Source organism: Watersipora subatra, chromosome 6 (assembly GCF_963576615.1).
Source record: "Watersipora subatra chromosome 6, tzWatSuba1.1, whole genome shotgun sequence".
Lineage (NCBI taxonomy): Eukaryota > Metazoa > Bryozoa > Gymnolaemata > Cheilostomatida > Watersiporidae > Watersipora > Watersipora subatra.
The window spans coordinates 50,025,315-50,169,493 of NC_088713.1; the positions used below are offsets into that span (position 1 = coordinate 50,025,315).

A 144,179-nucleotide genomic window follows, 5' to 3' on the forward strand; every position below is an offset into this window, starting at 1 on the left:
TTAGAAAAGTCGTTGACAAAAATATTTTGCCAATTGTGGTAATAACGACGCTTATGAATTACGAAAAGATGAGGTTTACCTCTATGGCTTTGAATAAAGCGATTTTCTAAAGCGATAACAACCGTTTCGGTAGCCGTTGGGAAAAACAGTTCGAATTAACGGTGTTGAGTTCGAGTTATCTATAGCAATTTATCATTACGTGGGAAAGGACCAAAGAAACCGTTCGAATTAACCATGTGTTCGAGCTATCCGTGGGCGAGTTATCCAAGTTTGACTGTACATGGTTTAGTCATAGTTGGCTATGTGAAGCAGTACATTTATACTAATTACAGCCAAGAATATGAGTCCCAATGTTTTGCTATGGACAAAGATTATATTACAAATTTGCTTGAAATAATAAATTGACAACACTTTATCCATACTAATATGATGGTAGCCCATGTACTGTGAGAGATCATCATATATATTAGCATGTGAGCACAATTATTACAAGATGCTTCAAGGTGGTTGAGTGGTGCAGGGAGGGCGGTTAGCCTGTCTTGACAAACTTGTTTTTGTGGAGTTGTTCCCCCGTCGGGCGAGTGAGCAACAACAGCTTGTCACAAGACGTACTGCACCTGATGCATCAGCTGCACTTATAGGGAGTTGTTCTCTTTCGTCTATGCGGCTTGGCTGCGATGTTTTGTCAGTCGCTCCATTGGCAATCATAATGGATTTAGCCCAAAAATGTACGTAGAAAAAAATAAGATAATAGCGTTTAACCAGAGACCAGTCTCTGCGGTAAACTTTAGTAGAACTTGAGAACTTAGGCAACAACAGCAACTAACTATGTCGTTATTTGTGCGCTCAGTCAGTTATGTTTTTGTATCAGTCAGTTTTATATGTTTTCATGGATTTTATTTTCAATTTATTTCATTCTTAAGTTTTACTAAAGTTTACAACAGAGTTGTAAACAACCAACAGTCTTTGGTTGAACGTTGTAATCTTATTTTTTTCTACATAAATTTTTGCGCGAAATCAGTTATGATTACATGATTACCAATGGAGCGACCGATATAACATCGCAACTAAGCCGCATAGACGGAAGAGAACAACTCCCTATAAGTGCAGCTGATGCATCAGGTGCAGTACGTCTTGTGACAAGCTGTTGTGTTGCTCGCCCGCTCGACGGGGGACAACTTCGCAAAAACCGCAGTTTGTCAAGACAGGCTAGGGGGCAGTGTGCTTGGCGAGAAATCTGAATATCCAAGTTCGAGCCCTATGTAGTGCTATCCTTTCTCCTAATGCCCTTCTCCTAATGCTTGGATTTAGAGGAGCAGACAGGGCTTGCATTATAGTAAAGGTCCTTAACTAATTTGTTCAGAGTAAAATGAGGGAAGGGCAGAGAGTCCACCCGTACACATGATATAGCCACTACTAAATATCATGGACATAGCACAATGAAACATAATGTTAAAGACACTGCCACCAAAACTGTTAGCTTTTCCGCTAAACAGTATTTCAAAGTTTCATAAGACTTACGTTTGCCCGACTGCTACAGAGGGCCATGAGAAATCTAACTACAACTTTTACTGTTGCTGTTAACATCACGTAGCTAAATAAGTTGAATGTGCCCTTAAATAAATAAACATTTTCTGAAAGAACTGACCAAAAAAAGATCTGATTGATAAATGTGAATAATAAAATCACTCTAGCAAACAGCATTTTTATAACAGGCCTATAAATTATAACTAAGCCACATAAATCCAAACTGCTTGGTTTGAGGAAGATGTAGGAACTAGCAATGTGACATAACGTTAATATATACTTCTGATAGCACTCCTTGTTTAATCACCAGAGTTTACAGTAATTCAAGTGGAGAGAAGTATTTTAGCTGACAGCTCTATGGTTCCTAGCATATGCCGTGTAGATTAGAGCCTACGACATTTACTAGCTTTTAGAAAGGCTAAGAAGGTGAGTGGATGATGACATGAAGATAGAGATTAGTGACACGGAGAGATTAGGTAATGAATATGATGAACAATAAAATGAGTATTATAAAAAGGGATAATAGAGAAACAAATAAGAACCTAATGAGAGAGTTAGAAGGAAAAGAGAGGAAGCTGATGATTTCTCCACCTTAAAACTGACTCAAATCAGATCTAATCAAGACATCTAAGAAACACAGTAAATTTACTAGTATTAACTAGCAGTGACTGTTATTATGAGAAGAAAGATGGTTGCCGGCACAGATTAGTACTGTAAAAGACTGATTGGTATTAGCAAAAATTTAAAAGAAAAGGGCAAGTGTATTCCTGAATATGTTAAGTGCACCGCAATTGGCTCTTACCAAAGGTGCATTATTTCTAATTATTGGCCATGCCAGCCATGTCAGTGGTCAGGTAATCAAAGGGTCAGTGAGTCAGATGATCACCAGGTCATGGATCAGTAGTTTTTGAATATATGAATTGCTTTAAAATATTTTTTTCATTACAGGGTCAGATGAATCAAAAGTTTTGAAAAGTTGGATTTTTTCTACAAAATATGCAAAAAGCTGCCCTCTGAAAAATAACCTTTCTTCGTGTCAATGCAGTCATGCAGCATGGGCTACTTGAATATGTTTTACTTGATTAAGGAAATACATGTATGACCACAATGTATGAAGTTTATATTCTAAAAATGTTTGTAATTTCATATTATATTAACCTTAACATATATTAGGAGAATAATCTTCAGTTAAGAACCTACAACAAGGTGCAGCACCTTTTAATAGGAAAATTAGAAGACAAACTATGAACAAAACAGCAAGAGGAGAAATGCAAAAGCCAAAAGTAGATATATGTTTGGTAGAATTGGCTGGTGGAAGCATCCAGCTAAAATATTTCAAGTACCTGACATGAGGGTATAAGTAAATATATGTTGTGGCTGGGGTCACGACCTTGGGTTAGAGTAGTCAGCACCTTCTTATGAATAGGATGTTGGTATAAGGAACTAAACATAACCATGGCAACCAGTAACCTACAAAAAGAATCCACAGAGCTAGGAACAGTAGTACCTCAATAGATTTGTTATATATAAATTACCAGTGGTCTAAAACTGAGGAATGAACTAGTTACTATCTGATTAGATTTCTTGTTAAATGTCTATATTTTATGGGCACAACATATTCTGACAACTTTAGTATATTTATCATCCATATTGTAGAGATTGAATGAAGAGAAAGTAAACCACAAGAGGAAAAGTTGTCTTACCTTTTTAAATAGAATGCACAACTCCTACTATAAAAACATGGCTTAAGGAGATTATCTGCTTTATATCCTGGGAGGGGAGGAAAATTACTCATGGTTATTCAAAGGCAAGAGAAGGAAAGGCTGATGTTGGAGGAAGGCGAGAGAGAGGAACAACCAAGAGAAGGAGTAAAAATCACACTTCTCCATCTGGAAAGGAGAGAGGTACTAGGATGAACATAGTAGGTCCGGTGAGGAGGTAGAAAAATGAAGTTGAAACTCACAAGAGAGGAAGCAGAGGAGTTCAAAGAAGTTGGGATGACTGTAGACTGTGAGCCAATGAAGAGTCATAACATGGAGCTGCTGGCATTCAAGTCAAACAGAGCACTGTTAAGGCCTCCTGTTAAAAGCAGATAACAAATGCATCTTAATGGCATTGTTCGAAACAGCAAAGACCTTGCTAAAGCATTCCAACAACCAATGGCTGCATGTGAAACATGAGAAATGGAAGTTATTTTACCAATAGCAGATAACTCCAGTTTTTATCAATATGGTATTTTAAGGGGAACAAAAATGTCCTTCTGGTACAAACCACTCAGAAATTCAGTTAAATATCAAATTAGCCTTAGAGTCTCTTAGAGGGTGTGGGTAACCTCTGTATGTTGAGATTGAAGGTGTGTTAGTGGTACTGAGTCTGTATACTTATTTACCTGATGAGAACTGATTACCATCAGAACAAATATGTAGCCAGAGACAGAATTGCAAGTAACTGACTTCTAACATACATCAGCCATGTTAGTATATCCGGGTACTAAGATGACCTAATTAATTACAAAGGTATGTTACATGTAGATGCTGAATTAAAAAGGTAGATTAGGTGCTGCAACTATGAAAAATTTAAAAATAATCTTTTTAAAAATTTATGAAAAACTAGCCGAATCGTGGGCGTGGCATAGGTATTAAAAACAGCTTATGAATAGCGGCAGGTAATGCTGTTGCCTACCCCTGCAATTAGCCTGGCACATTGTCAATGACTAATTTGAGTAAGCTACTATCCGTATTGCTAAACAAACTAATTAGAGCAGTGAGATCAAGTTTTAGTGAAGTTGCATAACACAGAGTGCTAGGCTTATTTTAACCAATATAACAACGCATATCACCTAATGAACTCATTACATCTTGCTTAGCTTAATTGGTTAAGCTATCACAGGGTGAATGGGAGGTTTCGAGATCAAATCCAGCACCAAGCAGATCTGCCATTCTCAGATTTCAATAGCTATAGCTAGACACGACAGAGTTTTAAACTTATATATATGGAGTATGTAGACTAACTGACTAATAGAAAAGAATCACAACTGTGCATAGATACTCACTGATGCCTGCATGTAACATGCATTGCAAATGAAGAATTGTTTCGTCTGAATATCTATTTAGTTGGTGATAATGCCTGACTCCCCATTTTCAAATGAAAGCGTAAGTTTGATTAGTTGATGATAATTACTGGAGGTAATCCAAAATGGTGTGTAACTAATCCAGTTCAATTTTCAACTTTCAAACACCATCGACCATCGCTTATAATTATTGTTCTATATCCACATATCTATGCCAGTTTTGAACAATATATAGCCACAAAGAACCAAAATATAGACACTGCAGATCACAGTGTATAGTCGTGTTATCTAAGGAAAGTATTCAACAAGGAGACTCCTTTCAGTTACAATACTCTAAAGTAACTTGATATGATGATAATGACAGCACTACCTGACTACAAACAGGTATTCCTACAATTATTTCTAGTATCATGTGTAAATATTGTGATAGAGTTCACTAAAAGGTCAGTGGGTATGAATGGTAAACAATACAATAACTCATTTTAATGAAAGTAATTTCTTGTGAAACAGAAGAGAGAACCAGTAACAAACATATATCTTCATAGCAGGGATCGCTAAACATATTATGGAAATTATTACTTTTCCATATCCATTTCCATAAACATAAATATATCTATAATTTTAAGGAAATGGATATGGAAATTTTATTTTAGAAATATGGAAATGTTATGGAAATGAAAATAATATGGAAATGTTATGGAAATAATATGGAAATGAATTATGGAAATGGAAATAATAAGGAAATGAATTATGGAAATGTTATGGAAATGGAAATAATATGGAAATGAATTATGGAAATATTATGGAAATGAATTATAAAAATGTTATGGATATGGAAATAATATGGAAATGAGTTATGGAAATGTTAAGGAAATGGAAATAATCTGGAACTGAATTATGGAAATGGAAATAATATGGAAATGAATTATGGAAATGTTATGGAAATGAATTATGGAAATGGAAATTGTGACATACACATAATCCCTGCTTCATATCCATACCTTTATAATAATACTTTTTATAATGAACTTAAAATTTATCTTGTATATAATTAGTAATTGAATCTACAGTTTTTAGTAGCAGTAAATCATCTGTTACTAACTTGACCAGTGCTAAGCGTCATAGCTTGAAACTTTTATCAAGTACTATCAGTAACAGTGTACCTGATGGGCTGAGTGGTGAAGGAGGGAGCATGTGCGTTGCCTAGTGTGAATGTCTAGGAATCATGGCAGACGAAGCAGGTATTTGCAGATAGTAACCTGAATGCATCTCTCTCAGCTGTGGTGACATGACAAACTCAGCAGATGGCATTAGCCAGCAGGTCCAGCAGATGGATAACAAATCGTCAGCTAAAATATAGTGTAAACAAAACTTGAGATAATATGAAATGTTATAATTCAATTTAAGTTCAGTATGTGTCAATTTGTGTTCTGAATGTTTTAATAAGCTCCATATATCCTTCAGATTGTACTTAAAAAGGTTTCCATAAGCATTTCCAGCAACATTTTTTTTACAACTATGATACTTTTATAACTATGATGTTCATCCTCCACAGTTAACTCCCAGAGTTGTAGCTACAGAGTTATAGAGTTATAGCACACACAAATAACATCACACAGCAAGAGCTTCATAAAACATCTAAGAATTAGGTAACTAAGAGACAATCCACTGACAATAATTAAAATAAAAGATAAAATAACAGAATAATGAAATAAAATGGCAGGGTAAGTATATTAAGCCTGGTTCCGGTTGCAGTAAGCCTGGCATCAATTGCGAGACTCCAGCGGTAATATTGCGCAGCAAAACGCTTGGGACAGACTCGGCGGCTTATGTTCACATGAAGATGCATCGCTGATAACGGCATAAAAATGGTGGCTCTCCATGCGGTTTTAATAGTCTGACCTTCACCTCTACAGTGCATTTTGAGAAGGTTTGGCTCCTGCGTTGCCGCTGGCAACTACCGTCGGTCCTTGGCGCGTAGGTTCCATTTCACCGCTAATAGCATGTGGTGCGGTCGCCGGTGCTTTGTAACGTATATGGGAACCAGGCTTTACAAGGCAGAGCAAGTTCATGGCATGACAAGTGCGAAGTGCAGGATATGCCCAAACAAGAACATAGCATAACCAAACAAGGACATGACAGGGTTAGTATATGGCATAAAAGAGCAAATACATGACCAAACAAGTTATGAAACTTCACTTAGTGCATAGATTTTATTTCTATACTTACTGATAGGCTGTTGGGGAAGTCTAAAAGAGTGTATTTACCATTGTAATTCAGAAGGAGCTGTGTTTCTTGTAGTTGGGCTGACCACTGCCCGAGGTATATAACAGACAAACCACTCATGCTGTCTATCAGCACAAACAAGCTCATTTCAAAATAGTGGAAAGGTTTGACAAAATATGAATTATTAGGATTGGAATCATTCTGAGCTGTAAATCCTGACATCAAGTATAAAACTAAATGTTTTTATTTGAGGGACTTTTGCTTCACCTCATCAGGATATTTACCACTTGAATAGTTCTAGTAAACATATTAGTTACAAAGGTTATTTTAAAATTATTTATCACAGTTCAAGATTTCAAACATTACCGATGTTCATATTGAACCACGGTTATGTATGTCTGTGAAACACATACTTTGTGTGTAAAATTCATTGGCAAAAGGCGGTCTAGACAAACATGTTGGTCTACTAGCCGTGGAAATCGTTGTGTCTATGATGGCAACGGGTTCCCTTGATCATTTGAAAAGAAATGATGAAGGGGTGGACAAGCAGTTTGTCAGTTTACACTTTACGAAAGGTAACAGGAAAAACTAAACCCCGACAACTGCTATCACAGTGATGCTCATTGAGAGATTCCACTGGGTCAAAGTATGAGAGAGATTTATGTATTTTAGTTATTTCAAATCAATTTTGGAATAAACATTTTATTCATGAAGTACTGAGCACCCAATAGATCAGAACTGAGAAGTATTGGAGCAACAGCTACTGCGAATCACAACACAGTGATTAAAAATGTCCAAAAAAGTCAAACATGAATTTAGCACAGGGATACGGATAGACAACAACTAGGAGTTATCTTCTCCATATTGCCTTTGGTGGTTAGTAAACAACATGTTAATTACTATACAGATTAGGTGATGACCAGTACATGGATACAGTGTAAAACTGTTTAACCCTCACTGAACACACTTGATATACATATGCTTAATATCCTGCGAAGATCAAATACTGATCTAAGACCAAGTTTCTTAACTCTTTTGCTATGGTAAGACGATGTATCAGTTTTCACGGTTATATTAGTACAGACCGTGAGCCGACGTACTGGCTTATCAATAGGGTTTCGCTTTTCTTCTCATTGCGAAGCCCACACATTAGCTAGGCCAATCAAACTTTGTCTCTCATGAAACAGCTTGGTTGGCAATCACATGCAGCCAATAAAAATCTTTTGGCTCAACAATTCCTTTTCTAAGTATTTTTCAAAACAGGAAACCAGATCGTGGTCGTCATGGCATCAAAAAACACACTCTATAATGCTAAAACAATTGATAGACAATATTAGACAAGTGATCAATTAAACAAGCTAAAATCACTGCCTCTAAAGAGGAATAGAGATAAAAAACCTGAGGTCTCATGCACTGTACTAAAGTTGAACCTTAAGAGGCATAGGCCTACATAGAGACGAACATTTAAAGTTTTGTGTTTTTATATGTAATCATACATGGTATGAAATGGCATGATATAAAATGGAGTAGTATGAGATGGCATGGTATGAGTTGGCATGATATGAGATGGTATGATATTAAATGGTATGGTTTGAAATGGAGTGGTACGATATAGAGTGGTATGATATATAGTGGTATGAAATAGAGTGGTATGAAATAAGGTGGTATGATATGGCAAGGTATTAGATGTAATGGTATGATATGTAATGGTATGAGATGGCATGATATGATACGTAGTGGTATGATGTGTAGTGGTATGATATGATGTGGTAAGAGATAGAGTGGTATGAGATGGCATAGTGTGAGATGGCACAGTAAGAGATGGCACAGTAAGAGATGGCATGATAAGAGGTAGCATGGTAAGTGAAGACATGGTAAGAGATAGCATGCTAAGAAATATAGTAGTATAAGAGGGAATGGTATGAGATGGCATGGTTTGAAATGGAGAAGTATGAGATGGAGTGGTATGAGATGGCATGGTATGAGATAGCATGGTAAACTGACATGGTATGAGATAGCATGGTATGAGATGACATGGAATAATATGAAGTGGTATGAAATGATATAATGAAAGATGGCATGGTATGACATGGAGTGGTGTAAGAGGGCATGGTATGAGATGGCATGGTAAAAGATGGCGCAGTAAAAATAGCATGACATAAAATGGAATTGTGTTTGAAAGCATGGTACGCAATGAAATGGTAAGAGATGGCATGGTATGAGAATGCTTGGTATGAGATGACATGATAAGAGATGGCTTGGTATGAGATGACATGGTAAGAGAAGGCTTGGTATGAGATGACATGATAAGAGAAGGCTTGGTATGAGATGACATGATAAGAGAAGGCTTGGTATGAGATGACATGATAAGAGAAGGCTTGGTATGAGATGACATGATAAGAGAAGGCTTGGTATGAGATGACATGATAAGAGAAGGCTTGGTATGAGATGACATGATAAGAGAAGGCTTGGTATGCGATGATATGATAAGAAAAGGCTTGGTATGAAATGTAGTGGTATGAGATAGTATGAAATGAAATGGCATATCGAGCAACAGGAATGAGCACAGGCCTAAGTGTAGGTCATCATATGCCATCTTGTGAGACTTTTATGTGAAAAGTTAGGAAGAATTTAACCTTGACAATTACTGCAAAATATATCCACTGAAGTCAAGAAGGCACAGACTAGCATAAACATAGAGCACCACAATATAATATAGTAAAAGATATACAATCATTCTAGTTTTGAACTAATGGGTGAAATGTTGGATGAAATAAAAATGTGTGACATTTGGTAAACATATGCTCACCTGGTGGCTGGTTTCAGCTTGCTGTACAAAATCTAGCTTATTTCCGCAATGATCTCCAACAACCATATAAGAGCTTCAATCACCTCGTCTATTGATTGGCGACTGCTCAGGCAAATCTCAATAGTGATTGGCCAGGCATCTGCAAGCAAGGATATAATTGGCTAGTTACTTTGTTAATGCTCAGTTCTCATACTTATACAAAGTATTTACAGATATTGTGATACAAACATATTACTCATATATAAGCTCTTATTCTTAGGAGGTTGTAAAATTAACTACTGTGTTTAATATGAACTATTGTCAACAAAAACCTAAATCGGATGTACAATGGCTGCCCAACACAGTATGAGTACTGCTAAAAAGACATCTATCATGACTTATCATATTGATTACAGGGTTCCCTCGTTCATCACAGGTAATGAGGACCTGTACACTCATGATAGGTGAATGTCTGTAAAGTAATCTCACCCTTATATTTAGTTTTGAAGGCTTTATTAATGATTTAACGGTCTTAATACTTATCAACCTGGTTTTATAAGATAAAAAGCAAAATTATAATGTTATTAGTACTGTATACGTGTAGATTCATTCAGCCCATATTCCCTTACTACAGATGTTATTGTCTGATTTTTCAGTCTAATAAAATCAATTTTTTTATTATTTATAAACGATTTTCTTATTTACTTATGTTCATTAGATGCCTTTGAAGGTCAAAGAGAATTAAAAGACATGAAAAAATATATGCACAAGCAAAATGTAGGTTTATGTTTTACAAAATGCAATAGGATATACTAAACCATGACTACTGCTATCATAGTGATGCTCATTGAGAGATTCCACTAGGCCAGAGTATGAGAGAAATTCATGTATTTCAGTTATTTAATTAATCATTTTAATTTTGAAATAAATATTTTTATTCACAAAATGCTGAGTCCGCAGAAGCATGAAGTAGTGAGGGAACAACTACTATCACAACACAGTGATTAAAACTGTCCTCAGAAATGTCCAATGGCATAAATTTAGCATGTGACTATGGATAAACATCAACTAGGAGTTATCCTCTCCATATCAACTTTTGGGTTTAGTAAACAACATGATGTCTACTATACAGATTAGGTGATGATCAGTACATGGATACAGTGAAAACTGTTTAACCCTCACCTAACACACTTGATATACGTGTTAGCCTACAAGTCATAAATAGTGACCAAGATCTCAGGCTAGGTTTATTAACTTAACGCCTCAAGTTAATATTTACTAGCACCCGTAAATGTAATCTAATAAATTAATTTATATTTGACGAAAGGCAAGTAAATAAAACTTCCTTCATAAAATGCCTTCATTTAATCACAAATTCAAACTTCAGTTTAAATTACTAACATATTTCATATTTGATATTTTTATTTCCTGTTTCATCCAAACCTGTGACTCTAGAGAAGTCCAGTGTGTCATGAGAGATCATCAGGTTGAAATATAAATCATCATACTTCAAGCTTCATTGATATTATCGCCACTTACTTTTTCTGTCATAAAACACAGATAATATGTATGTGCACAATTAATCTGAAACACTGAAAAGGAGGTTGATTAGTGCAGGTGTTAGTGTCGATATAACAAACTGAATGTCATGAGATCGAGTCCCGTGAGAAGCAATCATTTACTCTGACCTCTGACCCTGACTTCAGACATACAGACAGACAAAGACGGATTTTTATATAGTAAAAATTAGAGCATTTTTGCACCTTCATAAATGCAAAACCTTTCACAAATTATTTTTAATTGTGAGACATTCACAACTGGAAACCAGATGGTATTCAACTACTTCCGATGTATAGAGAAACCCAAAAGCACCCACCCAATACATAGGATATTTGAAGGAACTCTCACTAAACATTGTCCATTATTAGCAAATGATCTCTAATGACAGACCAAGTTTTTATTTACACACTATTTAGTAAAATAAGACTGATGTGATAATTTCATTGCTATGGCAACTTGTTTAGTTAGAGCGGAAGTTATACCTGAAAATATCTATTATTATTCAATGACACACAGCTAAATGTTATAAAAATCAAATAAAAGAATTTACAGAATTTCAAATTGCAGAAGCTATATCATCAGATCCTTCAAAACACATATTAGGGATAGCCTTAGAGTCTAATTATGTAAGGGCAAGCCAAAATGACAGTTTAATTTTAGCTTGGACTAGAACTATGCTGCATCTATTTATTAAATTTATAAAATAGCGTGTGCTACAAGCCCTCCATTATCATGAAGCTGCAGTACGATGAACAAACCTGATTATTAAGTATTTTCTTTCAGATCTGTAATGGTGAACATTTCAATTGTATCAACACAAAGAAATGAACTAAACAATGCATGCCTTGAGAGTAAATACAATGCGTCATATGGTTGGCTAATGGCAACAAGTGCAGACAACTTCCAAACAGGCACAAAAACAATAGCTAATTAATAATGCGATTAATTAAAATAATAGAGACAGTCTGATATGTGCCTACCAGCAAGGTCAGCAATCCTTAGCCGTGACTCTTTGAGTGATGTCAGGTTGGTTGGGTGGGTGGTTGGTCCGCCCTATGATTATGAGGAACTCTGAAATGCTCTGAATGACTCGAGTCTGTAGCTTTTGTATGATTAACTTTACCTTTGCTTATGGTGCTATGAATAAAGTAACAATTAAATGTGAAAATGACTCAAAATACTGCACTATAGAATCTTCTAGAACAATTGTGATTATGTTAAGTCATAAATCTAATAACTCTATTATTGTAATTATGAAGCGAGTAACACTGATGATCAGTGGTACTTCACTCCAAAACTGAACAAAAAGAAGCACTTCAAAACTGTTGTGCAGCCAGAGGATCAAATCATCAACAGTCAGTTTAGTACTTCAACACAATCATCTTTTATCCATAGAAATTTTTATAAAAACCATGTTTCTCCGAGTGGTATTTACCGTCATTGGAAAAATGACGTACACCACTTTACCACTCTAGTATAATAAGACTGATGTTCCGCGATGATAAAAACTTCTCGTGTGAAAAAGCATCATAAAAACAGACCCACCCATTTTATTGAAATTGAAAAAGCTATGCCAATATCAATTGACCATATATGGTAAAAATGTGGTAATGTCTGTCTGATTAAAAACTCAAAAACCTACCTTCGCATGCTTTCAAGATGAACTTTCACAAAATCTTATTTTATTCTATATCAGAAAGTATTGGTAATTCTCTATCAACTGAGATTGTTTCTTACTTTTGTAGTCATCTGACTACCAGGTGTTTCAAAATTAATATAGACAAAACTAGATTGTGATTAAAGTTCTCAGAAGAAAAATACATGCAAAATGACATCACTATTTGCGTTTGTGAATATAAAACTAGCAAAATGCTGTTACTTAAAGATGCAATCTACTAGAATATTGTGTAAGTTCTTATCAATTTTAAAGATTTAAAAATATTTATAACATATAACATTTATATTCATATTTAAAAATTCTGATAACTTCAGATGTAATCTACTAAAGTTTTGTGTAAGTTCATATTAAAGGACAATTGTTCTCAATGAACATGTTTATGGATTTGGGTTGACAATGAACAAAATTCCAACAAGGATAATAAAGGACAACTGGCGAATCAATCTAATAAAAATATTTGCAGCTTTCTCCTCACACACTCGCTATACAGCGGGTGGTTGGCTACCCTAATCTACTAATACTAAAGTATGACAAAGAACTTAGGCTATGGTTTGTAAATATAATGAGGCACACATATGCACCGTTTAGAAGCTTCTACTATTGCTTTTTTAAAGTAACACTTTGTTTTGTCGTCATTACAGAAACTATCGTAAACTTATGAGTCATTAGGTGGGTGATTACCATATATGCATACCAACTACACCAAGGAAATCTAAAATTACCGTAGCATATCTCGGCATAGTCTTCCCTTATGATAGTTCAGTTACAAATCTTGATATATCACTTTGGTGAGGTGCATTGTGAAAGTCAATGAAACATGGTGTTATATAATCAACCTATTGATATCAACTCAGATGGTTACCTCCCCTGGGTCAAAACTAAATAAATGCAAATTGCAAACATATATATATAGAAATCCATTATGTAGGGTTGGCTGTAATCCCTATTAGAGTTGGCTGTAAGCAATTAAGCTTGCTCAATCAATGGCATTAATTACAGCATCACAGTATCTATACAGCAAAAAAGAAATATTTAACATATATTAACTGATTGATAGACAGTTAATATTATTGATATCAGGCCTACGGCTGAACTTCTTGCAATCAACTGTCACACTTGCACATAATTTTGCACTCTTGAACAGTTTTCTTTAAGCCATGCATATTCTAATAAATTGAACAAAGTTTTATAGGCTATTTAAAGCAGAACACCCTAGAACAATTCACTGCTTGAAATACAATCTACTCTTAGTGAATGAGTGCAGCCGTATGCCTATAACTTAAAGTATTGATGTAATTTGTCTACACACCTGCTTGATACAGCATTCTCTAATTAGTCAAAATTAGTTAAAATTTAGCAATTAATATTGTTCGTTTGAGTAGACAATCAATATTATCATTGCAATTTTTACTTGTGAGTAACAGATGTAAAAGCGAGCAAACTGGCTTCCGAGATTATTTAAATAAGCCGGAAATAGTCAGTGACAAGACGCAACTTTGCTCGGTCAGTCGTAATCCACGATATAACCTGTAAACCTCGCAGTTTCTCATACGTTTTTGCATGATGCCCCGTAAATGCTTATAAAGCTGAAACATGAGCGCTTGACAAAGACACCGGCTACTAATTACGCCTGATATAACTAATATAATATATTTACCAGGTCTATGGAAAACGAGCGCTCAGCGCGTCTTTACGTTATTAATCTCATTCAAACGCTTATATCTCTGAACAGGGCTGGTCTAACAAGACACAAATTACATCAAATTGTAGCTGATGTTTTAGCCTTATTGTGGTCCATATTTCCTGTGAATGACTTCAATGGTGCGATTATATCTTTAATGATGTAAAATTATGCTGAGATGCTACGCTATACTATGACATAGTGCCAGTTAAATCATAATAAAAATTAACTTTTGATGATTTCACTGGGCGTCCCCATAAACCCATAAAAGAAAGTGACGTGTTAGATTGTGGGATACGATTGACCGAGCACAGTTTTGTCTTGTCACGGCACATTTCCGTCTTATTTAAATCCGTCCTTGCACCGGTGACCTGCTTTCACATTTGTTACTTACAAGTAAATATTGCTATGATAAATTGGCTATCTACTTGAACAAACTTTATTAACTGTTAAATTTTAATTAAATAGAGAGTGTTGTACTAAACAGGTTTGTAAACTAATTACATTAATACTTCAGGTTATAGGCCAACGGCTGCACTCATTCAGTAAGAGTAGGCTAGATTACATTTCAAGCAGTTAATTATTTTAGGGTATCCTGATTTAAATGACTCATTAATTTTTAATATATTCATAAAGTATGCAAGGCTTAAAAAACACTGTTTAAGAGTCGAATTGTGCAAGCGTGATTGTTGATTACAAAAGGTTCAGTAGGCCTGACATCAGATGCTGAATAATATTCGTTCAATGTTCATTACTTGATGTAAAGATATCTTACTGCTGTAATTTATACTATGCATTAGGCAGCTCTAATTGTCCACAGTGAACTGATATACATAATGTATTTCTACGTCTGTTTTTAATTCGCTTTTATTTAGTTTTGACCCAGGGTAGGTAACCAAGTGAGTTAATATCACCAGGTTGATTATATTGCAAATTGTTTATTGTCATTTACAATGCACCTCATAATAGGGATATATCCTGATTTGTAACTGAACTATCATAATAGAAGGCCATGCCAAGATAAGCTAGGGTCTTTTTGGATTTGCTTGGCATAGTTGATATGCTTTTATGGTAATCACCCACTTGATAATTGTATAAGATAGTTTATGTGATGATAGAGATAAAACACGATGGTATGTTATATAACATTGGTAAAAGCTTATCAACGGTGCATTTTTGTACCTCATTATATTATTTACAAACCAGGACCTGAGGCCGACCACCTGTTGTATAGCAAGTGTGTTTGGTGAATGCTGTTAATATTGTCTTTCTTTAACTCACTAACTATCCTTCAACTAATAGAGTGGTTTAATTACCTCTTTGATTGCTAATCATTGTATGGGGTGTGTAGAGAATAACTCCAAGTGTATGAGTTTGCATGAAGATCTATAATATATTTGTTTTATACACAAGGTGGTACTCCTTGGGAACCCAAAAACATTTTTAATTTAATATAAAACTGAGTCGTAATTCTTGACCTAAACTTTATACTCAGTCTTGATAAGTTATTAAGGTACATGAACTACATTTTTTTTTAAATACTAGGAGTAAGTTTGATGCTGCTCAGAATTTCTTTCATTGTCAACACAAATCCATAAACATGTTCATTGAGAACAATTGTCTTTAAATAGAAACTTACACAATATTTTAGTAAGTTTCATAAGGGTTCATCTTTAATGTGTTACCGGAATGGAACACTCTTTGCATGAAAATGTGTTACCATCATGGAACATCACGTATTTGTTATTGTCACGGACTATCATTTTTATTATACTAAAGATGGCCGAGTGGTAGAATATCGCACTTCTAAACTGAGTGTTGCAGATTTGAGTAGCATGCTGCGAAACGATTGTGAAGTGCTACAATTGTCGTCATTCAGCAGTTCAACATCAGTGTGAAATAGTATTTTGTAATTTGTAGATTTCAATAGCCCACTTTAACCTCAAATAATCACAATTATTCTAGCAGATTCTATATTGCTGTATTCCAAGTCATTTCCACATTTGATGGTTACCCTACAGGATGAAAATATCCGATGGATATAAAAATTCGCGATTTCGCGAGCAGACAACTCCGCGAATTATTAAATTCCGTGAATAATTAGTTCTATTTTTAAACACAAGAGAGAACAACTACTGCCTCAAATTAAAAACTAGTCGCTAGGCAGAAGTACTATACGTAGCCGCGTTCTAAAACTGTTTTAAAATTATCGCCGGGGCTTCGAAATAACCCCATTGCTAATGCATCACATTTATTTACAAAACTTTTCAAGGTTTTCACAAGTTATGCACAATGGCGTCATCGCAAAATAGCCGTTAGGCAGAAGTACTAAACTTAGCCGGGTTCCAAAATTTTTTTTAAAGCATCGCCGGGGCTTCGAGTTAACCCCATTGCTAATGCATCACACTTCTTTACAGAATTAGTCAATGTTGTCACATGTTATGCAGAATGGCTTCGCAAAAATCTATATTACAGTTTTTTACATTAAAATCGACTGCATCAACTTCTAAAACTGAAGTTGATGACTCTAGTGATTCTGATCTGGATATCATGGTATGTATTTGATTTTTAGAATCGTTTTTTTCCATAATTACCTAACTGCGTTAGTTCATTATCTTGTTTAAAACCGATCGCTTTTATTCGATACTTCAGCTATTGTTTTTGTATTTCTTGTACATTTGTTAATATTTTTCTCTTTTGTGTTTAGTGCAGATTAAGAATGAAACAGCATCTATTCCTGTCACGAAAACCAGAGACAAATATTCCAACTACACCGATAGTGAACGCCTTACCATTTGCCAACATGCGTGTACCTATGGCACAGCATCTACTTTGCGAAAAGTTCCCAATATTAAAAACGAATCGACTGTACGAACGTGGCTGAAAATCTACAAGGAGAAAGTTGACACATTAAAAAATAAATTCAAGGAAGAATATGATCCCAAAATCCATGTGGTGTCATGTTTATATGACAAGTTTGATAAGCGTGGACGCCCTAAGAAATTAGGAAACAAAATGGACAATCTTGTTATTAAAAAACTTGAACAAATTCGCACAGCTGGTGGCGTGATTAATCGGCGGATTGCTCAGTGCGTGGCAAAAGCAGTTATTAGCAAAGGAAACCCAGGTCTTCTTAAGGAAAATGGAGGTAGCATTGAGCTGACTGAGGGCTGGGCGAAGTCGCTGTTCAAGAGAATGGGACACACACAAAGGAAGGCCACCACTGGAAAACTTCAGCTTCCTACGAACTACATAGAGGAAATGTCGCTAACTTTTACACGTGAGATTTCCCAGCATGTGATGGCAAAAAACATTCCTTTGTGTTTGATCCTTAATTGGGACCAAACACCACTCAAGTATGTGCCAGTCTCAGATAAAACCATGGCCCCCAAGGGCTCGGCAAAGGTAGCCATTAACGGCCTTAGCGACAAAAGAGGGGTTACTGTTGTATTAGCAGTGTCTATGGACGGTACGATGCTTCCCTATCAAGTTATTTACCCAGTTAAAACTGCTAAAAGTTTGCCACAGCACAAAATGCCTGAAGGTTTTGATTTACAAGCAAACCCTAGCCACTGGGCCAATGAGGAGACAATGATCAAATATGTGGAGAATGTCATTCGGCCATACTTAGATGAAACGAGGACTCGACTTGGCAAACCAGATACGCCAGCTCTTCTTTTTTATGACGCCTTTCGAGCACACAATACTGATAATTTCAAAAGCAAACTCAGCTCCATGAATGTGATCTGCGTGCAGGTAAGCCTAGACTTTAAATTGATACTTTCCTAAATTTGTATATCAGTTTTATAACATAGCCAAATCCTGTTCTTCGTTTCATTGTTTGCAGGGCATAGTTATATATATATATAGTACTTTATTGGAAATAATTTCATTTCACAAATAGAAATGTTGTTCAAATTAGGCCATACAACATAGTTCAGACCAATCAATATTTAACTGCAAGTTGTTTTATAGATACCGAAGAACATGACTGACATCTTGCAGCCGTTAGACCTCTCAGTCAATAAACCGTTCAAAGACTTCATCAAATCACAATTCTCCCAATGGTAAGCATATAAATTTAAAATGAGCCTGACTGCGAAGCCATAAAAAATTGTGTAAACGAAGACATTGTAAAGCCTCTGCAAACGCTCTTTGCAATGTTGAAGCATTGGATGCAAAAAGAATTTGTTTGGAAAACCTGTTTTGCATCAATTGTAACTGTTTATAAAATGGCAGAATGTTTGATCTGAGCATAATTATTTGATTCACAGGTACACAGAACAAATCATGGAGGTCGGCCATCAGTATGAGAAGGTTGCGTCACTGATGAAAAACATAACCAAGCTCAGAGAGATACATGCCAAATGGTTGTGTGAATCATACAGGCACTTTTTATTACCATCGCAGAGGGTGACCATACGGAATGGCTTCACCAAGGCAGGGATATTGGAACCATGATTGCATTATATATATTTAGAGATGTGTAGAATGTAGAGATATTTTACATGTATAAATTCATATTTTACTACCCTAACTAGAGTGTTGGAATAGGTTAATGTTACTTAGTTTTTTTCCAGATTGATGTTTTACTCTGGGGTCACGACAGGTCTGTTTCGTGCTGGTGCTCTCTTAAGGTAAAATGTGTTAAAACCCAGAATTTAACACAAGTTACCTGAAGAGTGCACCAGCACGAAGGAGACCTGTCGTGACCCCAGAGTAAAATCAATATGGAAAAAAGATAAGTAACATTGACCTATTCCAACACTCAAGTTAGTTATAACACTCAGCGCTTTTCAGAGCGTAGAGTGCTGTTAGCGGTAGTGCTGACCTCTCACTATAATTACATATTTTATAGAACATTAGATATATTATATATATTTGAAATAAATCCATAGATATTTCTCAAGGATTTTTAGAGATATTTCTCAAGGATTTTTAAAGATATTTTTATGTATAAATATATCATAATTAATTACAAACTTGAGTGTACAAATAATGTATTTCAAATACAAATAAAATTTTACAAACAATGAATGGAGTAAATAAAAAGTTTTGCCCATATGCTGGTTGTCTCGCAATAAAATTAAACTGATACATTTGCCAAGTAAATACTGGCGGAGAATGGTGCTCTCTGACTAGTTATTTTGGTAATAGCAGCGGTATATCACTGTCTTGGGTAGATGTTAGAGGCAATTATCTCACTACTACGTGGCTGGTAAGTCAGTTATCATCAGAAATCTCCTCATGGCTTACTATTGCAACGTTCTGCTGGTTGGCCAAAAGTTTGTGATCGTAAAGGCGTTTTTGTTCCTTTTTTAAACAGACATATTCTCTTCGTTAGCAGCTGCGGTCACTTCAATTTCAAGACATCCCTGAATGATTGGCAATCTTTTAGGAATAACATCCACCACCCTTGCAGTCATTGTACCTCCGGATATGATGAAAAGCTGCTTACTATACTTATTTCACGGAGTAGATGACCAACCGTTGCGCAGTCTGCGTTTATTAGCTTTACTCCCAATGGTTTGTGTAGATTATTGGGCTTTTCTCACACTAAAACGAATAACAAAGCGGTAGGGGTGAAAAAATAAATATTGCGTTTTACTAAAGTAAAATTCAATTAATAATTTAGTAAATGATTTAAAAAAACAAACTCAGTACTTACCACAAGTTGTTGGCTTATCAAAGGCTTCCAAAGCGATGAATATTCGTGAAAACCTCTGGACGCAGCCAAAATTGTTTATCTCAATTTAGCGCGATCGCCTCGCAGTTGTAAGCTAAATATAAACCGGAACACGCGGTGTGCGCATGCGTAATGATAACTCTATTGCTAGCCGCAATAGAGTTAACTTTTCCTAGAGAGTGGCAGTTGTCAGCCGCGAATAAATTCATCCGCGAATATGCATGAAAAGACAATTTTCGCGAAATATAACTCCGTGAATGAATTCATCCTGTAGGGTACTTTATTCATAGCACTTTAAGCAAAAGATACAGTTAATCATACAAAAGCTACCGACTTTCAGAGTTCCTCATAGTCATAGGGCGGGCCAACCACCTCGCCAACCTGACATCACTCAAAGAGTCACTGCTAAGGGTTGCTGAGCTTGCTGATAGGTGCATATAAGACTTGTTCTGTTATTTTAATCAATTCCATAATTAACTAACAAGTCTATCTATGCCAGTTTGAGAGTTGCCTGCACTTAGTCGCCTGCAGAGTCGTTAGCCTAAACTATCTGCCAAGTTGTGGTTGCTCTCGAGGCATGCATATTGCCATCCTGTTAGATTATGTTGCGTTATGTGATAATGTGGAAATATATACCTTATTATATTCTATGCATTGAGTGCTTTTGGGTTTCTCAATACATCGGAAGTATCTGTATGTCATATGGGTTACAATTGGGAATTACTCACAATTAAAAGGAGTTTGTGAAAGATTTTACAATTACGAAGGTGCAAAAATGCTGCAACTTTTACAATAGTAATATCTGTGTCTGTCTGTATGTATGAAGTCAAGGTTAGAGGTCAGGGTAAATTATGGCTTTTCACGGGACTCGATCACATGACATTCAGTTTGTTATATCAACACTAACACCTGCGCTAATCGAGAACTTCTTTAGCAGTTCAGATTAATTGTGCGGATTTTGTATTCTCTGCATTTTATGACATAAAAATTATGTGGAAATGATTTTTAAAAAATGACGATTTATTGATACCGGACACTGGACTTTTAGAGTTAGAAGTTTGCATAAAATACAAAATAAAAATTATTAAATATGAAATATATTAGTAATTTGAACTAAAAGTTGATGTTTTGATTAAAAAGTGCATTTTCATAAAGGAAGTTTTATTCACTTACTTTTAGTCAGATATTTGTATATTATTATTACATTTACAGCTACTAGTAAATATTGATTTATGATTTTAGGTTAAGAAACCTAGCTGGAGATCCTGGTCAATGTTTATGACTTGCAGGCTACTACTTTGCAGGCTATTAGGCATATGTGTATCAAGTGTGTTTCATGCAGGTTAAAGGTTAAACAGTTTTACACTGTATTCATGTGATCATGTCTATCAACTGTTTAAGCATCATAGAGTGTGTTTCTTGATGCCATGACAACAACGATCTGGTTTCCTGTTTTGAGAAACACTTAGAAATGGAATTGTTGAGCCAAAAGATTTCTATTGGCCGCATGTGATTGCCAACAAAACTGTTTCTTGAGAGACAAAATTTGATTGGCCTAGCTAATGTGTGGGCTTCGCAATGAGAAGAAAAGCGAAACCCTATTGATAAGCCAGTACGTCGGCTCACGGTCTGTACTAATATAACCGTGAAAACTGATACATCGGCTTACCATAGCAAAAGAGTTAAGAAACTTGGTCTTAGATCAGTATTTGATCTTCGCAGGATATTAAGCATATGTATATCAAGTGTGTTTAGTGAGGGTTAAACAGTTTTACATTGTATCCATGTACTGGTCATCACCTAATCTGCAAAATAATTATCATGTTGTTTACTAACCACCAAAGGCAATATGGAGAGTATAACTCCTAGTTGTTGTCTATCCATAGCCCTGCGCTAAATTCGTGTTTGACCTTTCGAGGACATTTTTAATAACTGTGTTGTGATTCATAGTAGTTGTTCCCTCACTAGTTCATGGTTATGTTTTTGTGGACATTACTTCATGAGTAAAAATATTCACTTTCAAATTAAATTGGACTAAATAACTAAAAATGCATGAATCTCTCATACTCTGACCCAGTGAAATCTCCCAATGAGCATCACTGTAATAACAGTCATCATGGTTCAGTTTTGCTTGCCATAATTTGTAAAGTGTAAAGCTTAAACCTGCAAACTAGTTGTGCATCCACTTCATCATGTTTTTAAGTGCCCTTGACCTTCAAAAGCATCTAATGAACGTATGTAAAAAGAAACTACATACAAAAAAGAGTATTTTTAGTAGATTCAAAAAATAACACTGTTTGTGGCAAAAGGAGTGAATTAATTTACACTTATACAATAGCAATGGCATTATAAGTTGACTTTTTTATTATTTGAAACCTGGTTAATAATTATTTATACTATTAAAAATGTCTTTAAAAGTACATATAGGGATGAGATTACTTGGCAGATTTTCCCCTATTGTGAGGGTACAGGTTCCCATTAACTGTGATGTACGAGGGAACCCTGTGATCAATACGGAAATCATGATATCTTTTTAGCTGTACTCATACTGTGTTGGGCAGCCATTGCACATTTGCTTTAGGTTTTTGATAAAAATAGTTTGTATTAAACACAGCAGTTAAGTTTTATAACAGTTGGCGCCTTCTTGACTTCAGTGAAATAATTTTGCAGCAATAGTCCAGTCTAAATTCTGACTAGAATAAAGCAAAATTGCACTGTCTCCCACCTCAATGAACGGTTCATGTCTATTTGTCCAGATGGTAGACTATAGTTTACAGTGATCTAGACCAAGTAGTTGATATGCTGGTTGGCTTGCAGCGTTTTAAAAGCCAGATATTATTGCTTATAGAGGTTGAAATGTTTCCAAAGGTTTGCCGCATTTTATAATTTTTTATTTAGGAAAATGGTATTCACTGGCCGATTTGATAAGTTTTAAGGCCCTCATTGTTAAGATATGGTTAACTAAAATTAACTTTGCACATAAATATCTCACAAGATGGCGTATGATGGCCCACACTTAGGACTGTGCTCGTTCTTGTTGCTCGATATGCCATTTCATACCAGCTCATACCATACCATGTCATACCATACCATCCCATACCATCCCATACAATATCATACCATATCATACCATGTCAGTGCATACCATGCCACCTCTTGCCATACCATCTCTTGCCATTTCATACTAACTCATACAATACCATTTAGTACCACACCATTTTATACCACACCATCTTATACCAAACCATATTATACCATACCAGTTTATGTCATGCCATCTCATACCATACCATCTCATACTGTGTATGATTACATATAAAAACGGCAAACTTTAAATGTTTGTCTCCATGTATGTCTATCTAGCTTCAAATTTAGTATAGTGCATGAGAGCTCAGGTTCTCTATCTTTATTCATCTCCAGAGGCAGCAATTTTAGCTTGTTTAATTAATCACTTGTCTAGTATTGTTTATCAACTGTTTTAGCACTGATCTACAGGAGAAGGTGATTTAGTGGATTTTCCTGAAGGAGGTTGGAAGGAAGAATGTGAAGAAAATAGAAACACTCAACATAATTGAAACAGGTTTATAGTTTTATCTTCTGCTTGTTTCCTCACTTATATCATATATTGAAAATGACATGAAGTGTCTCTAGGCTGCTCTTATTGTCAATGTTTTGTGTGTCTTCATTTTCAGAGACGCTATATGTAATATGATTTTATGCACGAAACTTGCCTACAAACAAAAAAGGTATTTTTATTAGATTGAAAAAAAAACTGTCTTTGGCAAAGAATGAATTTAAACTTTTACAGTATCAATAGCATTATAATTTGACTTTTTTATTAGTTAAAACGAGGTTGATAAATATTGATATTATTAAAAATGTCTTAAAAAGTACATATAGGGATGAGATTACTTGGAAGATTTTCACCTATCGTGAGGGTGCAGTTTCCCATTAACTTTGATGAACGACGGAACCCTGTGATCAATACGAAAATCGTGATGTCTTTTTAGCTGTACTCATACTGTGTTAAGCAGCCATTGCACATTCGCTGTAGGTTTTTGATGAAAATAACTCGTATCAAACACAGCAGTTAATTTGACGTCCTCCTAAGAATAAGAGCTTATATATGAGCAGTATGTCTGTATCATAACATCTGTAAAGGCTTTGTATAAGTTTGAGAATTGAGCACTAACAAAGTAGCTAGCCAATTATATCTTTGCTTGCAGAAGCTGGGCCAATCAACATTGAGATTTGCCTGAGCAGTCTCTCATCAATAGACAAGGTGATTGAAGCTCTTGTACTTGTTGTTGGAGATCATTGTAGAGGGATGCTGAGTTTTATACATCCTTCTCAAACCAGCCACATGGTGAGCAGATGTTTACCAATTGTTGCACATTTTAATTTCTTTTAGTATCACTCATCACCGCAATAATCTAATGATTGGAGATCCTTTACTATATTACATTGCAGCATTCTATATTTATAGCAGTCTCTGCTTTCTTGACTTTATTGAAATAACTTGACAGTAATTGTCTAGGTTGAATTCTTACTAACCTAGGGCACTCATATCTTGCTAGTATTTAGTTTCGTGAGTAGCATACAGAGTAAAATTTCGCTGCAACTTAATTTCGCAGCTCTGATGAGTGCGAAAATATAGTGATGCGAAAATAAATGCAGTGGAACAAACATATTAGATTCCTCAGGTTCGGTTCACCGGAAAGAAATTTTTTTTCAATTTGGGACTGGTTTGTAATTGTGAACCACAGGTAGAATTGTGTGGCCAAGATCGATAATGCAATTTGATCGCTTGCTGCCATTTGTTTCTTGGACTATCAATGAACAAAGCTATTTAATTCCGCGTTTTCGCTCGTTCGTTATGATGGTTTAGTTTCGCTCATGAAATTTTTGCGAGAGGATGACTCCGCAAAAACGCGAAAGTTTGATGAGGCGATTACATAAGTGTCCTAGGGTAGAATAAAGCAAGATTGCTCTTTGTCTCCCACCTCAATGAATGGTTCATGTCTATTTGTACAGATGTTAGACTATAGTTCACAGTGAAACTGACCCAGTAGTCAATATGGTGGATGGCTTGCAGTTTTCTAAAAACCAGATATTATTGCTTGTGAAAGTTGAAATGTTTCCAAAGGTTGGCCGAATGTTAGAATTTTTTATTTACTAAAATGGTCTTCACTTGCAGATTTGATAAGTTTTAAGGCCCTCATAGTTAAAATATGGTTTACTAAAACAAACTTTGCACATAAAAGTCTCACAAGATGGCGTATGGTGGCCCACACTTGGGACTGTGTTCATTGTCGTTGCTCGATATGCCATTTCATACTAGTGTTGGGCCGGTATATAATTTAGTGCCGGATAGGATATCCTTGCACCTTTTTATCGGTTTTCCAGGTGTCGGTATCCTCGGTATTTACCATCTTCGGTATCTTTTGCCAACTAAGAAAGTTTGGTATTGTCGGTATTGTAGTACGGTATATGGTTTTCAGTGTGTGTTTAATTTCCGCTTACCTACTGCCCATTTTTATATAACGCCGGTGGGGGGATAAATCAAATATAAAACATATCAAATATCAAACGGGGGTTTTATCAAATATAAAACGTATGTTACCTTTTACATTTTATCAATGTAAGACGTAATATAATACTAGATACCTATAGGTAAGCGTGGTAATGTTCATTGAAGAAAGAGTTATAATATAATTCGCGTGTGTTGTGATTTCAAATGTCTGAGAAAAAAGTTGTGATTGCCAGCGACTGACTGAGTGACTCTCTTTGATTAGCGTGTTCTTCAAATATGCGTTTTTGCTATTAACCATAACCTCAATTGACGCGCGATTTTTCTTTTTCATTTTCTCATTTCTTTCCCATTCAATTACATAGGGATTGTGGGCGAGATGTCAAATGAGCTCTTCATAAGCAGCTCATTGTGCAGAAGATTCTCCCGTGCACACGTCGCTGGTAATGCTGTATTTCTGGATAACCAATTACCGATAGGCTTTCTCGAATATTTACCGATCATATCAAACCGACCACGGATAACTATCTGTCACCGAAAATGATTGGTTTTCTGGATACCGATAATCACTCGGTGTCGGTAAAAGCGGATTACTCCTTACCGGTCCAACACTATCTCATACCATGCCATCTCATACCATGCCATCTCATACCATGTCATCTCATACCATGCCATCTCATACCATCTCTTGTAATTTTATCCTAGCTCATACCATACCATTTTATACTACACCATCATATACCATAACATCTTATGTCATGCCATGTCATACATTTTCATTTCATGCCATCTCATACAATCTCATATCACGGCGTCTCATACCATGCCATCTCATACCATGCCATATCATACAATGCCATCTCATACCATGCCGTCTTATACCATGCCAGCTCATACCATATCATCCCTTACCATTTCATACCATCTCATACCATACCATCTTATACCATACCATCTGACACCAAGCCGCTTCATACCATGCCATCTCATGCCATGTCATACCATGCCATGTCATACCATGCCGTCTCATACCATGCCAGCTCGTACCGTGCCAGCTCGTACTGTGCCAGCTCATACCGTGCCAGCTCATATCGTGCCAGCTCTTACCATGCCAGCTCGTACCGTGCCAGCTCGTCCAGTGCCAGCTCGTACCGTGCCAGCTCATACCGTGCCAGCTCATACCGTGTCAGCTCATACCGTGCCTGCTCCTACTGTGCCAGCTCCTACCATGCCAGCTCATACAGTGCCAGCTCATACCGTGCCAGCTCATACCGTGCCAGCTCATACCGGGCCAGCTCTTACCATGCCAGGTCTTACCATTTCATACCATATCATACCATACCATATCTTACCATACCATCATTTTCCATACCATCTCTTACTATTTCCTACCATCTCATACCATATACCATTTTATACCACACCATCTTATACCATACCATCTTATGTCGTGCCATCTTATACCATACCATATTATACCATACCATCTCATACCTTTCCATCTCATACCATGTATGATTACATACAAAAAACACAAATTTTAAATGTTTGTCTCTACATATGTCTCTCTAGCTTCAAATTTAGTAGTACAGGAGAGTTCAGGTTCTCTATCTTTATTCATATTCAGAGGCCGGGATTTTAGCTTGTTTAATTATTCACTTGTCTAATATTGTCTATCAACTGTTTTAGCTCTGATCTACAGGAGAAGGTGATTCAATCTATTTCCTCAAGCTGGTTGGAAGGAAGAATGGGAAGGAAATAGAGAAACAGGCAACTTAATTGAAACAGGTTTAAAGTTTTATCTTCTGCTTGTTGCCTCACTTTTATCCTATACTGAACGTGACATGGGGTGTCTCTAGGCTGCTCTTTTTGTCAAAGTATTGTGTGTCTTCATTTTCAGAGACGCAAAATGTAATTTGACAGCTGATTGATTTCTCATTGTCAGCTAAACTTGACTAGAATTAGTTATGAACAGTTTCAATTGACACCGGGGACCTTCACATGTTGGTCACAAGTAAGAATATATATGTCTATAGTTAAACAGCTGTTTGTGGAAAGTGTTTTATCATCGTTATTCATCAAAAATTAATTAAATTGATTTGCTGTTAGTCTTTACAAAATTAACTTTTTTATGCAATCATAAACGCAATCATTTCTGTGGCAGATAGACCAACATGTTTGTCCAGACAATCTTTAGCCAGTGTATTTGTCACACACACGATGCCTATCACTGACATACATAAACATATCTCAATATGAATATTGATAATGTTTTAAATCCTGAACTGTGATAACTAACTTTCAAATAACCTTCACAGCTGATATATTCAACAGAATTATTCAATGAGTAAATATCCTGATGAGGTCAAGAGGTCCTTTTAAATGAAGATTATTTTTATACTTGATGTCAGTCCACAATGTGTGTGGACCTACCCTAGGACACTTATGTATTCGCGGCATCTAACTTTCGCATTTTCGCGGCAACATACTCTCGCGAAAATTTCATGAGCGAAACTAAACTATCATAACGAACGAGCAAAAACGTGAAATTAAATGGCTTTGTTCATTGATATTCACAATAAAATCGTCATATTAGAAATGCAAGCAAGTTTTGTGTGTGGTTGGCTCATTGGGTAATTTTTGCTAAACTCATTATAGCTAATACACCGACTGAGCAGCATGGCAAAACAAATTAAGATAATAAGTTTTTTTGGAAAAGCCTAGACAAATTAGGAAGATGATGATATTAGTTTAGTCATTGAATTTGTAACTGATGAGGATGACAGTCAAATAGGGAAGGTCATAAAATTGAATAATAATTATTGTGGTGATGAATTTTATTACCAACCAAAAGCAATAACAACCTGGAGCCATGGCCACCGCCCGTGCTATAAATACTTGAATTCTAATATCGGTACCACATAGGTCACTGCGGCAGGGACCTTGATGTCATTGATAGTCCAGGAAACAAATGGCAGCAAGCGATCAAATTGCATTATTGATATCGCCTACACATTTCTACCTGTGGTTCACAAATAAAAACTACCATACTTTTCGGACTGTTAGCCGCTACTTTTTTCTGATGATTTGAGCTATGCGGCTTATATAAGGGTGCGGCTAATCTGTGGCTTTTTCTTTAACCGCTAGGGCGCATTAACAGGAATCTCCAATTAGTGGCTTTAGCGGTGAAAGAAAATACCAAACAATGTCTCACGGTACTGTCCCGTTAGGCACTAAATTAAAAGCGTCGGATAATACGAAACGGTGCCGTTCTCCACTGTTCCGTTTTACACAGGAAAGTTGCTGCCACGTTAAAAAGCATAGTCCTTAGTTCTGTGGCCTATTCAAAGGTGCGGCTTATGTATTGTTTTATTATCGTTTATTGGAAAATAAAGCAGATGCAGCTTATATAGAAGTACGTTTTATAGTCTGAAAAGTACTGTAGTCCCAAATTGAAAAAGTATTTCGTACCAGGGAACTGGACCTGAGGAATCTAATGATGTTTGTTCCACTGCATTTATTTTCACATCACTATATTTTCGCACTCATCAGAGCTGCGAAATTAAGTTGCAGCGAAATTTTCCTCTGTATGCTACTCACGAAACTAAATCCTAGCGAAATATAAGTGTCCTAGGGTACCTACACCTTGTTCACCCTTCATCATGCCATTTAAATGCCCTTGACCCTCAAAATGATCTAACATACAATCAATAAAAAAACGAAATTGCTGGGTTCACAGTTCAGAATGATCAGAATCATAATACTTTACATTTTGTGGAATCTTTTTTGAGCTTGAAATGAGTTTGTTTGTGCAGGTGGAAAGCCTGAGTTTCTTTGTTGTTATATACCTCAGTCAGTTGTCAGTCCAACCACATAAAACACAGCTCTTTCTGAAGTACGCTGGTAAACACACTCTGTTTGACTTCTCCAATCAGTGGCTCATCAGTGAGTATTGCACGGAATTCTAATCGCTGTGTGGATTCTCTTAACTTGTTTGGTCATGTTATGCACGTGTCCTGTCAGTCCCTTGCTCTGTTCTGGCATGCACTTGCTTTGCCATTTTATATCATCAGTGTGATGGTCATTTCCTGTTCACCTAGTTCTCAGATATTTTATGAATCTCATGTGTTTGATGTTATTGTAATTCTTTGTGTGTGCTAAACTCTGCAGCTATAACTCTGGGAGTTAACTGTGGAGGATGAATATCATAGTTATAAAAAGGCTGTTGCTGAAAATGCATATGGAAACCTTATTAAGTACAATCTGAAGGATAGCTGAAGCTTATTAAAACATTCAGAACACAAATTGACACATACTGAGCTTAAATTAAATTTTAGCATTTCATATTATCTCAAGTTTTCTTTACACTATGTTTCAGCTGATTTTCATCTACCCGCGCGACCTACTTGCTAGGTGCCATCAGCTGGTTAGATGCCACCTGCTTAGCTTGTCATTTCACCGCAGCTGAGAGATGCATTCTGGTTAATATCAGCAAATACCTGCTTCTCTTGCCATGATTCCTAGACATTCACACCAGGCAATGCATATGCATGCTCCCTCCTTAACCACTCAGTCCATCAGGTAAGCTGCTACTGATATTACAATACACGTTCTTATAACATGATAATCTTTTTCATAACATTTACGTTACTGGAACAGATTATTATGTTGTACCAGTTGTACTGCATTTATAATGCATACTGCCCAGTAGTACCGTGTTACTGTGGCATGCTTACTGTGGTTTTTGCACTGCTAATGCAACTACATAGGCATCCAAGCAAAGATTTACTGTGACTGCAATCCATTTAACATATGGACAGCAGGCAGTACTTATTAATCTGATATTGCGACTTTTATAAAGGTCAGTCATAATTGTTTTATAAATTTGTGTAATTTTTATAACTGCAACACATAATCTACCTTTTTTAATTCAGTATCTACATGTAATGTACCTTTGTAATTAATTAGGTCATTTTAGTATCCAAATATACTAACATGGCGGATGTATTTTAGGAGTCAGTGCATTCAATTCTGTCTCTGACTACCCTAGGACACTTAAGTATTCGCGGCATCTAACTTTCGCGTTTTCGCGGAGTCATCATCACGCGAAAAATTCATGCGCGAAACTAAACTATCATAACGAACTAGCGAAAATTCGAAATTAAATAGCTATGTTCTACACAGGCCTGTATTCACTGGTTGCAAGTTGGGGGGCTAATGTTAGACGACTAGTTATGAACATCTGGGGTGTGGAGAAGGAGGGGGGGTGGGTGCTGTAAGCTCCCAACAGGTTTCTCTTATGTAGGGCCTCAGCCGGGCCTCTCACGTGAAGTTTTAAAAAATTTTATTGGCAAGTATCAACATTTTTCTATTTTTTGAGATTTGCTTTGTTTTAGCTGATGTGACTGACAAAACGTTTTAAAATTAAAACAGGCAAAACTTGTATGCAGTTAAAAAGCTCAGAAAGAAGACATCTTTTTCTTTTAAGCGTTTTAACAAAGATCATTTTTGCCGATTTTATTTCAAGTTCATTAAGTAGGATATGGGCAAGCAGATGTTTGCTAAAACTTGATATTTTGCAAACCTTTATAAAAGTCGTTAACAAGAATATTTTGCCGCTGATGAAGATAATAATGACGCCTAAGAACTACTAAAAGTTGATGTTTGTATCTATGGCTTCGAATAAAGTGATATTCTACAGCGATAGAAACCTTTCTATAGCCGTTGGACTATGAAATTCCTAAAAAGTTGGGGCGTCTTAGCCGGCCAGCTGTCCAAGGGAATACGGCCCTGTAGTTCATTGATATCCACAACAAAATCGTGATATTAGAAATGCAGATAATTTTGTGTGTGATTGAGCTCATTGGGAAATTTCTAGTAAATTCGTTAATACACCGAATGAGCAGCATGGCAAAGCAAATTAAGATAACAAGTTTTTTTGAAAAAGCCAAGACAAACGAAGAAGATGATGATATCAGTTTAGTCACCGAATTTGTAACTGATGAGGATGAAAGTCTGGTAGGTGAAGTCATACAATTAATTAATACTTATTGTAGTGATGAATTTTACTGCCAACCAAAAACGATAACAACCCTCACCAGGTCCAACCATGTTATACAATTCTGGTTGTGATGTTGGTTGTTATTTATTTTCTTTTTTATGAGACATGACCTGTATTTGATTTTGTTTAAATTTGAACACAAAACTGTGAACTCAAAACGTGCCATGGCCATCGCTTGCTATAAATACTTGAGATCTAATATTGGTACCATATCGGTCATGACGGAAAGGACCGAGACGTCATTGATAGTCCAAGAAACAAATGGCAGCAAGCGATCACGTTGAATTATCGATTTCTGCCATACATTTATACCTGCAGGTTACAAATACAAACTAGTCGCAAATATAAAAACTTTTTTTACTAGAGGACCGGACATGAGGAATCTAATTTGTTTGTTCCACTGTATTTATTTTCACATCACTATATTTTCGCACTCATCAGAGCTGCGAAACTAAGTTGCAGCGAAATTTTACTCTGTGTGCTACTCACGAAACTAAATACTAGCGAAATATAAGTGTCCTAGGGTACATATTTGTTCTGATGGTAATAAATTCTCATCAGGTAAATAAGTATACAGACTCAGTATCACTAACACATCTTCAATCTCAAAATAAATATCCATCCCTCAACCTGTACAAATGCTCTTGGGCTATTTTTTATTTGTTTTCACCAAAAGCCTGTAACACTACTCTTGTTGGCCCCAGAACAAGTATACTTGAGCTATGGCTCTCGCATCAAGGATCTCTCCACCCTGCCTAGATCACTTAAGCTATAGGCACCTCACATTAATCACTGACTCACAGTCTACAGTCATCCCAACTTCTTTGAACTCTTCTGTTTCTTCTCTTGCAGCTTCTAAATGTAAGTTTCAACTTCCTTTTCTACCTCCTCATCAGACCTGCTATGTCCATCCTAGTACCTCCTTTCTTCCTCTCCAGTGTGACTAATGCTCCTCCTTGTTGTATCTCTGTCTTGCCTTTTTCCTATGTCAGCCTATCTCTCTCTCCTGTTTATGAGCAACCATAGATAATATTCCTCTCTTCTCAGGTAACAGACTGATTTAGGATGGGTTATCCTCTAAGGATATTTTATATAATGGGAGTTGTGACACTCTACTTAAAAAGGTAAGACAACTTTTCTCACTAATAGACAACCTAGGGCTGGATAACGAGTGCATTCGTTTTTTCGATAGTTGTTCTCTCTCAGTTCATCGATTCAGAAGGAGAAAACAACTGCGTATGAACTGAATTTCACATCACGATTCGATTCAGTGTTTGCGCATGCCCACGCAGCAGTTTCCTAAGCAAATTTTCGTGAGAGCATCGATCGGTCAGCAAATGAGTAGGGTTTTTTTTCATCCAAATTGCAGCAATAGCCTTGACTCTTGCCAAATAAACTCATGTGATGTTTTTTAGTTAAGATACTTATATTTGTAATATCTTATTATGGTATTAATCTTCATTGATTGTATTTGTCCTGAGTTTATTGTAATTTTTTATTTATACTATTCAATTGTTTTTAAATTACGTAATCAATTTGATGTTGATTCATTAAATTTTAAAGAGGATAAATTTTTTCAAATTGTACTGGTTAATTAATATTAATATAATTAAAATTTTCACCATTACTTAAACGTTTTTTTGCAAATATTAATTATTAGTTTACTATTTATTAATAAATATACAAATCTCGGTTCGAACGGTTCCTAATGCCAATATGAGTAAACCGAAGTAACAATTGAAGATTCGGTTTCATTCAGTCTTCAGGAGAAAACAACTCTGAAATTGAATGCATAGTGCAGGTAGACATCGAACAGCTCTAAGACAACCCTAGTATTAGACATCATCTTCTCTACTACCCGTTGCTGCTAGCATTGTCTTATCAAACGCTTCTAATCTCAACCGAGTATTTTTATTTTACACAATGTTATCTCATTTCCTGTCCACAGGCTTTATGTTAGTCCACAGATATGTTTCATATGTCTGTGAACTACAATATATGACCCGCATACCATGTTTTACATACCTGGTCTAGCATTTGCTAAAACTGAAAGATGAATTGTTATTCATTCAGTGATTCACCTTTGTCCCACAAGCAGTAAAACCTTAACATAGTTGTAGATAAATGAGCTGATCCGAGGAGATCACATTGGAGTTGTGCACTCATTGCTACCACTTACTGCCTTCAAATAAAACAACTTGCAACACCTGGTTGGTCCTTTTTTGTTGTAATAGCTTAATAACTGTTAGTTTACATTCAACACTAAAGGAGAGTGGAGAGAGCTAGAGTTGGATGTAAATATTACTGCATCATGCATTGTTACTGCATAATGCATGTCACAAACATGCATTATGCAGTAACAATGCATAATGCATGTTTGTAATTACATGTATGCAATTGTGCATATTTGTGTATTTTTACTACTAATAAGTAGGCAGTATACATGCAGTACAACTATTCATTAATACGTAGTAAGCAGTATTAGTGCAGTATTGGTAAGGATACAGTGCAGTATTGGTAGGGATACAATGCAGTATTGGTAGGTATACAGTGCAGTATTGGTAGGCATACAGTGCAGTATTGGTAGGCCTACAGTGCAGTATTGGTAGGCATACAGTGTAGTATTGGTAGGCATACAGTACAGAACTGGTAGGCCTACAATGCAGTACTTGTAGGCGTACAGGGCAGTATCGGTAGGCATACGGTGCGGTATTGGTAGGCATACAGTATAGTATTGGTAGGCATACATTGCAGTATTGGTAGGCATACAATGCAGTATTGGTAGGTTTACAGTGCAGTATTAGCAGGCATACAGTGTAGTATTGATAGATATACAGTGCGGTATTGGTAGCATACAGTGGAGTATTGGTAGGCATACAGTGCAGTATTGGTAGGCATACAATGCAGTATTGGTAGGTTTACAGTGCAGTATTGGCAGGCATACAGTGTAGTATTGATAGATATACATTGCAGTATTGGTAGGCATACAGTGCAGTATTGGTAGGCATACAGTGTAGTATTGATAGATATACAGTGCGGTATTGGTAGCATACAGTGGAGTATTGGTAGGCATACAGTGCAGTATTGGTAGGCATACATTGCAGTATTGGTAGGCATACAATGCAGTATTGGTAGACATACAATGCAGTATTGGTAGGTTTACAGTGCAGTATTGGCAGGCATACAGTGTAGTATTGATAGATATACAGTGCAGTATTGGTAGCATACATTGGAGTATTGGCAGGCCTACAGTGCAGTATTGGTAGGCTTACAGTGCAGTATTGGTAGGTTTACAGTGCAGTATTGGCAGGCATACAGTGTAGTATTGATATATATACAGTGCAGTATTGGTAGGATACAGTGGAGTATTGGTAGGCATACAGTGCAGTATTGGTAGGTATACAGTGCAGTATTTGTAGGTATACAGTGCAGCATTGGTAGGTATACAATGCAGTATTGGTAGGCCTAAAGTACATGTTTGGTAGGTATACAGTGCAGTATTGGTAGGTTTACAGTGCAGTATTGGTAGGTATACAGTGCAGCATTGGTAGGTATACAGTGCAGTAATGGTAGACATACAGTGCAGTATCGGCAGGTCTACAGTGCAGTATTGGTAGGTTTGCGATGCAGTATTGGTAGGCCTACAGTGCCGTATTGGTAGGCCTACAATGCAGTATTGTTAGGCTACAGTGCTGTATTGGTAGGCATACAGTGCAGTATTGGTAGGCCTACAGTGCTGTATTGGTAGTCCTACATTTGCTGTATAACCTACTGCACATTGTTCAGTAGTGTAGTGCAGTACTGGAGCGTTTCTAGGGCACATGTCATAGTGCTGCATGCATTAGGCTATTTCGCATGACATGTTTAAATGACATGACTGTTTAAACACACTATATATAAATATATAATATGCATCATAGCATGGGAGTCCATATGCTTTTGATGATATTGGAGTTAGCATGTGAGTCCATACATGTATGTTTGTAATGATATGGGAGTTAGCATGTGAGTCGGTATGTTTGTAATGATATGGGAGTTAGCATGTGAGTTCATATGCTTGTAATGATGTAGGAGATAGTATGTGAGTCCATATGCTTATAATGTTATGAGAGTTAACATGTGAGTCAAAATGCTTGTAATGATAAGGGAGTTAGCATGTGAGTCCATATGCTTGTAATGATATGGAAGTTACCAGGTGAGTCCATATGCTTGTAATGATATGGAAGTTAGCATGCAAGTCAGTATGCTTGCAATCATATGGAAGTTAGCATGTGAGTCAATATGCTTGTAATGATATGGAAGTTAGCATGTGAGTCCATATGCTGGTAATGATATGGAAGTTAGTATGGGAGTCAGTATGCTCGCAATGATATGGAAGTTAGCATGTGAGTCTATATGCTTGTAATGATAAGAGAGTCAGCATGTGGGTCTATATGCTTGTAATGATATGAGAGTTAGCATATGAGTTCATATGATTGTAATGATATACAATGTAGGAGTTAGAATGTGAGTCCATATGCTTGTAATGAAATGGGAGTTAGTATGTCAGTCCATATGCTTGTAATGATATGGGAGTTAGTATATGACTCCATATGCTTGTAATGATATGGGAGTTAGCATGTGAGTCCATTTGCTTGTAATGATATCGGAGTTAGTATGTGAGTTCGTATGCTTGTAATGATATGGGAGTTACCATGTGAGTCCATATGCTTGTAATGATATGGGAGTTAGTATGTGAGTCAATTTGCTTGTAATGGTATTGGAGTTAGCATGTGAGTCAATATGCTTGTAATTATATGGGAATTAGCATGTGAGTCCATATGATTGTAATGAAATTGGAGTTAGCATGTGAGTCCATATGCTTGTAATGATATAGAAGTTAGCATGTGAGTCAATATATTTGTAATAGTATGGGAGCTAGTATGCGAGTCCATATGCTTGTAATGATATGGGAGTTAGCATGTGAGTTAATATGCTTGTAATGATATGAGAGTTAGCAAATGACTCCATATGCTTCTGATGATATGGAAGTTACTATGTGAGTCCATATGCTTATAATGTTATGAGAGTTAGCATGTGAGTCAATATGCTTGTAATGATATGGAAGTTAGCATGTGTGTCCATATGCTTGTAATGATATGGAAGTTACTATGTGAGTCAATATGCTTGTAACAATATCAAAGTTATTATGTGAGTCAATTTGCTTGTAATGGTATTGGAGTTAGCATGTGAGTCAATATGCTTGTAATGATATAGGAATTAGCATGTAAGTCCATATGATTGTAATAAAATTGGAGTTACCATGTGAGTCCATATGCTTGTAATGATATGGGAGTTAGTATGTGAGTCAATTTGCTTGTAATGGTATTGGAGTTAGCATGTGAGTCAATATGCTTGCAATGATATAGGAATTAGCATGTAAGTCCATATGATTGTAATGAAATTGGAGTTAGCATGTGAGTCCATATGCTTATAATGTTATGAGAGTTAGTATGTGAGTTCGTATGCTTGTAATGATATGGGAGTTACCATGTGAGTCCATATGCTTGTAATGATATGAGAGTTAGCATATGAGTTCATATGATTGTAATGATATACAATGTAGGAGTTAGCATGTGGGTCCATATGCTTGTAATGATATGGAAGTTAGTATGTGAGTCAATATGCTTCCAATCATATTGAAGTTCGCATGTGAGTCTATATGCTTGTAATGATATGGAAGTTAGCATGTGAGTCAATATGCTTGTAATGAAAGGGAAGTTAGCATGTGAGTCCATATGCCTGTAATGGTATGGGAGTTAGTATGTGAGTCCATATGCTTGTTATGATATGGGAGTTAGTATGTGAGTCCATATGCTTATAATGTTATGAGAATTAGCATGTGAGTCAATATGCTTGTAATGATATGGGAGTTACCATGTCAGTCCATATGCTTGTAATGATATGGGAGTCAGCACATTAGTCCATGTGCTTGTAATGATATATAAGTTAGCACCTGAGTTCATATGCTTGTAATGATATCGGAGTTAGCACATGAGTCCATATGCTTGTAATGATAGGGAAGTGAGCATGTGAGTCCATATCAATATTAATATAAAGTTGTTTACAAACTGTTGGCTTTGGAGTTGTCACATCTCCTTAACTGAAGGACTAGAATATTATTTATGTAAGCATTTGTTATTTGGTGAGCACAGGTGGTGAATTGTAAGGTTTGGTCACTGTAGGGTCATTGTGCACAATTACAAACATGTTTTCTGTTATGTTTAGGTTCTTAGTTTGTTGGTGGTTTTTCTGAGGATAGGAACGAATTAATTTGTATATAGTAGTTTTGTGTAGGAAAAATTGATTTGACACAAGACAGAATTGGCATATTCGCTTTATCCTGGAACACATTAGGCTTGTATGTTGAGGTGTGACAGTATATGCCTATGGTTGTTGGTTGTTTCACCAGTTCCATTATAATCACCATAACATGTATCCTTCTCACTGTTATTATATTGTTGATAGACATGATTGAGGACACCTGCTCCCACGTGTCAGAAGATTACCAAGGGATCATGTTGTCTGTGATTGAACATCACTCTAGTAATATTCTCTACTTGACTTCTAGCTCTGAGGTGTGAGGGTTGAGAGAATTCACCGTGGTAAGTACAACTTCTCTTTGGTATTCAGTTATAATCAAAGCAAGAAATAGTGTAGATGCTATTGTTTATATGGTTCAAATTCAATACAGTTGACGCTCCTATAGTCTATACCTCTTATAACTTTAATTCCAGATAACGTAAATAATTAATGTGAAGTTTTTGCTTCGTGTTACGTACAAATTTCCAAATAACTAAAAGCGTCAAGTCAAGCGGGTTCACAAAATTGATTTGAATGTTAATCAAACTCGCTGCACTTATGAAAGACAAATTGACCAGTTAATAGCATTATATCTATTATTACATATACAACTTACATTACATTTTAGTTTGTCATGATAGACCGTCAGGTCACTGTCATGTAGTTCGTCGTAATAAATCGTCACATGTGTCGCCAACACAGAGAATAGGATAGCTGTGCAATTAGTCATAAATACAAAGGCGATCGGTGCAGGTATTACAGCGTCGGTTCATCAATCTGTATGGCACGAGTTGGTTTTTCGTCGAAAGTTCTTTTTTATCCTAACCTTGACCCCTGAAACCAGAAAGACGACAAACAGGTAACACTGTGCTTTTATAATAAAAATATTTTGAATATTTTGTTGTTTTGCCTAATTGTAAACATAAAATATTGGTTATTGCTTTTACTTTGCCGAATACAATAGTACTGCAGTCACAATACAGCCCATAATTAATAATGTTAATTCTAGTTTTTTTCCTTTTTGTATGGCCAAAGGGGCAAGTTTGGCAAGATCTTAGAATGGATGGATTAGACAACTTATTTGTATTTTACTGTTCTTATAATGTAAAATCCCAATAACGTAAACGTTCCTGGAACAGAATATTCACGCTGTAGGAGTGTCTATTGTAGTTTTATCTGCATGAGTTACATAATTAGCAGATAGCAGATGGGTTATTATCACTGCGTTTCCATGAGCCAATCCGCAAGTTATCTGCGTCATGGAAAAAGCATAAATCCGCAAGCTATCCGCATAAATTTGCGAGCTAAGCGAGTTTTACGATTCTCAAAACTGTATCGAATCCATCGTGCTTGCGAATCATGGAAACGGAACTTGTGATTAATGCGCATTTGATTATCGTTGGCTATTACATTAAAAAAAATTTTCACGCTTCAGTCGTTTTTATTCCGATTTCAGCAGTCTCAATGCGCCAATGTTCCGAACGATCGCTGCTAAGATCGTTACAAGACTGCTTAGCTATTTATAGAGTCATTAATTAGGCTAATACTTGACCTATGGGGTCAAGTACCGGTGTTAAATCGCATGCTAGGTGTTCATTGAAACTCGATTGCTCGATTGCTAAGTAACTCAACTTGCGGGTTGTTCAAATTATGTGAAACATGCAGATTATGCGCAGTACTGCGAAGCAGCCCCCTCCGAAGTCGAGGGGATTGTACGTTTCCATGCTGCGCAGTGGTTTTCAGCAAATACCGCAAATTAGCCAGAGAAGAGAAATTGTATAAATCGAATCGCCTGATGGAGAAATAGAATCGATCACGGATACCGAACGTAATAAACAGTCTTTTTTATTATTCTGTCGTCATTATACTTTTATTTGCAATACACATTCACAAGGTTTTACAAACCTTAACACACTCTTTACATAGTAATATATTTTTAATAAGTATTTTTAAGTAATATATTATTTAAACGTTAATTTAGGACTTGCCACCTATTTTTCGAAGTTTTGGCATCGATAACAAAGTCCAGGAAAGTAATCACCTCATCATCCTCGTGAATACAGACTATAATTAAATTTATGTGAAAGAAGATCGGAAGAATAGTGAAAAAACAAGATTAGCAGGACAACCTTTGTACTAGTTTATGGCCATCGAAAAATCTGTCTCCATTGCATGAGAGCTATGCGCAGCCACTGCGCAGTCGCTGTTTCCTTGCTGCGAATTTGCACTGGCTTCGCACTAATCAGTGCGCAGTGATTTCAGTGCGAAGACGCCGTTTCCATGATTCGGAGACAGCACAACTCCGAAGCACTTCGCATCATGGAAACATAGTGATAGTGTATATATTACACACAAACTTCCTATGTAGTATTCTCTAGCAGAGGAGACAACTTCAAAGCTACCATAGCTTCTCCAACTTGGACAGTACCCTAGGACACTTATATTTCGCTAGTATTTAGTTTCGTGAGTAGCATACAGAGTAGCATACAGAGTAAAATTTCACTGCAACTTAATTTCGCAGCTCTGATGAGTGCGAAAATATAGTGATGTGAAAATAAATGCAGTGGAACAAATATAGTTAGATTCCTCAGGTTCAGTTAACCGATGAAAAAAAATTTCAATTTGCAACTAGTTTGTAATTGTGAACCGCAGGTAGAATGGTGTGGTCAAGGTCGATAATGCAATTTGATCACTTGCTGCCATTTGTTTTTTGGACTATCAACATACCCGTATTTCCTTGGCCGGCTGAGCCGCCCCAACTTTTTGGGAAATTTTCACGGCTAAGTACAGTCAACCTCGGATAACTCGCCCTCGGATAGAATGTAACATTTCGTCTCAAACACAAGGTTAACTCGAACGGATTTGTTTGGTCAGTTCCAACGCAATGATAAATTGCTTGAGATAACTCGACCTCAACATCATTAATTATTATTAATTATTCCAAAAGTTATTTGTCCAACGGCCATGGAGACGGTTTTTATTGCTGTAGAATTTCACTTTATTCCAATCCATAGAGACAAACATCAACTTTTAGTAGTTCTTAGACATCATTATTATCATCATCAGCGGCAAAATATTCTTGTTAACTACTTTTTTAAAGGTTTGCAAAACATCAAGTTTTACCAAACATCCACTTGGCCATGTTCCATCGAAAGCGTAAAAACCTCCGAATGAACTTAAAATAAAATCCGCAAAATTGATCTTTGTTAAAACGCTAAAAAGAAAAAGAGGTCTTTTTTCTGAGCGTTTCAACTGCGGCCAAGTTTTGCCTATTTTAATTTTAAAAACGTCTCGTCAGTCACATCGCCTCAAACAAATCTCAAAAAATACAAAAATGTTGATACTTTCCAACACAAATTTTTAAAACTTCACATGAGAGGCCCGTCTGAGGCCCTCCATGTGAGAAACCTGTTGGAGGTTTTACACCGCCCCTTCCACACCCCTGGGTGTTCATATCTAGTCGCCTAACATTAGCCGCCCTAACGAGCAACCAGTTAATACAGGCCTGACTATCAATGAACAAAGCTATTTAATTTCGCGTTTTCGCTCATTCGTTATAATAGTTTAGTTTCAAACGGGACTTTTTCGCAAGAGGATGACTCTGCGAAAACGCGAAAGTTCGATGAGGCGAATACATAAGTGTCCTAGGGTATCTCCTTAAGACAACCCAGATCTATAGTATCAGTCACTAGAATGTAATTGATGATGGTATTGTCACCCTTTTGCTCCAGTCTGTGAAGCATGGAGAAGATGTGAAGCAAGATATTGTCAAATTACTGGTATTGCTGGAGTCTCTGAAGCATGGAGTTTACCATTATCAATCAGTCAGTTTTTACACAAATTGCAATGTGGTGATCATAATTTAATAAAACAGTTCCATAGCAGTGGCTGGTCTAGAGTTTACTGCTATATGGAACACCCTGTTTGTAGCCCTTCAACTATAGCTTTGTTCCTTTCAAATTAGCATTTTTCCGAATATCAAGTAGTAAAAACAGCATAGCAATTTGTGTTAAAATCTATTTGTGTACTTCAGACTATCACATTGAAAATAAACAAAGTCTTGGCATACAACAGAATAACATTTTTATTTTTACTCCTACCTATTTAACACTAAGACAGGACAAGAGACAATACAGACTGTAAAAAAGCTGTAAAAAATAGTGTAACCCTTACTGTTATACTGCTTTGAAATAAATAAAAGATATAGAATAATTTGTTGAAGCTAAGGATATACTCTAAAATATTACCTGCCTTTTGTGTTAAAGCAAATCAATCTGGTTTTTAATGTTTGCTATTCATGAGTGTAAACAAGTTTCATATCATCTGCCCCTTTTTTCTCTCACTACACTCCTGTAGTCTATCAGCTACTGCCCGTTTCTTTAACATGGCATCTTATTATCTTCACAAGTGCATAACCATTAGGTGTGATATCCTGAGTGGCAGCACATTTATCAATTTCATTCATGTGTTTATTTGTTAATCTTGATCACTAATTCATTTCATTATTGTTGGATATGGAGACCACCTGTTGAGAAATATCAGTAGGCTTCAGTGAGATCAGCAGACCGACTCAAACCGGTTCGAACTGACTCAGCGAGTCATTAGAAATGAAGATTTTTGCACAGCTTCTCTGAACTGCTAGAAACAATGCATGCATTTATTTGCCTGCCACATAGAGAATGCATTAAATGAAGGTGCCGCGTGATTATGAAGCTAGTACTGTGATTGCTGGTGGTAGTGTAAAATGAACACCTAAATCTATTACACAAATTCTAAAAATGTATGATATATTTTTCTTCTGACGGAATAGTATAACAAGAGTCCGAAAATAATGTATTGTTTTGTGTCCGTGTGCGACTTTCATAGCGGATCAGAATATCTGAAGTGTTATTGTTTGCAAATATAATATTATATAGATGCATACTATAAAACTATAGTTGTATTTTTAGTTTTATATGCAATTTTTATAGTGGTTAACTCGTGTCAGTGCATCAGAATGGGCATGAATGCTGGACATGAGAGCTTTTACAGATTTAATGTTCTCAAGCAGATGTAGGAAGCATTTGGATTGTATTTATCTTCAAAAGTCACAAATCTTGATGGAAATACCTGGAGACTAACTTCCTTTTTTACATACTCAGAGTCCTCAGGCCATGTTTCACATGCCTGGTCTAGCATATGCTGAAACTGAAAGAGAAATTGCTATCCATTCAGTGACTCAACTTTGTCCTACAAGCAGTAAAACCATTCTGTAGTCGTAGATAAGTGATCTGGTCTGAGCAGATCACATCGTAGTTGTGGTTTCATTGGTACTGCTTTATGCCTTCAAATAAAGCAGCTTTTAACACTTGGGTGGTCCTTTTTGTGTGCTAATAGCTTTATAGCAATCAGTTCACACTCATCACCAGCGAAGAGTAGAAATGGCTGGAGTTGGACGGCCCTAAACCTTCACATTGAAGAAATAATACAGGTAGTACATCGAGTATTTTTTTTCTTTGCCATATATATTGTACACTATGTAACCGTAGTAACGATGATTCGCAGTTGTCCTTGACTCTTGCTACTGCTCAAAAACTATGCTAAATGACCTTCAATCGTGATCTGAAAATCTTTTTCTTGCTTAAACAAAATGTGTCTGCTTGAAACCATTAGATGAATTTATAAGGCTTGTGTACTGTACAGTTGTTAATTCTCTCTTTAATAGAGACACAACACTTTTCAAGATTTCGGACAGCCTAACTTCTCTATATTTAGACTTGTACACAAGATTTAATATAGTTTTTTCCATTTTTACATTTTTGTTAACTTGTCTTAACAACAGGCTTGTGTCCATTATAAAAATTGCACTGCACATTGATAAGTACTTGCTGATGTTTATATGTGAAATGCATTACAGTTGGAGTAAATTGTTGCTTGGCTATCTATATAGTTGCATTAGCAGTGCAGAGCAGTGGTAAGTGACTCACTTCTTTTTTGACATGCTCAGAAATTGATGCCAGGCCAGATTGAATCATCCAACAGGGCACGTCCTGCTCACAGGCCATATTTCACAAGTCTGGTCTAGCATATGCTGAAACTGAAAGAAGAATTGTTATCCATTCAGTAACTCACCTTTGTCCTACAAGCCATAAAACCATTCAGTATTTGTAGATAAATGAGCTACTCCCGGTAGATCACATTGGAGTTGTGTACTCATTGTTACTTCCTGTAGCCTTCAAGTACAGTGGCTTGTTACAGTTGGGTGGCCTTTTTGTCTGGTATCCCAGAGTGGTCTGGGCTTCTTGTGTGGCAATAGCTTTATAACTGTCATTTAACATTCATCGCTAGAGAGGAGCGGAGACAGCTTGAGTTGGATTCAGTGAGCTGGGATCTACTTTTGTTATGGTAAGAATCTATGTACAACCTTTCATATGAACAATCCTGATGTATTTGCTTCATTTTTTCACTGACATCTGTACAAGGCTCAGCATAGTAGTTTTCGCTCTGAACACCTATGTACTCTATCATGTTCTTTTTAAACTCATTGAACACTCTATGATTTTTTAAAATAAGAAGCTATATGACCGCAATAACTTCAAAGTTATTGTTCAAAAATTATATTTAACAACAACGATATTAATATAAACACTTTTTTGAGCTCATGATAAAGATGGAAGACAGTTCAAAACTTCCTAGTACAGGATTTCGCTATAGTGCAGTTAGAATGAAAAATAGAGCTCGCATGTAAAACATTTACTTGTAGCTTAGGCATATTCAAACTTCTGGAGTGTTGGAAAATGGAGAATAATATGCTGTTTTATGAGTCGTGAAGCTGCAATAATAATAAATTTGATAGTAATATAAACAGTTCAACTAGTCAATTGTTCAAACTATATTGAACATTGTGGATGTTTGAACTACTGAAGTAGGGATATAATATTACTGTGTTCTTAGACACCAGCATGTAAATCTTGGTTCCCATATTGGCAGTGAGACCCTGCAGTAATCTCATGCAGCAATACACTTGTGCTGCTAGGCTCACACATATAACTAGCATTAGTCCTGGATTTGCTATATAGGTTGACTTGCAACAAAATTCACATTACAGTTAGTTGGTACCAAAATATTCACCATGTCTTACTCTGTTGTGTTGTAGGTGCCAAATATGTAGGAATGTGATTACAAGCTCTTAAAAATCTATTGTTCTTACGCATCTGTTTTATCGTCATCGTAATGCTGTCCCTTTTATCACTGATATCTTATAACTTACCGTAAAAAATTGTTAAACTTTTTAACCTTACCTCGAAGGAGTACATATCATTGTCTGATATTCATGACGAGCCTGTTGGTTACCTGTGATAATCGAAAAGTGCTGCAAAAATTATTTGCGAAGTATTGTGTCATGTGATCAGATAACGACTTGACGATTGAATAATGCCGAAACTAAACTATAAAGTAGCGAGCATCTTTATTTGATACGGGGTCTTCGGTAAAACCCGAAGTGTTTGTCATAAAGAAGTACTACGATAAGTTTTATATTGAGCTTTGTATTGGCCTTACGATTCACGTAAGAACATACGTGACAAGACGATAAACAAATTACGCGGTTACGTCAGAGAAATAATTAGATTACAATCTATGACGGCTGTTCGTTTTTGAGCTTTTAAGGGCTTGTAATCACTTTTCCACGCATTTGGCACCTACAACACAACAGAGTAAGTCATGGTGAATCTTTTGGTACCAAATAACTGTAATGTGAATTTTGTTGCAAGTCAACCTTTAAACATTCATCAAATGTCTTTTTCATATAATAGACTCACATAATGAATTATTTAAATATTGTTTCCTGTGTACATTATTCAATATTATTACAATGTTAACTGTTCATTGTCATTACTGGCCGGCAAACTATTCTGTAATTGGACAAGTTGTATTAGCTTCAGCCAATCAAGAGGCAGATTGTTGAATAAGGGCGGAGACATTTTCAAGCTATATAGCACATGGAGCGTCCAGCAAGCATTTCACCTACAGAGCACCTACAGGTAAGTATAACTTTTCTGTTATATTAGCATCTGTTGATATTATACTTACTGGGAATAATAGAGTAGATGAGGAGAGACACTGAGTCAGCGTTATTATAATATAACTCTGACCTCCTGAGACTATCACTCTTTAACCTGAGGAGACTCATAGAGTCTATCCTCTGGTGAGGTTAAGTTAAGGTCAGGAGTCTCTGGTTTCATTCAAAAGTCATTTTTATACTTGCAAACATTTCCTACTGTAAATATAATATTTTCCTCTTATGAATAGAATGAGGAGCTCTGAAACTGGAGTTTTAGCTGCTTCTCTTGTCTTAATTCTGGTCAGAATCAGCTACAGGCCACTGATTGTATTTAGTCACCAGTTTTATAGGAAATTAGTGTTTGAAGTAGGATACTTTAATTTTTATTGCAGTCTTCTGCTTTGTTATTTGCTCTTTTAGAATTTTACTGAGTTTATTTCAATTAGTTTAACACATGAGAGTGCAAATATCAGGAGTGTTGATGCTTGATTTCCCAGCTCTAAGTATCACATTCCTAGTCTCCTTGTTATACTCTGTGAATATCCAAGGTTCACCTGCAGCAATTATGTTATGGTTGGCAGCTTTATAAGTCATCAGCTGACCCAGAGTCAGCAGTTGAGTCACAATTTGTCTTCATTTTTCTCTATCATATTTTACTGTGTGGAGTATTTTACAGGATACGATGGAGCAATGGATTAGGGAATACATTAGAGCTAGTGGAGCTCCTGACATTACCTCTCTTAGGGCTGCTCTAACAACCACCCCTCCTGATCAGCTACTTCAGCTTATAACAACTATCAGAGACAGTAAGTCGTATACAGCTCTGCTATTGGCTATCTCCCGTGACCACCCTGTGGTAGCTCGTCTGTTACTCACTCCATTGAGAGGAATAGCAGATAAGTTGCTGTTGGAGAAGGATGAGGGTGGGTGTACAGCTCTGTACAGGGCTGTATACAAGGGAGATAGAGAGTTAGTAGAGCTTATACTTCACACTGTGTCCTCTGGTAAGAAGTATGAGCTTATAGCTGAGAAGGATGGAGATGGTTGGACAGCTCTAACATTGGCTGCAGGGAGAGGTTATACAGAGATAATAGAGTCTCTACTGATCAGCCTGTCAGCAGAGCAACGAGTCTCCCTGCTCAACATACAGACTACCTTCTACCTAGACACAGCACTGCACTGGGCAGCCTGCATGGGACGCACAGCAGCTCTACAGTCTATGCTGACCTCCATCCCTCCTGATAAAGTCTCTGCTCTCCTCAGTATAAAGAACAGTGACAGTAGAACTCCTCTGGAGGAGGCAGAGTCTAGGGGAAGGAAAGAGACAGTAGAGCTGCTTAAGAGCTGGAAGCAGCCAGTACTAGCAGGTAGGATTATTATACAGTGTGATACCAGCTACTCACTTGTACTACTCTATTACATAACTCTCTGCTTGTCCCCAGGGTATCTTTATAAACATACCCTGGGGAATTCCATCTACATTTTCTTTGCATAGAGACTGCAGTGGGCTGTAGAAGCAGTTAAGCTCTGTCTCTGTATTAAATGCTGTCAGTTGAGCCTCTTCTCTTCAGCCAACACTCAGCCCTTGCTAATCACTCATCACCTCTGCTCTCTCTTGGATAATTATAGTCTGAGTATTTTAATTCCTTATTCAAAACTAATAGGATTAAAGTGATGTTAGGAGCTCAACACCTTGTGGCAGCTATTAGTCAGCACTTAGCTGAACTCTCCTGATTCATGAATGTTCTTATTACTCACTACAGTTTTGATTAGAAACATGAGCTATTTACTAGAATTATAGTAGTAGTAATTCTGACAGACGGACATGGCTCTTATTATAGTAAGGATTTTTACTATGGAGCAGCTCTTGCTCTTGCTAAAGATAGAATCACAATGTTTGAAGAATCATAAAATATGTTATAATTTTACTCACTTTTTTAAAGTTTAAATGCAGGTTCTCAGTCTATTACTCACTGAGACTGTACACTTGCAGCTGTATGATTTTGTTATAATCACCTTGGTGAGTAAGAGCACAGCTTCCTGAGCTACCATCATTGTCATAGTCAAAGGTAGAAAATCCAAGTTCATGATGATAAGAGAGAGAGAGAGTCTTCCGCGTCTCCACTGTAGCCACTTACCTATAAACAAGACATGTAGGTTTATTTAACAAAACATACCCAATGAGCATTCTGATGGCATAAAGTGAAAGTTTTACCTACTCTTGACTATAAGACAAAAGGATGTTAACAAATACATACATGTAGCTTTGTCATTAGAAATCTTTTGCGAAAATGATAATTGCATTAATGTACATTTAAATAGTATTGGTTTACAATAAGTAATGAATATAAATAATAAAAATACCCATTTACAGTCTGCTAGAAATTATATAAACATTACATATATGTAGTGTTGCATCATTAATGTGCAATATAGAAATAGAATAGCCATCCAAAAGAAGGATGTGTCTATAAGCATGTGGAGTTGTAAGCGTTGTTTACTTAACCTACTAGTACATGTATATTCTCTCTGCATAGCTGTATCTATAAAAGAACTATTGTGAAATCTGCATTTCAATTGAAAAGTCCTTTAGAAAGAATTTATAGAAAGACAATCTCAAAGTGAAATCTATGTGCTTGTGTTGAACCGCAGTATGAACATTTAAGATCAAGACTCTCTACAAGTGGAAAGATTCAGTTGAAAATTAGATGGCCTATTTATCTGGGGTGTTCAACCATTTCACTATAAAACAAGTTAACTATTTCATTGTCGTATACGCATTTATGCAAAGTCTATGGTCAACTGTCAAATGGGCTTTTATGTGGTCTTCCCAGCAATTGCGTAGTAACTTACTTTTATTATTCGTTGACAAAATAACCAACGTTTTTTAGTGCTTTTACGATATCAACAATGTAGTCCAAAGAGTTCTCTATACATTGAGCATGTAGGAACAATTATAAATGCTTATTTGCAAATTTTCAACTAAAAACACACACTATTTACTTTCCAGCGTTTGAACTGTTTAGTGTTATTATGAATTCTGCATACACCTCCTGTGTAAAAGCCAAAATGGTTTTTACGCAGGAGGTGTATGCAGAAGCCATAATATAGCCACTGCTGATGACATTATAGCCTTTTCAGATTCAGAATTATTTACATATTCAGATCATGAATGTGACAGCGCTGATTCAGATGGTGATGACAAAAAAGTTTGTTAAGAGTAAGGAGCTTTGTACAGGATCGTTGCAGGTCCGTGGCAGTTGTACCTTCACATAGCTTTATCAATAAGCATGATATGAATAAATTGACTTTTTTATTTCGCGTTTTTTTGTTAAAGTTATGGCAATATAAATTGTATAACAAAAGTTATCTTTATAGACTTGTAAATGAAAAAAATGGTATACATATCACTCAGCCAATTCGGCAATTTTTTTTAAAATGGCTGACATTAAATGGGATGCTCAATTCGTACATTGATCGTATTGAAATGGTTAACAATGATATCGGATCTAGACCAAATATGTACAGTCACAATAAAGACTTATATATATGAGACCCCAATGGGAAAACTAGCGATGTCACACTTTTGCAGCTTCGAGATAATTATCTTTCAAGTTTTGAGACTGGATCACGCAATTAAAATACAGTATGTGACAAATCAACTGTTTATGTTACAATAAATGCAGTTTATGACAAGTAAGTTTATTGACAAATAAATAGTTTGTTACTTTTAAAATAACATTTTCAACTCTGGATATTGGTTTTTGGTATTCAGTGGTCAAAAATGAATGTGTATGTTGGCAACAAACATTACCTATTTCTTTGTTTAAATGCATTACAAGGGTTTTGCTCAATAAAAAAATTAAATTTTTCCCACTTCAAAGTTGTGTACATATGTGTGCGTGCTTGCGTGTTAAATGAGCGTGTGTGTGCAAGTGTCAACTCTTCCCGAACATGTGATTAATTTATACATATAATGAATATGATATTTGCTTGCTAATATACTTTATTTAGGGTCCAGGCAACATCAAAGCTGTATGCTACCATTGCCTATAACTAAGCCAGACACGAATTGAGATAGTTTCTTTCAGACCCCCTTAATAGTTTATGTAATACCACTGGTGTTAGCAGTTTGTGTATTATCATTGTCTATTCATGTAGCCTAGTCTATACACTATAACTCCCCTCTGTTTATATCTTGGATTACGTGTATGTTACAGTTTCCATAATTCATTTCTACATTATTTCTATTTCCATAAAATTTCCATAATTCATTTCCATAATTTCCATACTATTTCCATTTCCATCCCCTTTCCATAATTTATTTCCATATTATTTCCATTTCCATAATATTTCCATAGTTCATTTCCATATTATTTCCATTTCCATAACATTTCCATAATTAATTTCCATATTTTTTTCCATTTCCATAGCACTTCCACAATTTCTTTCCATATTATTTCCATTTCCATAATATTTCCATAATTCATTTTCATATTATTTCCATTTCTATGACATTTCCATAATTCATTTCCATATTTTTTCCATTTCCATAATTCATTTCCATATTATTTTCATTTCCATAAAACTTCTATATTTCTAAAATAAAATTTCCATATCCATTTCCATAAAATGATGGAAATATTTATGGTTATGGAAATGGATATGGAAAAGTAAACATTTCTTTAATATGTTTAGCGATGCCTGCTGCAAACTATATTTAACTATAATATTAGTACAGCATAGACCTATTAACCATAATACTAGACTGGGCAATCCAATGCATCGCGGGCTAGCATTGTGTTCTACTTAAATAGCCACATTCTTCGCGAAGTAACATAACCGCTTTGTTCACTAGCAGCTGGTCAGGAAAGCGAGTCATTATTGTTTATATTGAAAGAATGACAGAGACAGCTTTTTGCTACATGTAATTTGACATAACTACTAAAGTACACAAGATATTGGTTTAAAATTTTAGATGCAAAGCTTATAGACTAAGCATTTCCCATCTTGCAATACTATAATAAAGTTGAATATTTAATGTGTAAAGTGCAAGTTAAAATGTATTTTTATCTATTCCAAAATATTGCATAATTATCAATGTTGCCCTATGCTATGGGCTAACATGTCAGATATGAAGGTGTACAAACTGATTTCAAATGCATACACACTGGTAAATGGTACACTGATCGCAGTCTGCCATGAATATAAATGTTGGGTCTTAGGTGTTATGCAAACAGCATCAGAAAAAAGGTTTATGTTCACTTTGTTGCTTTGTTCACTTTGCCTAGTCTAGGCCATAGTTTAAGTAGGAAGCTATGGAGAGAGGAGCAACAACCAGCACTGCAAATGATTTGAAGGTAAATTTTACTCCAATTGTTTTCAAGTGTGGTTGGGAGAGGTACCTAAATATGACTAGCAAGAAATCTTGCGGATTTTTCCGAGATATGCGTACAAATAATAGTTTTTTCCAAAATGTTTTCTTAAAGTACATTGCTAGCGCTAATATTTGAAAAGTTGCTTCGCACAAAGAAGAGCCAACTGCAAAGTAGACAAAGTGTTGCCCAGTTCATAAAGTATTTCATCACCATGGCAGGTGGACATAGGCTAGTAAATGAGTATGGTGATGGCTGTGCTATATTTAGAAGTGTAGCTAAAACCAACAAAAATATTTTTACTTTATGATGGTCTCATAAGAATGCAATCATTTACTGATTATGTTGCAGGACAAAAAAAGTAAAAAATTTTGCTGTGCATTTGGTTGTTCTAATACTCCAGAAAAAGACAGTTGACTCAGTTTCCATACCTTTCCATCGGAAGAAAAACACCTAGACATACGCAACAAGTGGATATACGCTCTGAAACTAAAAGCACTGGATGCCTTCCAAATACTCTGCGCTCGGCAGTGATCTCTTGCAGACCTCCTGGCATGATGATGGCTGCTATATTAAAGCCTACTGCTGTACCAAGGGTTTTTGATTCTCTGCCAAAATATTTACAACCAACTCAACTAAAGCATATACGACTTTTATGCCGATTAACACTATCTAAATAATCTTCACCAGACCGAGATGAGCCAGTCCTGAAACTTTCACTTTGCCATAAACAGCCAACAGCCGCTAAACAATCTGAAGAGATCATTTTCTTCCTCTACATACGCGTACCTCGTACCTTGGAATAGGGAATTAAGTTTTTCAAACATTTCGCGAGGCCAAGTATCTATACTTCTGTACTAGCTTGGACAGGAGCATATAGAAACGCTGTCCTCAAAGATCCGTAACAAGGGAGGTTTCAACAATAATCCAGATGTCCGTAGCTTCAAATCTTCACTAAAAGCTCGATTAGTGAAAACAGACATCACACCTAGCACAAGTGCTAACTGTCTTGATTGTTATAGCTCAGATGGCTCCTGCCCCCTACTTCTCTCATCTAAATGAAGAAAATTTCATGTAGAAAGTGACAATGACTTCCATGATTATTTGGAATCAAGCGAACGGCTGGAAATCGATCTGTCAAAATCTGTCTCGGACATAGCGGAGTACATCGGTAGGTAAATACAACAAATTCCTCCAAATCTTCTACAAAACAAGAGATCTGACACACATTGCAGCCTTGCTGCATGTGCTAAACTGCATGACTGCCAATATTGTGGTACATGATTTAGGTATGTACATGCATTTTTGTATTAGCTACTTTCACTTATTGTTAGTATCTAGAACAGATATACAGGTAGCAGAGTGGCTTGAAACAATACTGCAGCAAATCAGTGAGATTTAGTTAAATTTATTTTACAGTTGATACAAATACTTTTATAATAATATTAGCATATGTTATTTATTTAACAGGTTATGTTGTATGAAGCTTAAAACTCAGCTGCAATGACTGCACCAGCTGTATAGCCTCATGTCCAGGTATACGCACCAGGGATGATGCGACACTAATCAGTGTAAAGATAGAGGCGATCTGTTTACACCTCGTCCTGTCATCTCAAAAATATATCTAGGCTCAGAACAGATCATACGGCAGCAGTGCGTCGACTTACAAGGAATCACTGCAGACAGACACAAGCTGGTAGTCACTAAGACTCTTTTATTGGTTTTACTAAACAATTTGCATCAGGAATTTTCATGCTCAAGTCACAGCGTAGCAGCGTTAGTTAAAACTATCACAACCAGATATGTCAGGATTAGAACTCACCATGAGGCTACAAAGGTAGCAGCTAACAAGAGTAATCTTAGATCTTAGCCTTTCACAGTATGTCTAGAAAAGTGTACCATTTGTCGCTTGTTTGCTACAAAATTTCTGATGCTGTTTGCATAACACCTAAGACCCAAAATTTACGTTCATGGCAGACTGCAATCAGTGTACTATTTACCAGTGTGTATGCAATTGAAATCTGTTTGTACCCCTAGCTATCTGACATGTTTTAGCCCATAGCATAGGGCAACATTGATGATTTCGCAATATTTTTTGAATCGATCAATATACATTTTTACTCGAACTTTACATATGAAGTATTCAACTTTACATTTACGAATTTGCAGGGTAAGAAATGCATAGTGTAAGAATGCAGGGTAAGAAATTGCAGGGTAAGAATTGCAGGGTAAAAAATGCATTTTAAATTGCATTTAAAATTTTAAACCGATATCTTATGTACTTTAGTAGTTATGTCAAATTACATGTAGCAACAAAGCTGTCCTCAGTCATTCTTTCAATGTAAACAATGATGACTCGCTTGCCTGACCAGCTGCAAGTGAACAATGCATTGACGTTACGTCGCGAAGAATGTGGCTATTCATGTAGAACACAGTCTAGTATAGTAAATAGGTCTATGAAGTACAGTAACATAACCAGTAATTAAGAGCAGTTTAATGTTTCACTACAATGTCTAAATTTCATCATTATTTGCTGTCTCAACATCACTGGTTGTGAGATTGTCAAAAAGTTGTTGATTCTCTAATTTGCAAAATCGTTTAAGAACTTGCAAATCTTGGTGTTTTGCTTTGCTGATTGGCAATGTACTGGTGGTAATGCAAGTTGGATGAGCTCAATGAGAAAGCTTAAATGGTTGACCAACAGCACTCTCGATGTAACTGCCATTCAATGGTTCTCTATAAAACGCCACGAGCTTGCTTTCCGTATTCGCAACTTTCTTTTGACGTATAGGCCTAGTTTTCATTGGGCAAGTTGTTTGGCTGCGTCTGTTTAAGATATTCTGTGTTATTAAGGAGCTTTGAGCGGTAAAGATAAATTATATTAAAGGGTTTAGGGTGTTTGCTAGGTTTTTTAAACAACTTTACCTAATCAGACGGTAATTAAACAGTCACACATTAAATAGCTTACTGTTATCTTGTTAAAAAAAAGTTTTCTCACGACACAAGCCAATGAATATAGTGAATGAGTCTGTAGCTTTTGTTCTGTCAAGTGTATCGATTACAAAACAAATCTAGCTTCCTTACTTTGAGATCAATGTGACTTATTACACTAACTTCTTCTCTCTACTTTACACACTGTTATTAGCAAAAATAAATAAGCGTCTTGTGGATTCTTTGTAATGTAAAATTGATTAAAATCAGTCAACAATTTCTGCCTGTCAGTTGCACACACTATTTAAAGGCAGTTTTCTCTTGTGTTGCTAAAAAACTTTTGCTTTTTAGCTTTCTTTTGTGCATTACCATCTTTTTTGTTTTTCAGGCTTTTCATACTTGCTTTCAGAGTGCTGCAGCAAGAGCTATCCATCAAAACTTTGAATATGACGATACTGGTACCTACCGATACTAATACAAATGTAAAAATGAGACGTCGGACTGTCTTTGTTTGATAAAACACGGAGAGAATGTAGAGGCTATGATTCCTACTCGAGATAATACAGTTGTCCGCATGAAAAGCCTTGACCATGATTTATGATGGAACCTTACAAAAAACCGGAAATAGAAACTCACTAAAACACAAAAGAGCATCACATTTCATAGAGTTATTAAAGTTTAAACTAATACATAATTTAGCACAAGTAATTGCAAAGCAGGGAGATTGCATTATACAGTACATATAAGAGCTATGAATCGTAAAAGCCTTTGTAGACTCGTGGTTAGGCAATGGGATTAATAATGTCCAGTTGCTTTCTTAATTGATTATTTGTACATGATTATGTCATAGTTATATGATATTCATAAATAATAGAACTTACACAATATAGCAGAATACATGTATGTGAATACAGTCGGATCTCAAAAAACTCACCAAAAGTTGGTAGTTGCTCTCTTTGTTGTCTATCTGGAATAAAGAATAGCTGGCTGTTCTTGACTGACTTTTATGGTCTTCAAGAAATATACTCAGTTTCTGGTTCTTCTTTGTCAAGTGGTGAATATTTTCCAGGCCTATAAACATATATAAATTTTAATCAAAAATACATACATATAACTTAACATAAAAATACCAATGAAAAAAATGAATGTAAATTGCCACTGAATATATGTCCTGATTACCTATCCAGTACTCTCCTTGTATATTGCCAAAGCCATGAGCATATTCATCCCATCCTCTGTTGAAATCAATGGTACCATCTAATTTTCTCTGTATTAAAGTCCAACCAGATTGATCATCAAACTGGCAGACAGCTAACACATGTGAAGACTCAGGGTCAGTATGAAGGGTATACGCAGCTCCACTGTTTCTTTCTCTGTTATCAAAAGCATCTTGGCAGTCTGAAGTACAATCAGGTAATATAATTATGCAAATGAGGATAACCTGTAGTCCCAATTCAAGTTATATACTCAATTCATATTTCTTCTTAATAGACCATATAACATGTATGGCTGAGAGATCAGGTACAATACAGATGTTTTAAAACAATATACATGTAAATAAAGTGTTTTAACTAGAGTAGGCAATGTTAAATTATTTGTAGTAAACCTAATGTTAAGATCTCTTTGTCTGCTTTTATTTCATTTTGCATACTAACCTTGATAGACTCTTGGCGATGGAGCTGTGTTACATGTAGAAGTCTTTCCTGTACCACAGAAACCTTGCATCTACGTATAACATTTGTATGTGTTAGCAGATATGCAATTCAAGAATAAATTCCAAGCAAAAAGACCAAAATTCAAACGCATGTGATTTATTGTTTATTTACTATTAGCAGCACTGCTTTGTATTACTCAGTGCCTAATTTTTTGAAGTAAAAAATATTTCCAGTAATGGAATGAGCATACCTATATAACCTCAAAAGACAATAAATAATGAGTAAGATGGCTTTGAACTATAAACCTATGTTTGTTTTGTGGACCTATCTTTATTCGCATGTCAAGTAGACAGCTGGCTCACACCCCTTTATATAGTGTGTTTATTTAAACCTAGTATATTATACGAATTCTTGCAGCACATGGTCAACCACATTACAAATAAAATTTATTTGCATTAGTTTATAGTAAATCTGTTTCGGAGATTTGGTATGAACAGAGGTTTACAGCAACGTATGAAGCTACTCGAACCAGTCATTTGGGATTATGCAGTAGTTACAGGTCAGGATTAATGTATGTACGTGAAGTAAAAAATGTAGAATATATATGTACGTACATGTATGTACTCTATGTATGTATGTACGTATGTACGTATGTATGTATGTATGTATCTCTATAGATAGGTCTTTGATAGATGATGATGATGATCATCATTCTTAGGCTAATTTACAGTATTTACAAGGATTAAAAAAGTTTCAAAGAAAGTTGTCAGAACATTTGCTACCTTGTTTAGATTTACCCATGACTCCTGATGTGTATATTCAGCAGTAGTCATGAGCAGTGTTATCCATCTAACACTCTCGCGTACTTGTTATCATAATTGGTCATCCTTTAAGAGTTGATTAAATTACACACATAGTTTTACTTTTAGTAAACTTTTTAAAAAAAATGTTTTTCTCTGCATGTTATAATAATTAACCTGTTTATTTCATACGTTAGCCGTATTAAAAGCTTTCTGAATTGCCGATATTTTCGCAAAATTGTGTGATTTACAAACAGCCTTCCGAAGCAAATATACTTCAGGAAAACAAAAGAATATGTGGCCACTTCATGCCAGGTAAGCAAGCATATCTAGGTTAGTATTTGTAGACTTCGTTAGTGTTATGCTAAAATTATTTGGTATCATGAAAACATTTAAATATATTTTATAAAAGCTTAAAAACATTGCATTATTAGACAAATTGTGCCGTGTTACTGAACCACTTTAACAAGTATTGCCTGGGTTCAAAGGGTGAAATTTTGCCTACTTGTATTATTGAATAAATTGGTTATCTCGGTATCAGCAGAGCTTGTTAGCCGGCTAACTAGCTAGCTAGCTCTGAGATGCCAAAGATCTCCTAATAAATGTACATCGAGAAACACAGAAATATTTTAACCAGTTGATATCTATTGTTTGTAATTGCCCTGTGATGGTATTATAGCCTGTGTCCTTCTTCGCACTTTGGTATTTTCAATTTTTGTTTTATTCTTAAATTGAAGACACATTTTGTAAGCAGTATTACTTTGTTGATGCAATGATTTAAAAAATCAGTGGTTTGAATCACTTCAAAAAGTTAAATATGCAGTGTTTGAAATCATTTACATGCTACGAAGATGAAAATTATGACAAAATTCATAGCGAGTACACTGGTGATAGAGAGCAGATAGATGCTAGGTTGTTACATAATACACACATACTTCCCATTTGATATTGTCCAACAAAAGGAAATAATTCTAAAGCTACCATAGCTGCTCCAACTTGCTCAGTATCTCCATAAGACAGCCTTTCTCTCTAATATCAGATACTGGAGTGTAATTGATTTAGGTATTGTCACCCTTTTGCTCCAGTCAGTGAAGTATTGAGTTTATCATTATCAAGTACCATCACAATTCCTTTAACACCCTGCTAGGCAAGTTTGTTTTCAGAGTTTCCTTTCCTGTGAGCAAAATAATTTCAAATGGCTATTCATTAGGTAGCTCACTTTAAATTTGTTGTGATTCTTTGATCTTCACTCGTCCTTACCAACTCTGACCATGAGTGAATGTTTGCTTGATATTTGTTAATATCTGTCTCCTAAGAACAATTAAATCATTTCTGCATGCTTGGTTCTCTTCTCTACTATTGGTAATTACCAGAGTCTGAACCAGTTGTGATGTCATGCGCTTGAACATACGTACATTTCTATACATTAAGTGCACATTGCAGTGACCTTGCTAGGAGGTACCGGCAAGTATAAGAGATGCTAAAAAGAATAATTGTAGAACTTTACAAATCAGCAGATATAGCACGAACTTGAGTTGATCTAAAATTCTCACCATAAGGTCATTAGCAGCACTCTCATGCCTTATATCAAGGGTGTCAAGTTGAATGTACGTGTCTTTATCAATGAGTGAGTCAACACAAGTCAAGGTATGCATCCTATCCATGGTGTACTTAGACACACATTTCTCTTTGATATAGGTTACTTGGGTCTTCTGTTCTCTGGCTGCATCCACATCAAGTTATGTTATCATCTATCTCCTGACTATATTGTTACTCTAGACAACAAGTTGTTAAGCAGTCAGAGACAATTCAGGACAAGTTTCCATTCACAGATGTTACCCAACTTCTCAAGTTTTCTCATGAACTAGCACTCCATTAGGTTCATGTTATCAGACCGAGTCCATTTAATCCTTTTAATCAGTAGCCCATTTATCACAGCCTTGTCCTGGTTCAGCTACCTGGTAGCTAGGAAAGGGAGCGGTGGTAGCTGGGATCTCATGGTCACCAGTGAACTCCTCTACCAACTGAGCTATACTTTCTATATTGATATTCACATAAATAAAATTATATAAGTTATTTTAAGGTCTTTTCTGGATAACATTATTGTAGTTACCCACTGAGAACATCTTGCAGTTGTTGTGCTCTATAGAAAAGCAGGAAGGCAGGCCACAAATTAATAAAGGAAATAAGGAAAGTAGGAAAAAAGGTCAGAAATTAATAAAGCAAAATACTTAAGGATTGAATTTTATTGCAGACTTTTGTGTACGATTATTAACTCAGTCTATTTTTATATGAAATCGTGTGAATACATGGACGTTATTTCTGTGTACTGCTATTAGCAATAGAGAAGGCAATTTTATGTTGATTCAACTCAAGTCCTTCATATATTTACTTAAGCATAATAGAGTGGACAACTCCATCAACTACACCCATCACTCGCTACATCTACAAATGTATCTTGTATCAACAAATCATTTTAAACCTCAACCTGAGTTATTGACTGTAATCAGTTGACCAATCAGAGTTTACAATCATTGTCATCACACGACTATCTACATTCATATCTCATTGTTTCTGAGGGTTACATCTATGTTTACGACTCTTTTCATTAATCTATATTTGTTTTTGAATGGCTACATCTATATTAGGACTGCCCTGTTACCTGCGTCATTACAGCGTAGCATGGTGCAATTTGGCAGAGCATTACAACCTCCACCTACAATTTTTACTGCACAGTGCCTACTGCCATCTACCATACATTTACATGTACTTCCATGACACATGATCTGAAACCAGTCCTTAAGCCTGGTTTCCATATGACAGCGCAATTTCGCAACGGAGAACTGTTTTTCGGAAGAAATCTGTCTCTCCTATGAAAAAATAAGGAACTTATTTACCCAGTCCAATACAAGCATGGCGCCTACGCACAATATGGAAACACTGCATCACAGCCCAAGAAATGCATTGCTCACGATCACTGGGCCTCGCACGTTGTTTGCGCTGTCATATGAAAACCAGGCTTTAATGTTGATCACTATTTTAAAGATGTAGTTGCATCAAAAATAAGATTAGGACCCATAAAAGGCTAAAACATCAGCTACAATTTGATGCCATTTTTGCCTTTGTAGACCAACCCTGTCCAGAGATATATGCGTTTGAATGAGGCCCTCTTTTAAAAAGCTCACGTTCCAGCGGGTGCCTATTTCGTGACGTCACAAGCAAGGTATCTGAAACGAAACCACGAGCAATAAATATGAGGTCGATTCGTTAGCCAATCACGCGTGCGAAATTTTTATATAGGCCGTAATAAATGTTATCACTCGAAAAACGCGTTGTCTGTGATCTCGAAGATTCTCCTAATTAGAGAATTCATTCTCAACGCGTTTCAACAATTACTAAGTTATACATCGTTTTAAAAGGGCTTCAAGTTCGAGCGACTGCTACTCAGAGTTATCTGAGCAACTTTTAGTAAAAGATTGGAGTAGACAGCCTATGGCCAAAGCTGACAGGCGTCAGCAGCGTTTTGCTGCAGAAGAAGACAGAATGGAGGTAAATTAACTTAGAGTCTTCTATACTTTAGTAAATGTAATATTTTTTATAGTCATAAATACATTTACTAATTAATAAAATGATAATTCTTTGCTATCTCCAATCATCGTTTCATAGCTTATCTGCCGTTTTACCTAGCTATAATATTTTTTTCGAATTTTCTTTGGTAAAGTAGAGTCATGGTTACAAATTATTTACACTCGTAGGAAGTGGGTAAAATCGATTGATCATTGCAAATCTTTAGTTTCCAGAACCAAAGCTTCGAATCGTTGGCTTGGCGTACTTGTGCCTTTATTAAATGTTTATTCGTTTTCTAAAATTACACTCGCAATCTATTTAACTCCCAATTTGGAAGCCGTCAATAGATACGCTTTAGAATGACATATCTATGAATGACATATTTATTGCATTTACTTTGTTTACATTTACTTGTTTTACTGATTACAGAATGTTTATGTCGTCCCACCAGCCGAAGAAGCTTTATCAGTGTGGAAACTGCCATAAAGGAGAAAGCGAGACTTGAATGCGTGCTGGATGATGTTTTGTTTGAGTTTGTTGCAGTAGATGAATTTGTTTTATTGTATCAGCTAATACTATGTGAGTGGCCACGACTTGATGAATATTTTTAATAAAAGCTTTATGTCGAGATGAAAATATTTTTGCTTGTAAAAATTATATAATAAAATAATATTGTTGAAGATAATGCACAGAGCAAAACTGTGCTGATACAAAGACCGCTTTCTACATAAGTGACTTGACAGAATTACCGTAGACCGGTAGAATTGGTAGTCGGTACCCAAATGTTTACACAACATTTGGAGAAAGTGAGTAGAACGATTTTCAATTTTCGTTATTTGAAGCCTTTAAAACATTCATAATAATGCATCTGTAGCAGGATTTAAAATTTTATTCTAGCCAACATGAGCAAATACAAAATAAGATATATGCCAATAGAGCCGCGTAAGACTAGACTTTTATCGCAAATACCCGATGTGAATACGAGAGATAGAGACAGGTTGCCAAACGCGTGACATCATTTTGGGCAAATCTGGGCACGTTTTGGTGGCCTGAGCGTTTTTACGGCGATCAGATTTTTTCGGTTTTAATCTTCAAATATCTTGGCAATGCAATCGTGTAACACAACAAACAACATATCAACTGATAGAGAAAAAAAAATGCTTTCTTTTAAGATCAACTTAAATTTGATGCAACTACATCTTTAATTCATCTCTTTGTCTTAGATAGGTTATATCTATGTTTACAAATATCTTCATTCACTTATTTTAGTTTTCGATTGGTTACATCTATGTTTATGACTCTTCATTCATCCCTATTGGTTGATAGGTTACATCTATGTTTACAATTACCTTCATTCATCTCTATTAGTTTTCGATAGGTGACATCTATATTATAACTGCCTATTACCTGTGTCATTACAGTGTAGCATGCTGTAACTTTGCTGAGCATTACAACTTCTAACGCACAGTAGACATTTACTGCTACCACACACAATTGAGCATGTACTGCACAGTGCCCACTGCCATCTTCCATGACACATGATCTGAAGCCAGCCCTTCATGCATGCAGTGAATGCCCATTCTTTCAGCAACCACACATTAGTGTGAAGTTCATACTGCAGATCAACAGCCACTGCTGGCTTTCTAAAGCCTGGTTCCCATACCTGTCACAAATCACCGACGACAGCACCACAGGCTGTTACCATTGTAATGGGAACTTACGTGGTCCTCGGTTGCCGCTGAGGACCGCTGGTAGTTGCTGGCTGCAAGGCAAGTGTTTAGCTCCAGTTATTATTATCAACTAATCAAACTTATGCTTTAACTTCCATATTATTTGAAGATAGGGAGTCAGGCATATTCACCATTGTGATGAAATTTGGGTCTTTATGTTGTACTCTGATGGACATTGTATATTAAAAGGATAATAGTTTTTTATTCAACTCTATACAATGTGTTCATTGTGATCAATTTGTTTGTCCACTCACACTCAAATTTAACAAGAACTCACATATTGCAGTTGTATGGTGGTTACATCAAAGTCAACTCAATACTTGATTTTGTGATGAGTTTTCACGAAATTTACTGCGCATATATGTACAGTGTAACGCCAAAGTTCCTACTACATAGTAAACTGCAAAATCTGCACTAGCAACACACCCACTCCATTCAGCACTACATACTGTACTGAAGATAATACCACCACTATAACAATACTGCTTCATGAGCATTAGCAAATAATGTAGTTGTAGTGCATTTATAGTGCATACCATGCAGTAGTAAAACTACGCAAAGCTGTAATACTGCTTGGTTGTGGCACACTTACTACTCTTCTGCACTGCTAATGCACCTACATAGACATCCATGCAAAGATATTCTGCAAATGTAATGCATTTTACATATAAACATCAGTGAGTACTTATCAATGCGCAGTTATAATTTTTATATTAGTCAGATATCATTTTTTATAAATTTTCCAAATAGATTTTTTGTATAGTTTTTTTATAACTGCAGCACCTAATCTACCTTTTTAATACAGCATCTACATGTAATATACATTTGTAATAAAGTGGGTCATCTCAGTACCCGGATATACTAACATGGCTGATGTCTGCTAGGAGTCAGTGTATTCAGTTGTCTCTGGCTACATATTTGTTCTGATGGTAATAAGTTCTCATCAGGTAAATAAGTATACAGACTCAGTACCACTAACACACCTTCAATCTAAAAATACAGACCCGTCCCTCAACCTGTACAGTGCTCTTAGACTATTTTTTATTTGTTTTCACCAGAAGCCAGTAACACTGCTCTTGTTGCCCTCATAGCATGTATACTTGAGCTATGGCTCTTGGACTTTCAGGTGCTTATAAATACCATAACATGAGCTACATAAGATTAGAAGGTGTATTCATACTTTTTCTGGTATATTGTTGTACTTGCTCTGAACATCAAGTAGTATGAGGTATAATCAGATGCATACAAAGGCTTAGGTAGACACCAATATTCAGATGATAGAAATCTCTAGTAGTAATATAGTAGTATATAGATATAGTAATACTGATAGCAATGTATAAACTACAGTAATTTAATAATTATCAAATATCTAGAAGAGTTTTTAAATATCTGTTCATGTTTCACCCATTGAGATGTTGAATCTCACCGTATGAAATTGAGTCACTGACAGAGTCATATGCAGTGCTCATTTGAATATGTCTTGTTAGCAAGTCAGTTAGAAAGGAATTCAATTAGTATCACGTCTCATCAGCTCATCAGGTTTTGTCTGTATTCATCTTATCATTCATTTTATTTTGTTAATTGTTGTTCTCTTTTAGTCTGATAATTTAGACTTTCTAGATTCTTTGGTACCTCTTATATTTTATTTATGGACAGGTCATGCACCACTGTCACAATTTTTATGTTGAAGTTAGTAATCAGGAAGATCTCAAGCTACACATTGAGGATCTTTCCACTCAACCCTGCCCTAGATCACTTAAGCTATAGACACTTCACACTAATCACTGACTCACAGTCTACAGTCATTCCAACTTTTTTGAACTCCTCTGATTTCTCTCCTGCAGCTTCAAAGTGGAAGTTTCAACTTCCTTTTCCACCTCCTCACAATATCTACTATGTTCATCCAATGATATACAGCCCCCTAAGGATAGCCGACGGCGCTCATTAGGGCGAGGTTTAATTATGGAGCTCTGTTGGGATTAAATATGTGGTTGCGTCAAATTTAAGTTGATCTTAAAAAAAGCATTTTTTTTTATCTATCAGCTGATATGTGGTTTGTTGTGTTACGCGATCGCATTGCCAAAATATTTGAAGATTAAAACCGAAAAAATCTGATCGCAGTAAAAACGCTCAGGCCAGAAAAACGTGCCCCGACTTGCCCAAAATTATGTCATGTGTTAGGCAACCTGTCTCTATCTCACGCATTCACATCGGCTATTTGCGATAAAAGTCTAGTTTTACGCGGCTCTATTGGCATATATCTTATTTTGTATTTGCTCGTGTTGGCTAGAATAAAACTTTAAATCCTGCTACAGATGCATTATTAGTAATGTTTCAAAGGCCTCAAATAACGAAAATTAAAAATTTGTGATACTCACTTTCTCCAAATGTTGTGTAAACATTTCAGTACCGACTACCAATTCTACCGGTCTACGGTAAATCTGTCAAGTCAACTATGTATAACGCGGTCTTTGTATCAGCGCAGTTCTGCAGCTACCCATACTAACGATATACAGCCTCCCATAAGCCCCGCCCACATTATGTCTGTCGCCTATCCTTAGGGCGGGGCTGTATATCATTGCCTACACCGTCTACGTACTAGTTTCTTACTAGTAGTATTCTTACCGAATACTACCGAAGTGAAATAAGCAAGCCACGTCTTTGAAAAGAATATAGATAGGGATAGAGTTTTAAGGATGAGAAGTCTGCTGCAAACTGGATTTGAACTCACATTCTCCAGTTCTGCGTACATCCATATACCATATCCAATTGACTACAATATTCTTCAAATCATGTTTTGCAATATCTTCAACAATATTATTTTACTATATAATTTTTATAAGCAAAAATATTTTCATCTCGGCATAAAGCTTTTATTAAAAATATTCATCAAGTCGTGGTCACTCAGATAGTATTAGCTGATACAATAAGACAAATTCATCTACTGCAACAAACTCAAACAAAACATCATGGCTTATGCAGCACACATTCAAGTCTCTCTTTCTCCTTTATGGCAGTTTCCACACTGACAAAGCTTCTTCGGCTGGTGGGACGACATAAACATTCTGTAATCAGTAAAACAAATCCAATAAATATATGTCATTCATAGATATGTCATTCTAAAGCGTATCTATTGACAGCTTCCAAATTGGGAGTTAAATAGATCGCGAGTGTAATTTTAAAAAGGAATAAACATTTAATAAAGGCACAAGCACGCCAAGCCAACGGTTCGAAGCTTTGGTTCTGGAAATTAAAGATTTGCTATGATCAATCGATTTTACCCACTTCCTACGAGTGAAAATAATTTGTAATCATGACTTTAATTTACCAAAGAAAATTCGAAAGAAATATTAAAGCTAGGTAAAACGGCAGATAAGCTAAGAAACGATGATTGGAGATAGCAAAGAATTATCATTTTATTAATTAGTATATGTATTTATGACTATAAAAAATATTACATTTACTTAAGTATAGAAGACTCTAAGTTAATTTACCTCCGTTCTTTCTTCCTCTGCAGCAAAACGCTGATGACGCCAGTCAGCTTTGACTATAGGCTGTCTACTCCAATCTTTTACTAAAAGTTGCTCAGATAATTCTGAGTCGCAGTCACTCGAACTTGAAGCTATTTTAAAACTATGTATAACTTAGTAATTGTAGAAACGCGTTGGATCAGTAACGACGAGAATTCTCTAACAATGAGAACTTCCGAGATCACAGACAACACGTTTTACGAGTGATAACATTTATTACGGCCTATATAAAAATTTCGCGCTCATGATTGACTAACGAAGCGACCTCATATTTATCGCTCATAGTTTCGTTTCAGATATCTTGCTTGTGATGTCACGAAAGAAGCACCCACTGGAACGTGAGCTTTTTAAAAGAGGGCCTCATTCAAACGCATATATCTCTGGACAGGGTTGGTCTACAAAGACCAAAATGGCATCAAATTGTAGCTGATGTTTTAGCCTTTTATGGGTTTTAATTTCATTAAATTGAATTTTTTGACGCAATCACATTTTCAACCCAAACACGGCACCGGAACAAACAAATATGCTGAATAAAGCACCTTGCGAATTTACAAATATTATGTGGTTATTTTACTTATCTGTTGAATTCATTTTTAGTCAAATAAATATATTATCCCAATATTGTCACCGTTATGATCAGTCAGTTGCCATTCACAAGCATTCGTGATATTAATAGTCACAATCGTACAATAGCTCAAATTTGGTTTTGCATTAAGATTTTGAGTATGAAAACTACACTGCTCAGCTTTGCCTACTTACCCATCTTATTGGCCAGGTAAAACGATGTGATAACAATGAAAGACTTTGTCATTTTATATTAAGGGTGGCAAAATATTAATCAAAAACTAGAAAAAAATGTCGTTGTTTGGGTAATTATATTCAACTTTAGGCATATACTACGACCTTTACCAATTTTAAAATTACTAAAAGCAGGTAATTTGAAATGTTTTATTATGCATGGATTGATTATTTTGGTTAGGTATCACCCCTACATTGTAGAAATTCAAGGTTTGCTTTTGTGAACCGCGGGATCTACTGACTGAATGAGTTGATGAAACGATAACAGCGAGAACAGCTGTTATCAGGTTTTGGAAAAATGCCATGTCAGGTGTGAAAAATGTGTGCCTTGTCAGGTTTTTCCAAAACCTGACAAGGCAACGCGACCGCCCCGCGAGAGTTGTGTTTGCTCCGAAACCCAGGCTAGCACAATCCTAACAGAGCTCCATTATTAAACCCCACCCATATGATAGTCGTCTATCCTTGGGGGCTGTATATCATTGGTTCATCCTAGTACCTCCTCCCCCTCAAGTGAGAGGTACAATATGTGACTTATACTATTCCCCTTGTTTTATTCTTATCCTAGTTCCCTTTTTCCCCTGTCTTGCCTTTTTCCAATGTCAGCCTTTCTCTCTCCTGTCTATGAGTAACCATGAATAATATTCTTCTCTTCTCAGGTGATAGGCTGATATATAACGGGTTATTCTCCTCTAAGGAATGTTTGTATAGTGGGAGTTGTGACACTACTTAAAAAGGTAAGACAACTTTTTCTCAGTAATATAAAACCCCAGCAATAGACATTTTTCACTACTACTCTTTGCTGCTTGCATTGTCTTATCAAACACTTCTAATATCAACCAAATATTTTTAATTTACACAATTTTATTTTCTTTCCTACTGCTAATTTTTCTCTCTTCTCACTTTCTTATGACTCACTGTATTTTGACATACTCAGAGTCCTGTCCACGGGCCATATGATAGTCTATAGATATGTTTCACTTGTATGTGGACCATATGACCCACAAGCCATATCTTTCACTTACCTGGTTTAGCATATGCTGAAACTGAAAGAAGAATTGTTATCCATTCAGTGATTCACCTTTGTCCTACAAGCAATAAAACCATTCAGTATTTGTAGATGAATGAGCTACTCCAAGTAGATCACATTGGCGTTGTGTACTCATTGTTACTTCCTGTAGCTTTCAAGTACAGTGGCTTGTTATACCTGGGTTGTCCGCTTGTTTGTGGTAATAGATTTACAACTGTCGGTTTACATTAATCACTAGAGGAGAGTGGAGAGAGCTTGAGTTGGATGCAGAGAGCTGGGATCTACTTTAGTTATGGTGGGAATCTATATACAACATTTCATATGAACAATTTATATTATGATGTAACTAGAACATATTTGTCACTGGAGAAGAGTGGAAAGGGTTTGAGTTGGACGACTTGAAATTGTCGCATAGAAAAATAATCCAGTTTTTAAAATTTATCATATAGATAGTACACTTTGTAACCACAATAGCATCGATTCATAATAGTCCTTGACCTTTTCTATGGCTCCAAAGTTTGCTAAATGATGTTCAATTGTGATCTAAAAAAAATGTTCTGCATGTTTGAAATTTGTCTGCTTGAAACCATTTGATCACTTTCTTAAGGCGGAAGCACTGTGCAGCCATCAATTCTCTTTTAAAAGAAATGAGATACCCTATTAAACTTTTCAAGACTTTATGCAGGAGCTAATAACTTCTCCACGTTTGCACTTTGTGTTAAAACCGAGGTTGTTACCATTATAAAATCACACTTTGCATTGATAAGTACTCACTGATGTCTATATGTAAAATGCATTGCAGTATACTTTATGTATGAGTATCTATTATTTTGTACAATCATGCTCAGCACATTTTCATAAAAATTTGTACCATAATCAAGTATTGAGTGGAATCTGCTGCAACTAATTCACTAGTGTAAGAAGTGAATGTTGCTCAAACTAGAGTTTGGGTGGGCAAACAACTTCTTAATCTGTATAAGTGCTTTTAAACTTCAAACTTTTTAAAAGTTTTAATTTAATTGAAAGCCTCCGTACCGTTTAAACTCCTTCAATAGCCATTCCAATACTAGTTTTTTAGCCATGTCAAGTTCAGGAACTTAGGCTCATCCATCAACAAATGATGATAATATCTGAAGCTTTATTTTAAAGTGATATGGGAGTTAGCATGTGAGTTCATATGCTTGTTTAATACAGCATCTGACAATTTCATACGATGCAGTGCAAATGCTTAGAAATCCAGCTGTTTTAAGTGATTCACCGTATCAACTTCATACCAATGCGCAGTTGCAGTACATATGCTGTTTCAATTTATACAGAATGCGCAGTTGCAGTACACGTGAATTGCTGGTTTGTAGGTAATGCTTCATACAAGTAGATTGCAGTCTGCAATTTGCAGGAGTGAATTTGAAGTAGTAATTGTTTACCACCCACTAGAAGTTGTAATGTACTGCAAAATTACTGCACTGCAATGACAGAGTGCAGCTCTATTGCGTCACAACCCTGGTTAAAACCAAGTCTAGATTGTTTTTGTATGTGATGCGCTGTTGAAACGCCAACAACTCTTTTTTAGAAAGCAAGTAGAATTATTACCAATTTTTCTCTGAAGCAAGTTCTTCTGAATACACAAAAGTTATCCTGTTGCTTTTATCAATGGACAGGAGCAAACAATAGACCTAAGTTTTTTCGGAATGCTTAGCTGAATAGTAAGTTTGAATCACAACCCACCCATAATTATATTAGTAATAACATCTGTTTTTATTCAAATATTAGGTTATTTTGGTCAACATTTTTGGTCAACAGCAAATGGCACAACAATATTGTGTTACCCTGAGCATTGAATTTGAGTTTATTTGACGATTTAAAATGGTGAAACTATGTCAAGGGGGCCTTTGTGACTCCGTTGACATCGTTTTCGACTCGACTTTATTTCAGCTTCGACTTTGTGACTTTATTTGAATTTCAATAAAGATAATTCTACAAATATTGACTTCATACAATAAACAGAACAAACATTAACATACATACATGTACATTATGCTAAGGGCAGAATTAATCATTATTCCAACAGTCATTTTTTTATCCGATTAAGAAAAATAGCTGGTCACTTGAAACACACATATAAATAAATGGACACAAGTACATTAAAGAAAAATAAATATTTTCAATATAGTTCGGCTATATATATATATATATATCCAATATATTTAGCTCTAGCGTTGAGCCAGCATTCTGTTCACCACTGCTGGTGGCCACTGTCTGGTATGACTTGGGTGTTAAGTACCTATGTGGTGTACCCCTCATAGCGGCGAGAAGCTCAATGTCCCTGTTCAACAGCTGAACTTTTCTGAAATAAAGTGAAACAGAATGTATTATCACACGTTGTATATATTTTAGAGAGTTAACATTAAAATTTTATTATTATAAAGAACACTTTTTCAATTCATACTTTAATAATTGTTGACTATTTATTCATAGCATTGTAACTAAAACACATGTGTTTTATTTACAAACACAGTGTCTTCAATAAAGTGTTGAAACTCACTACTTTTTTTCTGTTGAAACTGTTGAAACTCTCTACCCCTTGGCCTGTTCCATTCCTGCGGTTTTGATGTGCAGACTGGTTCACTGGGAACTTCTTGCAGGCCACTGGTCAGCCAGTCGGTCAGCTTGAGAACTATAGTCCCAAGACATGGACACATTCCCCTCCAGCTCTGAAATTTAAATGTCTTATTATGAAATAATGGGCCTCAATTAAATTCAATCAAAAATTAAATGTATCAATTATTGCGCATCTTGACAGTAACGTGCCTAAAATAATATCAGTAGACATGTGGCACAGAATTCTTCCAAACTCCCATTTGCCATATCAAAAATCATAAAAAAACTGTCAACGTACAAATTATTTGGTCTAATCTTAACAGGTGCTGTACCTGGTATAGATCGGACACATGGAACGAAATTGAGGCAGTCATGGTGAATATTACTAAAACATACACTTATTTTTGTAAGAATTAAAGAGTTAATTTACCCTACTTTACAAGAACAGTGTGCATCAGTGACCTTCAGCGGCTTCTCATTATTTCGCTGTGACCGGTACGTTGTCGCCTTTACAGTACTTTCTTCATCATTTTTTTTCAACAGACACATTCACTGATGCAAAGAAGCTTTCATTTGCAGACTTTCTTTCTTGAATTCGTTGCCTAAGAGTTGGAATATACGGTAAAAAGCTTTCGCCAAAATCACTCGGTAAACAATGTAAACTTCGTGTAGCTGCCATTTCGGTTTATGCGTGTCGGAGGGCGACTACCCAACTAACAATTTTACGTTCCCAGAACGTTCCAGGGAGGTTCCGAAAAGTCCCAGAAACGTTACATCGTAACGTTGTCACAAGATTATTTGTAGACACATTTTCAACGTTCCAGCAACGTTGTGGGAAAAACATTGCTGGAACGTAACTCTCAAAACGTTCCATCAATGTTGTGGGAATTACTTTGCTGGAACATATTTCCCATAATGTCCCTACAACGTTGTGGGAAATACGTTGCTGGGACGTATTTCCCACAACGTCCCAGCAACGTTGTGGGAATTACGTTGCTGGAATGTTAGCAAATGATCCTGCATAACATTCCCACAATATTGGGAGAACATTGCGTAATATTCCATAGAACATTGGTGGGACATTGATGCGTAGGGATTTCCATCTTTATTATACAATATTCCTAGCTACTGAGAATCGCTTTCCATGCCGCGGTAATCTCGTTGAGCTGAAACGAAATATAATTATAAGGGCATACAAGTTAATGGGCAATGGCTTCACTCTACTAACGAAATGATTTTCATACGCGTCGGCTTGTTAGACACGTAGCGTTAATCAATCCATAGATAGACTATCACCAACCATCTGACAAAACATGTGTAAGTGGCGACTTGTTCAGTTGCGATGAGTTCACACTGTCGCGTCTTACTTTGACCCGTTTAGCGAATAGACAGAGCTAATGGACTCTAGTCATTTTTGCGATATGTCTAATGAAGTGCGAAAATTAAAATTTGTAGTGACTTTTCATTTCATTCACATAAATCATTCAAAATTATCATTATTTTTTTTCATTATTTTGTTTGTTTTTATATCTGTAATGAAAAATCTATAACATTTTTAATTTGTTTCATTTTAAATAATTTTTTGTTATGAAAGGGGGACAACTTCCAAAAAATGAATCATGCGTTTTTGTACCATTCTAGCTAGAACGTTAAAACGAGGAAAAGGTTTGCTAACGTTATTATAACGTTGTTACAAAACATTGTTATCGAATGTCCCAGCAATGTTACAGGATTGCTACTTTGAAATGTCTGGGTATAAGCATTCACATAATATTGTCTTCTAATATATTCGGAACAGTATGGCATTTCACCATTATGGAACATTCAGCAGATGATCTGGTGCAAAATTCCTGCGACATGGGGAGAATGTTACAGAACATTCCACAAGCATGCCTTTCATGATGTTGCCTCAAAGATATTAGCTAACATCCCAGGAACGTTTTCGTGCAGAACATTAGTGGGGTGTAACTGTGTAGACAATTTCTAACATTTTGATGTTTCACAGAATGTTCCTCTAATGAATTGCGTACAATGTTACTATAATGTACCGAGCATTACCGTCGACAATATTCTTTCCTTAAGCTATACAAAATTCCACCAACATTACGTCTCCGAAGCAACCTAATTTTTCTATAATGTGCCATGCTTAACCTTCACACAACATCTCTTCTCAAGGCTGACGGACATTCAACAAATATTGCACCTTAGATATATACGAAGACTTACTAGATTATTCTTAAAATAATCTTTGTGAGCATCTCAATAGTTAGGGCATGGTTCCGAAGCTGTATATTTTGGTACAAACAGTTGCATGATATAATAACAAAAAATAATATGAAACACAATAAAAATATAGCTATAAAATGACTAAACTCTATATAATATATAGATGACAATATATTATATTGTCATCATCAAAACATGGCAGAAAAATACCACAACCTTTACACCAGAATAAATTATATATCAATGATACACAGAGACAAACAAGCAAAGCTATGATCATATTTGTGAATAATGCTACAGTCCACCAAATGCTTTACCACATTAGACTAAAGTTTTTCCAGCTCGTCCGTCCTTGGATTGTGGTGGCGAAGGCTGTTCTTTCATCCAACAATTCAGATTACAGTACAATCCTTTAAGCCCTGAAATGTGAAGAAGCATTTATATTAGCAGATGAGAACTGCTAAAAAGTACAGAATACAAACAAAGCGAATATGAGTATAAACTAAATATGGCAACAACCTGTTAACAAAGTAATTATGAACATCGAGGTTGATCTGCCACATCACAGTGTCACTTGCTAGATACATGAAATAGTACCAGCAATACTTTTCTTTTCACTATTTGTGGGCACTCTATAATAAGGTAATATTGTCCACTCATTCAAGTTTTTGGAATCGCGATTCCTCATAATAGGCACAGGTGGATACAAGAGTGCACAACCACCATATTTTCAAAATCATCCTAATCAGCTTTTTATTTAATGGCTTCATAACTGAGCTTCCTATAAGGCTGCAACTTCATATTGGCATATTATGAAAAATGCACAAGCATATCATATTTAGGGTTGCGCTAATAGTAAGTTTCTTCAGAAGCAACTAATGTCCTAGTGCATTGTTCTTATGCTGAATTATCATTTTAATAATTTGAAATTTAAAAAAGAGTTGTTGTAGAATAGCAATGCGGTAAATTAATTAGTAAATCTCATGTAGCAAAAAACACGAACTTGGACATATCCATTAAAAAATAATAACAAACTGTAAGCTAACAACTCCACATTAGTCGAGTTAGTTACTTGGAGGTTAACCTTTCTGATGAGACGCTATATGTGCAAACAGCTATATACGCACGTAAATGAGAAGCACTGCTAGTGCTATTGCAGATTGTTCCAAAGCTTTAAGAAACGCCGTGCAGATATTTAATGAAAAATTAAACGATAAGATTTTGTAAGTTTTAGTTGATCTAGAAGTATGCGAGCAGCTTGCCTTTTCAATTTCCTTTATAAGCTTGTTTGAATTAGCGCGTACACTCTTTTAAAAATACATAGTCAATCGGCTATTGTTGCCTCTTACATATTGTCAAATTCTTCAATCATACCTATCTTATATCACAATCAAATAGCTGAAAATCATGTCATAAAAAGAGAAAAAGAAATTACCTCGCACTACTAGCTCTAAGTTGACATTTTGGTAAAAGGCAGCACGATTCTCAACCTAACATGCTTATCACAAGTTATACATAATCTAACACAATGCAAACTTTCAAGAGTTGCTTTCTTAATTATGTACACGTGCACACAACTCTTAGATTTCCATATTTTCTCTGCTCAAAATTCTGATGTGCTAGGTAGTTAGTGTTGAAATCATTTCAACACATTTCAATGAAATGTGCTTCCAATCTGCCAAAAAAAATCTACGTTTTGCACTACAGCATTTCTAAATTTGAAACTAATTTTTCCAACTTTCAATAACAAAAATCACAGTTAAAGGGAGAGTAACTATAGATCTATCGTAAATTCAAGAGTACAAGTCGAGATCTGAAGTTTGGTTCGAAAATCCTGGTTTTGACATGTACATACCGTGACCTCTTCCATGGCCCAAATCTTTTATTCGCTAATAGTTCAATTGGGATCAGAGGCGGGCAATGCGTAGCTGAAGAAATGGCATTCAAAACACCATCAGTAAGGACGCCTTTTTCGGCGCCGTCGGGAATACTACAATTAACAAAAGCCTGAGAGTAGCATGTTATAGTGAAGATCACAGAGAACAAAAAACAAGCACTTAACCAACGTACTGGTTCACCTCAATACAAGAACAAAACCGCTACCTCGGATAATAGGTATTCAACAGAGTAGCAATGCCGCAAGACAGATTTCTGTCAGAAATCCTGATTCATGTACAAGAAAAAGGTGTGAATGCCCAATAGTGGATGTGTCAAATGGATTACTGAAGTGTGGCCTTGTAGGCAGATACTACAAAAACCAACATCAAATTCAAAACATATCACGTAATTCCAGAAGAGAATCCTAGTGATGACATTTCGAATGGTGAATAATGGGGACCTGGTGTTCCAATCAGCTCACATTGAGTAGGATTACTGGTATTTCACTATTTTATAAATAAATTCCTATATGTGATATCATGTAATTTTGATTTGCAACGGTTTTTTGAAGTTGAATTTTACTAGAAATCGTGCCATGAATTACATTACCGTCATATTTTTGTGCAGACATCGCACCAATACTATTTAAATTCATGGAAGAAACGAAGTCACTGTTGGGATTCAAACACAAATGCTCTATGGTAACATCTTCCAGCGCAGCGAGCTGGAAGCTTGTAGGTGTAGCATAAATACACACTGGTCAGTGCGCGAGGCGACATTGCAGTAGAAGGACTGGTCTTATGTACTGAATATTATATGGTATGTTTATCGAATTTGATATGGTTGTCACGACGTTAAGGGCTTAGGGCACAAATAAACAAACTTTCCATGTAGCTGAATTAAAGCATATTGATAACATATTAGTAAGCCTACAACATGTATAATAAAAACACAGACATGGAAAATTTGCAATAGTGATGGAAAAATGCAAGAAATATGTCTAGATCTCACCTGTCCCACATTTATTGATACCGATTCAATTGGTTATGGAGAATTTACTGTTGAGCCGAACCGGTGTATGGTTGGCAAATTGACCATAGTAGTGGTGATTGACTAGATAGCGATTAGACGATTAGTTGCAAGGATAATGGCCAGATCTTGTGAGATTCATTCTAAAAAATCGCAAACAAACCACATTAGAGATCTTGCAAACAACAAATCGATAAACTATCTATATGGTAAGAATCTAATGGTTATGGACTTGGACTGAGATTGAACCGATAACCTTGTAGTTGCAAACCCTAAATCTGGCCACTAAAAACTGCTGGTTGGTCACTACTAATATTGCTCAACATTTTCCAACTGAATAACAAGTTTAGTAGCTCAGTGACTAACAAACATGTCTTTACTCATTTGATATATGCGTATAGATCTTCATCTTTATGAAATTTTGGAGACAAAAATAATGGCAAAGAAAGAATTCTTCAAATTAAGTTTAGGAAATGGCGTTCAAACTTGTATCAGAGTTTGTCATATCAGAGTTGTCTTCTCTATTTTATGGCAGTCAAAAACTATTAATGATTCACCATTACTCCGTTTGTACACAACACACAGTCACTCGCAATGAGATTTATTATCAACAATGCCTCTGAAGTAGGTAATGAAATCAAAAGATACATGCTACTACTCAGTAACATGCTTTACACATTTTTCTACGCATATATGGCTTCAAAGCCATTTCAATTCTATTAGCAAAAGCTCGCTCAACCAGCAAGTGTTTTTATCAGTTATTAAGACATTCGATAACATCGCTGTGATACGTGAAAAAAACCATATTAAAAGTTGTACTTCTCTTAAAGCACAGAGGTACAGTTAAAGAACGAAAGCAATATGTAAACCTTTTAGTGCCATAGGCCTACTCTTTTTGATGAATTCCTGTTTACAGAAGCGTGACATTTTAAAGACAAATTATATCCATTCTATGACTCGCAAATGCTTTTCAAGCTGTTTTCCAACGTCAAACGCATCCAAGAACGATAATCCACTGCAGTTTACCACCATGGAGTGCAATTATTTAGAAACACAGTCTTTAACACTCGGTTTTATTTACGGAGAAAAACTTGAATTTGTACCAATGCAAAAAACTTTACTCACCGGCAATAACGATCGCAAAGAGCGTCAATATCATTTATTACTATATTGTGAATTTTATTGCAAGTATTGCAGATGAGTTAAGCATCGTTAAATCATTAATCATCGTTAAATCATCTACAACAACTGGAAAAATAAATCAGTATGGCGGATATTTCCTCCTCTTAGTTTTGCCTTGTCCGATATTTTCAGGCATAATACGATGTAAATGCATACCTTCGAAATCTTTCGAAGGAGTACGATGCGGATTTTTAGCTTTCCCACGCATCGAACTTCATAAATTCCGAAAAGTTATAACTAAATTCTATGTATATGCCCACAAACAATCTCGGTTGATATTTTGGTTCATTATACAGTAATACAAAAACGCGTTTAATCTCTTTGTAAAGATTTAATAGACGTAAACTGACAAAACGTCGTAAAACCACGGTTATGGAAGACCAAGCGAGTCATACTTAACGCCGAATACCTGTTGGAGATTCCGACAAGTTGGTGATTTTTTCTGAAACTGCCGATGTGATTACCGCTGCCTATACTCATGATGTTGTGTTAAAACTGCTAAAAGAGTTCTGAATAAATATCGCCGAGTGATATATTCACTACTAATGGACGTGATTTGACGCTATTTGGTAAGAAACCTCAAATTGTTGATCAGTTACAAAACTGCCTTACACAAAGCCACTGCACACTCGCAGACCTGCGAAAATGGTGCCCGAAGGGTTGAAATCAACTTGATATCGAATAATGAATACTATATTTGCCTTGTGGTGACCGATTTAACTCATGCACTACTATAAGCCCCTCTGTGGGGCTTACAGACAATTTAAATCAGACGGAAGCCCCTCACTGGAGCTTTTTTATATTATGTGGTTTGGTTCTCTTTTTGTAGCTACAAGTGAATGGATTCAAATTTTCTTGGTTCAAATGCTTAGTATGGAGACTATTGTAGTGTGTGCTCATGTGAAACTGACAGTAAAGGATTCTTATAAGTATTATATATATAGCATTTGTATTCATTTCATGTGAAACGTTAATTGCGGATGATTCCCAACATCTATAAGCACAAAAGCTCTGAAACGCGCTCGTAGAGAGCATAAGAATTTCATCGCATCTGACGAAGACTTGCCTTGTTTGGCCTGACCCATTTTGTGAGCAGCTGTTTGAATGGCTTTTTGTTGATACAAATTAATTATGTTCAACCTAAAATGAATTACGTAATGAATAAGTTGAAGACTCTTTTATGAGAAAGAGATTTTGAGGTGATTTTTTTGTGAGCAGTACATCATGTTTATGTTACACAACTATTTATTGTACTGACTGAAAAGAAAAACAAAGTTGCAAGTTGTCAGTCAAGACTCAATAATCATTTTTTATTTACAGCATGAAACTTTGTTGAGTCCAAAAATAATCCATCAGACAACAAGCAAAGCAACCTTTTCACTTCTAACATTCCTTGCAAAAAAACATAATTTTCAGTGATTTGTCTGCTAATATGTTACACAATTCTAAGAAAATTTATCTTTGCCAAAATTATTTAAGCATCGCCAAGTGGAAGTAACTTTATGCGGATCCATGGTCTATTCTAGCAAATACATGTAGACTAATTATTATGACATGACCATGTAGTAACTGTAATTTTTAATTTCTGTAATTTATCTAATTGTGATTTTTACAATTTGATATAAATGAGATAATCTCTTTTCGAGTTAAATTCAACAACAAGATTGCATAAAGGTTTGGAAATTTTTTTGAAGGTGCATCCCCCTTTTTCTTATTTTGTAAAGAGCAAATCTGACAATACAACAATCATTTCAACGGGTATGTGAACTGACTGTTTGATATAGCCGCGTAATTGCCTTTAAGCTGTATAAATCATCTATGTGAGAATTTTCTGCAAGTTGACAGGCTCGGTTACGATGGTTGTTTCTTGTGTCATTACTGACCAATGCCCCAGATGGGCGCAAACTATTTTGTAATTGCAAAAGGAAGATTTGTTTAGTAAATTGACAATGTCATATAAGCAAGCTAATAACAATAACTGAACACTTCATTGTTTTGTTAATTATTTGTAATATCTACTGTGACAAGCAACGACAAAAACTGAGCCAAAGGTTTCAAAAGAACAGTGAATATCACACTGTATTATTTAACACTGTTTACGAAAACCTACAATAGGTGTTCTCGTCATTTCATGAACAAAAAATAAGATTGTTATATATGACCTATTGTTAAAGGTTGACTTGCAACAAAATTCACATTACAGTTATTTGATATCAAAAGATTCACCATGTCTTATCCTGTTGTGTCGTAGGTGCAAATTATATGGGAATGTGATTAAAAGCTTTTAAAAGCTAAAAAAACCAACAGTTAATCGCAGCCACATGAGACCGCCGTAGTTTGAATTCTCTTTCCAAAGCGGCTCAAATGGGACGTAGTTGTTACAGGATGGTTTCTGTTTACACTTTCATGCAACCTCATTCGTCGAAATATTTTCACAAATATATTTCACACATTCAATAAAACCAGGTCTATTGTTCTTACGCGTCTATTTTATCGTCATTGTAATGCAGTCACTTTTAGCTCTGATATATTATAACTTACCGTAAAAAGTCGTTAAACTTTCTATCCTTAGTTCGAAGGCGTACATATCATTGTCTGATAATCATGACGAGCCTGTTGGTCACATGTGATATTCGAAAATTGCTGCAAAAATTATTTGCGAAGTATTGGGTCACATGATCAGATTACGACTTGACGATTAGATCAAGCCAAAACAAAATTGAATGTAGCGCGCATCTATATTTGATATGGGATCTTCGGTAAAACCCGAAGTGTTTGTCATAAACTAGTGCTACGATAAGTTTTATATGGAGCTTTTTATTGGCCTTTCAATTCACATGAGAACATCACGTAACAAGACAATAACCAAACTGTCAGAACTACGTCAGAGAAATAAACAGATTTCAATTTACGGCGGCTTTTCGTTTTTGAGCTTTCAAGAGCTTGTAATCACATTTCCACATATTTGGCACCTACAACACAACAATGTAAGACATGGTGAATCTTTTGATACCAAATAACTGTAATGTGAATTTTGTCGCAAGTCAACCTTTAAAACTAAAACTAAAGCTTTGGAGGCTAAGCTGCTTTTCATCAACAACAAAAACTTCAGCTTTTTAAAATTCACTCTCAGAGTCGTAGAGCTCACATGTGTGCTATACGGCTCTGTTCACGTCTACACATACTGTTGAAACAATAAAGCTATCTCTCCTTGGAGCAGACAATTTCACTTCTCCGGTAACTTTTAACTACTAAACAGCTATGGCATTCGTTAAAAAGTATTAGTCAGCCCAGCTTATAGCTCTATGGTGACAGTTTTGTCTTATTAATAGAAACGCAAATGCAATAGATTGAAGGGGAGTCGATGGGTGATCGATCCGCATGATGCCACACTATCACAGTATTATCCAAGAATTGTATTTCAATGGGATTATCGCTCAACTGAGCAGTTACCGGTGTATCTTAGACTCGCAGCTTACAAATTTCTTACTCATCAATACTCTTTAAGGGTGGTCAGTGGTCACGTGAGAGCCGAAACGAACTAAACGACACAAAACAACGTCGCTGTCAGTTGTAAACTGTTCAGCCGAAGACATTTCTGGCTGAAACGAACCATTTCGATCCTGCTCGAAATTTTGTGGTCGAACCATTGCGTTTATTGGCTGGTTAAAATTCTACCGAGCACTCGTCACATTTCTATTTACATGCGTGTGAGCAAAGGTAAATAGAAATGGGACGATCTTTTTATTTGGTTAAATAAACAACATCAAACAATTTATGACAAGGCTCTCCCGGACTTGTGATTGTGTTGCATGAATGTAAGATGTTGTGCTTGAGTTTTGCATAAATGTCAAAGAATGGTTGTGGTTTTATTTCCTGTAGAATATAAGTAATGTGTCATACTCATCCTGATGAATAATCGTTGCCTGTTTTATTTATGTAAAACCACAGTACTATGATGAAGACTGTTTTTGTTTGTTATGTACTCAGCATAGAAAAACATTCATATATTAACAAAAAGTATAATTTTGTTGATGGAAGGTTCGGCAAAATTTTTCTATCGAGTGATTTATTCTGAGCAGCTGAACGATCTTCTGATAAGTCTGCTGTGTAATAATAATTAATAATTGTTCCTCAAAGTTTTTTGTTTACAATAGAAATATTTAGTTTAAATACATAAAAACTACCAATGAAACAGTGTCCTGTCTCCATGCGTATGGTATCTAGGAGGCGGACTGACTTCGGATGCCATGTGACATGTGGCTTAGCCGACCCAAAGTAAACTAACCTCCAAACCTAAGTCAGTTCGGTCATCGCGTGACCACGGCTTTAGCGTGTCACCTTTGCAACATTACTAAAAGGCTGGGTTTCAAGTAAGCGAATCTATTACTGGTGCACCTTCCATTACATCACGTGGTCCATACATGCATACATAGCTGAGAGGTTCTATAGAGGTCCGAAGGGCTATACAATATTACATAGCCTTTTGCAGAGGTCTCTCCAAAGTCGTTCTGTTATCGAAGATGTCATTGGCTGCTGACCAAAATTAAAGTAAAACAACCATGATAGTTAGTGTAATTAATATAATTATTCAATAAGTTAAAGCAATGGTAAAATAAATTGTGGCAATATGTTACAATGCAATACTGTTAGCAGCGGATGACATTCAATCTATATATAAATGTGAGCGTTTGTCGGTCGGTCCAGTTGTATACGGATAGTTTTAGTAATAAAAAATTCGCTTCGCAGAGGATTTAAACTTGCGAAGATTGTAATCGCAAGTTTGCAAACGCGCATAACTAACCACAAGATTGTGATTTTCGGCCATCTTTTTTTCAGTATCCGTATTGCGATTGTAGGTTACTAACTAAATGTATATGTAATTTTTACTATTAACTAATATTACCATTTGTTTCATTTTTATAAAGTCATTTTAAAATCCATTACCTCTCTTTTAATGTGACGTTTCAATTTCAGATGTCCTGCTACACTCCTATTTTCGGTTTCTTATAAAGCAATCGCTAAATCTACAAAGTACCGTGGTGCGCTTCATTGCTATACATTTGTACTGGTATCGTCCATAAAAACTTTTTCAATAGTTTTTCAAAGTAGCTTCTGCTGCAGCAGTAACCTTTGTATACACACGTTTCTACATGTATATAGTCACTGTTATTAATAATTCAGCCTAGTCATGATTTTTATTTTATTTTTTCAATTAAATAGTGCAAGTGCTCTAGAGTATCGAATATCAGAATAGGATGAGGTTAAGCACTTTACAAAGAATCACAGCCATCTTTGGTACTAAAAATGATCAGTGCTTGTCCAATTACTACATGAATTATGATGTTATACTTATTTCTTTGGCAATTAGGCTTATTTGTGCTGTTTGTCCGAGGTTGGAAGGAGCAGAAAAGCCTCTGACCTCTTGTATAGAACGCACTAGTTTGCGCAAGCAGAGTGCCTCAATAGTTTAATAACCTAACCAGTATGGACAATCATTTGTGTCGCTTTGGTTGTCCACTAGTTTATTGAATGATTCATAAGCAGTTTGTTTGTGTGTGTGTATGTGTGCTCTGGTCACTGCCTGTTCCCATACACGTCGCAAAGTACTGGCGACAGCACCGCATGCTATTAGCGGTGAAATGGGAACCTATGCGCCGGGTACAGCCAAGGACCGCCGATAGTTGCAGACGGCCTCGCAATAGTTTAGGGCTGTTCAAATGTCGCAAAAGGCCGCAGGCAAAACCTTCATGTAATGCTCGTACAGGTGAAGGTCACTATTATAGAAACGGCATGGCGAGCGAACATTTTATGTGATTCCTCGATTATGTTTAGCGATGTAGCTTATATGTGAACATATGCCACCGAGCCTAGTGCCGCAAGCGTTTTGCTGCGCAAGTTACCGCCAGAGTTTCGCAATCGATATGTGAACCAGGCTTTAGTATTAAGCTGCGTTCAGATCAGCCATTGTGCAGAGGCCAAGTTTGATCTGAGAGTGGGTGATTTTGTCCGTTTTTTATTTGCAGGGTCAGATAACTTTAGCTGATATATTTTAGTGAGTCACTCCTTGAATTTTGCTGACTGTTTCCTACAATGTTTTTAGTGAACTTTTTTAGCAAGCTGCCTGATTATTTTGCACTGCTCATCGCTAATAATGGATAACCATAAGGAGGACGATCTTTTGCTAACATAATGTGCTTCAACTATTATAATAACAGCAGATACTTCAATTAGCATGTGGTTGCTATGATAATTGAACCTGAGCAACAATTCCACAGCAGTTTTCCGGGTTGCTGTTACTCATGAGTGAAGCTATGACAATAGCATACACAAGTGTGAAGACAAATATGGTGTTCATATTAAAGCCTGATTTCCATATGACAGCACAAGGCCGCGACGTCCTGCGTGCGTAGGCCAGCTGTGATATGGAAACTTCAACACACGACGATAGCGCGCTTGCGTACACTAATCGCAAGGATCCAACAGAATGGGTCCTTGCGATGGGTGCGCACGATTATGTATCCCACAATACACCGCTAGACCTTGTCAACACATCCCATAATTCAAACGGAGGGCTGTTTTCCGAAGAAATCTGTCTCTCCTACGAAAAAGTAAGGAAATTATCCACTCTGTCCAATGCAAGCGTGGTGCCTACGCGCGATATGGAAACACCGCATCGCGGCCCATGAAATGCATTGTGCACGATCACTGGGCTGCGCACGATCATTGTGCTGTCATATGGAAACCAGGCTTTAATGACACTATGACTCACGGTAAAAAAGATGTCATTGGCTACTCAAATAGAATATCGGCTTTGAAAAAAAATTTTCTCTTTGGACTATATCAGTATCAGGCTTGTTTGCGCTGTTCACACGATACGATTCTCGGTCAGTAGAAAAATTGGTCAGAGAATTGACCCAAAATCGGCTGCTGTGACCGCAGCTTTAGTCTGTTAGATTTAGCTTTCTGCTTTTAGGAGGAAACTTATGTTATGCAAAAGCTATTATAACGAATATTGTTGGTTGGTCACATCGTGTATCTGCTCTAGTAGGGCAGTGGTGTCAGGTTTAATGCTTATTAGTTTGTTGTAGGGGCTTAATAGAAACTGATGTTTTTTTTCTTCTCTAGAGGGTATTCTCAGTAGAAGCATATATCTGACTTTAGTTCATTTTTGGCAATTGTTTCCAGTTCTAATTTATTGCAGCTTCAGTGGTAGTGTCTGCCTTTGAATTTTGAGCTAATATAATCGTGCATTGTGGTGCCATTTTGTGAAGCGACCAGCATTTGTAATCTTTAGTTACACACCCCATGAATACTTGTCATTGTGAAACAAAAGAACTCATCATGTTATTCAACTTCTATATTAGTATTTATGCATCCTGTCTTAAGAGTATTATACACCTCTTACATAACCACTCATCCCCTTTTATTTAACCATTTCTGATGTGATTAGGAAACAGCTTTCTGGACTCTTGCTAGCTAGCCTGGGCATGGCTCTCGTGGTGGATATGGAGAGAGAGCCTGGGACACATTGCGAAAAAAAGGTAAGATAACTTCTGCAAAACGAGCGACATATGTTACATATGACGCTCAGACTGATACTAATGGAAGCGTGTCGTTAGATTCGTATCTCACGATGTATTAGATGTGGCGCGTTTAAAAGCCTATTGTCACGGTAACGTGACTTGATCTAGTAAAAAGCGCTATTTTTTTGATAGGCTGGGTGGTTACGAAATACCTCGTTTGATAATAAAACGATAGGAACCATAGGCTACTATTCTCTTGCGTTTTCACGTTAGCAGTTTCATTTCCTATACTGATAAAAATGGAGCCATTCAAAAATTACTATCAAAGCTAGGCATAGTCGCACTGAGACCAGAACAGTTTCAAGCTTTACAACATATTATCGCAGGTCTTGACCAATTTATAGTTCTTCCTACTGGCTTCGGAAAGAGTATTTGCTTTCAGATGGCACCGTTTTGCAGTGGTAGGTCCGAGTTGTTCATAATAACTGTCGCGAATAATAATACTTGTAAGTAAAATAAAACTGAGATTACTTTTTACTAGATAAACTTTTCTTTACTAGCAGCGTGCAATTCATTTTTGTTGTTCTATTGCTATTCGTTTGCTATGTTTGTATTGTTATTGTGAATTTTTTTTTTTCAATTGATTCAATTTTTTATTATAATTAAATCAAAACATAATGAATTGAACATATGAAATAATATAACTGTCGTTATTGATTTATTATGCAACCAACATTTCATACTTACTAACCAGCGTTTGTTTGCTGCCAATTCAGATTAAAAATAATACATAATACTCGCGTAGATCATAAATAAGACCGTCACATGATACTCCTTCGGAAATAACGATTGTGATATTAGCGACTTCAGAAGTCGGCTTTTAGAGTTGTCTTCCCCGCGTGTTGCGATGTGTCCCAGGCTCTCTCTCCCAATCCCCACGAAAGCCATGCCCAGGCTACTTGCTAGCCTGACACGCAGATTTATTATTCCTACTTCCTAGCACCTGCTATTTTACTGCTTAGCATAAATGTTATCTGCTTCCTTGTACTTACTCGCTTACTGCCTAGGAAGCTTTGCAGCGCCCAATCGTCTGTGATCTACGGATGTGACGATTGCCTGACTGATTAGGCAAACATATATAAGCCTGTGTAGATCAGAAACAATTCGAATTCCATATTTTACTCACGCTCTACATATCACTCTGCTCTTGTATCACTCTTTATATTTTTAGACTTGCGCAATGAGCATCGGCCATTGACTTGATTAGCCTTCATATATTTTATGTTTTTGCAATTGAAAGTTTGAATTTTTAATAAATATATTCTGTTTTAAAGTTTTTTAACTAAAACAAACCAGTCTAATTCTTGACATTAAATCTACACCTAAAATACAGTCCTTTATAAATTCGCAAATCATAAACCAACTACTTGAACCACCAATCCAGCACTTATAGTTAATAATCCTTTAAACAGAGGGTCATTACAATTTCTATGTCATCAGTCAACTATTCAATTGACAAGTTCATTACTGAAGCAGCATGTTTGTGGTGGTTGTAGATAGTAGTTTGTGATTTTGCTGCCAGCAACTTTCTAACAGCAAATTGTTTCCAGCAAAACTGTTGAAAATCTGAGTGTATTGATTTTAACTATATACATTGTATAATAACTGCAAGTACATCACTAACTTCCATACTATACTCCACACAAGTTGCTTGTAAAACTGTGTATCTCATAACTGAATATTGTAAGATGGCAGATCTCTTCATGAGTGTTTCTATTGTATTCTCAAAAATCTGGTTAATCATTGATTGGCTTGGTTTGCTGAGCATTAGTATCTTTGTCAGACTTATTATTGTTGGCATAGGCCTGAAATCCTCAATTGCTTTATTTGTTTTCTCTATAAAACATGTTATAATGGAACTCTATACATAACAACCCAAAGGTAGACAAATGTGTTTTATTTTATAATTTTAAAAGTATAGCACTATGATTCTTCGTCTTAACTTATTAGTATGCTGGACTTGGTAGATGGCATCGAAATCTGCAAGCAAACACATTAACAATCAATATATTACAGAATAGGAGAATGTGTTCTAAAAATGGTAACTACCCTTGTTGCTAAGCTCGCACCTATTTTTTGGATCAGCTTTAAAATGGCTTTTTGCTAGAAAAACAGCAATACTGTTTCTAGTGCTTTTTGATTCAACTTAACTAGCCCATGTTTATTACATTTACTGTGACTAGCATGCTCACTTATCACCACTTGCGACTCTACTACATGCCATTCAGCCACCTAAATGCTGAGTATTATTTAATGTCATACGGCAACCAGCTTTATGGATGCAAAGCTTTTATGTGAATTTAATAATATTTTTAAAATTAATTGCTATTAAATCTAAGTGGTAGGTACAATGGCTGGTTTGGAAACTTTGGATAAATTTTGGCACAGTATTCCGATGTCACTCATGAAAAGATCCTGAGACCTACCGAAATTTATTAAAACTAGCATTCTTTGCAATTGTGTTATGCAATTAAAACTTGATTTTAATGACACAGATGGCTCCTGCCCCTACTTCTCTCATCTAAACCAAGAAAGAGTCATGTAGAAGGTGACGATGACTTCCATGATGATTTGGAATCAAGCGAACAGCTGGAAATCGAACTGTCAAGGTCTGGCTCGAACATAGTGGAGTGCATCGGTAGGTAAATATGACCAATATATCCAGGTTTTCTACAAAACAAAATATCTGGCACACATTGCAGCCTTGCTGCATATGCTAAACTGCATGGCTGCTCATATTGTGGTGCATAATTTGGGTATATAAATGTATTTTGGTATTAGCTACTTTCACTTATTGTTAGTGTATAAAGCAGATATACAGAAAGCAGAGTGGCTTGAAATAATACTGCAGCAGATCAGCGATATGTAGTTAAATTTATTTTATGGTTGATACATATGCTTTTTATAATAATATTAGCATATGATATTTATTTAGCAGGTTATGAGGTACAGAGCTTAAAACTCAACTGCAATGACTGCACCAGCTTTATAGCCTCCTGTCCAGGTTTACGCATCAGGGGATGATGCGATACTAATCAGTGTAAAAGATAGAGGTGGTATGTTTCCACCTCATCCTGTCATCACAAAGATATGTCTAGGCTCAGAACTGAGCATACGGCAGGGTGTCGACTTACAAGGAATCACTGCAGACATACACAAGCTGGTGGTCACTCAAACTCTTTCATCGGTTTTACAAAGCAATTTGCATCAGGGATTTCCATGCTCGTTCCACTGCGCAGCGCAACGTTAGTTAAAATATCACCTCCAGATATTTCAGGATTATAATTCATCAGGAGGCTACAAATGTAGCAGCTAACAAGGAAATCTCAGATCAAGGCTCAGCCGACTGGTCGTCTTTAGTCATGTGTAGCCTTTCACAGTATGTCTAGAAAAGTGTACCATTTGTCGCTTGTTTTCTACGAGTTTGCTGATGCTGTTTGCATAACACCCAAGACCCAACATTTATATTCATGGCAGACTGCAATCAGCGTACGATGTACCAGTGTGTATGCATTTGAAATCAGTTTGTACACCTAGCTATCTGACATGTTAGCCCATAGCATATGGCAACATTAATAATTTTGCAATATCTTTTGGAATACATGTGCATCAATATACACTTTTACTCGCACTTTTTATATGAAATATTCATCTTTATGTTTATAAATTTGCAGGTAGGAAATACATAGTGTATAAGCGTTCTATCTAAAATTTGAAACAAATATCTTGTGTGCTTTAGTAGTTATATCAAATTACATGTAGCAACATAAATGTCTCTTGATTCTTTCAGTGTAAACAATGATGACTCACTTGCCTGACCAGCTGCAAGTGAACAAAGCATTGCCCTTCTGTCACAAAGCATGCGGCTATTTATGTAGGACATCACGGCTTTGCATTGCCCAGTCTCCTATAGCTAATAGGTCTTAAATAGGCTCGTAAATGTCACCTTCAAGAAAGGGTAGTGAGCTTCAGCCAGCGCATTGGCATTTAAAATACACCAAAGGTCAAGCTGAGAATTAAACATGAGTAGCAGTACGCAGACCAACACACACAGGCACACATACATATTGAGCTATCCCTGCTACTTCACTCTGTATGGGGTATAAGTGGTAACATCACTTATGAGTTCAATATAGTGTCAGGGTCAGTCATGTAGTAGGACACTCCCCTGGTCATGAATATAATCTCCAACATATCTATGGCAAAACAGTCTTCAGCCATTTTGCAGCTGTTTAACTATGTGAATACAATTGTGAGAACTTTGCAAATTTTATGCAATTCAAGTTAGTTTATTTTTATCCTGCAAAGTTCTGATCAGACATCAGCTGTAATCAGCAATTTGGATTTAAATGCTCTCTGTTGTGTCCTTAGGAGGCTTACAGCGTACCCGTACCCGTGGTTTTATAGGACTATTTTGACTATTAGGACTAAAAATGGCTTGAGACAGCTGGAACAAACATTTACTGAACCAAAATGAATCGAACAATATTAGAGCATGAGCGTTTAAGTAATCTAGCAAAAGGGCTACCCAAATATTGCAGCAGTAATATTAGGTGCTCAAAATTAGCCAGTTCAACCTTCTTAGGAGGGTTTTTGACATACACTATTTTCCCATGATGCGCAGTGCTTCGGAGTTGCGCCCTTTCCGAATCATGGAAACGGCGTCTTCGCACTGAAATCACTGCGCACTGATCAGTGCGAAGTCTGTGCAAATTTGCAACAAGGAAACAGCAACTGCGCAGTGGCTGCACATATCTCCCATGCCATGAAAACGGATTCTTCGAGGGCCATGAAATAGTACAAAAGCTAATCCTGCTAATCTTGTTTTTTTTAATCTGATTTTCTTTCACCTATATTTAATTATGGTGTGCGCCCACAAGGATGAGGTGATTACTTTCCCAGACTTTGTTATCGATGCCAACACCTTTCGAAAAACAGGAGGCACGTCCTAAATAACGTTTAAATAATATATTGCTTAAAAAATTCTTATTAAAAATATATTACTTTGTAAAAATTGTGTTAAGTTTTGTAAAACATTGTGATTGTGTATTGTAAATAAAAGTATAATGATGACAGAAGCATAAAAAGACCTTTTTTGATGTTCGGTATCCATGACCGATTCAATTTCTCCATCAGGCGATTCGATTTATACAATGTCTCTTCTCTGGCTAATTTGCTGAAAACCACTGCGCAGCATGGTAACGTGTCAATCCCTTCGACTTCGGAGGGGCTGCATCGCAGTACTGCGCACCATGGAAACATAGTTATAGTCCTTTTAACATTGCCCTAACAATAGACCGATCTTTAAACAGAGCAGCTCGTTTATTGTGAACGATATTTGCAATAAGGTTTCCTTTTATACATTTGGAAAATTTGCAGGTATTTTATAACCATAAAACAGCTAAAGATTTTTGCTTAGATTTTAAAATAACCTATCTAAAGTTTTTTAAAAATTCTGCAACTGAATAAAGCATTGTTGCAGAAAAACAGTGATATCTTATAGAGAAGTTGCTTTCATTGCATGAAGCAAGACTAAAGCTGAATAAGGATACTTCATTAATAATAATTTTGTTTGTGTTTTAAAGAGCCTTGTTAAATATTAAAATGGTTTTCTATTCTGTGCTAAAGTTTTGCATGCAAACAATAAAATAGAAGGAACTTAAATGACAACATAGGTGAAACAAATGCAGGCCTCGATTGAGTAAAATGTTGGTGTATTGTACCTAAGTTCACTTGAAATGTAGAAAAGAGTAACTTGAATGTAATAAAATCCTGCAAAAGTGCTCTCAACTTCAATGAGGAATTAGTACGAGTGACTGCGCGTTACAATCAGAGAATATGAATAATTAAGCATTTTGCTATGTACACACTGTACTCTGCAATCGAGCGTTTCAATAAACACTTGCTGATGTGGATTTAACACCAGGCTTGACCTCATAGGTCAAGGTACTAGCCTAATTAATGACTCAATAAATAGCTAACCAGTCTTGTCCCCGCTAAGCTTAGCAGCAATGATTCGGAAGGTTGGCACATTGAGACTGCTGAAATGGAAATAAAAACGACTTAATCGTGAAAATGTTTTTAATGTGATTGTCATCGATATTCTAATGCACATTAATAACACTAGTGCCGTTTCCATAATTGGCAAGAACAATGGATTCGATAATGTTTTGTAGATCGCAAAACTCGCTTAGCTTGCGGATTTATGCCGTTTCCATGACGCAGATAACTTGTGGATTGGCTCAGTTTGCAAATTATGAGCGTCATGGAAACGCAGCTATTGTCTGTTAATTCTCTAGCATGTTGAACTCTGCTCTAGTTGAGCTCTAAGAGATGAGCGAATTAATCACATCCTTCAAATAGCACTACAGTAGACGGTCTCACTGTCAAGGACTGTTACACAGGCTGAGGATGTCTGACTGCTAACACGAGCTCAGTCCGTTGACTATCTATGCGTTGACTATCCATGCCATCTCACCGTGCGGCGCATGGGCCATCATCCTAACCATAATGTTTTGGAATGTTGCATATATGTTACAGCCATTCTGAAAATTGAAATACACACAAATTTTTAATAATCATTTTGATACTTATGTGGCTACAACATATAATGGCACTGTTTTGAAGCTGTCTTCCATTATAGTTGCAGCTGTGTCAAAGGTTGGCTTGCAATAAAATTCACATTACAGTTATTTGGTATTAAAAGATTCACCATGTCTTACTCTGTTATGTTGTAGGTGCAAAATATGTGAAAAGGGATTACAAGCTCTTAAAAGCTCAAAAACGAAAAGCCGCCATAGCTTAGAATCTCTTTATTTCGATGACGTAACCACGAAGTTTGGTTATTGTCTTGTCACGAATGTTCTCACGTGAATTGAAAGGCCAATACAAAGCTCAATATAAAACTGATCGTAGTATTAGTTTATGACAAACACTTCGGGTTTTACCAAAGACCGCATATCAAATATAGATGCTCACTACTTTACAGTTTTGCTTTGGCCTGGTCTAATTGGCAAGTCATAATCTGATAATGTGACCCAACACTTCGCAAATAAATTTTGCAGCGCTTTTCGATCATCAAAGGTGACCAACAGGCTCGTCATGATTATCAGACAATGATATGTACTCCTTCGGGGTAAGGTTAAAATATTTAATGAACTTTTGCGATAAGTTATAAGATATCAGTGCTAAAAGTGACAGCATTACAATGACGATAAAACTGACGCGTAAGAACAATAGACATAGTTTGATTGAATGCGTGAAGTATATTTGCGAAAAAATTTTGACGAATAAGATTGCATGAAAGTGTAAACAGAATCCATCTCTCACAACTACATCACGTTTGAGCCGTTTTGGAAAGGGAATCCAAACTACGGCGGTCTCGTGGGGCTGCGATTTTATGTTCGTTTTTGAGCTTTTCAGAGCATGTAATCACATTTCCACATCTTTTGCACCTACAACACAACAGAGTAAGACATAGTGAATATTTTCATATCAAATAACGGTAATGTGAATTTTGTTGCAAGTCAACCTTTAACAACTAAACACCTGGCCAGACATTTAGTTGTGCTGCCAAAATAGATGACTATGGTATATTTAAACCCACCAGTCTCATGTGCATCGCATCTCCATCATTCACTCATTGAGCAATGCTATGGCTGTCCCAAAGTAGGTATTATTCATGGAGTAAGCTCTATGACTGCATGAACAGTAATCAATCAAAAGTTTACTATTTTAGTCATGTTTACCAGTTTGCCTCTTCGCTATGACATCACTCAATAGGCTTACAGTGGAAATGTCTTACGGTGTGTTTACACTGCAGCAACTACTATCAATTTTAGTTGCACATGAAATTGGCTGCAATCACATAGCTGCAACTTCCTACAACTCCACCGATGATTGCACAGTAAAATTTTAGATTTACCAGACTTTTTTGTTTTTTGAAACATGTAAACAGTTAGAATTTATATTTTCGAAGCTTGATGCAGTTGCACGAGTGCATTGGACGGATTCATTGACTATCTTTGACATCAAACATCTTTGTAAGCTTTTGCCCTTACAGATGTTGTTACCCGCAGCTAAAGCTTGGAACATCAGCAGAATTTATAACAGAATCTTTGTGATTGCTTTTGTCATGTTATGGAGGATTTTGTTCACCCAACCTCAGACAAGCTGACTATTTTACAGCGCTTACTGCTTGCTGTTTGAATTTTTCACCTTTATTGCTCTTCTATATGAATAAACATGTTTCACAAAGCATTGCAAATGCTAGTTGACTTTGATCATGTCTCATCGCTTTTCTTCTTTTCACAGTGTATGACTTAGTATGAGGCTTCCTAGTTCATCTACTAGCAAAGTTATGGTAGGGATACTTAACAATCACTTTCAATACGTCTACTTCATTTAAAAGCTACAGAGTGACAAATCTAAACATCTGAGGTATGCATGAGTTGACATTAACTGACTTGCCCTTAATTCGATTATGGAGCAAACTTTGAAGGCATGGTATCAAATGAAACCATATACATGTACCTCTGAAAGGTGTTATGAGGTCACTTAAGTTAAAGTTAAACTAAGCCAAAATAAATTTGGGCCAACAAAAACAACACTTGAGCTAAGGTTAAAATGGTCTGCTGCTTCTGTAAAAAGTATTCACAAAATAAGCCATTATTCTTCTTTGAGGTAGGTTTTCAGATAATATGTCACATATTTCAAACATTCATCTTGTTCATTGCTAATAAGACTAATATGCTCATTGCTAATATGATTAATTTATCTCTGCAAAACATTCCAGTTCATTAGAACATTGTCAAGACATGCACAACGCTTCATTTATTACTAGGTGAATGCCCTGCGTTGCAAGGGTAATAGAACTGCTTATAAACACTACATTACCTACTACATTACAATTACAGTACATTATCTGCAACTGTTTATAAGTTGTTTTATTACCCCTGCAATGCCAGGCATTCAGCTAGTGAGGCTGTGAGCCCTGAAGCTAGATGGTAATTATTATCATTGCTATAACAGGACTACACTTAGACACAGATTAATATATATATATATATATATATATATATATATATATATATATATATATTGTAATGGCTTGGCCCGGTAGCTGAGCCAGCCTTACTATCCTAACAAGTCAGTGCAGCCTGAACTCTGGGCCTTCCCCTCGTCGGCCTGCCTGACACACCTAGTGGTCTGATCAGGCCACGGCTGGTTGCCCCAATCTCAGGCTCACTTGGAACGCTAACACAGCCTGCTCTCTAAGACCCTATCTAGGCTAGTCTAGGTTCTGGGCTAGCTTACTGTAGGGCCTGATCTCTAATGCTATGGCATTTCTGATCAGGTCCTGTTGTAGCGTAGCCAACCCTTAGCCTTCCTTAGGTATCTCCCAAGCAGTCCTTACTTGAAGCTAGATCAGTTTTGGTAGAATGGTCCTGACTAAGCCACCCAGGCAGGCATAAACGTGATCAGTCGGTGTGAGTGAATTTAGCCTATTTATTATATATAATCATGAATACATGTTGCACAGCGTCGCCCACTTACATAATGATTACATAACACCTAATTACGTTGCGGCAGGCCTGTGAGGCAGGCCTAGATATGCAGTGTTACATAATAGGGTATAATAGAAAAGCACACATAAGGTTGTAATACAGAACATTGATATCTAAGGATAAGAGCATAGTTAATACATTTGTCTAGTCCTCCACAATATATATATAAAAAAAATGGTTTCCTCACCCCGGATACCCCGTATGGGTGGTAAATTCTGCTCTAACTCGGGTCTCCTACCAAAGACCTGGGAGTTTGAGCACTCGCCTCAAGATCTTAGCTGTTCCCAATAGCGCACTTTTCTGCAACTCACCTGAGTTGATTGCTGTTGGTATTTGGGCAAGCCACATTTTATGCGCCGGTGTTATTGCGCCCAGTGCCCCAATGACTACTGGGATTACAGTTGTTCTTACATTCCAGCATTTTTCAATTTCTTCTCCAGAAAGGGAGATATTTCTCTACCTTTTCTTTTTCCTTGCTGGCTATATTGTAGTCATTGGGTACTGCTACATGTATATCTATTATAGCAGCCCTCTTGTTTTCCTTGTCTACCACCCCTATATCTGGTTGGTTTGCCAGGACATGCTTGTCAGTTTGGATGTAGAAGTCCCAGAGGATCTTAGCACGGTCATTTTCATTGACCTTACTAGGAGCTTCCCACCAGTGTTATGGTTTATTAAGGCCATACTCATCAAATAGACTTCTATACACAACACCTGCGACATGATTATGCTGCTCGGTGTATGCGTTCCCTGCTAGCTGCTTGCATCCACTGATGATGTGTTGGATGGTCTCAGGTGCATCTTTGCACAGTCTGCATCTAGGATCGTCTCTAGCGTGATAGATTTTCGTTTGGAGTTGCCTTGTTGGGAGCACTTGCTCCTGGGCTGCCATGATTAGCGACTCTGATTATATATATATTAATATATATATATTATATATATGTATGTATATATTAAAATATATATGTATATATATGTATATATATATACATATATATACATATAGATATATATAGATATATATATATAGTCAAATTAGATTGAATAGGAGGCCACTTTGGAAAATATATCCACGATATAGGGCTTTCGGATAATAGGAGGCTTCTGATAGGAGGCTTCGCTAGAAACATGCTTAAACAACTCTACTCGTCATGCTGATCGCATACGTATCTATTTTGCATTTTGCATAAATTTTGCCGGAGAGTTCAACATTTTGGAAAATTTTGCAGGTTAGGAGGCTCTGTAGTTTGAAATGTAGGACCTCCCATTAGCGTAAATTTGAAAATTTTTATACAAAATTCTGAGTTGTCTTCTCTTTTGCAAGAGAAGTTATCTTCTCATTAAATTCAGGGCCTCCTATTATGTTTTTATATCTTGAATTAGATAGTCCTAGTTCCAAGCTCTACTTCTTTTCTTTTTATATAAATTTAGCTAACTATGATATTTAATTTGGTTCTTTTTACTTGTAATGAACCTTTATTGCATCATTTAATTTTCTATCAATTGGTTAAAAAGGCAAACTAATCCCTGAAACCCCATTTCAGGGATTTTGCTAACAGAACCTAAGAAAACCGATTTGCAGGCACATCTGTGTGTGCTTTGATCTAAAGTTTATCATACATATTATTCATAAAATTGAAAACTTATGCTTTCCCTTAATAGCTTGTTAGTGGGCATGCATGGCAAAAACAAGCACTTTGTCCATTTAAAAAAAGTTGTAATAAGTTGCAATAAAAGCTAGGATGGTATTGACATCAAGTAATTGGTATTGAAACCATCCTAGTTGTCAAATAGAAAACTTTTAAAACGTATATTAATTAAAACAGTGCATATATTCATGCTGCCAAATATGCCTGGTAGAGTCAGAGACACCCAATTTTTAAAACATAAATGTCAAACATGGGAGATTTGCATACCTGTGGCCACATTTATTACTTATACAATTTGATTTAGTCAATTCATTGCTACTGAGGCAAAACTGAGAAATATAGCATATGTGGGGCCCTTTGGATTATAAAAGGTTTCAGATAAGAGCTTTCGATGAAACCATGCAGTAACATTGAACACACTGTGCAGATTGCATGCATGTATATCTAACTCGCATTTATCAACATTGGTCAGCATATTTCTTTAAAAAAAGCCCAAACTTACTCAAAAGGAAAAAAATTGACTCTTTAAGCAACCCCGTCAAGGAGTTGAGTTTACAGAAAAGGAAAGCTCAATATAAGTACGTCAAACAAATTGCTCAAGTGAGTGCAACGGTGACAAATAAAATATTCTTAAAACACAATGAGTTTGTATAAATCTAAAAGTCTTTAGTGCAAATGGAGCAACCTATCAAAAGCAGGCCAAACAGCTGTTACATTACCAAAAGATTAAAAATCAAAGCATTCACAAGAATACCATAAAACATTTATCAACAAAAGTGGACTATTTTATTTCTGTCAAATAAAGCTGTAGAGCTTCAAAACACTGAGCTCTATAATTGTCTTGCAAATTGTGTGACCATCTCCTGGCACCTCGAGTATAATGTGTGAAGTTGTGGTAGCTGTAACTAATGGCTCTGCACAACATTTAAAATATGATTTTAGCTAGAGATCTTAGAAGCGATTCGCAAGAGAACTTTGCTGATTGTAGACACGCCCAGCTACAGAAAGAACTTTAAGGTTGGATGTCATTCCAGTCACTGGATGCCTTTTTGGAAATTGAACATCAACTTGTTGTTTGAAGCTTAGGCAATCTAAACCACTTTGCCTCCACTGGTAAATATGCTGCTCTACCTGCAAAGAAACCAGTTATTAACCTGTTAGTATAGTTAAAAATTAGGAGAATGTTGAACACTACTCATTTTACAGACTTTCCCAAGATATCAAACCAGCTTTAAAACAATACTGACTAAAAAGTGTGCTCCATCATGTTGTTTTAGAACGCTTAGGAGATTGGCCAGAAACTTGAAGAGTGGGCTTTTGCAGCTAGCTATATTGGTGGCTGTACTAAATGTAGGTCACACAGTAGATGCTTTCCTACTGAAACTCTGCATAATTATGTTTGCCCTAAAGAGATTGCAGTTCTCACTATGTTGATGTTTTGCCTAAAAAAAAATTAACCTAGTAAGCCTTAAAAAATTCTTGTTTCGATGTTGTTAACACAAGTTAACTCAATAAAAGTAAAAAACAACAAACATTATCATTAATGCTTTCTTTTAAGCTAAAGCTTTTTGTCAAACTATTAGGTAAGAATGGTATCTTTTAAATATAAAATGTAATGAATAGTTGGGTTAAGAAAAGCTTTATTTTACAAACTAATAATTACAGCGTTACCATTCCTCTTATTTCTAAGCAAAATGCACCAAAATCTACAAAATTTTACACATTCAGCCTGTACTGTGATGAGAACCGTGTCTGTCCATATAAAGCCACCGTTGGATAATGGAAAAATATTGCATCCCGCTGGATTTGAACTTGCAACATTTACCTTGCTAGACTGACACTACAAAAACTATGCTAATTAACCTTGTAATAATTTGCAATATTTGAATGCATAATTATTGCAACTGATAATCTTTTACAGCACTCTACACTGCCAGGGTATTTGTTGGTACAAGCCAAGTTGACTCAAAATCTTGAGCTGAGTAAAATTCCTAACTGTCTACACGGTCAATTTTTTCCATGCACAGATTGACTATGAATTGTATAAAAGTCCCTTTTCATTCAGTTGGCCTTTAACACTGTAAGGTTGGTGTGTATGAATATGCCTTTCACTGCAATGCATACGTGTACAAATTAAGCATAGGGTTACTGCCAGGTTACTCTGCAAAGCAGAGTTGTCCTCTCGTGCACTCCAAACAAATCCTAAATATTTAGGATTATACATTAATCATTAATTATATAGACATTATTGAAATTCTTTAAATAGTTTAGAAGTTTCTATTAAAACAGATTTTCAGCTTTTGTTTACACCATTTAGTCTCTGCTTATATGATAAAGCTACTCTTTGCCATTAGCATGTCTGTGCTAATGCGCTCGTTTATAACAGTTCATCTTCGTAGACTATTTGAGATGACCAAAATAAATTCTAGCTCAGCAAAAAATTTAACTCTGATGCTCATATCAACTGATTTGACAATTAAAAAACATTCAGTTTTGAAGGTAGTAAACATGAATTTGGAGATCAAACAGAAGGTGAGGTGAATAAAAGCCACAAGAGACAGACTGCTACTTGTTGCGGCTAGCTAACAAAGTAAAATCAGTGTCTGTATGACTTATCATTTATCCATCGTCAGGAAGAGCTTGGGAGCAAGATAGATTTTGATGAGACTAGATATCATGACATTCAGCTTGGTATACAGATGGTCCCCAACCTACGAACGAGTTACGTTCCGAACAATTGTTTGTACAGTGAATTTGTTCGTAAGTTGCTTCAGTGCTATATTTTGTATTATAACTTATGCTTAAGGCCTACATGTATATAAGTATATTGAAGGTTTATATTAGTATGTTTAAGGCTTGTATAAGTAACCTGTAAATTGGTTTGTACTGAAAAAACTTTTTAATAAAATGGAGAGAATACTGTGGTGGACGCCGGGCCATGACACAGCATTTCTTATTGATCGTATGTGTTGTCCTTTTTTATTATATCGTTGTTTTAATCGTTATGCTAGAACTTATCTTTGTTGTCCTTTTTTATGTGTTGTCCTTTTATTATACCGTTGTTTCACTCGTTATGCTATTGTTATATCTGATATCATGTTATAACACTATCATTTATCGTCACTTTTATTGTTGTCATACCAACTCGCTAGCGGACCTATTTATTCACCTTGTTAGCCGGTGTTCTCACCGTTTGTCGTTAGGACGGAACAGTTAATATTAGCAATAGCAGAGCAGATAGATGTACGCTCCTCGAATAGTGAAATTTCCTTCGCTAATAAAAAAGCTGAATGGGACTACACACACTCTCTTCTTTTTATTTATTAGTTTAGATCGTGCCAAGTAAAGGTCGGCAAACTCCTTTACAATACATACAGGAAAAATAAAAAAGTTCTTTGCGCACTGGAGATACGTTCACGCACTTATGCACTGCAACGAACTGGGCAGAGGAAGGTGGATGCTGGGTGATGCTTCTATGTAGCGCCTCTTTCTGCCGCTAATAAGTCGGTAATACCGTCGGTATTATCGATGAATATACGCGCAGACCTGTTCGTATGTACCGTTGTTTGTAACTCGAATGTTCATAAGTAGGAAACCGTCTGTATTAACACTCCAAAGCTTTCACTGATAGATCCCCTTCAAATATTTCTGATTTCTTGCGAGGCGAATCATTTTACATATTTTTGACAAAAATGACAATCTCTAATGACAAACTAGTTTAACAATGTATTGGTATCTATAATAGCGAACCCTATGCATCTTATCATTGCTCAAGTTTGGCAAGAATGTAAGCGATATTTTTAAGGACAACTATGAAAATTTTGTTCATAATTTTGGGAACTTTCACCAACTTGACACTTTACCCTATATGGCATTACTTATGTTGGTCAAACAAAAGCTTTACATAAATTCTTTACATTGAGAGGAATTTGCGTTATAATAGGTATACATGTACATTATAGCAAAATTTGCTGTACAGCTATTCCAACCAGATAAAAATCTGACCTATGCCCATACTACAAAAAATTCATAATTTGAGTTAAAATACTTGGATTTAAGTTAGAATATGACCTAAAAGTCAATGAAAGGAACTTAAGTTTACTTTTCACATAGGAAACAAATACATTATGCTTATGAAACAATGCAAGTGTTTTGGCCTTAAAGTTTGGCTTATTTATGTATATACTTAAAAACATTACTTTTTATTTTGTGGGTTTTCACTGTCCACAAAAGACCCTGGTCCCCGTTAATCCCGAAAATTGAATGGTGACTGCAGAAAACAGCTATGACAGGCCGAACAGGATTTGGAACAAAAGGTACATTTCTCACAAACAGAGATTGTAAATGGTACAAAAATGCAAGTTAAGCAATACGAGTGTCATTCAGAGTTAAAAAAAAGCTATAGTTTGTTGCATACTATTAGATACATCGTCCAAATACATATTATTGAAATTTTCGGACTAGCACAAAATTTTTCATCTCAATATTTGTAAAATACATCTAAAAAAATATTGTTTTTCACCAAGGTTCATTCTATGTCACTCAATATTTTGGTGTTTTGACACCCTAATTTACCTTCACTAAGTTCCTTTGTCCGCTCTCCTCTGACCAGAAACCTCTCCAAATATGTAAGCTTTTGTAACCTTGAATCGCCAATTCTTTAGATAACTTGTCTAGCACCAGAGTGGGTGCAGAACATGTTATAGCAACACCCTGCAATTAGTAATAACAAAATAGAAATATCACATTTTTTGAATGGATGATTTTCCGATTTAAATTAAACTCTTTTCATAGCTAATCAATTGAAAGCTCATTGCTTGCTGCAAAAAAAGGAAAAAACTGAGCAAGCAGAAGTGCATCTGATATTTTAGCTTATGACTCTCAATCCCAGCTTTGATATTTGTCACCATTGTGATTTGTAGGCAATAGAAGAACGCGAGTTAAGCAATGTAAAAACTTATTCATATCCTATTAAAAAAAGGACTTCAAATATTGAAGTGGTATTTCAAAAGCAATTACTCATTCGTAAAATTGATAGTCAGTAGTCTGACCCTGATCTGGACTTGGCTTTTAGATATTATTGCAAAGTAAAGTTTAGAGCTGGTCACCATAGGTTTTAACTGTGAGTTTCAGTTCCTATCCCAGACACTATGCTTACATATAGTCTGTACAAGTGCTATCGTCAGTGGACAGGCAACCAGAATGCAAGAACATGACAACTATAAACATTCAAGGGTGAATAGGAGCTGTATACACAATTAAAATAAAGCAGTTATTTCACAAGGCATAGTCCAATTTGTAAAACGAATAACTAGTAAATGACATTCAACTAAATTGTTGTTGATGACAGCTCTGCACAAGCTTTAGCTAAACATTCACAGATAATAATTACATAAGAAAATACACAAACTAAAAAGCAATAATACTTAGTCAATACTAAGAATGATTATGAAGTTTAAGAATATTAATCAAAATTACGTACAGTGGCACTCGCATGCCGTTGTTGCTTGAAAGGTATGTTTCCAAAAGAAAATCTTGTCATTTTTCTAAAAGATTACTAATGCTTAAAGGTTGATTTGCAACAAAATTCACGCTACAGTTATTTGGTATCAAAAGATTCACCATGTCTTACTCTGTTGTGTTGCATGTGCAATATATGTAGAAATGTGATAACATGCTCTTAAAAGCTCAAAAGCGAAAAGTTAATCGCCGCCATCACGAAATTGCCGAAGATTAGAATCCCGTTCCAAAAATGGGTCAAATGGAACGTAGCTCAACAAGATGGCTTCTGTTTACACTTTCATGCAACCTCATTCATTCAAATATTTTCACAATTACACTTCACGCATTCAATGAAACGATGTCTATTGTCCTCAAGCATCTGTTTCCTCATCACTGTATTGATGTCACTTTGAGCACTGATATCTCAAAACCTACCGTAAAAAATGGTTTAATTTTTAACCTTAGCTCGAAGGAATGCATATCATCATCTGATAAGCATGACAAGCCTGTTGGTCACCTGTGATAGTCAAAAAATGCTGCGGAAATTATGCGCGCTGTTTGGCAGGAAGCATGGGTCACATGATCAGATTGCGACTAGACGATTAGATCAACCCAAAACAAAATTGTAAACTAGCGAGCATCTATATTTGGTAAGAGCTCTTTGGCGAAACCCAAAGTTTATGTCATAAACTAGTGCTACAAGAAGTTTTATATTGAGCCTTTTACGGAACTTACAATTCATGTGAGAAGATCACGTGTCAAAACAATAACCAAATCATTTTACTATGTCAGAGAAATGAATTGATTCCAATCTACGGCGGTTTCGGGATCGCGGAGATTAACTGTTTCTTTTTTAGCTTTTAAGAGCTTGTAATCACAGTTCTCCATATTTTGCACCCACAACACAGCAGAGTAAGCCATGGTGAATCTTTTGATACCAAATAACCGTAATGAAATTTTGTTGCAAGTCAACCTTCAACAAGCAAAATGATAACAAGCTCCAGTACCATGCATTGACAACTTGGGCAGCTAAGTCGTACATGCAAATCAGATGAGTATTTTACGGTATTTTGGAAAGGCCAATAATTAACCAATATTTGAGTTTTCATCAAATTAAAGTACATTTAATGGGCCATTTTAGCAGCGCAAAGAAAGCACATTTCTGATGACCATTTGCACCAATTTAGGGCAGGTAGTAGGAGTGAAACAAATCGGTTCGACTTATTTTAGTCAAAAATGGATACAAGTATTAGCCAAATGAAAGTTTGTTACGGAAAGTTCTATCATAAGAACATAATTTGAAATAAATTCTATAATAAACCTCTTGCAGTTGCTTCATTTTGTCCTGCAAACACATTAAAATCTGTAATAGAAACAAGACACCTATACAAAATCAAAACTGGTAGTTAATTTCTGTTAGTGATGACATATTTTTTATTGTAGTTCTACAATAGCACTATAAGTTCCAACAGTGCATTAACTATTAATATGTGTCATGATCACAGAATTCATGGTAAGTCGGGATTACAAGATTTAGCAAACAAAATTTTGATTCTAGCCTAATTACAGCAGATTATATGGTCAAAAAACTGAAGCACGTTTACCATTAGTGCAAAAACATAGTTCCAAGAAAACTGGTATTAAAGTTTGAGAAACGAAAACCATTGTAAAGTTTTGTTTACATTTCAAAACGACATAGCAACCAATATCAAGATATTGTGATATTTATCTAGATTTCTGTACTTGGATCCAAAAAACTATGCTGAATTTAAAAATCTAAACAGATTTTAGCTAGTTGTCAAAGAAATAGCTGTATATTTATAAGAAAGTGTATTACTTATTTTTGCAGATATTAAAAACAGCTTGTATCGCGATATTGGGCACACCCAAATCATCAACCAAATCTTTAGAAAATTAACAACAGTAACATATTGCACACCATCGGTCACTATATACTTCGACCTTGCAAACTCGAATAATTATTCTCATAACTAAATCTGATTATAATTTCATAAAAATTGAATAATTATTCTTATTATTAAATATTGTAGTAATCTTGTAAGAATCGTTAGGAAAATATCACCACAACTCCCTTTACTTTCACTGCTTTTGACATCAGTTAGAATACCAAAGTACTCATTACAAGCGTCCAAAATGTCAGTTACCTTTAAAATCGGCAAAAAAGAAACAATTATTTTTAGCGGACACCATTTTTCAGTACTTCTTGTTTAGCATAGCAACGGTTTTAAGTTTTTTTTCAATGGTAAAATACTTTTATTGGCTAAACTGACTTCAGATTCAGAAAGATCACTCTTTGATTGGTCCAGACCTACAGGTTACAAAATTTGTTACCAATATTATAAGTTCAGTTGGTGCAACTTCAAAGTCGAATAACTCAACTTCGTGATTTGCGACTTAACCATGGTTTCTGTGACCGCAACCCATATGATCTACCTGCTGATAACTTCAACTCCTTTACTACCAAATGGATCTCTCTACCGCGACATAAGTGTTTCGTGAAACTTAATTTCTAAAAGAGTGTATAAATGGTTATAACTTTACACCCCAATTGTTTATTAACAATATTTTTATAGCAAGTTTGTCAGCATAAGTTTTTATGTTAGTTCATGCCCCCAAAAATATTACAAACGAGTTGTCGAGTGAGAGGGACCACTTTTCGTCTATTTTGAAATTACTGTGAGGTAAGCACAAAACTCTAGTCGGATGATTTATGAATATTATTAGTTTACATGTTAATTAATCTGATGAACATAATTACTCTCATTAGTACTATTGCTCAATAAAGTTGCTCAGTCTATAGATCTGAAGTTAGTAACCATTTATGGCTGTATTGCTTCTGAAATTACTGGTCATCAGTAAGAAGATTTCATAAAAAACGTTTTTGCAAAGCAAAACTATGCTCAGGTTGTAAACGCATTCTTATTTGCTCAACATATGCAAATAATAGCTTTTTTCAATCAGGTATAGATGTAATAAGATAATTTACTAATTAATCAGTAATCGGAAACAATTTGTACAAAAGCTTGCTAAAGCCGCATCATGCAGCACTTGGCCATACAGAAACACATTGCCAAACGAGCTGTACTATTGGTAGTTTAAGAGTTCACACTGAAACAGCTTCAACATAAAATTAAGACATAAGAAATCAGTGCAAAAACTGCTTCGTATTACATTTACTTCATGCCTTGTTGTAATTGAGCATCATACTGCGTGCACAATTAGGAAAAATGGCTGCAAGATCAAAATTTACCAAGTCTTTAATTTGTTAATGAAGCCGTGATAAAAAACAATTTAGACAATTTATGCAGAACTTAAATGCAACTGCATTTCATCAGCATTGTTATAAGCAGGCTTAGTGTAAAAAAAAACAGAGTAAGAGCCATACTACAAGTTCATGAAGTTTTGAACAAATTGTTACTTTACCCTTCAATATGTTGTAAAATGCTAAGACAAGGTTAAAAAATTATTGACGCTGTTGGAAGAGAGAACGTTTCAAATGCCTCTAGATTTCATAAAAAACAGCTAAAAATGATGGCGAGGGTTCTTGAGGACACTTTTATTTGTATGAAAGATTGGTAGATAGAACATTATTACACAAACAGACAATTCCAGAATTAAAGCGCAAACATTGTGGCCATAAAGGGTAAATAAAAATTGTTTCAAAGTAAAAGCTAAAAGGCTATTGTGCCTGGTAGTGGTAGCATCATTACCATATCATTTTTCTATTGAATAACGTAATACACTTTTTATTAGAATAGAACAGACTTTGGTACATTAATTTGTCCTACATGTGATGACTCTTATTAAAGACCTAATTTTCACCAATGAAGTGTGCCCTCAGATTAAGATGACCTTATTTATGAACCACACCGCCTATCAGAGTTTTTTAACATACACATTAATCAGCAGAAGGTTTTACGCCTAATGTTACCGACAAAAAATCTAAAAAGTGTGTTGCAGTATGAGCTTGGTCAGGTTCTCATCCTCTTTTGCTGATACAATAGGTAGCAATCAGTAGTCCATTTTCCAAAGGTTTATTTATTGCCCATTTCTAAAACCTTGGTAGCTGTAAAGGTCTAACACAGCTGTTTATTGCAATAATAAACTGTAAAAGCAAAAATAATGATTCTCAAAAAACTTTGGTCGCTGTTGGCTGTTAACATGTTTTCTATTAGTTAGATGCAGGATGGCGATTGGTTTTTTCCTATTAGGTACACATATGACCGGCTAACTAATTGCCTACTCACTAATAAGAAATGTTTTGTACAAAGATTTTTTAGCGCATTGCTCTTGGTTATAAGCGTACATTGTGCTGAGCTGCACTGCACAGCCTGTTGTACGCACTCAGTTAATGGACTAGACCAAAATCTGATTGTGTTTTAGACTTTTTCCATTCGGAAAACCCAGGCTACACTCATTAAGAAATACATTCAATCTTTAAAAAATGGTTAATATTTTAATACTTTGATATTGTATTTGTACAATTTAAATATCAATTGTACATGCCACTCCATACATGGTTATTTTGCTTCATAACTATTGTTTTACTGTTTTTGCGGATTGTCAGTGCTATAGTATTTTAGTGTAGCCAACTACCCAATGTAATGACTGCAGTCTCCAGAGCTCACTTTAGTCATCAAAGCCCAATTTAATTATCAGAAGATTAGGACTACAAAAAATAGAGGACTCATCAACTTACCCTTCAGTTTTTCAAAACACTTGTAGGCCAATATGATTAGTTCTGTGAGAACATGATTAAAGAACAATAGTTCTGCGTGGTGAGCTCATCTTCGTTCTCCAGATTAAACAACTTCTACAAAAGAACAAAGATTTTAACATTGTATAAAAAAATAAGTTGATGAGGACTTTATGCACAGAGTCTCTGACCACCTTCAATTTGGTATTGGAAAAAATGTTGAAAGTGAGCTACCGTTAAACCTATATTTGAATGCACCTTGATTTGATTGGCACCGCTATTTGGGACCACATCAGGAGATTGCTTTGAAAATCGAGCGCCATCTTTTTAATGAACGCCAACTATATTTGAGGAGGTAAGTTACCTTATCAGTATATGTATAGGTTTAGGTATATTCACCTTTTGTGAAAATATAGCAAGGAGCTTTTAAGGTCCAAACACACTAGGCGATTTTATTGCAAGCGTCATGAGGGCGAAGATATCGCTGGTGCGTGCATAAACACACTTGAGCGATTTACTAGCAAATGATATAATGGGCACGCTCACAAACTGCCAATAAAAATCCGTATCATTAGTTTTTTCGGAGTTGTTGATAAATTTAGGCCAGTCAAAATGTCGTCGTCTAGGCTACAACATAAACAACCTACACATTTGTTATTAAACCTATCTCCCTTTCAAAGAGTGTACACTGCCTACACTACAAGAAGAAAAAAGAAAAACGATTCTTGTATTTTTAGCTGTATTGTTTTTACAATTTTTTATACATATTTTATTTTGTAGTGGTTTTTCATATTTAATATATTAAATATTTACCATTCTCAAGATGGTCAACCGGCGCAACGATTGACTCCGGATGTTGGTTTTCAACTCGGATTTTTTTTAATTTTGTTATGATGGACAGAACTGGGAGTGCTATTATTAAATTCATGAACAATTGAGTGTTCGTTCTGAAGATGTTTCGTAACAAAATAGAAAATTGGAGCTGATGTACGTTGTTGAACATCGGTAAGAAATAATTACCCGCCGTAAAATTACATTCTGGTAAGAACTAACCAATCGAAATGCATCTCGTTAGCAATAAAGTTGTGTAGAGAAATTCTAGCTTTATCACTCTGCATGAACACGCCGAGTGAATTTTAACGCAGATTAGCTCTAACGCAATATCGCTCTAATTATCGCCTAATTTGTTTTCACCTTAAGAGAATGCTTCAGCGATAACACTTGTTCTATTGAGTCAAATATGCTACAAAGCAAAAAATTACTCTGAATTTGTTGTCGGGGTTTTATAAAAACACCACTATCAGCTTTTCAAATGTCTTAACCGCCAGTACATCAGCAGTCATAATTAAACATTGTCCCAAAAACAAGCGGCCTCAAACTGCCTAAAATATCGTACTAATCAAACATTCCATGTTAAGGGGAAAGAAAATGGGATAAACTACAGCATTGAAATTAAAGCACTCTCACACTCACTTCATAAACAGTTCTGTCAAAATCTTTACTGATAACTCAGCTTGCACTTTTATTCCATAAGTGCCAGAGTCACATCTAGGAGCAATAGGTCGGCTTTGCGCTAGAGGACAAGCAAGGCTAAAAGTGATAAAAATTAGATAATACACAATAAACTTTCAAGTTCAATTAGTGATGAGGGAGCAAAAGTATCCTACATGGGAGCTATTGCACACTTTAAACATGATATTTGTACCTCACAAACTCACATGGTCTTTTAGAGTAAAGTAGATGCTCCTATAACGTATACCTCCTATAGCATAAATTCTAGAAAAAGTCGGGCAATTTTGTGAAGTTTTTGCTTCGTACCGCGTAAAAAACTCCATATAACTTAAAGTGTATCATCGGGCGAGTTCTAAAGTTTGATTTGAGTGTTAGTCTGTCTCGCCACACCTTCGAGAAAAGAAAGCGACATACAGCGGTGTCAGAAAGTATTTGTCCACCTCAAACCTCACTGCCCATTTTAGGTAAATTTGTTGTAGTAGTCATGTAGAGGGATTGAACCCTGACAAACCATGCATCATTTAAAAGTAAATTAACATTAGATCTTGTTGACACCATCAGTAATAAAATTACGGTTAATCAGGGATCAATAATCATTTTTAGGCCAATCAATGTGAATCAGTGCTTATTAACTCATTTTCAAACGCAATATGACATTATTAATTTTCAAGTGGAATATTATCACAACAATAGAGATCCTGTTGGACAGCATGTGCAGCAAAGGTTTACAGTTTTGCTTGTTAAAAGAGGAACAGCTAGAGATCCCAGAATTCATACCAGCGTCAACATCAACCATGGATAAGAAATGTGTCAACGACCTCATCATTCGCCTGCATACGATGGGCAATCTGAGCAATAGAAAAATAGCGAAGAAGCTTAGAGTATTTCAATCTAAAGAAAATTAAGTGGTAAAGAAATGAATGCAGCATCAAACCACCAAAGATCTACCACGATCAAAGCGTTTGAAAAAACCAGCTGTCCAACATGATTGCTGGTTTCAGATTATGAACACTCAAGCGCTCGTGAGGCTTGTTCACAGCATGCCTAAGGCTGCAGAATGGTTATAGTCTGCAAAGGCTACCAGATAAAATATTAAAATGCAAAACAACCCCAATGGCTTTTTTCTGGGCCCATAACAGTACAAGACTGTTATTTTCAATTTAGAAAATAATTAAAGAAGAGATAATAACGAAATTTGCGATGACATATTTTCTGATATGCAGTGTGAATTAGTAGGCAGCGGTTGATACAATAGAAGATATTTGGCAATTTTAAAATCTAGTTATTTCTATTTTTCAGCTCATTAGGATTGTTTTGATACAGGGTTTTATGTATGCAGTGCAAAATATTTCCAAATTATGATGAATTTATTGCAGTGCTACACGTACTTAAACAGGCAGACAAAGATTTTTTCCCAACACTGTACATAAAGCATTATACATATAATACATACAATTTCCATGACATTCTGACTCTTGTGATAATTTGTCTGAAGTGACAACGGAACAGAGAATAGGTACATATAGCAGTGCAATTGTTGATAAATACTTTAAGGCTATTGGTCGGTGCATCTGAATGTCACGAGTTGGAGTTGCAATCTTGAGCTCTTAAGAACGAATAGATGACGAAAAGGTACTATCGCTATTTTATAGTGAAACTATTTTTTCTTAGTCAATTGTTGTAAGTCGCTGTTGCGTCAAACTATGCGCTCTTCATCAAATTTTTGTCAAATTACCACAATCATGGTCTATTAAACCAATGAGGTTGATCATGAAAAGTCGATGAAAACCAATAATACAGTTAAGGCACCGCCAATACATTCAAAAGAATTTAAGTCGGATTCTCACATGAGCGAGTTTGGAAAGGTCCTGAAATGGTTTAGACAATTTACATGTATGTTAACATTCTTATAATGAAAAATTCTTATCATGTAAACGTTCCTAGAACTGATCATCTCATTTTAGCAGCGCCTACTGTACATTCATGTCTGATATGAGAGCAAAATGCATTCTGGGACAAAAGCTCGCGAGTTAATTTTCTTAAAGTCCTATCTCAAAAATGTTTTTTATATAAATTAACTAAAGATAAATTATTGTGTTGCCATCCTCTAAAAAACTACCAATAAGAGATATTACAATGAAAAAATACATGATTTTATCTATTCATGCTCTATACCCATGCCCCCAAGGCTACAAATACCTATGTAAAGGTTATGGTCTGCATTAAAATGTAGCAGTATTATGCACAACATAATTTTGAGTAGTGGCAGTATGCAGCAGTCCATACAGTAGCATACCGTATGGAGTTCTTACCTTTCAGAGAATCATAGCACTAATGATTGTGAGAGAGAGACCTGATGCAACACGCTTGGTACGCTACACTTTTGTGGCATCGCATAAACAAACTTAAAGTATAAATTTAATATAACTGAATTCAGCTTAATAAAACATTCTTGAAAAAAACGTTCTGATCTTATATTAGAGCTAATTCTATTTTTTCTTCATTTTAATTTTTAAATCATTTCTTCCTGGCTGGAAACTTCTCGATTTGCTTATACTCTCATTTCCAGTCAACCTTTTTAAAACAAATCTGAAGCAGACCTGACGGGAAAACCAAGTGATGTAGTTTCCGTAACTGGCCTTTCGCATCTTTGGGCATTTAGTGATACATCAAAAACCACCTTGCAAGCTCGCATCTCTAATTTTCTAGAATTTCAAGGCGAAAGTGGGTAGTGAGATAGTGAATGGTACAGAATTTGTGTAAACATAAATTGCTTGAATTCTTAAATCTATTCATTAGTTATTGTGATATATATATATATATATATATCTATATATATATATATATAACCTAACCTTTAACTATATAACCTTTAACCTTTATATAACTATAACCTTCAAAATAAATATATTGATATATATATATATATATATATATCAATATATATATTGATATATATTGATATATATATCAATAGTATTTGATATATATATATATATATCAATATATTTATTTTGAAGGTTTGGGGTAGACTGACACAATCTTCTGAAGAATCAATTGATTTCCTATAGCCGGTTTGTGTATTGACTCGTGTTCGCTTCAAATTCTTTATCATTTACGATTTTGATACCCATGAAAGTTTATTATAAGTTATGACTAATGTGTTGAGAGTATACGGGAGGTCATTAAGTACAAAGCCCATCAAGTCAAGTAGTCAATGATGACTTACCAGCTGTTCAAAATTAGGTTGGGTACGTGTCTAATGACAGGGAAGAAGCGTTCAACTGACATTTATGATCTACTCATCGCCAAAATCTTCCGGAAGACAATGCAAGGAAGAGGACCTTGATGACCGCCCAGGCCTATATAGATGAAAGAACCGTGAGTCACCACCGGTTTGTATGGCAATTAATTTGATACAGAAATACATAAAGTGCTGGTCAAATGAAAAGCAATACACGAGATGTTATGGATGAATAGCTATGCAAATGGCTTTGTACTAACCCTTGGTATGAAATATTACCCAAGCCTGTGTCATTAGACAGCAACCACATTTGCTAGTTAAAGCTCTAATTTTCAAATAAATTAGACAATGCTATGTAAATACATGTAAGATAATATCATAGTTGTTAAATATAAATACAAACATGTAAAAATCCATGATACGAAACCGAGTTTTAACCTGTTGATCCTTGCTCGATCTAATCAATGCGTGTCAGTAAACCTAGACAATATGTCCAGCAATCCGAAGTTATTAATTTTTTACCAAATATATCTAAACGTGCTAACAATGCAATGATATTTGGTGAAACAGCAGTACAAAAAGTCGGACAACCTACAGCAGATGTCATCAAACAGAAAAAAAACAGTATGTCACCATTATTTGGGCTAAAACTATAAAAGTTCGCACGATTTTAAACACTCATTAAACATTTACAGATAATATTCATCCATAGCACGCTCATCATCCTTTCATGACTCAAAATATACTGGAAATTTATATTTATTATCATAAAATTCCACATTTGTATCGCAGTCATTTATGACCTACCGACGAATGAGTCATATTGATTGTTTCGCGATATCATTCTAATAAAATGTGTTATTATAATGAAAGAAGTAGATAAAGATAAGTGAAAAATGTTACAAATGGAAGTGAAATTTAGAATCTAACATCCTGCGAAAGAATTAATTTTATTAGTTTTTGCTGTTGCTTAAAAACATATTTTGTAAACAGAACCATATGGAAGCCTGTATTCCGCCATTAAGGTTTCTGCCACAGCCTACGCAATTCCGTAATACCAGCTGTGAGGGTTCAGAGGGCTAACATTGATGAGATACTGCATTATTTACTGTTTTGGTTAGTATTGTTCCTTATACCTAAATTGTAAAAACAAATGAAAAATAATTTTATTTTGTTTTGCAGGTACAACTACAAAAACATTGACAACAAGCGTGATAATCTCAAATCAGAAGATTGGAGACTAAAATTATAAAAACACTGCACCATTCTATGTCATTTTAATTGAACAAGTTGAACTGACTGAAACATGCTACATCTCCGGTGTTTTTTTTTGTAAAACCTAACTTAATACATGACACCAGCATAGTCAGTGTGATATTTAAATGCAACTATAATTATTTCCCGAGTTGCATTAGTCCATAGCAAGCATAGTTGCTGAATATTGCACATCTTTCAAGTGGAGTAAACCCAGCACTTATACATTCTGCTCAAAGAGTTCTTGTGCCAAATCTCAAACTCAGTCAAAATTCTAGCCAACAAGATAAAAATACTCAAACTTTTAAATATCAAGATTTGAGAGAAGATAATTCCCGAATTTCCAGTGAGTATAATACTACTTTTTACTAACAAAAGTCAACCAAAATACCATGAGAACAGTAATACGCAGTGTGGGTAAGGTTAGTCGGCTAGGCTATTAAAAACTAGATGAAATCATAATTGTTATGTACAGGGTTTAGCTTTATAAGAGGGTCAGTATGGTATAATCTCAAGAGTTCAAAACTTTCAAGTTGGAAACATTGGAAAACATTGAAATCAATGTTCAGAGGCTAAGCATGACACTAAACCACAAAAATGTTCATTTTAATGTCATGACCAGAGCTATATTGATTGCTAATTATGATTTTTGTTATGTGGGTCTACAGAAAAAGCTATCTTAAATAGTACTCCACCCTTTCCTATTATAATTAGTTAAAACAATATGATTTTTAAATTTCTTGTTGGCATGAGTAACAGTAACAAAATAACAAGAAAAGAGGGCGTTCAGCTAACGACTAAGACACAGTTGTTATCAAAATTATAGACCATATAATTAAACCCTGAAAATAAAATTGAAAAAGGAGTCACACTGTTTTATCTTGTCAGTACATACCTGCAACCAAAAGCAAGTCAGGCATCATAGCATCATTACGAAACACGATTGCAGAATCTACAGAAAAAAAGACAATTGATGGTGAGCATGCATTCATGTTGACCAAGATAAGTTAGACAGTACATCACAAGTTAGACAAAGACACACGAGTAACGCGTGTAAACAAGTGCCAGCGAGGTGTTGACAGTGGCTGATGGGATTAGCCATTTCTCTGAACTAAACAATCACCAGCCAGCTATTACATAATGCCATACACTCAGCTATACACAAATGGATGTTTAAATAATGCTAGCTACTAGATTATGACCTTCAGTTCTTGAACTGGGTAATGTCTGGCTCTGAAAGCTAAAGCTTGCAAGATACAAAAGGTGTCCCACAGCACATTGGAGAACTATCAAGCAAATTTAGTCATTGATTTTGCTAATGCTGCACACAAATTTGTTGCTAACTAGCATATTAATGTGTATACAGAGAGCTTAATTATTTTGCATGTATCTGTATCATGGTTCAAAAGCTAAGCTTGCTAAAAAGTTATTTAGTAATTCATATCTACCAAAGCATTATGAATTATAGCAACTCTCGACTACTGCCAATCGCTTGACATTTCTACAGTTTCTTCGGCTTTTATGACTACAGAGGTTTTCTTGGTTTGCGATTAGGTTATCTGGAGTGTTCTTGTCCCTGCATACACATATATCTTTTTTGATCACTCAAACCTTACCTCTATCTCTTCTTCGAGTACATAGAACAATTTAAGTATTGTTCAATATATATACTTAAATTGTAATTTTACAGGTGAAAATAACTTTTTATCATTTTGCAGGTACAACTACAAAACATTGGCAACAAGCGTCAGAATCTCAAATAAGAAGAATGGAGACTAAAATTATAAAAACACTACACGACTCCATGTCATATTTAATTGTACTAGTAGAACTGACTGAAACATGCTATATCTATGGTGTTTTATATGTACAACCTAAATTATTACAAGACACCAGCTTAGTCATCATGATATTGAAATGCAATTATAATTATTTCCATAGTTGCATTAGTTCGTAGCAAGCCTGGTTGTTGAATATCACACATCTTTCAGTCCCAGTAAACCCAGCATTAATCCATTCTGTTCAAATAATTCAAGCGCCAAATCTCACACGCAGCAGTCTAAATTCTAGCCAACAAGATAAAAATACTCAAACTTTCTAATTACAAGATTTGAGAGAAGATAACCCCATGAATTTTCAGTGAGTTTCATTGCTAGTGCCAAACCCTAATTTGTACTAACAAAAATCAGCCACAATACAATCAGGACAGTACTACACAGTGTGGGTAAGGTTAGTCGGCTAGGCTATTAAGAACTAGATGAAATCATATTTGTTATAGACAGGGTTAAGCTTTATAAGAGGGTCAGTATGGTGTAATCTCAAGAGTTCAAAACTTTCAAGTTAGAAACATTGGAAAACATTGAAATCAATGTTCAGAGGCTAAGCATGACACTAAACCACAAAAATGTTAATTTTAATGTCATGACCAGAGCTATATTGATTGCTAATTATGATTTTTGTAATGTGGGTCTACAGAAAAACGCTATCTTAAATAGTACTCCACCCTTTCCTATTATAATTAGTTAAAACAATATGATTTTTAAATTTTTTGTTGGCATAAGTAACAGTAACAAAATAACAAGAAAAGAGGGCGTTTAGCTAAAGACTAAGTCACAGTTGTTATCAAAATTATAGACCATATAATTAAACCCTGAAAATAAAATTGAAAAAAGAGTCACACTGTTTTATCTTGTCAGTACATACCTGCAACCAAAAGCAATTCAGGCATCATAGCATCATTACGAAACACGATTGCAGAATCTACAGAAAAAAAAGACAATTGATGGTGAGCATGCATTCATGTTGACCAAGACCAGTTAGACAGTACATCACAAGTTATGGTGCGTTTACACTGGCCAGGACCGACTCCGATTAGGTGCCAATACCCTGACTCAGACCGGTACCTCAGACATTTCATGTATGGGTGCCGACACCGACTCCCCTTTACATTGCAACGATCGAACCATTTTTTTCGGTACCAACAGCCAATCACAGCGCTTCGCCGTTTTGACCTTCACCCAACCACGCAAAGACGAGTACACATAAAAATCAACGCGTTTGATGTGGAAAATTATATACTAGTACTACACTATTACTACTGCTCCTACTACTACCGCTAGAAGCAACTATTGAATGCCGAATGGAATCTTCCGATGACGATTAGATTTTGTTGATGGCAGGATCAGCTGCGGGAGCTCTGACAGTCTGTATTATATGTAATTATATGTTTGTATATATTTTATGTCTATAAATATTTTATTATATGTGTTTTCCTTTTTATTATAGCCTTGTTACTCGTTAGGCTATCAATTGTCGTCGTTTATGTTCTCATATCAACGCACTAGCGGGCCTAATTATTGGCCATTTAAACATTGTTACCTGGTGTTCCTACTCGGTTCCGTTAGCCGGAATGGGCAATTTTATTGTATATAAGGGCGCAACGCTCACTTAGTAGACAGAGCGAATGGCCGTACGCTCCTCGGCTAGTAAATTTCCTTCGTTAATAAAACCTTGAATAAAATCACACTCAATTTATTTCTGTATGAAATAATTTAGATCGTGCCAAGTAAGGGCCGGCAAATTCCTTTAAAGTAGTACATGTAGTAGAACTAGTAGTACTACTAGTAGTAGTCATACAACTGGCTATTCACTTTTAATTAATTTAAATAAAAGCTCACTATCAGAAAGAGCACTAGGGGAAGTTTAATGACAGTCTCCTAGCCTCTCATTAAACCTAGCCCTTTCGTTTCATAAACTTAGAACTGCCATTAAAGCTTAGGCTCATTTAATCAGAGGCTCCTAGCTTATGATTGGCTGATGAGCTGCTGGGATTCACCGACACCGACTTTCAAATCAGCCCCAACACCGATCTCTCTGCTCACACCTACCGATGCCGACACCGACTCATCAAATTGGTCTGTGCTCGACAAAATGGGTGACAAAATCGGCCAGTGTACACGCACCATTAGACAAAGAAGCATGAGTAATGCATGTAACAAGTGCCAGCGAGGTGTTGACAGTGGCCGATGGGATTAGCCTGAACTAAACAACCACCAGCCATGCTATTACATAATGCCATACCCTCAGCTATATACAAATGAATGGTTAAATAATGCTAGCTACTAGATTATGACCTTCAGTTCTTGAACTGGGTAATGTCTGGCTCTGAAAGCTAAAGCTCACAAGAGACAAAAAGTGTCCTGCAGCACCCTGGAAAACTATAAAGCAAATTTTAGTCATTGATTTTGCTAATGCTACACACAAATTTGTTGCTAACTAGCATATTAATGTGTATACAGAGAGCTTAATTATTTTGCATGTATCTGTATCATGGTTGATTAGCCAATCAAAAAAATGTTCAAAAGCTAAGCTTATGGCAAAATAGTCATTTTCTCTTAAGTAATATCTGCAACTGGGAATATTAATAATATCATTCAATTATATAAACATCCATGGTAAAAGATTTTTCTCATGTCATGCGTATCTAATATGGTAACTGGACTTTTGGGCGACAGTCATTAGGGCGACAGACACTTAGGCGACACTTTCGGTTCGAAAGGCGACAACTTCAGACGGAAAGGCGACACGGCAGACAAACCGGCGACAATTCTAGACTAAAAGGTGACAAATTGGTTTGCTGTTTGGTTGAAGGCAAGGTAATGTACTGACAAACTATGAGATGCTGTCGTTGTGTGCTATGCTTACGTATATTTTTGAAACGTAGCCTTGAAAGTGTTATTGTTTTTTACAGACTTTTTTATAAATCTAAATTGCAACATGTATTTTTAAACGCCATTGGTGGGATTGGGATTTCTCTAATTATGCTAGCCCAGACAATTAACAAAATATTAAGGTTTTTTTCTAAAAATGCATCTAGCTTATTCAATTAAAACACCAAAACTTGTTTTTGTATCAGCATGTTTGTTCAAAATTGTTCGAAAAGTCACGTTCTCGGCTGAATTGTCGACAATCTTGTCTCTGATTATTGAAACTTTAGAGTTATCCCTTCTCTGATTGTTGAAAATTTAAAGTTATCTTACCTCGAAAAGAAATAGTTTTATGGTTTCGATCGTCAAAATTCACCGTAGCTGGGAGAAGAGTTTGCTCTTTGTGTGAGATGAAAAGACAATTCCCTATTATTGTAATTTCTCATTTACTTGTGGAAATAATGATTTCCTTATCCTTGTTTCTTTACAATTATGTTAATAATTCAATGTCATGATAATGCCGACTCAATAGGCTAAATTGCGGTTCACACGGATCTATTTTTGTTGAGATTTTATTTGAGTATGAAGAGTGAAGGCTTTTTCTGACATAGGTGTCTAAGATATATCCATATTTTACTAACTTCTGCAGCTTGTTGCAAGAAGACTAAACAGCATCACAGAAAGCTTATGGAGAAATGATCCACTCCACAGCATAGAAATCAACTGGTCCTGATGCCATGTTACCCTAGAGTCACTTGAGATATTTGACCGAATTACCCTTGTCACAGATCCCGATGGCACACACAACCTGTAGTTTGAGACAATGAGGAGTGATCAACACCTCAAAGACCTTTGTGATATATACTCAGTTGCAGGTTAATGCTGCCATGTACCACATCATATACTATATTTTGCATTTTAACACGCACTATGAATCTTTTTTATATGCGACTATTTTAACAAAAGACAGACTTCAGAAAAGATGGGAAGATATTACATAGACAGCCATTGGCTTGAACTTTAATAACAACTTTATTAAATAGTGGTGTAGGGAATTTCCTGCAATTATTTTTGTGTATGATTGGAAGTGCAAGTGCATTCGAGCACCGAGTCACTGTGTACAATTATACTCCTGTAATTCAAATTATCTTTTCATGTAAGTTTTAGAATTAGTAGAAAGTAATATTCAGTTGCCAATTTATAACCGTGAACCTGATCTCGTCATTCTAGATAGGAAAGAGAAGTTCTATCGCTAGATGGGTTTATCTACATACTATCAATCAGAATAAAGTCATTGTAAAAAAATTAATGCTGCAAACTATTGATATACGTATTTTTGAAAGTTATATATGATAAAAATCAGCTTTACTATTTGTATAAATATACCAAAAAGCAAATTTATTAAAATGTATAAAGCTAAACTCATATGTATGTATTTATTTTCATACTGCAATCAGAACAAGATTATACATTAGTTTGAGATCTACTACTGAGGGTCCTAATACATGATACATGAGCCAAAGGTAGTATAATGACTCATCAACAGCGGTATGCTAGTGACTCAAGAATGCATCGCTTCAAAGGGGTTGAAAAAGTTGGTACCTCTATGATGTCATAAATTAGGCGGTAAGGAATCTCAGACTCTTGCCACACTGATAAGCATCTTGCCAGTTTTTCCAAGCATTCAAGGAAGGAAGTGAAAAAGAAAATAGTGACTGGCTAAATGACTTCTGAGCGTGTTGACAGACTCTAAAGTTAAATTTGTAGAAAAGGATGAACAGAAGAATAGTTGGGCGATCAAAGACAGATTAATCTCAGCAGTTTTTTTAAATAACAACTATCTCAATTAAATAAATATTTGATACATTCATTAATACAATATGAAATTCTACTGTGTGCAAAAGAATAGTGTAATCAGATTAATGGCATTAATGAGGATATAAGCAGGTAATAGATGCCAAGGAAGTAAGGTGGAGCAATGCGTAAAAAGTATGCTAATGCAAGATTTCCGATCTGGGCATCAATAAAGTTGGTGTCTTGTTAGTGTTCACTACTAATTCACAACAACATAACAGGCCATAGCAGGACTTAATATTTTGAATTAATCCTGCCCTCAGAATTGTCGCCTCAATGTCCAGAATTGTCGCCTGTTTGTCCGCTGTGTCGCCTTTCCGTCTGAAGTTGTCGCCTTTCGAACCGAAAGTGTCGCCTAAGTGTCTGTCGCCCTATTGACTGTCGCCCAACCGTCCATAATTCTCTAATATCCTTCACAAAGCCTTGTTAGCAAAGCTGATGCTACATGTAGTTCTAGCATTATGCAATGTTGCTCATTTTACATCCATTTTTCGTCCTAAATTTCTATACTGAAAAATGAACTACTGCTAACTTTTGCCTTGCAATGGAAGCTTTGATAAGCATATGGTACGGAAATAATTTTTGTATGAATATTACAATATAGATTATATACCATTTCACTATTCAGTTCTTAAACATCCTTCTGTAAACCATATTATTGAAACAGTTGCTGTGCATTTTTGAATCCCTTGAAATCTTTAAAAAGTTGAAAAACTTATCATTCGCGACCTTGAAGCTTTAATGTAAAGCATGCATCTAGCAACCAGTTAGCAAGACAACTTTTTTCCGTAATCCATATCTACGGAAACATTACCAAGGTTAGCGACTCTCAATTCTTGCAAATCACTTGACATTTCTACAGTTATCTTCAGCTTTTAAAACTACATATGTTGTCTTGGCCTGCGCGATCAGGTGGGTTTTTGTACCTGCATATTTTTTGCTCCCTATAACTTTATATCTAAGCATTCATAACAGCCTTTCTCTTCTTTGATTTTCTGCTTTTCAGTTGTTATACGACTAACACATATATAAAGTCAGAATGACTGCATTAAAAACATGAATATGAAATAAATGTTAGGCTACAATCTTTCAGGCTTCTAATAAAAGTCCTAATTTTTTTTGTTACTTTGGATGAGTGACAACCATAAATTCTTTAGTTCAATGTAATCTCCAAAGTACATGGTAAACCAGAGCTAAAGCATAAGCACACATACCTGCTACCTCCACTATCTGTCCTATTTCTTAAATAGAGTTTTAGCCTATCCTTGTTCGTCTAAATCAGAAACTAAAGCTAAAAGCCTGACTGTAACGAGATGGAATGAGTTAGATTTACAGCCTTACTTAGGCATGGTTCGAACCAATATGGCATTTAAGACACGTGTGACAGAGTACCTGTTATGCAAGCGATCGCTCATGGACTACAAGCTCAGAGTGCGCGACTATTATGTCCTACAGAAAGAAATGTCGTCATTTGCGCAATTAAATTAATTTGATGCCCATACGCAGCTACACAATTTGTTTGCTTTCCAGCTGTTGGATACATAATGAGTCGAGATTACGCAGCTGTCCCCAGGTCTGAACCCGCCCTCACCTTAGCATGCGCAGACAAAGGAGTGCCACACTGATAATTTCAAGATAAGATAAACTTCACTACAGGATTTGTAAATTTTTGATGGTTTTAATTTATACGCTACCATGTGCACAATAATATATATATATATATATATATATATATATATATATATATATATATATATATATATATATACATACAATATATCATTATATTTTTAAAACAATAACTGCAAGAGACTTGCCAAATCATTAGTTCAAAAGGCAATGATGAAAGCGGGGATGAATTTAAGCACAAATTTAAAAAACAATATTTGCATAGTGCATAAAATGCTTTAGAAAAAAATATATTTGAAGCATATAGGTGCCTTTTAATGCTTTTTAAATGCTTTCTGGAAGGCTCACCTATCTGGTATGTCTATGAAATTTATTTTAAGACTGCAGGGCTTTCTGCAATGCTTTAAAACAGTATACAGTTCACAAGCTATCGGCATGCTTAATCCATCATGGCTAACTGATTGTCAATGACAGTAGTTTAAAAACACTGCTACATTAGGCGGCAGTAAAAACTTTTGTTAAATCTTTTCTTTTTCAGTTTAATATATATGATACCTGAGTAAATACAAGATCTTTAAAATTTATTGAAAGCCTTTTACTAAAAAGCATTGGAGTAAGTAAGAACGTCAAAGTTCAGAGTGACTGTGAAATGGCATTGCCTTAATTAGTGTGTCTCTATCAAAGCCGGGCACTGCTACACTTTTGCTGTGTCATTTGCTGTTAATTTCTCTCATCCTTTGTCCAGCTGGAGACACTCCATAGGTATTACGTAATTACTCTCGCATTGAGGGTCTGCTGCGCCAAATTGGACATTCACTGATCCCCATAGCTCGTTGCTCTGGCAGTGATTATTTCCAATCACAATTATTCTAAACATAGATGTTTGGATTCATCAAATTGAAAAACATTTAAAATCCCTAATTGGAAATTATGCAACTCCTATTAAAACATACATGATAATAATTGAAAACTACCGTATGATGGAACAATCCTCTGCCAACACAATCTGTTTGAACTATTATAGCAATAACAAGTAACAGTTATTAGCGGAGAACATTGGCTAAGAGAACATTTCAGGGGTTGATGTAGATCTGGCCATCCATAGGAGCTTATTTGAGAATTGAACAATGAACCACAGTTTGAATGCCAGGAGTTCTAATTGAACAGGCAACGGCTGTCTAAAAAGATAATGAAACTTATGAAAGGTTGGGAAGTTAAAAAGGAGCCTAGCTTAATCATTCTCCAAGTTTGTGATGACAGCTCACACCTAAAAAACAGAAGAACATTGTTTGGTTTAATCCAAACTTGTAAATACTAATGATTGGATCCGATAAGCGCCCCTAGCCCATATAGATTGCTGTTTTTTTAGGTTTGGCTAACAGCTAAAGCCAAATAAGTAACTAATGTATTATTATTATTGTACCAGAAAATTTGGCCAATATCTGATTATTGGGTTATATAACATCTATAATCAATGTTATATAACTCAATTATAAAATATTGGCCAAATTTTATGGCAAAAATTTCATTAAGAGTTGAAAAACATGTTTTCTTGAGTTGTTTGTGATAGATAGCCAAGCTACTTAATTGCAACGCAAATAAATGGCATTTTGTGCATTTCAAAAGCATAGTAGCAAGAGCTAATGCTTTCACTTCTACATATACAGTTAGGTAGTTGGTATAATGAATCAATTAGGGAGTGGCTACCGGTTTCTGTCTAGATTGCGTAATAGCAAATGTGCTGAGGTTCTACCGTTCTGCTATGTCATACTCTGAACGTTTGCTGAGCCCTATAGTTTGTTGTTGATCTGTATTTCATTTTCATAACAATAATTTTATGAACCTATAAATCTGGAATATTTGATATAAAAAAATTTCATAAAAGGCTTTTATAAATAGACTAGGAAACAATATTTCAGTTTGTTTTTATAACTTTTTTGTGCATTGATAAAGCGATGTGAAGTACAATCACTACAAAGCTAAAACAATCCTCCTCAATATTTCTTACTCTTACAAAAATATTACTTTCACTACCATCAGAGTCAGTGCTGCTATTTTTTGTCAGTTTAATGAAAAAAAAAGTAAATCTGAATTAGCTATAATATCATCAACATAAGTAATTATCTGTTGTCTAATGTAAGTTATGTATCCTGGTCTACTAAAATTCACTAAATGCCTCTCATCTTCAGCTCTGTTGTGATACTCTCCTTTACTGTTAAAGCATACGTAGCTCACTGACTCCAGCAAAACAATGCTACTAGCATAACTCATCAACGACAAAAACAGATACAAAAACCACAGCATAATTGCTTTATAATAGCATACCATAACATACCTTAGGCAAGACTAACTAATGACGAAAAACATCATGAATACTTTAACAGATGATTGAATGTGAGCCAGCGCTAAAACTAATATTAATGACATATTTAATGACAGACTTAATCCTACTCTGCTTATGATAGGTAATCCAATTCACATGTATCTCGGAAGGTTCTTACATAAAACTTACACAATAATGTTGGTTTTTTTCGGTTGGAAATTTCCAAACAAAAATTTAAAATTACCTTGTGATTCAATGCTAATTTTATACAACAAATTTTGGACAACATTGTCAATACCATAAAAGTCCTAAATATCATTGGTTATGTTGTCAACGGATAATAAAATCAGGCTACTACGCAATTACTGGGAAGTTCGCGAAAATGCGCAGTCGACCATATATTTCACATAAATGAGCATACGGCAGTGAAAGCGTATACGACACTGTATATTGTTAGTCATATGTATACTTAGTGATCGAATCTTAGGAAAACCAGAAACATGAGTGTACCAGGACCTTTGAAATTGAAAATTGAAAATTGAAATCCATTGAAAACTACCAACTAAAAATGTATAATGGTAAAAATTAGATTTAAAAAAAAACAAAACACCAAAGGTAATATCAATTAGCTACCTATAGGAAGTGCAACTTTGGCTTTTCCAATCGTTGAAAGAATATACAGTAGGCCTACATTACGAGCTCCTGCAGCATAAATAATATTTTCCAGTGAAGTTTACAATATATTCATTGTACAATATAAGAACAGTAAAATACATGTGAATTGCACAACCCATTCAAAGACCTTTCCAAACTGACCTTTCGGGCATACAAAGAGGAAAAACTTGACGTAATTTTTTTTAAATATGTGGGGTGTACTGTAACTGCAGTAATATTAGGGTGCATTGACAACTTTTCTCTGTTTTTGATCTCTGTTTTTTACCATTTTTCAGTACTTCCACAATAACTTGGGGAGCGTACATCTTTGACGTTCATTTACAACGATTTACTAATTTTTCTAAACAGCAATGTATAATCTGCAAAGGAAAACTAATAACAAATATTTTATGTCTACAAGGAAACAAAACAACAAAATATTTTACAAAAGCTGTTCTGCCTGCTCATCACCTATCTGTATTCAGAGGTCAAGGTTAGGAAAAAATAGAACTAGTGATGATACTCCCACTCGTTACATTCACACTGGTGGACTTACGCTGTAACACCTGCGCCAATCAATCGCCTTTATATTTATGAACATTGCACAATTACCCTATTCTCTGTTTTGTCGGTTCATCTGGCAATCTGTCACAACCAACTAGATTGCTACAAAAATTATATACATAATATGTATAATGCTATATTCACATAGTCTTCTCTCTTACATGTGAAGCAATCAATATAAACTAACGTTTAAATCAAAGTTGAGAACTTACTCGACTTAGCATGTAATATGGAATTTTTTTGGTAGTCGGAAGCAAAAACTTTACAGAAATGTATGTCGTCTAGACTTTAGTTCTAAGAGGTATAGGCCTACGTTATAGGAGCGTTTACTGTATATGGTAAGAGTGATGGGAGTGATAAGAATGGCTTAGCCTTGTGGTTAGTCACTCTTGTTAGTAGACTTGCGGTCTGAATGTCATGAGTCCAATATACTGCAAGGCGATTTTCTCATTGCTAAAGCTTTATCGCTATAATTTGGTGAATGAATGACAGACAGACAAACATTGAGATTCGTGTATATATATATATCTGGATTTAACCCTGCATTTATTTATTCTAGCTTGTTCAAACTGCCATTGTGTTATCTTAAAAATTCTAGCAGCAAGGCCAAACGGCTAACATAAATAATATACAAGCTAGGGCCCAGACAGTTCTATTTTCCAAACAGCTTTCTGTAAACTGCATCATCTGATTTGCTCTAAGGTCAGCATATAGCATGCATGCATATACCGTAACAAAAATAGGTATTTTTAATGTTTTATGTTTGAATGTACATGTTGGTTCTAGTAAGTGTTACAGAGCAGGCTTTATTATTCACATGTGTGTTCTACCACTCTTTAACTAGCTCTGCCTTACAAACCTGGCCCTTCAGGCTGAGAGCCACATAATGCGTATATAACGAGTATGTGATAATATTGCAAAATACTAGATAAGCAGCTGTAATAACATTGGCCTTGCTTTGACTGCAGCAGCCGTAAATAACATCTCTGTCACATCTAGAAATACTGTGACGATTAATGTTAGTCTTGCTTCATAAATAGGTGTATTTATAGGCCCGCAGGATAAACCCGGCAATTAGCTGAAACTTGACGACTCCGACCCATATTTCTCAGTCCATTGATCACCTGCACCTAAATTAGGCAGGGCTAAGAATAAAGGGAGTAACAGACAGAAATTCGTGCCTGTCCCAGCAACTATAGGCAATGAATTGGTACACCACAATTAGCTCTAAAGGTTAGCTCTGAGGTTGATTAGGTAACATTGTTTTATGGACTGGCTTGATGATCTGGCCAAATACAGAGCTGAATGCAAGCTGATGATACTAATTAATCTTGGCTTCACTCACATTTTCATTGCTACATCATCCAATATGACTAATGTTGAAGTATAATCAAAATAACTATATTATAGCATTTGTAGACTCCTCCCCTCCTGATACATGGAGTTTTTAAAAAAGGTGCAAACCAACGGTGAAGGCCTCAAAAATCGCTTCAAAATCTTATAAATCGCACCGTCAAATACTTCAAAACCACTCCTGTCTCTTAAATAACCCATCTAAGAACTGTGGTAACTGAAGGCCAAAACTTCATGCTGGTTGCTTTCATGACACCAAGGCCAACCTTGCGGGTTCTCAAGAAGGGCACCTGGCTCCATAGATGTTAATTAATATTGAGGTCAAGCCTTTTTACTTGTGGCTGCTACATGCCAACAGACAGCGTGTGTAATAAGAAACTTGTGATAATAATTGAATTTTCGCATCTAGTTGCGTTTTTTCAACAATTCATCTCAACAACTATTAGACATGGTCATGATAAAAAACACTCTAAAATAATTTGAGTTATGACATACTAAACTTTGAAGTATAAAGAATTTATTGTATTATAAACATTTCCAAGTTTTCCTAATATTTTTCAGATATATGGTAAAAGTGAGAATCTTTTTTTCCCCTTGTTAATAGATGTTTGTGTGAATCCCTGTTGCTATCTTCGTTCAAATGTCATTCATGGACAAATTAAAAGTATGTTGGAAACTCATTAAATAAAAATGAGACTGTAAAAATCAACCATTTCAGTTAAGCACACATGTTTTGGCTTTATTTTAAAAATTGGAGTTTTGCAAAAATATATTTGGCATATAATTTACCAAGTTTAACTAAAAAAACCTCATAGTCTCAGATTTTGATGATTTTTTTAATATGTTGTTGCCCATTTTGAAAAGCGCTTATATCTCAAATTTTGATATTTTAGGGTCATTGGTTCAGGTGCTAAGAAGATTTCAACATTGACCATTTGTAGCCCGAGTTTGAGGGCATAGCACATCTACATGTAGCTGAATTTAGACTCATATGATCTGAAGAATATACAAGTTAAATATCTAGATTTTTGTGTCTACACAAAGTTTCTATATTTACAAAAAACAAATAGGTTTGAAATTTTTTGGATAAATAATGGGGGAGATAACTTAAACCAAAAAGGAACGAAAATGCTATTTTAGCGACTATTCAAAAACAATTATCCCTCCTATCATATAATTTGCCTTTGTTTCTGTTATTATTTCTGAATTTCTCCATGCCTCAGCTATCCAAAACTAGTCTCATCTTCTCTGTAGATGTATCAGGTCAGCGTCTGGAAGCCATACAAGAATAAGGTCTTTGTCGAATTACTGCAAAAGGAGAGGTCAAGGTCAACCTGCGGTTTCAACAGTCGCACATTTTTCTTATGTTTTACACCAATTAGCATATGCAGATTTCATTAAAACTATCAAAAGTTTGTGTTTCAGCCTGTAAAATGCTGAAAATTGAGTTACAAATGCCCTCCAAACTCCTTTAAAACTTGCCTCAATCAAATGAGGTTATCCCCCCTTGTCAAGCTTTAACTTGGCTGATTATTAGAATATTATCCTATCAAGTTCAAATATGCCGTGTAATTTTGATTTGTGGTTGTGATAGTAATGAGCCTAAAATATTTTCTTAACTTACATTCCTCAATGTTATCAATTGTTGTAGCTTCAAATGCATATGCTTTGCCTGAGTTGGTGGTAGATGGTGGCGCCACAGCTAATAGAACATGCTCTTGTGGTACCCAACAGATGTCATCTTGCTGTGGCCATGTGAAATTGTTTGTTGAGCCTTTGCACATTGTAGCTGAGGCCCATATCAAGTTTTTGGAGTTGTTTTTTGGACAGAGATAATTGGTTTATTGACCAGTAAATCCCGTAAAAACTAGAAATTATAAAAAGAAAATATGATTATGATGATGTCAGCAGTGGATAAAATGCATGAATAAAATATGCAAATAGAGTATGCGGATATTACAAGAGGTAAATAAATCAGATGTATATGTCATGAATAAAAATTAACGTACCTCTATTCTCCTCTCATTGGAGCCTTGCTAGTACTTTGGAAGATATTTAAAATATTTATCCAACAGGTATAATTGCTTGAAAAGTCTCTACTATAATAAAAGTATCATGTTCATAAATTGATAAATAAAGTTTTGAAGAGCGAACTTAAAACGTTGCTGTCTTGATGAGTTGTAGAGACTGCTCTGGGTGAGTTGCTGACGTGTATTTATATGGTGTACCAGGCATAAAAAAGTTATAAAAAATGGTTAATGGGTTACTGTCATGAGCTGAACATCTGGTGCACCGATTCCCGCAGACAACGCCAAAGCAGAGGCAATAAAATGGGACATAAACCCACCCAATTTCAAGAGTCGCTAAGCCAAGCTCCAGAAATTGCACCAAAATAATTGCTGCTCCATTGATGGCACCCAAAGCAAAGAATGCTGAAAGCATTAATCCAGCCGGAACTGGCCAGATTCGGAAGCATGAGTCAGCCCAAAATAGCCCATTAGACTTCAGGTGACATACTGCACTGGACTAATTAATTTAACACAAAGGGCAGTCAGCTACACACATGAATCTCACATTAACACAAACGTTCTCTCGATCATAGCCAATTGCCATCCTCATATACCATAGACCATCATATATACAGGCCAGATATTGTCCAGGTTGAGGTGTTAAGGTATTGCTGGTAACATGTGAGTCATCAGTTTTCCCAACTTTGTATTCTTGTAGCATACATTTTTCATCAACCAGTGGTGAAAGTTTGCAAACTTCAATGGCTGTTCTACTGAGCGGCTTGAAACAGTGCTGGTTCTGAAAACCAATGACTCGTTGTGCTGCATTGAACCTTGGTTTTAATTCGCTGCTTGTTCGGCGACTTCTTCAGAGAGTACATAAAACACCTCCACCCCAGCAATGTTTTCTCTAGCATACTTGCACAGTGGTTTAGCACTGAGCAGTCTTTCTTTTCCTGACTTAACTAACTGCTTGGAGTGACGGGTGGCCAGTCTCTTGACCACCCCGCGACCACCACCGCCAGTCTCTTGACACAATCCCATCTCACGGACCTTTTTCATGTGAGATGGCAAAGAAGCTCCAAGATGCTGTAAGATTGAAATCAAGCTCATGGTAACATAAGTTGGCAAAGTTCTTGTAATTCTTGTATTGGGCGCCAGATCCATCACTGAAATAATTCACATGAGTCACTTGAGGTAGGTTTTTTTAATGAATCTGATGAGCGTTCTCTGGAATGTATGTATACAATCTAAAATGCGTTATCCGGATTGTACGCTTTGGATTGTAATCTAAAAGTGCTGCAAAAATTGTTTGCGAAGTATTGGGTCACATAATCAGATTACGACTTGCCGATTAGACCAAACCAAAAGAAAACGGTAAAGTAGCAAGCATCTATATTTGATACGGTGTCTTCGGTAAAACCCGAAGTGTTTGTCTAAACCAGTTCTACGATAAGCTTTATATTGAGCTTTTTATTGGCCTTTCAATTCACATGAGAACATCACGTGACAAGACAATAACCAAATATCATGTCTACGTCCAAGAAATAAAGAGATTCGAATCTACGGCAGCTTTTCGTTTTTGAGCTTTTAAGAGCTTGTAATTACATTTTCACACATTTGGCACCTACACCACAACAGAGTAAGACATGGTGAATCTTTTGATACCAAATAACTGTAAAGTGAATTTTGTTGCAGGTCAACCTTTAAGTCAGGAAAAGAAAGACTGCTCAGTACTGAGCAACTGTACAAGTATGCTAGGGAAAACATTGCTGGGGTGGAGGTGTATTATGTACCCACTGTTGAAGCCGCAGATTAAGCAGCGATTTTGGAACCAAGGTTCAAATCAACACAACGAGTCATTGGTTGTCGGGAACAGTACTGGTTCAAGCCACTCAGTAGGAAAGCCATTGAAGTTTAAAAACTTTCACCACTTGTTGAAAAAAATGTATGCTACAAAGATATAAAGTTGAGAAGACTGATGACTCACATGTTACCAGCAATACCTTAACACCTCAACCTGGACAATATCTGGCCTGTATATATGATGGTCGGTAGTATATGGGGATGGCAATTGGCTATGATCAAGAGAACAATGATGTTAATGTGAGATTCATGTGCAAAGGCTCAACAAACAATTTCACATGATCAAAGCGAGAAGACATCTGCTGGGTACCACAAGAGCGGTTTTTTATTAGCAGTGGTGCCACCACCTACGATCAACTCAGGCAAAACATATGCATTTGAAGCTACAACAATTGATAACATTTAGGAATATATGTTAATAAAATAATTCAAGCTTCATTACTATCACAATCACAAACCAAAAGAAAACAGAAGATTTGATAATGAAAGGATAATAATCAGCCAAGTTAAAGCTTGACAAGCGGGATCATCTCATTTAATTAAGGCGATTTAAAAAGGTGTTTGGAGGCCATTTGAAACTCAATTTTAAGCGGTTTACAGTATGAAACACAAACTTTAGATGGTTTTAATAAAATCTGCATATGTGAGTTGGTGTAAACATGAGAAAAATGTGTGACTTTGTTGAAACCACAAGTTGACCTGGACCTCTACTATTGCAGTATTTCGACTAAGACGTTAATCTTGCAGGCTTATGGCTTCTATATGCAGACCAGATGCATCTACAGAGAAGACGAGACTAGTGTTGGATAGCTGAGGCTTGGGGAAATTCAGAAATAATAACAGAAACAAAGGCAAATTATATGTTAGGAGCAATAATTGTTTTTGAATAGTCGCTAAAAAAGCATTTTTGGTCATTTTCGGTCGGAGTTATCTCCCACATTATTCTTCTGAAAATTTTCATTCGTTTGCTTGTGTAAATATACAAATTGTGTGTAAACACAAAAGAATCTATACCTCTCACTGGTATATTCTTGAATTTATAAGAGTCTAAAGTCAGCTAAATATGCTATGCCCTCAAACTCGGGCAAAAAATGGTTCAAGTTTCCCAAGTTTCATGATCAGATAACGACTAGATGATTAGACCAAGCCGAAACAAAACTGTAAAGTAGCGAGCATCTATATTTGATATGGGTTTCTCGATAAAACCCGAAGTGTTTGTCATAAACTAATGCTTCGAGAACTTTTCTATTGAGCCTTGTATTGGCCTTCAATTTCATGTGAGAACATCAGTTGTCAAAACAATAACAAAAAATGCTGGACTAGCCTACGTCAGTAAAATAAATTGATTCCAACCGGCGGCGATTAACTGTTCGATTTAGAGCTTTTAAAAGCTTGCAATTACATTTACACATATTTTGCACCAACAACACAGCAGAGTAAGACATGGTCAATCTTTTGATACTATACACCTGTAATGTGAATTTATTTTGTGCAAGTCAACCTTTACAGCTTTTGATTAAAAGCTCTTAAATTAAAAATTAGATTAAAATTCTTGTTATATATGTTGGATGAAATGTGGTGTACTCTTGCATGTGTGACACAATAGTTATGATATAGTTAACTAAAAAATTCACAGACGTCTAAAACCATCACTTTTTGTGAGATTTACAATGTAGCTCTCTGTTTCAAAGTTCAATGTATTACACGAGCTAATTATATTTATCAAAGCGTTTTCATAAAAAGATTAAAATGTTGATATCATCGAAAATGTTGCAACTCTTACTCACTATTTATTGAGTAGGACGTACAACTAATATTGATGTCATTATTGGCAAATACTTCCTATAAACCTTTTAAAACCAATATTTTGAAATTGTCCATTGCATAAAGTTTTAAAAATCGTTATATAATCGTTATATTTTCCTTCTTTTGACTTTCTGCATGTTGTTTTATGTGATTTGGCTGCAGGGATGTTTCAAAATTAAAATTGAGAATTTTTGATTGCATTGATAAAGTTCAGAAGAAAATGTTTACTCCAAAAAGATGTCAATCGTTGCACTTCCCGTTCTTCATCCAGTGATGTCATCGGCTATTGCAGCCAAGTTGCGGTGTTATGCATATTTATTGACGTACATATTATTTGTGTTTGCTTATGAGTGTTTAGACGCAAATTAGAATGTAAGCCTATCCTTAGATACACCGCTATAGCCAGTTTCAAATATTATAAAGATAGTTTGATTAGAATTAGTCCCACTGGTTTCCTTTAAATACTGTATGAACACGTGAGTATCCATTGATAACGTGACAGTATGTCTATTTTTATAAACAACTAGCATGACTATGGATGTAATTTTTGGAGAGGTCTGAGCAATTTTTTTGTGTGAGCATTGTAACTGGAATTGAGTTTTGCTAATTTTAATCTTAAAACATCCTGTCTGTCAGAACACCAAAAACAACCAACAAAATTTCAAATGATGGAAAAACTTCAATACTTTTTGACCAACTATTTTTGAATTTGACAGGAAAAGAGGCCGTTAAGACACCGAAGCAAATGAACTATGTATTAAAATTGAGACTAAAATGTCACAAGCATCTTAATTACTGTTTAAACCGTATAATAATTGCTGACATTTCCAGAAGCACAGCAAGCGTTATATTAAAGTGTAACAGACAGCAAGGAGAACCACACGTTTTTAAAAAGCTTGTGAAAAATCATGGCAGCTTTGACTATCCATCATCAGTGGCCTCTAAGCACAAGTTGTCTTATCCTGCATATATGCACAGCTACAAGTAAGGTGCCTGGATGATTGTATTGGTAGTTCATTAGTACAGCCTTTTCATTAGCCTGTTCTCCATCAAATACAAACTCCAAGCAGTTCTACTTGTAAATGTATGAGAGTGTAAACTGATCAGTTCTTTTAAATATTTTTTTACAAATGTTTGTTTGCATCTTCTTGCTGATTTTTTACCCATAGTACAAGATTGCTGGGACTGTTCTTGATCAGTGTGAAAACCTAATTTTCTCAGCTGTCGCTATCCTTGTGCTTTTCCTCTAGCTGTCTCTGGCAGTGATGTTTCATGAACGGGCTGAATTCTAAAAACTTTACCTCGGGAAATTATCAAAGCAGCAATTTATTTGTAAAAAATAATTTTTTCGTTGCAACTTTTCAATATTTACCCAGTATGAAACCTTACCTATTACGCAACGTTTTTCCCAAACCTCCAACCATGGCTTAGAGCAGAAGGAGGCCCAAAATTCTTATTACAGAAAAACTGGTACCCTGTCAGTCTGGCAAGCTGCATTTGTAAAATTATTACACATAGGCTATGGGCCGAGCAGGCAAAACAGTTCTAGAAATGATGTTCCTTTGGCACCCCATTTTGGTGGCATTTTCTGCAGTGATTTAGACTAATTTTGGTATGGAGAGCTCAAAACTGAAGAGTTGCCGCAACTGCCATTCCCACTTCTATGATAAATTTGATGAAAAGAATATATTAGGATTTATCTCCCCTGTAAATTAAATTATTTCCATAGAAGCGTCAGATTTGCAACTATTTATCATAATTATTTTGCTGTAATTTAGGATGTCGTTGGTGAAGTCGAAATTTATCTTCTATCTATTTTCGAACATTCCATATCGTACTATTGTTACACCCACATGTAAACTATATACATGTATATATGAATATGTACATACATGTATGTAAATAATTGTATGGTTTAATAGCTTTATTTTACGAAAACTATTCAAAACACTATAATTATGTTTTATAACCTGACACAGATTAGTTATGTTTTATTACCTGACACAGATGAATAATAGAAAATAATAAGATACAAGATAAGTGCATTCACTGTTTGAGCTTTGACATGATTTGTGTAGCTCACATACATGACTCTCAAAAAATTAACTTAATAAACATTGACTAGTCACTGTCTAGAAAGCTGGAAAACACTTTTAAAGAGCCTGAATGGTCTGTTTCAAATAGTGTACGCTTCAAGTTGTCTGCAATCGCTACTAGATTCACAGAGCATATGCCATCAGAGACAAATAACAGCAAAATTGAGCTTGTTATGAGAAAACACTGTGAGGTGAGTGAGTATTTCAGAAGTCGACCTTCAGCAGGTAATGAAAGGACTCTGGGAATCATTTAAGTTTCAAAGCGACTTTATTCTCTCTGTGAAACCTACACACACAGACTCTATGGCCAAGGAGATAGCACCCAGTAAAATGCTACAGACATCAACTGACTAACAGACCGGCTGTTTGTGTCTAGGTCTAAACCAGTCAGTCCCTCCCTTCAATTGCTGAAAACCATGTGCATTGTGTCAATTATGTAGCAGCTATACATACATGTATATGGAAAGGGTCAACAACACAACTTGCCAAAGCACAATTTCCTTCTTTACATCGGTGGATACTGGGTAAGGAAAATGATGAGTATGCAGTAAAGTGTCATACCAGAATTATCGCCCCACCTGAAATTCTACAAGCTGTTCTATGGGAGTGTCAAAATCCAGGTTCCGAGGGAACTGATGTGCCAGTATCATGGCAGAGCTGCCTTACACAGAGCTTTACACATGCATGCACTGAAACAAAACTGTAGCAGGAGTAGCAGAAGATGCCGATAGTGAGGAAAATGATTAAGAACTAAACATATTGAACAAATAGCTAGGATATGCGATATTTTGAAATATCCCAGCTCGTTTTGTAAGACTGCTGATATTAGCTGTTAATTATACCACTAATAATAATGCTAATAATAATCACCAATTATTATATTCTATGATTCATCAGTTTCAGGTTATAAAACATAATTAAAGAGGTTTTGAATTTTTTGTGTAAAATAAAGCTAATAAACCATACAACTATACACACATTTACATTTACATATACGTATATAGATGTATATAGTTTACATGTGGTTGTAACAATCGTAAGATATAGAAAATTAGAAAGTAGATAGAAGATGAATTTTGACTTCACCAATGACATCCTAAATTGCAGCAAAATAAATATTATAAAAAGTTGCAAATCTGATGGTTCTATGGAAAGAATCTTATTTACAGGGGTGATAAATCCTAAAATAAAATTTTATCAAATTTCTTTCAGAATTGGGAATGACAGCTGTGGCAACTGTTCAGTTTTGAATTATCCATACCAAAATTAGTCTGAATCACTGCAGAAATTGCCACTGAAAGGGCGTGCCAACGGAGATGCAAGAATAAACTGCCTTGGCCCACTGCCCAACATAGCTGCAAGGTGGTTAAGCTGAGCCGTTTTTAGTGTTAGTTGTTAGTGTGCACAGCTGCTCAGCCAAAGATTTGAGTTCAATTTCCCATGCAATGTTTTTCCTAACCTCTATATCTAGCTTTAGACATATGGACAGACACTGCTATTATTTATATTATTAGTGTCATTCTAAAAACTGTCTTCACAACCGGGTGGCTGGTAGGAGGTGAGCCAAGGCCTTAGCCTGACGATTTTGACTTTAAAGATGTAGTTGCGTCAAAAATAAAATTAGGACCCATAAAAGGCTAAAACATCAGCTACAATTTGATGCCATTTTTGTCTTTGTAGACCAACCCTGTCCAGAGATATATGCGTTTGAATGAGGCCCTCTTTTAAAAATCTCACGTTCCAGCGGGTGGCTATTTCGTGACGCCACAAGCTTGTTATCTGAAACGAAACCACAAGCGATAAATATGAGGTCGATTCGTTAGCCAATCATGCGTGCGAAATTTTTATATAGGCCGTAATAAATTTTATCACTTGTAAAACGCGTTGTCTGTGATCTCGAAGATTCTCTTAATTAGATCTCGTTACTGATTCAACGCGTTTCAACAATTACTAAGTTATACATAGTTTTAAAATGGCTTCAAGTTCGAGCGACCGCTACTCAGAGTTATCTAAGCAACTTTTAGTAAAAGATTAGAGTAGACAGCCTATGGCCAAAGCTGACAGGCGTCAGCAGCGTTTTGCTGCAGAAGAAGACAGAATGGAGGTAAATTAACTTAGAGTCTTCTATACTTTAGTAAATGTAATATTTTTTATAGTCATAAATACATATACTAATTAATAAAATGATAATTCTTTGCTATCTCCAATCATCGTTTCATAGCTTATCTGCCGTTTTACCAAGCTGTAATATTTTTTTCGAATTTTCTTTGGTAAATTAGAGTCATGATTACAAATTATTTTCACTCGTAGGAAGTGGGTAAAATCGATTGATCATTGCAAATCTTTAATTTCCAGAACCAAAGCTTCGAATCGTTGGCTTGGCGTACTTGTGCCTTTATTAAATGTTTATTCGTTTTCTAAAATTACACTCGCAATCTATTTAACTCCCAATTTGGAAGCTGTCAATAGATACGCTTTAGAATGACATATATTTATTGCATTTTTTTTACTGATTACAGAATGTTTATGTCGTCCCACCAGCCGAAGAAGCTTTGTCATTGTGGAAACTGCCATAAAGTGGAAAGAGAGACTTGAATGTGTTCTGCATAAGCCATGATGTTTTGTTTGAGTTTGTTGCAGTAGATGAATTTGTCTTATTGTATCAGCTAATACTATCTGAGTGGCCACGACTTGATGAATATTTTTAATAAAAGTTTTATGCCGAGATGAAAATATTTTTGCTTGTAAAAATTATATAATAAAATAATTTTGTTGAAGATAATGCAAAACATGATTTGCAGAATATTGTAGTGAATCGGATATGGTATATGGGTGTCCGCAGAACTGGAGAATGTGAGTTCAAATCCAGTTTGCAGCAGACTTCTCATTCTTAAAACTCTATCCCTGTCTATATTCTTTTCAAAGTGGTGGCTTGCTTATTTCACTTATCTAGTATTCGGTAAGAATACTACTAGCAAGAAACGAGTACGTAGGCAATAGGTAATAGGCGATATAATGTGGGCGGGGCTTATGGGAGGCTGTATATCGTTTGTATGGGTAGATGCAGAACTGTGCTGATACAAAGACCGCGTTCTACAAAAGTGCCTTGACAGAATTACCGTAGACCGGTAGAATTGGTAGTCGGTACCCAAATGTTTACACAACATTTGGAGAAAGTGAGTAGAACAAATTTTCAATTTTCGTTATTTGAGGCCTTTTAAACATTCATAATAATGCATCTGTAGCAGGATTTAAAATTTTATTCTAGCCAACATGAGCAAATACAAAATAAGATATATGCCAATAGAGCCGCGTAAGACTAGACTTTTATCGCAAATAGCCGATGTGAATACGAGAGATAGAGACAGGTTGCCAAACGCGTGACATCATTTTTGGCGAGGCTGGGCACGTTTTTGTGGCCTGAGCGTTTTTACGGCGATCAGATTTTTTCGGTTTTAATCTTCAAATATCTTGGCAATGCGATCGCGTAACACAACAAACAACATATCAACTGATAGAGAAAGAAAAATGCTTTCTTTTAAGATCAACTTAAATTTTGACGCAACTACATCTTTAACGAGTCATTTTACTGAATAGTCGTCCTTAAAATCTGACTAGCTCCTAGCAGCACTGTTTTCTGAGTTGTTTGAAAGACTGTTGAGCACTGACCTCAATGAGATATGACACAAGCTGGCTGAATAATGTATCAATCACTCCAATCACTACATACATTATATTACTTTCGGTTGAAAATTCTACAGCCTTCGATGCTCAAATCTTGCACTTTGTACATCTCCTTTATATATTTCCTTCTTCTTTTTACTCTGGCATCACATATGATGGTTATACAACTAATCTGACAATCTGTTGTTTCTTTTTTGATCAGTACTAAACCTTTCACTTTGTCATTCTCAGACACTGGCTCTACCCTATGGTTATACTATTATGCTGTGTGTGGTATGTTATGCTTCTTACAGATACTCCAGTAATCTGCTGAGGCCACTTGATCAAGTCAGAGGTTGTATTCAGTTTGTGCAATTTTGAGCACTTGTTTACAATATGGCTGTTTCACCCTTTGTCTTACACAACCTGCACTTAGTTACCATTCCTGGAATTGGTTTGCAGTGCTTAGTCTTGCGCAGCTGTTATTAGACACCCTGCCTCTTTCTTAAGGCCTCTTTTTGTCATCCACTTTTGTGTCCCCTACTGTCTGATTGCTTGTTTTCATTTGTTATAGTTCATTCATCAGTCTTGGTGTTCATTATCTAGCATAGCACCTTCTAGTTTTTTTTTCTAAAATCTATCTTACATGTCTTATTCATTGTTAGTTATCAGTTTATTTAAAATATGTATATGTATGTAATATGTATTTTTTCAGACTGCGGCTTTCATACTTTACAATTATCATTGTATTGTTATTACTAGTACCCATGGCAGTCCGCGGTACTTTGAGGGATGGTCATGCGTGTTGATAAAGTGCAGAGAATAATTACATCCACAATTATTCTACCCTTAAAGAAGACAGCTCATTATTGCATGTGTTAGGGTAGTCGACTCTTAAGCTGTATGCCACCAGTAGCCAAACCAATAAAAATAGTTTGTTTGATCTCTGCCCCTAGCTTCAGAGGCACAGACAAAATTGTTGCGTACTATAGAAATTATTGACTACTGTCTGCTCTGTTTGATGTTTGCCTATTAAAACCGGTAAAAAAGGAAAGCCTGAACCTGTTCTTCATTAGATGAAGTAATTCGCTTAACCACTCTCCGCTTGGTGAGGTAGCATTTTATTGACAAACAGCAACGTTTTATTCAATACAAATATACAAATATAAAGTGCTAGTAGAAGCAAAAAAATGTTCTTTGTAACTATTGATGCATTGTTGTAATGATAGCCAATGAACTAAGATAAAATAACTGAATTTTTGCTGCCTTCATCAGAAAACTAGCTGCAAGCGATTCTTACTGTATGTTTGTAATAATGTAGCCAGAACAGTGTAAGCTTTTTAATTAGTGGCTTGCCTAATGGCCTGTTCATGGTTTTCCAAACACTTGTTATGAAGTCAATTAACACTTTGATGCCGTATAGGCCGTGGGCCAAGACAGTTTATCTTGCGTTTCCATTGGCACCGTTTTTCAGTGGAAATTTCTGCTGTGATTTAGACTAATTATTGTATGGATAATTCAAAGCTGAAGAAGTGCCGTAGCTGTCATTTCCACTTCTATGAGAGATCTGGCAAAAATGACATTTTAGGATTTATCTCCCCTGTAAATACGATTTCTTCCATAGAAGCATCAAATTTGCTAATTTTATCTAAATTATCTTGCAGTGATTTAGAATACCTGGGGAGAAGTCAAAATTAACATTCTATCTATTGTTGAACATTCCATATCCTACGATTGTTACATGCGCACTAAAACTATATACATGTACATATGTATATGTACATGGATATATAACTGTATAGTTTAATAGCGTCATTTTACAATACGAAATAAAACATTATAAGAATATTTTGTTTTATAAACTGACACTGATGAATCATAGAAAATAATAAAAACACATTGTGAATACTTTGTATGTGTTTGAATAATAATGTCTCTACTTTTGTAGAATATATCTTTTAAATTTATTTGGTATTATATCGTTTTTGTAATTAAGTATCAATATGTTGTTGATTTCTTAACATTAATATCAAGAGATGATTTTTTTAGCGTAGTTCTGCATGATCATACTATGTTTGCATAAATTTGTTGCTGTTTGCTATTTATTTTTAGCACTGTTGTGAAGTAATAAAATACAAACTATTTTAATTGGTTTTAATGCATTTACAACTTTTTGGATAAAAATGTTAGGTAAACCAGCTGTTTTAGTACCTACCATTCAGTTCCTTCTTGCCATGACAATAACCAGTCAGCCAACATCCACATTTGCAAACTATATTTGTTGTACAATAAATAAAATGCTATGAGTTTTTTATATTGAGGAAAAGTAGCCAATTTACACATAAGTTCAAAAGGTAGACCACAATCATCGAAATCAAACCATCAGTTTTAAAGGTTTATAATCAAAAAATAACTTCTTGCTAATTCAATTCATAATTGGTTTGTTTATTATTCACATCACATAACACTTTGATTTCATGCCTGATAAAAACCTGCCTATAAAAGCTCAGCTGGCAGCTATCAGTTGTGCATTTTATTGCAAAATTTGGGGTAAGGAGACTTAACTCTTAAGTGTGTACAAATTTTACCTATGAATTCATTAATTTTGGACACATATCCTTGAGGAGACAACTCCAAGTTCAAAACTACCTCTAACGAATTTAAAAATATATCTTCGATAGGAGGCAAAAATGTTCCGCCTCCTATTATCAATTTGCTATACACATTTTAGATAATTTTTATATATACGAAGGCCTCTTATTAGGGGGCCTCCCATCCTACATATTTTGAGTATATATATATATATATATATATATATATATATATATATATATATATATATATATATATATATATATATATATATATATATATATATATATATATATATATATATATATATATATAGACGGTTGTTTATTCATTAGGCTCAGCTTACTTTTGTAGTCTATCAAGAATCACATGTAAGCCCATGTCTATTATTTTAGTGACATCTGTGATTGACTGGTTTAGAACATCAACTAGCCAGATATGCAAAAAAAAACAGAAAATAAACGCTCCATTTGCAGATTATGGTTATGTACATAGTGTTGACACAAAATTTTGCATAAAACACGCAAATAAAATCACATGAAAAATGATAGCAAGTAGGCAAGCAAAAACCAAATGTGTCGACAAGCCTGAACAATGATGTTATGTCTTCTAATATACAACCCTGATTCCTAAAGCTAAGAGCTGTCTGATGTGGACTACTGAGCCGTAGCGATACTCACTGCTAGTCTAAACATTTTACTTGAACATTATCTTTATGGTAAATGGATTATGATATACCTTAAATGCACAAACCCTATTACCCAAACAGACAATAGAAAAACCATTTGTGGTTGCATTGTACTATAGCCATTTTGCTTAGTATCAAATCTATATATGATGTATTTTAACAATTCTAAAGCCAAATTAATCTAGCTTATCCTTCAGGGTCCTATTGGGATCTGAACTGCAACATGATAAAAATGAATTTTTTTAAACTAATTTAATGTGAACTTGTTAAAGATTTTCATAAACATGACTTGACTTGGAGCTCTCTACATGCACATGTATTTTTCTATGTAATGCAAAAACACTGATTCAGTTCAAGCATGTACTCAGCTGCAATCTATTTCAATAACAGATTACCCAGTTTTTTCCAGTTAGAGTTTTCCCTCCTTGGAAGGTTGCATCTATGAGGTGTTAATCATGCCTCATAGCATTTCTCTAGAATTACTAGCAATTACCTGATACAACCTCCGGTAAATTGTCTTACAGCACCCTAAAACTTATGCTTAGTACCATGTGATTCTGCAAAAGAGTTGAAACCTGACAACAACAGAAGCTATGAAACATCCTGATAAAATACACTACAGTATAACAACTCCTTACCAGGTCTTTAGTATAACTACTAAATTGATGAAAACTGCCATATTTGGTAAAATCATCATTTATTATTATTCTAACATTATGACAGAACTAAATTATTTAGCGGAATGAAAGGTATATACTTTCGGTACTATGTTATGCAAATAAAATGTATGAATAAATCGAGTATTGAATAGTAATTTGAAAGTATTCAAACAATGTTGTTTTGGTATAATAAATCAAAACTCAAACCAAAACTGTTTAAAAATATTGCACATGCTCACAACAGCAGACTCAAGTCTTTTGAAATAATTTCAACAAAATACATTTTTAATTAATTGGTTGAAAACATTCAACTTACAAAACAAAATGTAAACATGAAAAATTTGTTTAAAATGTACTAATACACATATTAAACTTACTTGTATTTCGTCTATATAAATTGTAAAAGCTTTTAATGATAAAAAAACAAATATCTGGCAAGCCAATTGAATTATCATTTTTGGAATTTCAGTACTTAATGCTACAATTTTTAAAACCTTGCCGTAGTATTAATAATTCCGCTAAAACATATCAGTTGATGTTACACACATAGAATCAAAGTACTTGTTAATAAAATGTCGTTTGTCAATTTATATAAAGACTGTTTTTTGCATCATCATTACTTCTAAGAACTACAATTGTAGCTGAAAGCTTTATGCCTATTTACCAAATGTATATGTAGAACAGTCTAAACAGATGCAACTACTGTGAACTAGTAAGTGCTGCAGCTTTATAACCTCGTTACATTTATATTACTGCTACACTTCCCTCTTTAGAAACTCTTTGTTTGCATTCAAACCTCTTTGCGTTGGCCTGTTATCAAATTAGCCAATGTTTTACTTTTTCAGCGCTCTCTGAAGTTAGTACCAGTACCAGTTGGTATTATATTTGAAATTTGCTCTTTTCAACTATATTTGCATTTATCTCAAATTTTTAACAGGTTACTAATGAGGTTTTAACTACATTACTAATGAGTTTATGGTCAAAACGCATACATCGATAGTCTATCATTCTTGCTATAAACTTTGTAGTATTATTTTACATACCTAGTATTTAGGATCTTCAGTTAATAGCATCTATAAACTGTATGCAAAGTGAATACAGTGTCTTTCTTTTCGTGAATTTTAGCAAGTCAATAATCTTACTTTCCATTTTATTGACTACTGCAGTTTAACTATGTTAGTTTCAAAAAACTGCAAGCATCAACTATTATAGCAATTTAATAAAAACGAGTTAATGTGAAACTAAAAGTTGTCCTTCTGTTAAAGCGTAGTGGTACAACTCCCAAATTATTAAAACATCACTTGAAGTTACTGTATCTTGCTGCAAAATGAGAAGGTAACTTCTATGTAATTTTGTATGCAAAATATAAATATTGTGTGGCGTGCTCCGAGCAAATATGTCAACAGCATTGTTGCTTTTAGATGCAAGCTCATAATTTGTTTAAATAGGTTTCTTTCTAAATATTATTGCATATCTCCCAGTTGAAAATTTGGGATCTAGAAGCGACCACTAGCGGTGGAAACCATCATGGTCAGGATACACTTGCCTGACCATAATGTTCCTGATTGCAACTCATAATTAATCACATTTGGCTAATATTCTAAAACTCTCTGTACCATTGTGCTCGATTTCTCAAAATAATGAATATCGATAGAGCTATTAATAATTCCCATACAAAAATGAGAAAAGTAAAATGATTGCAGACAGCTGTTATGATGAAAAAGACAAATGATTGCTATCAATTGGTTTTAGTCAAAACAATATTTGCATAGGAGGATGGCAAAATAGGTAGAACTAAAATTAATCTTTTTTTTAATGGTTTGTTGTTCGCCTATTTATTAAACTACCAACAAAAGCTCTAATAGAACCAGTTATACAACTATGTACATATGTTACACCATAATGTTATAGCAACATAGCAAGCCAATGTTATACGCATGTTTACACTCCAACATCCCAAAGTAATGTTTTTGTAACATTGCTGGGACATTTATTTGAAAGTAAAAACAATATTACACCATAATGTTCTAACTACATTGCAAGGCAATGTTATATAAATGTTTACGCTGGAACATTCAAAGGTAATATTTTGGGAATATTCCTGGGACATTCATTTGAATGTAAATATGATGTCACACCATAATATTCCAACTACATAGCAAGCCAATGTTATATGAATGTTAACACTCGAACATTCCAGAGTAACGTTCCTGTGACATTTCTGGGACATTCATTTGAAGTTAATGATGATGTCACACCATAATATTCTAGCTACATTGCTAGCCAATGTTATATGAATGTTTTCACTCGAACATTCCAAAGTAACGTTCTTGGGACGTTCCCAAGACATTCATTTGAAGTTAAATATGCCGTCACACCATAATATTCTAGTTACAATGCCAGCCAACGTTATGTGAATGTTTTCATTTGAACATTCCAAAGTAACGTTCCTGGGACATTCCTAAGACATTCATTTGAAGTTAAATATGATGTAACACCATAATATTCTAACTACATTACAAGCCAATGTTATATGAACATTAACTCTCGAACATTCAAAAGTAACATTCTTGAAACATTGTTGGGACAATTATTTGAATGTAAATATGATGTCACCCCATAATATTCCAGTTACATTTCAAGCCAATGTTATATGAATGTTTTCACTCGAACATTCCAGAGTAACAATGCTGGGACATTCCTGGGACATTCATTAATAATGTTCGCTAACGACGTTATGATAACGTTTCCAAAGTATATTCCTGTAACATTCTGCTGAACGTTATGATAATATTATTGCACAACATTCTATGCAACGTTCCTGCGACATTGTTGGAACATAATTCCACAATGATCATCAAATAACGTTTGTAGAACGTTATGACAATGTTTTTTTGGAACGTTATTTCAGCGTAATGTTACGGAACATCCCAGGAATGTCGTTGTTAGTTAGATATCCTGGTGAATGACAGGAGTTGCCCATTGTATTAGCAATTGCAAATGCAGTATAGAGTAGATATGCTGCTTTTACAATTATATTATATTCATGAATAAACTAACTTCTATTCATGAATAAAATATCAAATATATCCTGGGACATTCCTATGAAATTCATTTAAAGTTAAATATGATGTTACACCATAATATTCTAGTTACATTGCAAGCTAATTTTATATGAATGTTAATCCTCGAACATTCCAAATTAACATTTTTGTAACACTGCTAGGACATTCATTTGAGAGTAAAATTGAGGTAACACCATAATATTCCAACTACATTGCTAACCAATGTTATATTAATGTTTGCACTCGAACATTCAAAAGTAACATTCCTGAAACATTGCTAGAAAATTCATTTGAAGTTAAATATGATAACACACCATAATATTCCAGCTACATTGCTAGCCAATGTTATATGAATGTTTTCACTCGAACATTCAAAAGTAACATTTCTGTAACATTGCTAGGACATTCATTTGAAAGTAAAATTGATGTAACACCATAATGTTCTAACTACATTACAAGCCAATGTTATATGAACATTAACTCTCGAACATTCAAAAGTAACATTCCTGAAACATTGTTGGGACAATTATTTGAATGTAAATATGATGTCACCTCATAATATTCCAGCTACATTTCAAGCCAATGTTATATGAATGTTTTCACTTGAACATTCCAGAGTAACGTTCCTGGGACGTTCCTAAGACATTCGTTTGAAGTTAACTATGATGTCACACCATAATATTCTAGTTACATTGCAAGCCAATGTTATGTGAATGTTTGCACTCAAACATTCAAAAGTAACATTCCTGAAAAATTGCTAGAAAATTCATTTGAAGGTAAATATGACGTCACACCTTAATATTCTAGCTAAATTGCCAGCCAACGTCATGTGAATGTTTTCACTTGAACATTCCAGAGTAACGTTCCTGGGACATTTCTAAGACATTCGTTTGAAGTTAACTATGATGTCACACCATAATATTCTAGTTACATTGCAAGCCAATGTTATGTGAATGTTTGCACTCAAACATTCAAAAGTAACATTCCTGAAAAATTGCTAGAAAATTCATTTGAAGTTAAATATGATGTCGCGCCATAATATTCTAATTACATTGCAAGCCAATGTTATATGAATGTTAACCCTCGAACATTCAAAAGTAACATTT

The 144,179-nt window shown here is 35.5% G+C and overlaps 2 long non-coding RNA genes across 4 annotated transcripts; both read right to left on the minus strand.

Annotated features, from left to right (window-relative positions):
* Nucleotides 1-72,612: 72,612 nt before the first annotated feature.
* Nucleotides 72,613-76,532, minus strand: LOC137398996 (uncharacterized). 2 transcript variants are annotated; one of them, XR_010979099.1, is made up of 4 exons: nt 76,460-76,532; nt 75,317-75,477; nt 74,283-74,417; nt 72,613-72,846 (listed from the first exon to the last, which is right to left on the minus strand). It is a non-coding gene; the product is annotated as an uncharacterized lncRNA (long non-coding RNA). The 2 variants fall into 2 exon arrangements; XR_010979098.1 differs by lacking the exon at nt 76,460-76,532 and having other exon boundaries at nt 75,317-75,814.
* A 23,369-nt stretch (nt 76,533-99,901) lies between these two features.
* LOC137398998 (uncharacterized) lies at nt 99,902-119,418 on the minus strand. 2 transcript variants are annotated; one of them, XR_010979102.1, is made up of 5 exons: nt 119,321-119,418; nt 112,442-112,498; nt 110,278-110,410; nt 105,540-105,653; nt 99,902-100,030 (listed from the first exon to the last, which is right to left on the minus strand). It is a non-coding gene; the product is annotated as an uncharacterized lncRNA (long non-coding RNA). The 2 variants fall into 2 exon arrangements; XR_010979103.1 differs by lacking the exon at nt 112,442-112,498 and having other exon boundaries at nt 119,321-119,365.
* Nucleotides 119,419-144,179: the final 24,761 nt, after the last annotated feature.